This window comes from Cherax quadricarinatus, chromosome 9 (assembly GCF_038502225.1).
Source record: "Cherax quadricarinatus isolate ZL_2023a chromosome 9, ASM3850222v1, whole genome shotgun sequence".
Classification (NCBI taxonomy): domain Eukaryota; kingdom Metazoa; phylum Arthropoda; class Malacostraca; order Decapoda; family Parastacidae; genus Cherax; species Cherax quadricarinatus.
Genome location: NC_091300.1, coordinates 23377452 through 23521630, shown reverse-complemented (window position 1 = coordinate 23521630; position 144179 = coordinate 23377452). Strand labels below are relative to the sequence as shown.

General features: G+C 41.0%; 2 protein-coding genes across 10 annotated transcripts in view; one reads left to right on the top strand and one right to left on the bottom strand.

Annotated features, from left to right (window-relative positions):
- The first annotated feature begins 24780 nt into the window (after window positions 1-24780).
- On the top strand, window positions 24781-112212 carry LOC128686147 (methionine-R-sulfoxide reductase B1-like). 3 transcript variants are annotated; one of them, XM_053772859.2, is made up of 4 exons: window positions 24781-25031; window positions 38344-38486; window positions 71124-71241; window positions 73932-74035. In XM_053772859.2, the coding sequence occupies exons 1-4, from the start codon at window positions 24977-24979 to the stop codon at window positions 74018-74020; spliced, it is 405 nt and encodes a 134-aa protein (XP_053628834.1). In that variant the 5' UTR covers window positions 24781-24976; the 3' UTR covers window positions 74021-74035. The 3 variants fall into 3 exon arrangements, with proteins under 3 accessions (XP_053628834.1, XP_053628833.1, XP_053628835.1); XM_053772858.2 differs by lacking the exon at window positions 38344-38486 and adding an exon at window positions 52123-52271 and having other exon boundaries at window positions 24811-25031; XM_053772860.2 differs by lacking the exons at window positions 38344-38486; window positions 73932-74035 and adding exons at window positions 52123-52271; window positions 111247-112212 and having other exon boundaries at window positions 24819-25031.
- Window positions 112213-130670: 18458 nt separating this feature from the next.
- The window catches only part of LOC128686145 (WD repeat-containing protein 18), a 134029-nt gene continuing 120520 nt past the window's right edge, over window positions 130671-144179 (bottom strand). For 6 of the 7 annotated variants that reach the window (XM_070083339.1, XM_053772855.2, XM_053772857.2 and 3 more), the window contains 2 exons: window positions 140342-140499; window positions 130671-130855 (listed from right to left, as the gene is read on the bottom strand). In XM_070083339.1, the coding sequence (XP_069939440.1) occupies window positions 130723-130855; window positions 140342-140499 (291 nt within the window). In that variant the 3' untranslated portion in view covers window positions 130671-130722. Of the gene's footprint in view, window positions 130856-137064; window positions 137174-140341; window positions 140500-144179 lie in introns of all 7 variants that reach the window. The other variant, XR_011391781.1, reaches the window with a different exon arrangement.

The following is a 144179-nucleotide window of genomic DNA, read 5'->3' as shown; positions in this document are numbered from 1 at the left end:
CACTTTACCTATTCCCCCCAAAAATGCATCTCGTACCCCAATATCTCTACACAGATCTCGCAACACGTTTGAAAAATATCCCGCTCCCACTGGCGTCACATCAAATCTCTGTATTATGCAATTCCAATCTCCCCCAATCACTGCAACCCTGGGCAGTGCTCTCAAGAAATACTCCAGATCATCCCTTACAAATGCCGATTTTACCCTCACATCGTTCTCCGCCGGAGCATACACTCCAACAAAAGACATGCGTTCACGCATCCACCACCCATCCACTCTCATTATTCTTCCCTCACCCCCCCTCAAACCTTTGCAAAACAAACGGGCTTGCCTTACAAATTAAAACACCTACTCCACATTTTAAATGTGTCGTTGGCATTACAAAAGCCCTATATCCATCCACCTCCAGCAATTTTCCTGCTTTCAAGTTATGCTCTTGTTTAAAGGCAACATCTACCTTGTAACGATACAGCAGTCCTCGCAACCATACACACTTACCACTATTACATAAACCATTAACATTAATTGTCATACACCTTAGGCCTGCTTACGTTTTCCACCCACTTTTCCCCACCTCATTTTTCCGCTGTCCTGTAGCCTCATACACACCATCCTTGGCACTCACCCCACCCCCTCCACTCCTAACCCCTTGCTGGTGTTTCTTTTTCTCTTTGCCTCTACACACACCTTCAATCCCCTCCGTTTTTCCTGGCCTTTGTGCTGGAGTGAGGACGTCATCCGAGTCAGACGTGACAGCTGCCCACTTCCTCGACACTTCCTCTTCCACCATGCTTGTCTCCTGACCTTCCTCTTTGTGCACCTCCACCTCTATCACCTCATTTCCCTTCTCACTACTTGGCAAAGCCGACATTTTATTCCTTCCTCCAGACCCGCATGCTTCCCCTTGTCCCGGTACCTGGTCTCCCGTCGTTACCTTTGTCAAGGTTTCCTCCGATTTAGGGAACATCTCCTGCAAAGCTGTCTCAAGCACTACATCAATGTCTACATCATTCGTTACGTCCTTGTCCGCCTTGTGCATCACATCCTCTGCAGACGCACTCAATTGCTGTACTCCACCCTCATGCTCCACCTCACGTTGCATGTCCTCCACTTCCCCACTCCACAACCGACCATGCCTACGTCCATCCTGGCGGTTCTGATCAGTCACCGTAGGTCCTCGCCTCGAAATGTCACTCCTTGGTATTCCCTGGCCCATCCTCCACCTCACACATTCAGCCGCTATGTGATCATAACCATCACACAGTCTACAAGTTCTACGTTGGCCAGCATACGTTACAAGTATTTGTGTCCTAAATTCCTCTAAGAACACATACGAAGGTATTGGTTGCCTCAGAGTCATCTTTAGGCTAAAAGTACCTTCTGGATAACCCTCATAATCCCCTGCCGTCCACTTGCCTTGTTGAGCTACGTGTACAGTTCCAAACTTCCCAAACACACTACGTAGGTCAGCTTCATTTGCCTCGGAAGGCACATTACGTAACTTTATATACGTAAATTGACTCGAAACATCGACCATCTTTACCAGGATGTCCTCATTAACCTCGATAGCAACATCCTGATAATGATCAAGTAGATCCTCATACACCTGTGATGACAGCAGTTTCATGAACATTCGGTAGTTTCCATTTAAGGCTACACCGTAAAGGTCGCAATCCTCAATCCCGTATGTCTCTCGAATAATCAGAGGCAACAACGTCAACGCCGAATCTTGGTTAATTGTATCTCTCAGTAATTCTATGCCAACAGTGTTAATTCTGCGGCGCACCCCAACCACCATTGTGACAGCCTGGCTAGCACTTGCTCCTGTCAGAGAGGTGTAGCAAACGTCCACCCTCACCGGCAGCTGGGCGAGGAGTGTAACAGAGTTTAAGTTAGCACACCTTGGCCCAGAGTTACACAGAGGCTAGGCCAAGCTGACTATACACAGAAGTTTTTATTTGCAGTAATTTACAGGCAGGCCAGGTAGGCTAGAGAAGCTTGCGAATTTAATTATTTACAGAGGCCTGGTCACAGACTGGGCCGCGGGGGCGTTGACCCCCGAAACTCTCTCCAGGTAAACTCTCTCCAGGTAATCCAGAGTAGGAGACTTGTGTGTTAATTACTTACAGTGGATTTGCAAGGTAGCCACAGTTAGGCTAGGCTTGTACAATATTTACAACAGTTATAGTAACTAGGACAGATTTAACCTAGTTGTTATTTACAGGGAGTTCTAAAAGCCAGGTTTAAGTTATAGCACACTAGTTAGGTTAGGATTTACCTTATCCAACCATCCACGCTAGACGGAGTAAACTGGGCAGTTAGGCCAAGCTATTTACATACATTATTCATTTACTGTTTCACAAGTTGAATTGTTGAATTTACTTGTGCGAATTAAGTGATTTTTTAATTTGTATACTGCATTTTTATTGTGTGATTTTCATTGTCTTTGATTCATTTTAATGTGGGATTTGTGAATTGTACCTGAGACTAGGTTAAGTCCTGTAATTATTTGCTGACATTGTACAGGAAATTGCTAGGTTAAGCTTTCACATCGATACACATTTCGATTGGGATTTGAGAGCTAACAGTGTACATTTTAAATTCAGAGTAGAGTCAATATAATAAAGGGAGTTGTCAAGCTTGTTGAGAAGCCTTGAGACTCGTTCATTCTTGCCTAATACCGTTCGTGCTGTGGGGTGGGCTAATTGAAGTACAAATTAGTACCGTGATCTTAACTAAACCGCAACTATGGTAGGTGAAGATGTAGTACCAGCTGTCCCAGCTCTAAGTCAATTAAAGCGGTCTATGGGAGCCTATAAGGGACGCCTGAGCAAAGCATGTTAGGAGTGTCGTATGGTCAGGCAAGATCAGGACGTAGACTGGGAGGAACTAGAGAGTTGCCTGAAACCTTTGGAGCAAAGGCTGGAGGCCTTTGAGAGATCATTTATCCCTTATGAGACAGAGCAAAAGACTTGGCAGACGATGCAACATACCCCAATGAAAAGCAGGGGTGTCACTAGCACGTTAAGAGACCATACAATAAGTGTCAGGGGCCCGAGACTGTTCAACTGCCTCCCAGCATACATAAGGGGGATTACCAACAGTCCCCTGGCAGTCTTCAAGCTGGCACTGGACAAGCACCTAAAGTCGGTTCCTGATCAGCCGGGCTGTGGCTCGTACGTTGGTTTGCGTGCAGCCAGCAGTAACAGCCTGGTTGATCAGGCTCTGATCCAACAGAAGGCCTGGTCACAGACCGGGCTGCGGGGGCGTTGACCCCCGGAACTCTCTCCAGGTAAACTCCAGGTAAACTACAGGTGAGTCTGAATATACAGCCGAAGTAGCACGGACGGACTATGACGAATGAAGGGCAGAGTGTAAAGCAGAGATGAGACTCTGCAGGCAGTTAATAAAGACTTTGAAGGCCGGTACAGCAGGGGCAGCAAATGTTTCAAGGAACACAAACAACAGCACGCCTGTTAATGTGTTGCCCAGATTGCCCCAGTTGAATTTACCAACGTTCGACGGAACCTTAACAGAGTACATTGCTTTCTGGGATCAGTTTAAAGCCCAGATAGATGACAGAGACGATTTGTCAGATGCCGTCAAATTACAATATTTACGTTCACAGCTCAAGGGTAAAAAAGCCTTGGACTTGGTCTGGCATTGCCAAACCACCGACACCAATTACCAACATGCCAAAGACCAATTAAAGGACACGTTTGGCAACACTGAGGAGATAAAGATAGCTATACTTTATCGGTTGTTGGATCTAGAGGCTTGTCGCCATGACCGTCAGAGCCTAGAGAAGTTCCGAATCGAAATTATGAGTTTGACAAATAGTCTTGAAGATTTACATGATTGGGGTAAATCGGAATGGTTCATCAGTCAGGTGATTCAGAGGAAACTGGCTGGCACTACAGTGCATGAGTTGCACTTAAAATATCGGACGAACCGGTTCACGATACAACAGATCGTTGAGGGGTTGGGAGATCTTGTGTCTCACCTAAGCATAGGTCGGGGGGAAAAATTGCCGACCAAGGTGAAATCGATCAACCCCTCCAGATACTCGAGAGATAAAGCTAAACCACCTCCTACTAGGGATGGCTCATATTATGCCCAGGACAAGTCCTCCACCCCCAGAGCCAAGGGAGAAGCCACTCAAGTGGCCAGTATGAGACGGTGCATGTTTTGTGAAGAAGAGCACGCTAGTTCAGGGTGTCCGAGCTTCACCACCTATAACAAAAGGGTTCAACGACTAAGGGAGTTGAGACTTTGCTTCAAGTGTTGTGGAGAACATTTTGCCAGGGACTGTAATGCCCAACTCAGGGAGTGTCGGGGCTGCCGGAAGGGTAAGCACCACAGTGCACTGTGTCCTAATGACACCAGATCAGCACAAGCTGAGGAGAGCAAGAACAAGTCTGAAGTAGTGATGAGTGTGGTGAGTGCGGCACCGGGAATTTGTTCCGGTGAGCAGTTTCAAGGTTCGGTGGCCTTGCTCACCATAATGGCGGTGGTTATGAATGGGAAGAAGTGTGAAACGACCCATTTGTTCTTCGACAGTGGGGCACAGAGATCCTTTATAACAGAGAGTCTAGCGACTAGGTTGAAGCTGAAGACAGGTGGTAATGTTGACATGAAGGTGGAAGGGTTTGGTGGGGAAGTCCCACGCAGGTCTTATTCAGTAGTCAATGTGACGGTCAGGTTAGCCGGGCATCGACGGGAAATTTCAGCCTTGATAGTGAAGAGGCTGCCCAATATCATTACCACTAAGGGACTGGCCACAGCAGTCAAATGTTTGAGGGAGTTGGGTGTGAAGCTAGCGGAACCAGACATTGCTACAGACAACGTTAGTAATGTAGGAATCTTGGTAGGAGGAGATTACATAGACAAGTTCGTGTCTACGAGAAGGGTTATCAAGGAGGGTGTTTGCCTGTACAGGACTCCAGTGGGGTACATCATAGGAGGCAGGGTACCAGCTCACTTCCCTGCGACCCCGGGAAAGGAGGGCTCCAGTATTACAGAGACTGAGGCTGTACTGGTGATGCGGATTGGTGTGCACGAAGGTCTGTCAGAGACGCAAGTTGACACATCAGACAGTGAGCCAGTCCATAAACTATGGGACCTGGATGTAGTAGGGATTAAGGGTGACCAGCTGCCCCCCCGAACACGAAGAGACGTATCAAGATTACTTGAACCATGTGCAGTTCAGGGATGGACAGTACTGGGTGCGACTCCCATGGAAACCGGTACACCCAACGCTGCCCACTAATTTCAAGAAGGCACGGGGTCAGTTGAATTCATTGGTGAACAGCCTGACCAAGAAGGGTCTGGTGGGGAAATACGATGATATTATTAAGGAACAGTTGGCCCTCGGGTTCATTGAGAAAGTGCCCAATGCCAGCCCTGGGGAAAACACCCATTATCTTCCACACATGGCAGTCACCAAGGAGTCAGTAACCATTCCCATCAGAGTAGTCTTCAACTGCAGCTCATAGACGAGTCCCCGAGAGCCATCGTTGAACGACTGTCTGCTCACAGGGCCCTCCCTGACGCAGAAATTAGCAGATGTATTGTTGAGATTCAGGACAGAACAGTATGCCTATGTGGCAGATATTAGCAAGGCCTTCCTACATATTGGGTTGCAGCCACAAGACAGGGACTACACAAGGTTCTTGTGGCTGGCTAACAGGGAGGTGCCCAAGCAAGGGTATGATACCTACAGATTCAGGGCGGTGTTGTTTGGTGCCACTAGTTCACCATTCCTATTACAGGCCACCATAGACTGCCACCTTGTGAACTGTAACAGCCCGCTTAAAGAATTACTGAAGACCCTATTTTATGTAGACAACATGCAAGGTACCACCTCAGAAAGTATATATTTGCCTGTTTACTTGTGCCACTACTCGAGCTGTGCATTTGGAGTTGGCGGAAGATATGTCGACAGAGACTTTCGTGAAGTTGTTCAGGTTTACAGCCAGATTCTTGTGCCCGCGATTTATTATCTCGGACAATGGCACGAGCTTCAGAGTGGCCGATAAAGTTTTCAAGAATCTTAGGGACAACGGAGAAGTAAGAGAATACCTGAAGAGAATAGAGTGCGAGTGGAGATTCATAGCTCCCAGAGAGCCTTGACAAGGGGGATTCTATGAATGCATGGTGGGCACAGTCAAAAGGTGCATTCAGAAGGTCTTGCACGGCAGGAGAGTGAGCTTTGATGAACTGAGGACAGTGTTAGTTGAGATTAAGGCAAGAGTCAATAACAGGCCTCTGGCTTATGTGTGAAATGGGATTGACGAGCAGGAAGCTCTCACCCCCAATCACATGCTGTTTGGAAGGTGGATTGAGCCCTTCCCCACAATTTTGAGTCAGTCTTCCAAGGAGCTGGATTATTATGGGCCAGATGGTCCCCCCATCAATGAAGAACTGCACAGGAGTCACAACAGACTGGTGAACATCCTGGACAAATGGAACCAGGTGTGGCGCAGGGATTACTTGACAGCCCTGCAGGAACATTTCTATGGAGCAGACCCCAAGGCAAATAAGATGATGCTAAGTGAAGGGGACCTGGTGCTAGTAGAATCCGAGGTGCCCAGGGCATACGGGCCTCTTGGCCTGGTAGTGTCGACCCACCCAGACAAGGCTGGGCGGTTGAGAATGGTGAAGGTGAGAATGAATGGTGTCGAGACTATGAGACCCATCAACAGGCTTTTACCTCTCGAGGTCCACATGGTAGGACCGGGACATGAGAAGATAGACCAGAGGCTGACCGAGCTGAGCGGCCGGACGACCCGGCGAACGGTGCTCAAGTCCAGGGCCCACTGGGAGGGCCTGCGGGAGGCAGACTTGATCTAGACTCAGCGCCTACCTTCGCCGGCGGGAGGATGTGGAAATTTATTTAGTCCCTAAAGTTCCACAGGACAGATACAGCGTACAAAGGATTCCCAGCAAGGCCGTAATGGAACGGCTGAGCTGGGTGGCCCTTAAACCCACCAAAACGAAAGCGTTCTCTCCCGAGTTGGCGTGGATGGTAGACACTTATTAATTTATAGATTTACCCTTCAGGGAAGAAGTAGGTAGTTTACTGTTAGTACACTAATATTAGGATTATTGAGGCAACTGTAGATAATAATAATGTAGACCTAAGACCTTAACATAGGTTTACCTGGAGTTTACCTGGAGAGAGTTCCGGGGGTCAACGCCCCCGCGGCCCGGTCTGTGACCAGACCTCCTGGTGGATCAGAGCCTGATCAACCAGGCTGTTACTGCTGGCTGCACGCAAACCAACGTATGAGCCACAGCCCGGCTGATCAGGAACCGACTTTAGGTGCTTGTCCAGTGCCAGCTTGAAGACTGCCAGGGGTTTGTTGGTAATTCCCCTTATGTATGCTGGAAGGCAGTTGAACAGTCTCGGGCCCCTGACACTTATTGTATGGTCTCCTAACGTGCTAGTGACACCCCTGCTTTTCATTGGGGGGATGGTGCATCGTCTGCCAAGTCTTTTGCTTTCATAGTAAGTGATTTTCGTGTGCAAGTTCGGTACTAATCCCTCTAGGATTTTCCAGGTGTATATAATCATGTATCTCTCCCGCCTGAGTTCCAGAGAATACAGGTTTAGGAACCTCAAGCGCTCACACTAATTGAGGTGTTTTATCTCCGTTATGCGCGCCATGAAGGTTCTCTGTACATTTTCTAGGTCAGCAATTTCACCTGCCTTGAAAGGTGCTGTTAGTGTGCAGCAATATTCCAGCCTAGATAGAACAAGTGACCTGAAGAGTGTCATCATGGGCTTGGCCTCCCTAGTTTTGAAGGTTCTCATTATCCATCCTGTCATTTTTCTAGCAGATGCGATTGATACAATGTTATGGTCCTTGAAGGTGAGATCCTCCGACATGATCACTCCCAGGTCTTTGACGTTGGTGTTTCGCTCTATTTTGTGGCCAGAATTTGTTTTGTACTCTGATGAAGATTTAATTTCCTCGTGTTTACCATATCTGAGTAATTGAAATTTCTTATCGTTGAACTTCATATTGTTTTCTGCAGCCCACTGGAAGATTTGGTTGATGTCCGCCTGAAGCCTTGCAGTGTCTGCAATGGAAGACACTGTCATGCAGATTCGGGTGTCATCTGCAAAGGAAGACATGGTGCTGTGGCTGACATCCTTGTCTATGTCAGATATGAGGATGAGGAACAAGATGGGAGCGAGTACTGTGCCTTGTGAAACAGAGCTTTTCACCATAGCTGCCTCAGACTTTACTCTGTTGACGACTACTCTCTGTGTTCTGTTAGTGAGGAAATTATAGATCCATCGACCGACTTTTCCTGTTATTCCTTTAGCACGCATTTTGTGCGCTATTATGCCATGGTCACACTTGTCGAAGGCTTTTGCAAAGTCTGTATATTTTACATCTGCATTCTTTTTGTCTTCTAGTGCATCTAGGACTTTGTCGTAGTGATCCAATAGTTGAGACAGACAGGAGCGACCTGTTCTAAACTCATGTTGCCCTGGGTTGTGTAACTGATGGGTTTCTAGATGGGTGGTGATCTTGCTTCTTAGGAACCTATCAAAGATTTTTATGATATGGGATGTTAGTGCTATCGGTCTGTAGTTCTTTGCTGTTGCTTTACTGCCCCCTTTGTGGAGTTGGGCTATGTCTGTTGTTTTTAGTAACTGTGGGACGACCCCCGTGTCCATGCTCCCTCTCCATAGGATGGAAAAGGCTCGTGATAGGGGCTTCTTGCAGTTCTTGATGAACACGGAGTTCCATGAGTCTGGCCCTGGGGCAGAGTGCATGGGCATGTCATTTATCGCCTGTTCGAAGTCATTTGGCGTCAGGATAACATCAGATAGGCTTGTGTTAACCAAATTCTGTGGCTCTCTCATAAAAAATTAATTTTGATCTTCGACTCTCAGTCTGGTTAGCGGCTTGCTAAAAACTGAGTCATATTGGGACTTGAGTAGCTCACTCATTTCCTTGCTGTCATCTGTGTAGGACCCATCGTGTTTAAGTAGGGGTCCAATACTGGACGTTGTTCTCGACTTTGATTTGGCATAGGAGAAGAAATACTTTGGGTTTCTTTCGATTTCATTTATGGCTTTTAGTTCTTCCTGCGATTCCTGACTCCTATAAGATTCCTTTAGCTTAAGTTCGATGTTTGCTATTTCTCTGACCAGTGTCTCCCTACGCCTCTCAGATATATTGACCTCTTTTACCCGCTCTGTTATTCTTTTCCGTCGCCTGTAAAGGGAGCGCCTGTCTCTTTCTATTTTACATCTACTCGTCCTTTTTCTTAGAGGAATAAGCCTTGTGCATACATCGAGTGCCACCAAGTTAATCTGTTCTAGGCATAAGTTGGGGTCTGTGTTGCTTAGTATATCTTCCCAGCTTATATCGGTTAGGACTTGGTTTACTTGGTCCCACTTTATGTTTTTGTTATTGAAGTTGAATTTGGTGAATGCTCCCTCGTGACTAGTCTCATTATGTCGGTCTGGGGCTCCACGCATACATGTCTGAACCTCAATTATGTTGTGATCTGAGTATATTGTTTTTGATATGGTGACATTTCTTATCAGATCATCATTGTTAGTGAAGATGAGGTCTAGTGTATTCTCCAGTCTAGTAGGCTCTATTATTTGCTGGTTTAAATTGAATTTTGTGCAGAGATTTAAAAGCTCGTGTGAGTGTGAGTTTTCACCAGAGCTGCCTCCTGGTGTTATTACTGCAACAATATTATTTGCTATATTTCTCCATTTTAGGTGCCTTAAGTTGAAATCCCCCAGGAGCAAGATGTTGGGTGCAAGAGCTGGAAGATTTTCCAGACAGTGGTCAATTTTTAACAGCTGTTCCTGGAATTGCTGGGATGTTGCATCCGGAGGCTTGTAGACTACCACAATGACTAGGTTTTGGTTCTCGACCTTTACTGCTAAAACTTCCACTACATCATTTGAGGCATTAAGCGGTTCTGTGCAAACAAGTGACTCTGCAATGTACAGGCCAACCCCCCCCCCCTTTTTGCCTGTTCACTCTGTCACATCTGTATAGGTTGTAACCTGGGATCCATATTTTGTTGTCCAAGTGATCCTTTATGTGGGTCTCAGTGAAAGCCACGAACATTGCCTTTGCCTCTGCAAGCAGTCCACAGATGAAAGGTATTTTGTTGTTTGTTGCTGGCTTTAGACCCTGTATATTTGCAAAAAAGAATGCCATCGGACTGGTGGTATTGTTGGTACTGGGGGCGGGATTTTTTTTCCGGCATTAGTATCTGTATCTGTTGGTTTGGAGTGGAGGCCATCGACTGTGGTTCCACTCCAGGAAGGACTGGATTTGGTGTACGATTTCTGCCATTTCCTGCCAGTTTTTTTCTTCCTGGCACTTAAAAAACCTCTCCCTCTTGAGTGGCTGTGGCTACCCAGGTTTTCCCATGGCCTGGATGTTTTGTATCTTTTTGTCTCCTTTAGATAGTGTGCCTGGCAATTTAAGTTATAGCACAGTCTTTCCTGTACTGAAGAGGTACACATTTCAGGGTGAAAAAGCTTACAGGAAGGGAGTTTGCATTTTCTTGTTGTCATATGGGCATGGCATTTTCTAGGGTGGTCATAGTTGCACGTCCCGTCTGTTTTTCCAGATTTCCCATGTCTGCAGATACCAAGTGCGTAGTATGTGCACAGGCTTGGTTTCCGTTTGTCTTGGGTTTCTGTGACTGTATTCCCTGTTGGTGCATGTTTCCCTGTCTTATTCCTATCATCCCTTGCACCAACAATGGAGCTCCCACCAGTTGTTTTTGGTAATATATCCTCACTATTGCTAGTGGAGTCCTCTTGTTTGCTATTTCCTGTGGTATTTCTAGTTTGCAATATTGGTTTTAACTTATCTTTGACTACACTTGTTTCCCCATGTTGTGATAGAAACACAGGCCTTATCTCTAGGCTTTATTGAACATAGAATCTTCATAGTACTTCTGCAACAACAAAATATAATGACTAGTACATCTAATAATGACTTCTACAGGGATGGTGATGTCTTGCATATGTCAAGAGAAAAGTTATAACTACAGGCCACATATTTAAACTCACCATGTAATCTGCATCGCTGATAAATGGATAAAGTAGGAGAGAATCACACACCATGTGTTGGTGCCCATGACACACACCAAACTGTTGTTGTTGTTAAGGGCCCCTAGAGGTGGTGCAGTATTATCCTGCTGCTGCTCCCCACAGGACCAGTATCACTACAATCTCCCCCTTCTAAAATATCAGAGACAGTAATCTCCCAAACTGTTAGGTGGGCGACGTACACGTCCCGACCTTCATAGCCCTTGAGCCTCTTCACCAGGTTCGATATTTTCCAGCGGGGTTTGATTAACTGCTGGAGCAGAATCCTCTATTTCCATAGGGGTAGTCTCAAGGGGCTTTCCAGGAGAAAACGAAGCATCTTTCACATCTATTGGTGTATCTTGAGATTCCACAATAATAGGGATTTCAACTGGGGCTAAATGTCTTGTAGATACTGTAGTCTCTTCACCATTTTGGTAGCGAATGTGGGCGTAATGTGGATTAGCTTGCAGGAGCTCTACCTCTTCCACTAAAGGATCCGTCTTGTTCATCCTACGGTGACTCTTCAGGAGAACGGGTCCAGGATGACATAACCAAGTGGGCACGGAGGCTCCCGTAGAGGAACGACATGAATAGTTGAGGAGTCTTTCATGAGGGGTTGCATTAGTAGCTGTGCACAGCAGTGATCTAATAGAGTGAAGAGCATCAGGTAGGACAGTTTGCCAGTGTTGAACAGGTAGATTGCGCGACTTTAATGTCCTTGTAACTGCCTTCCATATAGTACCATTGAACCGCTCCACTTGACCATTGCCTTGAGGGTTGTAGCTTGTTGTTCTGCTGCAGGCAATACCTTTGCTAGCCAAAAACTCCTGAAGTTCGTTACTCATGAACGAGGATCCCCTGTCTGAATGGATATAAGCTGGCATACCAAAAATAGAGAACAACTGTGAAAGACAACTAATAACAGTTGAAGCAGCCATATTTGCACAGGGGAATACAAAGGGAAACCTTGAATATTCATCTACTATGTTAAGGAAATACCTATTCTGATTTGTGCTTGGTAGAGGTCCTTTGAAATCTATATTCAATCTTTCGAAAGGCTGGGTGGATTTTATGAGATGAGTCTTCTCTGGCTGATGAAAGTTTGGCTTGCACTCTGCACATACTCTGCATGCTCTGATCACTTGTCGCACATCTTCCACTGAGTAGGGCATGTTCTTTGATTTGACAAAATGGTACAGGCGTGTAACTCCTGGGTGACACAAAGCCTTGTGGAGAGCTGAGAGTGATTGCAAATCATGACATGCTGCTCCACAGTGGGACCTAGAGAATGCATCAGGTGAGATGTTCTCTTGACCCGGTCGGTACAGAATATCAAAGTCATAACACGATAGTTCCATCCTCCAGCGTAATATCTTGTCATTCTTTATCCTACTTTTGTGCCTCTTGTCGAACATATACATCACGGACCGTTGGTCAGTCCTTATGGTGAAATGTCTACCAGTTAAATAATGCCTCCAGTGGCGAACTGCTTCTATGATGGCCTGGGCTTCCTTTTCTACAGCAGCATAACATTTCTCTGATCCTTGAAAAGTTCTCGAAAAGAAGGCTACTGGTCGTCCTGCCTGAGATAAGACTGCAGCAATGGCAATGTCAGATGCATCCGTTTCCACTTCGAATGGTAGGGACTCATCAATGGCTTGAACTACTGAGTTTTCAATGTCCTGTTTGAGAGTATGGAAAGCGGCTTCTGCTTCCTTTGTCACAGGAAATGTGGTAGCACTCAATGGGCGGACTTTACTTGAATAGTTGTAGATCCATTGTGAGTAATAAGCAAAGAGACCAAGAGTTCTTCGGAGTGACTTTTTGTCTTGAGGCATTGGAAGTTCCCGTAGAGGTCGTAGTCGTTCAGGGTCTGGGAATATTGAACCTCCTTCCACTACATAACCAAGGATGCTAAGCCTTTTAGTTGAAAAAGTGCACTTTTCCTCATTGTAACTGATATTTTTCTTCTTGGCGGCTTCCAAAAACTTATCAAGGTTTGCATCATGTTCCTCCTGGGTCTTGCCACAAATGGTAACATTATCTAAATACGCGTAGGTTCCCATGAGTTGCTCTTCCTGAATGAGTGAATCCATAATTCGTTGGAAGCAGGCTACCCCATTGGTGACTCCAAAAGGGACTCTGGTAAACTGATACAGGCCATCACTAGCCTGAAACGCTGTGTATGGTTTATCTTCATTCCTTATAGGGACTTGATGATAGGCACTCTGCAGATCAATTGTGCTAAACACGTAGTACTGAGCAATTTTGTTCACTGTATCGTCAATTCGAGGTAGAGGGTACCCATCAAGAAGTGTAAATTTGTTGATTGTCTCAGAGTAATCGATAGCCAGTCTCCGTTTCCTATAACCATCTTTAACAACAACAACCTGTGCACGCCAAGGGGAATCACTCGGTTCTATAATACCCTCCTTCAGCAGCCTCTGAGTTTCTTTCTCAATGAACATCCGATCCTCATAAGAATAGCGGCGTGACTTAGCTGATATAGGATGGCAATCCGCGGTAAGATTTGCAAACAGCTTTGGTGGGTCTACCCTTAAAGTGCTAAGTCCACAGACAACAAGAGGAGGCAGTTCACCTCCATATGTTAAGGTGACACTACCATGCAGCTTCTGAAAGTCCTGACCAAGGATAACATCAGAGCACAGTTGTGGCAGAATAGCTAAATGTACATCTTGATAATCCTTTCCATTAACTCTGAGATTTACCTTACAAAACCCTAAGGTCTGAATAGAGAGAGATGTTGATGCCATGGAAACGGTACCTGATGAGTGATGTAGAGTCAAGGAGAGCCGTTTAACTAAGTCAAGGTTGATGAAACTCTCTGAGCTGCCACTATCAATAAGACCATCTACTTCTGTTCCTTTGATGAATACTTTCACAACTGCCTTTGACAGTGAATTTGGAGTAGCCGCAGAAGTCACTGTTGCTAGAGTCGCATGATCACTGGAATGTGTGGAGGCACTAGCTCTTGTTGATGCATTAGCACGACATACTTTAGCAAAGTGACCTTTCTTGTGGCATTTATGGCACATTGCTTCACGAGCAGGACACTTTGGACGTGGATGTCTTGAAAAACCACAAAAGAAACACACCGTACCTGCTGCTGCTGTCACTGAGGCAGGTTCCCCAGTAACTTCATTGCAAGAGTCTTGGTCAGGAATTGCAGCACTTACCACTCGAGAAGGCTGAGTGGTACTGTATACTTCAGAATTCTTCTGGGCTGAATCTAGAGCTCTTGCCTGGTCAAAGGCAGCGGCTAAGTCGAGAGTTTTATTCTCCAATAAACGCTGCCTTATTATTGGTGATTGCAGGCCACTGATAAAAGCATCCCTGATGGACTCTTCACAATACTGAGCAGCTGTCACTGCTTGGAAGTGACAGTCCTTACCTAAAATTTTCAGTGCTTGAAAGTATTCCTCTAAGGACTCATCAATCTGCTGGCGGCGAGTTGCAAGGCGATAGCGTGCAAAGATTTCATTTGTAGGTTTAATATACTGAGACTTGAGGGTTTTGATAGCATCTTCGTAGGTATTACACTCAGAAATAGCCTCATATATCTTAGGTGACACAAAATTGATGAGCAGACTTAGTTTATCTAGATCTTCTTTAGGAAGGGCTCCCAAGAAGTTTTCGAAAGTCTTAAACCAGTGCTTCCATTCCTGCGCAGCCGTTGATAAGCTGGGGTCACAGTCTAGCCTCTCAGGTTTCAGTAAACGCTCCATGTTGTGATGTAGTCTAGCGCAGGATCACCACCAGGTAGCCCAGGATTCTATGTTCAATAAATTGTTGTGATAGAAACACAGGCCTTATCTCTAGGCTTTATTGAACATAGAATCTTCATAGTACTTCTGCAACAACAAAATATAATGACTAGTACATCTAATAATGACTTCTACAGGGATGGTGATGTCTTGCATATGTCAAGAGAAAAGTTATAACTACAGGCCACATATTTAAACTCACCATGTAATCTGCATCGCTGATAAATGGATAAAGTAGGAGAGAATCACACACCATGTGTTGGTGCCCATGACACACACCAAACTGTTGTTGTTGTTAAGGGCCCCTAGAGATGGTGCAGTATTATCCTGCTGCTGCTCCCCACAGGACCAGTATCACTACACCCCACTACGGCTCCTGTCCCCTATGAGGTCATTTATATGTATTCCTTCCTGTGTATAATTCCCGACTACCTGGACAAAATCTCCAGCTTCACCATTACTGTTTCCCAGGACAGCACCTCCAGCTTCACCATTACTGTCTCCCAGGACAGCACCTCCAGCTTCACCATTACTGTCTCCCAGGACAGCACCTCCAGCTTCACCATTACTGTCTCCCAGGACAGCACTATCAGCCCCACATTTACTGACTACCAGGACATCACCTCCAGCCTTACAGTTTGTGACTACTTGGCCAGTATCAAGGGCAGTACCATTCAGCCCAGACTTTTTATGTTCCCATCTGTTGTAGATAGCTTCCAGGTTTTCTATGAAAGCAGCTTTGATGTTATCCTCTTTTAATACCCTTGTGATTTTAGTTCACAGATTTATCTCATTTGGGCATACCCAAAAACACTTCCCTGTTTTAATACTGCTTGTAGCTAGTTCTTGGATATCTGCACAAGGGGTGTGACACCAATTTCCACAAAAATGACAATTTATCCATGTGGAAGCCCGTTTGTTTGATTGACTGCAGACTACACAAAGCTTCATAATGATTTGAATGGTTGATTTACTGTAATTCTACTAGCAACCTCTTGAATACTCTATTAATAACCTCCTTAAATGAAGCTCTAGCTATTTGTATTTCTATTTCTAACTGTACTTGTATATTGGACAGCTTACCGTGTACGTTCCTGATTTATATTTATTGTGTTTGATAAGGGCGCCTACAACCCCATCCGTTTACAGTCTGCTTTATTGTCCAACGAATCCGTTTGAAACCAGTCAAGGGTTCGGACCAGTCAAGGGTTCGGACCAGTCGAGGGTTCGGACCAGTCGAGGGTTCGGAACCAGTCTGATCTGCTCAGTGGGTCACTTATTTAAAACATACTGGTCGGTGATTTGGGCTAACACATGAAGGATCTACTTGAAATTATCTACCCTAGTAATATGTGATTTGATTGATACAAAAGCATAACTTGCATGTTGAAGAACCAATGATTGCTGGCAGCTCCTACAATGACGAACGGTCGAGCCTCAACCCTTGTTTATCAATCGCTGTATCTAGCTTTTTTAGTTTTTTTTCATCACCACAATAAATGCTATATTATGACTATAGTTGACTGGTGGAAATTTTGGAGGAAGGACGCTTTTTCTGTAGTAATAATTGCTTCTCGTTGTGTATATTGCGACCGCTGATAACTACAGGTTATACGAGATTCATAGTATATGTCTGGTATTTAAAGAAAAAAGAAACTAATGAAAGTTGCTCCACTCCACTAAGTACCATTATAATACTGGTAGTAATAGGCCGATAATGTATGCAAACACTAGGATAAGTTAGCTAGGGAGAACTAGCAGCCCTAGTTTGAACTACGAGGCATGGGTCTCAAAGACACAATAGCGTCCTTCTGTAGACAGACACCAACCTGACAAGATGTGCCGTGATCAGCAGACGGCACCCCCACGTGTCTTCACATTTGAGACCTGGGGAAATCTGGTAGAGGCACCTCGATGTACCGTAGATGACCTCCTCCGTCAGACCCATACAGTAAGACAAAACCTCCACTTTTTCTTAGGATTTCTGGCCAGTGTCGGGGGAAAAATTGTGAGTGAGTTGAACTGTAGGCCTGTATGCAGCTGGCAGTGCATGCCCAGTATGTACCAGTGTCTCTTGTCTACCTAGAAGCTAGTGTCCATGTCTGCATAGTTGTACTAGGGGATACACACCCCCTTGGATATAGGAATTTCTGAGGTGCAGGCAGGTCACTAATAACGATTGAATATTGCAGGAATTAAGGCTCCCAGTTGCACGCGGTTTCTGAGGGAAAGTCCAGAGGGGCTAAGGCTAAGCTTAGGGAAGTTGAAGATCAGGATATATGCTGCAACACCAAGTAAGTTAGTCCTTTATACGTGCATGCAGGCGAGTTTCTTGCAATACCAATCATTTGTGAAAATCTGTCCTATAAGCCACTTGTGAGGCTGAGGTACCGACCTCAGAGCTCGGTGTCAACAGAGTTTACCAGGGTAGGCGACTCACTTGGAGGCAGTCCAGACAAATTTTCACAATTACTACGATTATTTATTTTATCATTAATAAAGTTGAGAAGTATTCTCTTGTTCAGTTTATGGCCCTTAAACATTCTCATTGCTAAATATTTGTCACTGGTCATGCAGTAGTGACATAACTGGAATTTACTTCCCCCCCATCCCCCCGCCCTTGGATTTCATGGGGGTGACACCAAAGATGCAGCCCTGGGTGACACCAGAGATTCCAACCCTGGGTGACACCAGAGATTCCGCCTCGGGTGACACCAACTCTAGCGACGCCTCTGACCTAAAGTCAATACCTGACCAACCGGGCTGTGGTTCGTACGCCAGCTTGTGTGTGGCCAGCAGTAACAACCTGGTTGATCAGACCCTGATCCACCATGAGGCCTGGTCTCAGACTGGGCTGCGGGGGCGTTGACCCCCGAAACCCTGTCCAGGTAAATTCCAGGTAAGTCCCACTTACCTCACCTAAATTACTTGCAGGTAATATTTCAAGTAAAGTCCTGTAAACCTCCTGCAGATGATTTGCTAATAATAATAATAATAATAATTTTTCACACACACACACGGCATAATGCTATGACGAAAATCAACGATCAACCATACAGGTTTTTTTTTCGTTAGTGCATTATGCTGGGTAGCAGGCATTAGCATGATGTCATGGCCTGCCGCCACACTCCACAGTGACTCCTCAGTGCTCACATGAAAGAAAGTGTTGCATTCTTGTCTCTCATCTACCCCATCTTTTATCTGGTGTTCCCTCTGGTTTTGGGGCTATACATGTTTGATTATAGGTAAAAGGAAGTCTTTAACACCTGAAACTATAGCTCAAAATCATAGGGCTTCATGAAGGTGGCCACCAGACAAAAGAAATGGTGGAGAAAGTTGGTGTGTGTGTGTGTGTTCAGTGAGGAACTGGGTGCAGTGTTTCAAGGCTTGTGGCAGTGTCGAGTTACTGTCTGCCAAACCTCGGCCTGGCCCCTCGAAGAAGACATCTGCTTGTGCCATAATTGTGTTAAAGAAGCAGTTAGAGAGTACACCTAAGATAACTGCTAGAAAATTGAAAGAAAAGAGCCCACATCTTCTCTCAGAGGTGTCTCTTAGAACTGTTAACAGACATGTGTCAGAACTGGGCTACAGTAGTCATCCCCAGGTTAAGATATGGATCTTCTCCAAGCCACAGAAGAAACGTAGGCTGAATTATGTAAAGAAATATCTTCACCGGAATCATCAACAGTGGTCTGAAGTACTTTAGAGTGATGAAGCAACCTTCACCGTCACCTGTAACCGTGGGGGATATGTGTACCGGCCCAGAGATAGTGACCTGCTAGACCCATGCTACACCTATGGGATCACCAAACACCCAGACTCACTCATGGTTTGGGAGTGTTTCAGCGCTCAAAGTATTGGTGAATTCATTGTGCTTCCCAAAAACTAGTATATGAACCAGTATAATTACCTGGAGTTATTGTGTGACAATTTACCTGAGGCATATGACAAGTGTGGGGGCTACGGTTTTTATGCAGGACAGTGCACCATGTCAAATCGCCAAATCTGTAGTTCAGTCGCTTAAGGACTGTGAATTAAGATTCTTTAATGACTGGCCAGGCAATTCCCCAGACCTAAACCCTATTGATAACCTCTAATCAATAGTGAAACGAAGTTTACTGGGCAAGGATATCAGTCCTATCCTGCAGCTAGAGGCTGCTCTACATGAGGCATGGAATAATATACCTCCCCAAACCCTCAAGAATTTGTCTTCCTATGTGATTAAGCATAAAGGACGCAGCACCAAGTATTAAAAATCCAGTCAGTGTGCATATATATATATATATATATATATATATATATATATATATATATATATATATATATATATATATATATATATATATGCAAAACAACCACTGTGAAAGAGTAGTGAAATTCCAAGTGCTTTCGTGACTACTCACTTTGTCAAGGAACTATGAAAGTAATACATCAAAGGAAGGCATATAAAGGGTCTTGACCACACCTCACAGTCAATACCCACAACAAAGAAACACCTGATGCGCGACAATACCGGACTCATAAGAAAAGAGGAACACTGCAGTAGGTCCGCTGGTCCAACTAGACAGGTCCTCACGACATCCGACTAACAAAATATTCTACCCAAGAAATAAGGTTTATTATTTGTCCAATGTATTATTAAATTCTTCCCAAATTTTATTAATTATAAATGAATCTAATTTATATAAACCAAAGGAAATATTCATATTATTTTCAAAACTGCTTTTTATGAAATAAGATTCAGTTATATTTCTGTCAACCATGGACTTGTGTGATACAACTTTCTCAACTTTTTGAAAATCAATTGGATGGTTAAAATCTCTCACATGAATAAATAGAGGATTTTAACCATCAAATTAATTTTCAAAAAGTTGAGAAAATTGTATCAAACAAGAATATTTCCTTTGGTTTATGTAAATTAGATTCATTTATAATTAATAAAATTTGGGAAGAATTTAATAATACATTTGACAAATAATAAACCTTATTTCTTGGGTAGAATATTTTGTTAGTGGGATGTCGTGAGGACCTGTCTAGTTGGACCAGTGGACCTACTGCAGTGTTCCTCTTTTCTTATGAGTCCGGTATTGTCACGCATCAGGTGTTTCTTTGTCGTGGGCGTTGACTGTGAGGTGTGGTCTAGACCTTTTATATGCCTTCCTTTGATGTATTACTTTCATAGTTTCTTGACAGTGTGAGTAGTCATGAAAGCACTTGGAATTTCACTACTCTTTCACAGTGGTTGTTTTGCATATTTTAAAATCATCTGTGATGTTATTGCATATATATATATATATATATATATATATATATATATATATATATATATATATATATATATAATATATAATATATATAGTCGGTGTGTGTTTTGCGGGGGCAGCGGAAACGTCAGGCGGCTACAGAGATGGAATGTTTGTTAGTGCAGGAGGAGGTTGGAGGGTGTCAAAATTTGTCTGGACTGCCTCCAAGTGAGTCGCCTACCCTGGCAAGCTCTGTTGACACCGAGCTCTGAGGTCGGTACCTCAGCCTCACAAGTGGCTTATAGGACAGATTTTCATAAATGACTGATGTTGCAAGAAATCTCGCCTGCATGCACGTTTAAAGGACTAACTTACTTGGTGATGTAGAAGCTATTTTGGTCTTCAACCTCCCTAAACTTAGCCCCTTGGACTTCCCCCCAGAAACCGCGTGCAACCGGGAGCCTTAATTCCTGCAATATTCAATCGTTATAAGTGACCTGCCTGCACCTCAGAAATTCCTATTCCCAAGGGGGGTGAAACCCCTAGAATACTATGCAGAAAGTGACACTAGCTTCTAGGCTGACTAGAGACGCTGGTACGTACTGGGCATGCACTGCCAGCTGCACAAAGGCCTACATCTCAACTCACTCGCAACTTTCCCCAGACACTGGCCAGAATCCTAAGAAAAAGTGGAGGTCTTGTCTTACTGTATGGGCCTGACGGAGGAGGTCATCTATGGTACATCGAGGTGCCTCCACCAGATTTCCCCAGGTCTAATATGTGAAGACATGTGGGGGGGCGCCACCTGCTGATCACAGCACGTGTTGTTCAGATGGTGTCTAGTCATAGAAGAAAGCTCTGGCGTCTTCGAGACCCACGCTTTGTCGTTCAAACTTGGGCTGCCAGTTCTCCCTAGCTAACTTAACCTAGTGTTTGCCTACATTTGGCCTATTACTACCTATGTTAAGGTCTTAGGTCTACATTATTATTATCTACAGTTGCCTCAATAATCCTAATATTAGTATACTAACAGTATAAACTACTTACTTCTTCCCTGAAGGGTAAATCTATCAATTAAGAAGTACCTTCCAACCACCTTCACCAACCCGGGTGAGTGTGTTTGTGTTTTGGGTGGGTGTAAGGGCCCTCAAACGGTGTGTTTTTCCCCGTTGGGACTTCTCAGACTGAATAAGTTCCAACAGAGGGTTTCGTGTGGGGCAGGTGCTTCATACAACAGAAGGGATGGGTTGTTATGTGGATGAATGGTTCGGGACTTCTTTGAGGAGTGGTGGAGTGCAGGGGGGGCATTAGGGCAGTTGGGAGGGCATGTGGTCAATGTTCTGAGCAGGGGGGACTGTATGGCGCTGGGAGGGGACATTGACGAAGGGGAGGTGTGGCGGGCATTATCGGGTATGAGTAGAGGTAAATCCCCAGGAATCGACGGTCTGCCATGTGAGTTTTACTTACAAAATTGGGACATACTTAAGGAGTTCTTGGTGAGGTTGTTGAACGCGATGAAAAAAAAGGGTGAGCTGGGGGTTTTGCAAGCAACTGCGGTGGTAGTCTTAGTCCCGAAGGTGGCCAGTCCACACACGGTGAAGGACTATAGGGTTATTTCTTTACTGTGTGTGGATTATAAGTTATTTGCTAAAATATTGGGGAATAGGTTGAAGTGTGTGATCAATAGGGTGGTGGCAGCGGGCCAGTATGGGGTGCCGGGAAGGACCATGTATGAGGGGCATGGGGTGATTCGGGGGTTTGTGGAGAGTGTGCAAGGAATGGAGGGGAGGGTGTTGGCCTTAGATTGGAGGGCTGCATATGATAGTGTCAAGAGAGAAGCGTTGTGGTGGATACTGAGGAGACAAGGGTTTGGGGATGAGATTGTGAGGTGGATACAAACGTTGTATCATAGAGCAGGTGTTCGGGTGCAGGTGAATGGAAGGGTGGGGAAGTGGATCCCTATGGGTAGAGGTCTGCGGCAGGGATGTCCTTTAGCCCAACTACTTTTTGCATGTTTGCAGGATCCGTTTTATAGAGCGGTGGAGGTATACGTGAGGGGGAGCAACAGGGGTGGGTGGGACGAGGTGTGCCGGGAATTGTTGGTTATGTAGATGACACGACGATTCTTGTGCAGGAGGGGGAAGGTTTAGGAGGGGTGGGGAGAATTGTGGACCTGTTTGGAGAGGCGACTGGTATGAGGGTGAATGTAGAGAAATCTAAGTTTATGGGGTTGGGGGATTGGGAGGGGAAGGTGGGGGGAGAGGGTAGTGGGAGGTGGGGTGTTGTGGATCGGGTTAAGATTTGTGGGATTGAGTATATGCAAGCTAGGATGGTTAATTCTGGGAGTGTTGTGGAAAGGGTGAATAGACGGTTGGATGGGTTGCGGCCGGGACATTTAACGCTTCATCAGAGGGTCATTGTAGTGAATGTCTTACTTTATAGTAAAATTTGGCATGTGGTCGCTGTGTACCCTTTGTTGCAATCAGATATTGTGGTATTATTGAGGAGAGTCTTTAGGTTTATTTGGGGGTTGGGATGTGATTGGTTACGGAGGGGGGTTGTTATTCTCCCAGTGCGCAGGGGCGGGCTGGGGTTAATTAATTTAGAGTAGGATTATGAGTGTATATGTAAAGAGGGGGTTTCTCCGAGTGCGGGGGGGGGTGCAAAGGTGGTGGGTTGCACCTTTTGTATGAGGATGTCAGAAGATGGTGGGGAGGGAAGGATTTGCGTGTGTGTGAGGACATGTTGCGGGTACTCTTGTATGTTAGGGATACGACACACATGAGGGTGGGGGTTTTAGAGAAAGTGATGAGGGAAAGGGAAGTGGCGACTGTGGAAGGAGTGTATCCAATGTATGCATGGGGGGATATTTGGGGTAGGTTGTGTAGGCTAGGCATCCTGCTGCGGGAGCGGGAGGTGATGTTCCGGTTCCTGCATGGTATCCTGCCATCAGGTGCAGTTCTTCGAGACCGGAGGATTCCTGAGGAGGGCGTCTGTGGGGTTTGTGGGGGTGAGGATACAGCCTTCCATGCAGTCTATTTCTGTGAACGATTGGGGGGACGTACGGGAGTGGATGGGGTGGGTGGTACGATGGGTGGGAGGGGGGGGGATTTCGGTCTTGCGGGCTCTAAGTTTGGATGTGGGAGGGGTGGGAATCCCTGTGCAGCGGACACTTGGTTACCTTATTGTGGATTTTGTGTATGTGTCGTGGGCAATGAGGGGTCAACTGGAGGGGGGGGTGCGTAAAAGAGTATTGGCGGCAACCTTTTATCGTACACTGTGTCGGAATCGGGTTCTTTATGGGATAAGGTGGGAGAGGGATTTCCCTGTAAGCTATCGTGGTCTAACGGTGGGGGTTCTCTTGGGGTTGTAATTAGTCAGGGGATGCGGGGCTGGTCTCCCCGGGGGGGAGGCTTGGGAGATAAGATAATAAGATAAGGGGATTTTTAACCCCGGGGGTTAGCCACCCAGGGAAAGTCATGTCATCGGCTGGCAGGATGCGACCCACACCAGTCTCCCCAGGGGGGTGAACAGGACAACAAGTGTAAGGAAAGTGTGTATGAGTATAGCCACCAGGACTGGAACACCTCTTATAAGTTAAAGAGACATGGTGTTTTATGGTGTGTAGGTTATGAGAGTACTGGGTATGAGGTTTGCCGTGTGTTGTAGCGTCAGTATATATTGTGCTTCTTTTATTATGGGGAAGCGGTATGCGTGTTGGGGGGGGACATGACAAACTTATAAAGTCACTATCGGTAATCATACTATTTGTAATAATGGGTGTCGAATGAATGTTGCGTGTGCGGGTGTTTTACAACTGTAATGTATGGTGTGGTTTTTATGTGTTGGGGCCATTTTGGGATTCTTGTGTTATATGAACACCACTGTTATATTAACGAGTGCTTAGATTGGCTTTGTTGCTGCTGTGTTTGTCAAATCATATTTTCTTTTTGTAAAAGTAAGCTTTGTTCTGTAAGCTGTGCGTACAGTGTGTATATTTGTAATGTCAGTGGTGGTGGCCGTTCACCTTAGTACTGAAGATATTCAATGCAAACATGCAGGCCTATGGTTAATTATTGTGTGTGTTCTTATACTTTCTATTGGTAGAGCGGAGGGGGGGGGTTAGTGGGGGTAGGAGGCATGATGCCAATACTATTGTATGCTGCACCCATTGTACTAGTTCCTGATGTATTTGTTGGTGGGTTGCTTGTTAGGTAAGCTTTGTGTTATGCATGGTGTCTTGTCTTTATGACCTGGTGTAGTGTCCGGCTGAGTTAATGTTTACACTGCACACATTTTATCTTATCTCTGTGTACCTAGCCATATGTATATGTGCGGGTTCTAATAAAATATAAATATGCTGTGCATTGTGTATGTTTAGGTAGGGGTGTGTTTTATAATGTATTGCTTATGGTATAGGGTATTATCCGTATTATAGTTAATGTTCTGTTGTTTATATGCGATATGTTTAGCGTGCGTGTAATGTTTATCCTTTGTGTTATGATTTATATGTATTTCGGCCTTGGTCACAAGGTATCGTATTCTTGTTATGTAGTGTATTTAAATAAAATATAAAAAAATATATATAATTTACACACACTCTTTTTATTCAATTTCTTCTCCTCAGCTCTACTAACTTGATGAATGTCCTGGGAATTTCAGACCAAATTTGGGAATTTTTCATGATCTAGTTTGTTGATGTGGAGCAGAGCAGCAGAGGTGGCACAGCAGAGGTGGCACAGCAGAGGTGGTGGCAGCACTGAGGCCAGGCGCCTCGGCCGGAAGTATTAAGAGCCTTAAGTACACTGCTCACATTACTCATTGTTAAGACCACCGTCACAGCTGCTTAACGAGCTATGGCGTTTTGCTCATGGTTTAAGGATGAAGTGTTCAGGGACCATTTTGAACCAGGTTAGTGTGTTACTGAAACGTATTAAGTTGCCCGAGTAAGTAAGCTATTCAGGTCAAACCTTTAAAACCGGAAGAGGGAGTTTTTATGTTTGTGAAGGTGTGTTGATGCTCGTGAAGGTCATTTGGTGCTTGTGAAGGTCTCTCGGTGCTTGTGAAGGTCATTTGGTGCTTGTGAAGGTCTCTCGGTACTTGTGAAGGTCTCTCAGTGCTTGTGAAGGTCTCTCAGTGCTTGTGAAGGTTTCTCGGTGTTTGTGAAGGTCTCTCAGTGCTTGTGAAGGTCTCTCAGTGTTTGTGAAGGTCTCTCGGTGCATGTGAAGGTCTCTCGGTACTTGTGAAGGTCTCTCAGTGCTTGTGAAGGTCTCTCAGTGTTTGTGAAGGTCTCTCAGTGTTTGTGAAGGTCTCTCGGTGCATGTGAAGGTCTCTTGGTGCATGTGAAGGTCTCTCGGTGCTTGTGAAGGTCTCTCGGTGCTTGTGAAGGTCTCTTGGTGCATGTGAAGGTCTCTTGGTGCATGTGAAGGTCTCCCGGTGCTTGTGAAGGTCTCTCAGTGCATATGAAGGTCTCTTGGTGCTTGTGAAGGTCTCTCGGTGCTTGTGAAGGTCTCTCGGTGCTTGTGAAGGTCTCCCGGTGCTTGTGAAGGTCTCCCGGTGCTTGTGAAGGTCTCTCGGTGCTTGTGAAGGTCTCTCAGTGCTTGTGAAGGTCTCTCAGTGTTTGTGAAGGTCTCTTGGTGCATGTGAAGGTCTCTTGGTGCTTGTGAAGGTCTCTTGGTGCTTGTGAAGGTCTCGCGGTGCTTGTGAAGGTCTCCCGGTGCTTGTGAAGGTCTCCCGGTGCTTGTGAAGGTCTCTCAGTGCTTGTGAAGGTCTCTCAGTGTTTGTGAAGGTCTCTTGGTGCATGTGAAGGTCTCTTAGTGCTTGTGAAGGTCTCTTGGTGCTTGTGAAGGTCTCTTGGTGCTTGTGAAGGTCTCTCGGTGCATGTCAAGGTCTCTCAGTGAATGTGAAGGTCTCTTGGCGCATGTGAAGGTCTCTCGGTGCTTGTGAAGGTCTCTCGGTGCTTGTGAAGGTCTCTTGGTGCATGTGAAGGTCTCTCGGTGCTTGTGAAGGTCTCTCGGTGCATGTGAAGGTCTCTCGGTGCATGTGAAGGTCTCTTGGTGCTTGTGAAGGTCTCTCGGTGCATGTGAAGGTTCATGTGAAGGTCTCTCGGTGCATGTGAAGGTCTCTCGGTGCATGTGAAGGTCTCTCGGTGCATGTGAAGGTCTCTCGGTGCATGTGAAGGTCTCTCGGTGCATGTGAAGGTCTCTCGGTGCATGTGAAGGTCTCTCGGTGCATGTGAAGGTCTCTCGGTGCATGTGAAGGTCTCTTGGTGCTTGTGAAGGTCTCTTGGTGCTTGTGAATGGCTCTTAATAAAGACAATTAAGAGGACTTCTCCCAGGTTTTTACTTTTATGTTTATATAATTTAAAAAAAATTTCAGTTTTTATACATTACAGTGGACCCCCCGCATAGCGACCTTAATCCGTGCAAGAGGGCTGGCTGTTATGCGAAATGTTCGGTATGCGAATGAATTTTCCCCATAAGAAATAATGGAAATCAAATTAATCCGTGCAAGACACCCAAAAGTATGAAAAAAAAAAATTTTTTACCACATGAAATGTTAATTTTAATACACACAAACTGAAAAAGGCATGCACAATTTATTTATTTATTTATTTATTTATTTATTTAAAAATTTGTGCACACATACAGAGGTACAAAAAATACAGAAAAGAGCAGTATGCCAAAGCCACTTATACTATGCATAGCATTACGGGCTGGCTTAAAATTAACTTAAGATGAACTAAGCAATGATGACATCGGTGATAAAACTTTAATGTAAACAGATTACTATAAAGCACAAGTGAGTATTACAAAGACAGGTCATATGGTTGTATGCATTGTTGTACATTCAGTAGAATGGAGTATTCTGTTAGGTAGTGTATTTAAAAAATAATAAAGTTAGATTGGGTTTTAGGTTTAACATTTATGTGATATAATTGTGAGAAACATTTAAGATATACAATTTATAAGGTTCAGTTATTCAGTATTTATTTGGTTTTGGGTGAGTAAGTGATCTTTGAGAAGAGACTTGAATTTATAAACAGGTAGTGTTTCTTTTATATTTACAGGTAATGAGTTCCAGATTTTAGGGCCTTTTATGTGCATTGAGTTTTTGCATAGTGTGAGATGGACACGAGGAACATCAAAGAGTGATCTGTGCCTTGTGTTATGGTCATGTGTTCTGTTGAGGTTGGCAAGGAGATGTTTGAGGGGAGGGTTAATATCAGAGTTAAGTGTTCTATGTATGTAATAGGTGCAGTAATAAGTATGAATGTTTTGTATGGTGAATAGGTTTAGTGTATTGAATATTGGTGGAGTGTGCTGCCTATAGTGAGAATTTGTTATCATTCTAACTGCAGCCTTTTGTTGGGTAATTAGTGGTCTGAGATGGTTACTTGTTGTTGAGCCCCATGCACAAATTCCATAGGTGAGATAGGGGTAAATAAGAGAGTGATATAGGGCCAGGAGGGCTGACTGTGGAGCATAGTACCGTATCTTCGATAGTATGCCTACAGTCTTGGAAATTTTCTTAGAAATTTGTTGTATATGTGTATGAAATTTGAGTCTATTATCAAGGTGGATTCCTAAGAATTTTCCCTCTGTTAGCTTTGTGATAGGTGATCTGTTTATCATTATGTTAAGAGGGACATCTGTAGCTCTGTTACCAAACTGAATGAAGTAGGTTTTGTCAATGTTTAGTGTAAGTTTGTTAGTCCTCATCCAGGTAGATATTACATGACACTTACTTTTATTGAAGATCTGGTGGTGATTGATGGGATGGGAGGAGGGGAGAGAGAGTGTTAGTGTTTAGAAGGGGAATCCCCTTCCATTAAGACTTGAGGTGTCGAGTCCTTTTCTGGGGTTACTTCCCTTCTTCTTTTAATGCCACTAGGACCAGCTTCAGAGTCACTGGACTTCTTTCGCACAACATATCTGTCCATAGTGGCCTGTACCTCTCATTCCTTTATGACTTCCCTAAAGTGTTTCACAACATTGTCAGTGTAATAGTCACCAGCACGGCTTGCAATAGCTGTGTGAGGGTGATTTTCATCCATGAAGGTTTGCACTTCAAGCCACTTTGCACAGATTTCCTTAATCTTTGTAGTTGGCAATTTCTTCAATTTCTCTCTCCCCTCCTTCGAACCAGTTTCCTCAGGTCTGGCCTCTTGCTGTTGAAGTTGATCTATCAGCTCATCAGTGGTTAGTTCTTCATTGTCCTCCTCCACCAACTCTTCCACATCATCCCCACTAACCTCCAACCCTAAGGACTTTCCCAATGCCACAATGGATTCCTCAACTGGCATAATCCTCTCAGGGTTAGCCTCAAACCCTTCAAAATCCCTTTTGTCTACACATTCTGGCCACAGTTTCTTCCAAGCAGAGTTCAAGGTCTTCTTAGTCACTCCCTCCCAAGCCTTACCTATAAGGTTTATACAATTGAGGATATTAAAGTGATCTCTCCAAAAGTCTCTTAGAGTCAGTTGAGTTTCTGAGGTCACTACAAAGCACCTTTCAAACAGAGCTTTTGTGTACAGTTTTTTGAAGTTTGCAATAACCTGCTGGTCCATGGGCTGCAGGAGAGGAGTGGTATTAGGAGGCAAAAACTTCACCTTAATGAATTTCATGTCCCCATAAAGTCGCTCTGCCACGTCTGTAGGATGACCAGGGGCATTGTCTAACACCAGGAGGCACTTAAGTTCTAATTTCTTTTCAGTTAGGTAATCTTTCACATTGGGGGCAAATGCATGGTGTAACCAGTCATAGAAAAAGTCCCTAGTGACCCATGCCTTACTGTTTGCCCTCCACAGCACACACAAATTCTCCTTGAGGACATTCTTTTGCCTGAACGGTCTGGGAGTTTCAGAGTGATACACTAATAAAGGCTTCACTTTGCAATCACCAGTAGCATTGGAACACATGAGAAGAGTAAGCCTGTCTTTCATAGGCTTATGTCCTGGGAGTGTCTTTTCCTCCTGAGTAATGTAGGTCCTGCTTGGCATTTTCTTCCAAAACAGGCCTGTTTCATCACAATTAAACACTTGTTCAGGTTTCAGTCCTTCACTGTCTATGTACTCCTTGAATTCCTTCACATATTTTTCAGCTGCTTTGTGGTCCGAACTGGCAGCCTCACCATGCCTTATCACACTATGTATGCCACTATGCTTCTTAAATCTCTCAAACCAACCTTTGCTGGCCTTAAATTCACTCACATCATCACTAGTTGCAGGCATTTTTTTAATTAAATCCTGATGCAACTTCCTAGCCTTTTCGCTTATGATCGCTTGAGAAACGCTATCTCCTGCTAGCTGTTTTTCATTTATCCACACCAATAAGAGTCTCTCAACATCTTCCATCACTTGCGATCTCTGTTTCGAAAACACAGTTAAACCTTTGGCAAGAACAGCTTCCTTGATTGCCTTTCTGTTGCCCACAATAGTAGAGATGGTTGATTTGGGTTTCTTGTACAACCTGACCAGGTCGGCGACACGCACTCCACTTTCATACTTATCAATGATCTCTTTCTTCATCTCTATTGGAATTCTCACCCTTATTGCTGTAGGGTTGGAACTAGAAGCTTTCTTGGGGCCCATGGTCACTTATTTTCCAGATAAAGCACCGAAAACACTGTAATAATACGAAATATTCCGATTGTATGCTTGGATGTTACCGCGGAGGCTGGCTGGTAAACAATGCCACCGGCGGAACATATGAGGCTGGCTCAGGCCGCACATTGGACGCGTCTCGGACGAAGGGCGGTGAGCGGGTTTTTGGGCGGTATGTGAGGCAAAATTTTAGCGATCAAAGCGTCTGGTATGCGGATTGTACGGTATGCAATGCGTACGGTATGCGGGGGTCCACTGTAATTGTGAAATGTTTAAATGAGAGTGCAGGTTAGTGTTCACTCAAGCATAAACAAAGCCAGACTGACTCACGATGTGGGCAGGCGGGCAGGTCTGGTACACGGTTTGAAACATGGGGCACGTTCGATACTCGGGACCAAATTGGTGCGAAAAAAGCGGTTGAAACTCGAAGTGTTCAATAATGAATTCGAAACTCGGGGTTCCACTGTACTCCATTTACTGAAGAATTTTCTCCGCCAAAAATTACTTTTTCGTTTAGGTTGTAGAGATTTTAAATAGAATTTAACTGCAGAAGAATACTGAAAAATGTTGAAACCTTGGATTTTTATGGTCACTTTAATTTAGTGAACCCTTTGATGCCAAACGACTTTTTGCCAAAGCGGGCACATTGTTAGGCAGTGTTCTTGTCTTTTTACTATCTTTTTCCTTACCCGATCGGCTTCAAACCCTCAATTCTGATGAACTGTTATTCAATGGTACATGGAACAATTGACAGGTGTAGGTGTCCTCTGCTCAGTTTTATATAGACCATTCTTGAAATTAGTTTCCGTGCGATAACTTTAGAAAGCCTCTTTAGATTGGCATCAAAATTTCAACACTCATATATCCTACTTAGGAGGTTGGTATTGTTAATGGAGTGTGTAGTTACCTTTTGCCACATTTAATATCTAAATAGAAATATTTTGTATTTTCCTGGAGTATGCCTCCTCAAGGAGGGTGCCGTGCTGCTGGTGAGGGAGTTCATCCTAGAACTTACCCTCCTCTTGTTTCAAATCTTAGTGCCTCCCATTCCTCAGTCTCTATAGTACCCCTCTGAATTTAGTGCTTTCCCATTATTAAAATAAAACTATACTGAAATATGTGAATCTTTAACCCTTTCATTGTCTCTTAGGTGGATCTTTGTCATTGATGCCAGCATTGCTCTTGTAGATTGATGCCTTTAACCACAGCACCCTCAAACATGTTGTGGTTGGTAAATTTTGGTCTAGACATGAGAGAGTGGGTCTGTGCAGTGAGTGTTCACAGAATAAACAAAATCCTGCACTGCATAGTGCAGGATGGGAAAAGCAAATATCTGACTTTGTTTGGTTTACAATACAGATAGAATTTGAGGTGTATTCACAGGTGGTTTTTATGGTTTTATTGACTGTTTCTTGGTATCAGTTGATAAAATGGAAGACATACTAGTGATGACTTTGCTCATTTTCAGACTGGAAGTAGCTTGAAATAAGGCTGAGAGTGATGGAAATATTCAGTTTATGGAGATTTTTCTTGAGGAACGGTAGGGCGATTCCCCCCCACCCAAGCCCCTGGGTTTGTTTTATGGTTTTATATTAGATAAGATAAAGGTAAAAATAAAGGTTTCTTTCTTTGTAAAGGTTACAATGTGTAATTACAATTTTGATTTGCTAAGTACAAAGAAAGCCACTATCATGCTGGGGCATTTTGGGCAGACTAATCCTAATACCTAGTAACTACTAACAACTAGGCAGATAATAGTACATAGTAACTTTAGTTATTGGAATGGCCTAATTCATGACTAGTCATGATTTAGATTATCTTATATTAAATCTACATAAGTTACCACCAGTGTTATGACTGCATCAACTATTGCAATGATTGTGTAAATGTATAACAACTGTTTGATAGGAAAGGAGGAGACAACTATATGTTCATTGCCACAACATTATACTATGTCATACAAAACCAACTCGTTCAATTCTGTCCCTGTTCTTTTTCAAACCTTCCTTCATCTCCCATAGAAAATTAGTAGCACATCTTGTCCTATTATATTTCAATTGTAATGAAGTCACTTTCTGTATCTTCCTTTCTATTCAATCACTCCACAAAACTGAAGATCATTGATTTAGTTTGAAATAACAAGTCATACTTTTGAAATTGTATACAGTGGAACCTCAAGTTTCAGCCGCCCCAAGTTTCGGCCGTTTTGGGTTTCGGTCACATTTTTAGGGTAAATTTTGTCTTTAGTTTTGAACAGTAACTTGAGTTTCGGCAGCCGTACCAGACCTGTCCACCTGCCTGCACCCACACAAAGCATCCCACGCATGTGTTGTGAGTCAGTCTGGCTTTGTTTCTCCTCGAGTGAACTTTACCCTGAGCCGTCATCAAACATTTCACAATAATCCATTTTTTTGTGCCTGTTGATTGAGTGCAACTGCTACATAATTAACCATGGGCCTAAAGAAACTTCCTAGTACCAGCCCTTTGGTAAAGAAAGTGAGAAACACGATAGAATTGAAGAAAGAAATTGTAGCAACGTACGAAAGTGGAGGAGGAAGAGAGAGGGGAGAATGTGCCGCCTTCAGTGAGTCAGTGGTTCTACGATATGTACAATACTAAAGCAGCAGGAGTCGATAAAAGCTATAGTGCTAGCCAGTGATAAAGTGTAGCAGTAATAGTGTAGCAAATAAGTTAAGCAATAGAAAAAGGACACAAAACTAACTACAATGTTATTGGAGGTATATAGGGCCATTGACAATACCGCCGCCACCACCAATATACGGCTTATGCTGCCAGTGGCCCTGATAACCCAACAACAACAACACTACCACCACCACTCGTGACATACATAATGACATATTTTATTCATTCTAGAGTATATCATGTTTCAATGTTATTAATATTATTTATTGTCATATTAGATCAATTGTGATAGATAAATAAGTTGTCAAGTTGATATTAGTGTCATATTGAAGGAGTATCTTGTCCTGTCTCCAAACAAACTCCTCCTCCCTGTGTTCCATAAGCCAAAGGTATGTAATGTTTATATGTATTTATATTTATTTCTTATTGTTTTCTGTATTTATTCTTGAAAAATTTATATTTTTATTTTTGTTTTTAATTTTTTTGGGTGTCTGGAACGGATTAATTGGATTTACATTATTTCTTGTGGGGAATATTGCTTTGACTTTCAAACAATTTGAGTTTTGGCCGAGCTTCTGGAACGGATTATAGTCGAAACTCGAAGTTCCACTGTATTTGTTCACTATCTGTCTTTCTAATTATACATACATTTGTAGTTAACTGCATAAGAACTTCTTATTAGTAACTCTGAAGCATTACAATTAGTTTGCCCAAAATGCTTATATTAGTGGTTTCCTTGTATGCCTATGAATGTTTTCTTACTTGTAAACTACATTATTAGTATTGCATAAAGAACTAAAAACTTGTATACAGTGGTACCTTGACTTACGAGTGCCCCAACTAATGAGTTTTCAGAGTTACGAACCGTTGCTCAATCGATTTTTTGCTTTGAGTTGCGAGCCAAAATCCAAGCTACGAGCAAGCTTCAGATACGCCGCCACTAGTTGGCGCAGCCAGCGCCACAACATCCGCCCAGCATCCCATGTCTCACTCGTTCAGTGCACATGGTTACCTCGCTGTGGAAGCATCTCTTTTGTGTTGTGCTTGCATTTTTTGCTGTTATTTTGCCAAATTTCTTTTTTCTAACCATGGGTCCTAAGAAAGTAAGTGCAAAGGACAGTGCTGAGAAGAGGAGGAGGAGGATGACGTCCATTGAATTAAAGCATGAAATCATAGAAAAAAACGAGTGAGATGTGCTTGTAGCCGACTTGGCAAGGCATTATGAGCATAGTACTTATACGACACGTACCATACTAAAGCAGGAGGAATCGATAAAGGGTATAATGCCAGAAATGTTGGGAATCCTCTGCCTGTCTTTTCCACCCTCCACCTCTGCCAGTATCTTCCATTAGCCCAAGTTGTCTGATCTCCAAGGTAAATACACTTTATAAAACTAGTTTATTTCTTTACATTCTCTTTTATTATGTTTTTATACAATATTTCTTATAAATACATTTTCCGATTTAAGCCTTAAACTGTCCAAATGTAGATCTACGTCCACGTGTGGGGCGCTCCGTACATAGATCTACGTTTTTTTTGCATGCTTTCAAATGGGGAAAATCAAGATTGGAGCGCTACGCACGTGAACGTAGATCTACATTTGGACAGTTTAAGGGTTAAAAACCTGTAAGAAAAATATTGGTGTTTTTTGGGGGCTGGACTGGATTAATGGCATTTCAGTTAATTTCAATGAGGAAAATTGATTTGATATACGAGCAAATTGAGTTACGAGCTTGGTCACTGAACGAATTAAACTCAGTCAGGGTACCACTGTATTTGTATATGATTATAAGAGGATACATTACAAAAAATAGATTAACATTTCTTAGCATCCTCATAATAATAATAATAATAATAATAATTATTATTATTATAATTGACATTGGGCAGAGCTCTGCTCCTGTAGCAGCAGATGGCTTCAGTAATCATAAATACTTAGTCTCACACTGCTAGATTGTTTGACTATAGGAGTCAGGAATTGCAGGAAGAACTAAAAGCCATAAATGAAATAGAAAGAAACCCAAAGTATTTCTTTTCCTATGCCAAATCAAAGTTGAGAACAACATCCAGTATTGGGCCCCTACTTAAACAAGATGGGTCCTACACAGATGACAGCAAGGAAATGAGTGAGCTACTCAAGTCCCAATATGACTCAGTTTTTAGCAAGCCGCTAACCAGACTGAGAGTCAAAGATCAAAATGAATTTTTTATGAGAGCCACAGAATTTGGTTAACACAAGCCTATCTGATGTTATCCTGACGCCAAATGACTTCGAACAGGCGATAAATGACATGCCCATGCACTCTGCCCCAGGGCCAGACTCATGGAACTCCGTGTTCATCAAGAACTGCAAGAAGCCCCTATCACGAGCTTTTACCATCCTATGGAGAGGGAGCATGGACACGGGGGTCGTCCCACAGTTACTAAAAACAACAGACATAGCCCCACTCCACAAAGGGGGCAGTAAAGCAATAGCAAAGAACTACAGACCGAAAGCACTATCCCATATCATAAAAATCTTTGAAAGGGTCCTAAGAAGCAAGATCGCCACCCATCTAGAAACCCATCAATTACACAACCCAGGGCAACATGGGTTTAGAGCAGGTCGCTCCTGTCTGTCTCAACTATTAGATCACTACAATAAGGTCCTAGAAGCACTAGAAGACAAAAAGAATGCAGATGTAATATATACAGACTTTGCAAAAGCCTTCGACAAGTGTGACCATGGCGTAATAGTGCACAAAATGTGTGCTAAAGGAATAACAGGAAAAGTTGGTAGATGGATCTATAATTTCCTCACAAACAGAACACAAAGAGTAGTAGTTAACAGAGTAAAGTCTGAGGCGGCTACGGTGAAAAGCTCTGTTCCACAAGGCACAGTACTCGCTCCCATTTTGTTTGTCATCCTCATATCTGACATAGACAAGGATGTCAGCCGCAGCACCGTGTCTTCCTTTGCAGATGACACCCGAATCTGCATGACAGTGTCTTCCATTGCAGACACTGCAAGGCTCCAGGCAGACATCAACCAAATCTTTCAGTGGGCTGCAGAAAACAATATGAAGTTCGATGATGAGAAATTTCAATTACTCCGATATGGTAGACAAGAGGAAATCAAAACTTCATCAGAGTACAAAACAAATTCCGGCCACAAAATAGAGCGAAAAACAAATGTCAAAGACCTGGGAGTGATCATGTTGGAGGATCTCGCCTTCAAGGACCATAACATTATATCAATTGCAGCTGCTAGAAAAATGACAGGATGGATAATGAGAACCTTCAAAACTAGGGAGGCCAAGCCCATGATGACACTTCAGGTCGCTTGTTCTATCTAGGCTGGAATATTGCTGCACACTAACAGCACCTTTCAAGGCAGGTGAAATTGCTGACCTAGAAAATGTACAGAGAATCTTCACAGCACACATAACAGAGATAAAACACCTCAATTACTGGGAGCGCTTGAAGTTCCTGAACCTGTATTCCCTGGAACGCATGCGGGAGAGATACATGATTATTTACACCTGGAAAATCCTAGAGGGACTAGTACCGAATTTGCACACGAAAATCACTCACAACGAAAGCAAAAGACTTGGCAGACGATGCAACATCCCCCCAATGAAAAGCAGGGGTGTCACTAGCACGTTAAGAGACAATACAATAAGTGTCAGGGGCCCGAGACTGTTCAACTGCCTCCCAGCATACATAAGGGGGATTACCAATAGACCCCTGGCAGTCTTCAAGCTGGCACTGGACAAGCACCTAAAGTCGGTACCTGACCAGCCGAGCTGTGGCTCGTACATTGGATTGTGTGCAGCCAGCAGTAACAGCCTGGTTGATCAGGCTCTGATCCACCAGGAGGCCTGGTCACAGACCGGGCCGCGGGGGCGTTGACCCCCGGAACTCTCTGCAGGCAAACTCCAAGTAAACAGTAGATGTGTAATAGAATTTCCAAGATTGTACTACAACTTAACACACAGTTGGTGAGCAGTTAATTTTAGATTATGAAGGACATAGTATCTGTATTACAAAATGGATAACAATGAACGGGAAAATATGCAAAAAATAAGTTGATCCATAGGTGAAGGGTGAAATGATCTTGGTGTACAAATGGATGCAAATTTAAATTGAGGGGATGTAAATACTATTCTGGTTAGCTAGACTTGACTTCTGGAGATAGGAAGCGATTAATCCGCATACCGCTTGCTTTAATCGCCAAAATTTTGCCTCGCATACCGCTTAAAAACCCGCTCACCGATTTTCGTCCGAGACGCGTCCAATGTGCGGCCTGAGCCACGCTCACATGTTCCGCCGGTGGCATTGTTTACCAGCCAGCCTCCGCGGTAACATCCAAGCATACAATCGGAATATTTCGTATTATTACAGTGTTTTCGGTGCTTTTTCTGGAAAATAAGTGACCATGGGCCCCAAGAAAGCTTCTAGTGCCAACCCTACAGCAATAAGGGTGAGAATTACAATAGAGATGAAGAAAAAGATCATTGATAAGTATGAAAGTGGAGTGCGTGTCTCCGAGCTGGCCAGGTTGTATAATAAACCCCAATCAACCATCGCTACTATTGGTGGTACAGCTGCTGCTGCTGCTGCTGCACTGTCAGCTGCTGCTGCTGCTGCACTGTCAGCTGCTGCTGCTGCTGCACTGTCAGCTGCTGCTGCTGCTGCACTGTCAGCTGCTGCTGCTGCTGTAGCATCGTGTGCTGCTTCTGTAACATCGTCTGTTGCTGCTGTAGCATCGTGTGCTGCTGCTGTAACATCGTCTGTTGCTGCTGTAGCATCGTCTGCTGCTGCTGTAGCATCGTCTGCTGCTGCTGTAGCATCGTCTGCTGCTGTTGTACCACCGTCAGCTGCTGCTGCTGCTGTAGCACCGTTGTTGGTGTGGCTTATTGAGAATACCAAGAAACAATTAACCCCAGAGGATTTGCCACCCAGGATAACCCAAAAAAGTCAGTGTCATCGAAGACTGTCTAACTTATTTCCATTGGGGTCCTTAATCTTGTCTCCCAGGATGCAACCCACACAAGTCGACTAACACCCAGGTGAACAGGGAAAAATGCCTGGAACTAGTGCTCATATTGGTGAATTTAAAGCCAGCAAAGGTTGGTTTGAGAGATTTAAGAATCGTAGTGGCATACACAGTGTGATAAGGCCTGTTCTGGAAGAAAATGCCAAACAGGACCTACAGTACTCAGGAGGAAAAGGCACTCCAAGGACACAGTGTCTCATCAGTCATTGCTGCATCTTCAATAAAGGTAAGTGTCATTTATTCTTCATTTAGTAGACTAGTACATGCACAATATATACTGTGCATGTACTACTCTACTATTGTGCATGTATCCTTCTCTTTGTGTGTGGGAAAATGTATATTTCATGTGGTAAAAAAAAATTTTTTTCATACTTTTGGGTGTCTTGCACGGATTAATTTTATTTCCATTATTTCTTATGGGGAAAATTCATTCACATACCGATTATTTCGCATAACAATTACCCCTCTTGCACGGATTAAAATCATTATGCGGGGGTCCACTGTACAGTGCCTGCACTCTAAAGAAGGGTTTTGGAATATTTGCTGTTTAGAGTGACATCAAATCTATTGTATCTGCATGCTTCTGGTAAGACAGTGATAGTGTGAATGATGGTGAAAGTGTTTCTTTTTCAGGTCACCCTGCCTTAATGAGAGGCTGCCACTGCATTAAAAAAATATTCTGTCAAATACATCATGTCAGTAAAAGCTTGTGAAAATAAAATGAAGTTAATAAAAAAAAAAGAATCAGGTTTAGCAAGGATATACGACCTGCATATGCTGGTATAGTTAGGACCTGCCAATGATAGGCCTGTAGGACTACTACAGGGATCAATTTGTTATAATGTTTCTATGCAAGATTTTCATTTTGAGTAAAAGTAATTTATTTCATATCTTGATGATTTCTTTGTAATTATTTCTTATTGCAACTCTTATTCCAGGCATTTATGTTTGCCGTAAATGCGGCAATGAGTTATTTTCAAGTAAAATGAAATACAAGCATGGAACACCATGGCCTGCATTTGTTAACACCCTAAAAAGTGATTCTGTTCAGAAAAGAAAAGATAGCAAACATGCATTTAAGGTAATTTTTTTGTTACTCCTGTGAAGCATGAATGCAGCGTAATGAGTTGCTATTTCATGAAGTAAGAGCTTGAAAGTCTACATATGACATCTTGTCAGTGTAGACATGTTTGTTTATTAAGCATGAATTTAACTGAGTTTCATTGTACCATTTTTAATTTACAAATGAACCTGAATATGGGTGTTTCTAAATTAGTAATTTCTTTGCACACTTAAAACAGTACTTTTTTAAGTAGTGTATGTATACGTATATTGGATTGTACTTTTCACTTAATACGTATTTTGTCTGGTTTTTTTCAATTTTCACTTGAATCTTAATTAAAAAGCTAAATTTGTTAATACTGTACATCCTAAATTTTATTATTACATTATGTAGGGTGCCAAAAATTCAGTAGGAGGCTACCAAATTAATATAATCAACCCATTTACAGTAGGGCCTCACTTATACGGCAGGTTAGATTCCAGGCTACTGCCAGAAAGAGGGCATCGTCGGAAAGCAGAACACCATTTTTTTCACTTATAAATGCCAGATAACGAGTTTACATCAATATGTATTAGTTAGCAATAGAACTAGGCATTAAAAAACAATAAAAAGCAAAATACACACACAGTGCACTCATTACTTGCCTTAAAATATTTGTAGTCTTAATGTAGGGTGAAAGGTGAGTAGTATTTATTGTAAGAGGTCAGGTGTGGTAGGTACAGGTCTGTCATCACAAATCCGGCATCAATGAGACCTGTAGTGTGCTGGATTACAGAGTGGTTAGGTTGGAATACACTTAATAAAATTAACCAAATTGACTTGCACAAGAAAGTTCATTGAACATCGGCAACAATTGAACATTTCCGCTACTTTGAGCTCAATTTCAAGGTACTTTTTGTCGTGAAAGCAATCAAAATCATGTGTGTTTCTGTAATATATCTTCCATTCCATCAAATAAGACCAAAAACGAGAATACAAGCATAAAAACCATATGAAAATATACTGCTAAGGGGCAGCTAATGGCTGAGAAGTGAACTCCGTTATTTATGGTCTGATTTTTTTCATTTTTGGTGTACGTTAAGAAGCATCTTTCCATCATACATTGCCCAAGTTTCAATAAGATAGCCCAACAAACAACTGAGAACAAAATATTTACCAAAAATCATATATGGCAAACCCAAGCAAGGTACTGGAAATAAGTCACTTTGTCTGACTTTTTTGAGTTATCCTCGGTTCTCTATACATATACTGCTATGTATGATAAATCTATGTAACTGTACATATTTGTGTATACCTGAATAAACTTACTTCTGTTCAGTCAACTGAGTACAAGAAACTGCCCATTCACCTATTTCAACTGCACAATAAAGTGGTCAGAAATTGGCAATTTAGCCAATTTCACACAAATTTCAAAAGATGCCAATTTCAAAATAGGGTCCAAAATAAACAATACAGACATTTCTGGCACTAGAATAAAATTTTCTCTGTTCGTTAGTCACGTCAACAGACCCTTCTTATATTACTCTTGCTTACCATTTGGAATTTTTATTCACGCAATAAATAGAAGATTTACTGTTATGCAGACTACTGCATTATTGTAATAATTTTATAAATAATGTCAACGCATTCCTGACTGCGTATTGGAATTTGGACTGGCCAGTTGGACACGTATTGTTTACTCTTGAACATTACCAAAGAATTGAACATTTCCACTGATTTGAGCTCAGTTTCAAGGTACTTTTCATCGTGAAAGCAATAAAAATCATATCTGTTTCTGTAATATATCGTCCATTCTGTCAAACGAGACCAAAAAACTGAGAATACAATCATAAAAACCATACGAAAATGCTATACCGCTAAGGGTGGCTAATGGCTGAGAAGTGAACTCCGTTATTTATGGTCCGATTTTTTCATTTTTGGTGTATGTTAAGAAGCATCTTTCCATCATACATTGCCCAAGTTTCAATAAGATAGCCCAACAAACAACTGAGAAAAAAAAAATTACCAAAAATCATATATGGCAAGCCCAAGCCAGGTACTAGAAATAAGTCACTTTGTCTGACTTTTCTTGGGTTATCCTAGATTCTCTACACATATGCTGCTATGTATGATAATCTATGTAGAGAAAATAGCTTTTTTGTTTCAGTTTTATGGTGCATTATGAGTGTGTATCACAGTCCTATGCTATACTGTACTCTGTTTTTTCTAATATAAGCCCCAAGACGGATAAGAGAATGGTACTTGTATCCCATATCCTCTTCATACCTCCGTCAAACCACTCAGTATTATGCCAAATATGTTTCATTCTGGAATATTTAACATGTTTTTATGTTATTTATATTGTTTATTATATATTAGATCAGTTGTGATAGGTAAAGAAGCCGTAGTGTTGATATTAGTGTAATAATAAAGCATATTCCCATGCATCATGAGATTGAGCTCATGGCAACCGACAGTGGCTTCAAAGCCACCTTATCTTTTATGGACAATGTACAGTGGACCCCCGCATAACGATATTAATCCGTTCCTGAGAGCTCATTGTTATGCGAAATTATCGTTATGCGAATGAATTTTCCCCATAAGAAATAATGGAAATCAAATTAATCCGTGTAAGACACCTCAAAGTATGAATAAAAAAAAATTTCTACCACATGAAATATTAATTTTAATACACACAAACTGAAAAAGACATGCACAGTTACATGACACTTACCTTTATTGAAGATCTGGTGATGATTGATGGGATGGGAGGAGGAGAGAGTCTTAGTGTTTAGAAGGGGAATCCCCTTCCGTTAAGACTTGAGGTGTCAAGTCCTTTTCCGGGGTTACTTCCCTTCTTCTTTTAATGCCACTAGGACCAGCTTCAGAGTCACTGGACTTCTGTCGCACAACATATCTGTCCATAGAGGCCTGTACCTCCCGTTCCTCTATGACTTTCCTAAAGTGGTTCACAACACTGTCAGTGTAATAGTCACCAGCACGGCTTGCAATAGCTGTGTTAGGGTGATTGTCATCAAAAAAGGTTTGCACTTTGAGCCACATTCCACACATTTCCTTAATCTTTGAAGTAGGCAACTTCTTCAATTTCTCTCTCCCCTCCTCCGAAGCAGTTTCCTCAGGTCTGGCCTCATGCTGATGAAGATGATCTAGCAGCTCATCAGTGGTTAGTTCTTCATTGTCCTCCTCCACCAACTCTTCCACATCATCCCCACTAACCTCCAACCCCAAGGACTTTCCCAATGCCACAATGGATTCCTAAACTGGCATAGGATTCCCAGGGTTAGCCTCAAACCCTTCAAAATCCCTTTGGTCTACACATTCTGGCCACAGTTTCTTCCAAGCAGAGTTCAAGGTCCTCTTAGTCACTCCCTCCCAAGCCTTACCTATAAGGTTTACACAACTGAGGATATTAAAGTGCTCTCTCCAAAACTCTCTTAGAGTCAATTGAGTTTCTGAGGTCACTACAAAGCACCTTTCAAACAGAGCTTTTGTGTACAGTTTTTTGAAGTTTGCAATAACCTGCTGGTCCATGGGCTGCAGGAGAGGAGTGGTATTAGGAGGCAAAAACTTCATCTTAATGAAGCTCATGTCCCCATAAAGTCGCTCTGCCACATCTGTAGGATGACCAGGGGCATTGTTTAACACCAGGAGGCACTTAATTTCTAATTTCTTTTCAGTTAGGTAATTTTTCACAGTGGGGGCAAATGCTTGGTGTAACCAGCCATAGAAAAAGTCCCTAGTGACCCATGCCTTATTGTTTGCCCTCCACAGCACACACAAATTAGCCTTGAGGATATTCTTTTGCCTGAACACTCTGGGAGTTTGAGTGATACACTAATAAAGGCTTCACTTTGCAATCACCACTAGCATTGGAACACATCAACAGAGTAAGCCTGTCTTTCATAGGCTTATGTCCTGGGAGTGCCTTTTCCTCCTGAGTAATGTAGGTCCTGCTTGGCATTTTCTTCCAAAACAGGCCTGTTTCATCACAATTAAACACTTGTTGAGGTTTCAGTCCTTCACTGTCTATGTACTCCTTGAATTCCTGCACATATTTTTCAGCTGCTTTGTGGTCCGAACTGACAGCCTCACCATGCCTTATCACACTATGTATGCCACTACGCTTCTTAAATCTCTCAAACCAACCTTTGCTGGCCTTAAATTCACTCACATCATCACTAGTTGCAGGCATTTTTTTAATTAAATCCTCATGCAACTTCCTAGCCTTTTCACTTATGATCACTTGAGAAGTGCTATCTCCTGCTATCTGTTTTTCATTTATCCACACCAATAAGAGTCTCTCAACATCTTCCATCACTTGCGATCTCTGTTTCGAAAACACAGTTGAACCTTTGGCAAGAACAGCTTCCTTGATTGCCGTTTTCTTGGACACAATAGTAGCGATGGTTGATTGGGGTTTACTATACAACCTGGCCAGCTCGGAGACACGCACTCCACTTTCATACTTAGCAATGATCTCTTTCTTCATCTCTATAGTAATTCTCGCCCTTATTCCTGTAGGGTTGGCACTAGAAGCTTTCTTGGGGCCCATGGTCACTTATTTTGCAGATAAAATCACCAAAAACACTGTAATAATACAAAATGTTCCGATTGTATGCTTGGATGTTACCGCGGAGGCTGGCTGGTAAACAATGCCACCAGAGGAACATGTGAGGCTGGCTCAGGCCGCAAATTAGATGCGTCTCGGACGAATAGTGTTGAGCGGGATTTTTAGCGGTATGCGAGGCAAAATCTTAGCGATAAAATGTATCGGTATGCGGATTTAACGTTATGTGATGCCAACGGTATGCGGGGGTCCACTGTACTGTGTATGTGCTGTACAAAATGAGAAGCATTTGTTTCATTCATGGCTAGGGCTAAAGTAAGCAGGTTATAACAGTAAATGGAGAAAAAGAAATTGGTACCAGCAGGTTGGTGTGGCGACCCTGGAAATTTGAAATTATGCTAGTCGAAATTAGTGCCAGATAACTGATGGAACCGGATGTCTGATTGCCAGATTTGTGACAGTGGACCTGTATGGCCACCCCACCCACACATAATATGCATTTAAAGTGCCCTAGAGGAATAAAATGCATATACAGTACACTCATTACATACCTTCAAATATCTGTGATGTCACCGTGGTTGTTTAATAGGATGTGTGATGTCACCGTGGTTGTTTAATATATTTATAGATGGGGTTGTAAGAGAAGTAAATGCGAGGGTCTTGGCAAGAGGCGTGGAGTTAAAAGATAAAGAATCACACACAAAGTGGGAGTTGTCACAGCTGCTCTTTGCTGATGACACTGTGCTCTTGGGAGATTCTGAAGAGAAGTTGCAGAGATTGGTGGATGAATTTGGTAGGGTGTGCAAAAGAAGAAAATTAAAGGTGAATACAGGAAAGAGTAAGGTTATGAGGATAACAAAAAGATTAGGTGATGAAAGATTGAATATCAGATTGGAGGGAGAGAGTATGGAGGAGGTGAATGTATTCAGATATTTGGGAGTGGACGTGTCAGCGGATGGGTCTATGAAAGATGAGGTGAATCATAGAATTGATGAGGGGAAAAGAGTGAGTGGTGCACTTAGGAGTCTGTGGAGACAAAGAACTTTGTCCTTGGAGGCAAAGAGGGGAATGTATGAGAGTATAGTTTTACCAACGCTCTTATATGGGTGTGAAGCATGGGTGATGAATGTTGCAGCGAGGAGAAGGCTGGAGGCAGTGGAGATGTCATGTCTGAGAGCAATGTGTGGTGTGAATATAATGCAGAGAATTCGTAGTTTGGAAGTTAGGAGGAGGTGCGGGATTACCAAAACTGTTGTCCAGAGGGCTGAGGAAGGGTTGTTGAGGTGGTTCGGACATGTAGAAAGAATGGAGCGAAACAGAATGACTTCAAGAGTGTATCAGTCTGTAGTGGAAGGAAGGCGGGGTAGGGGTCGGCCTAGGAAAGGTTGGAGGGAGGGGGTAAAGGAGGTTTTGTGTGCGAGGGGCTTGGACTTCCAGCAGGCATGCGTGAGCGTGTTTGATAGGAGTGAATGGAGACAAATGGTTTTTAATACTTGACATGCTGTTGGAGTGTGAGCAAAGTAACATTTATGAAGGGGTTCAGGGAAACCGGCAGGCCGGACTTGAGTCCTGGAGATGGGAAGTACAGTGCCTGCACTCTGAAGGAGGGGTGTTAATGTTGCAGTTTAAAAACTGTAGTGTAAAGCACCCTTCTGGCAAGACAGTGATGGAGTGAATGATGGTGAAAGTTTTTCTTTTTCGGGCCACCCTGCCTTGGTGGGAATCGGCCAGTGTGATAATAATAAAAAAAAAAAATATCTGTAGTCGTAATGTAAGGTGAGAAGTGAGTAAATGAGATACGCACGTATAACAAATAAAAAAAGAGAGGAGAGAATGAACAAACAAACAAAGATGTAAATAAAAGGACAGACACGGAGTATGTAAACAAACAGATGAACATGTCTGGTTATGGTTCATACATGTTCATTTCCGTGTTTGTGAGTAAGTTTTTATTCAGGTACAGGTACACATAAATGCAGTTACATAGATTATCATACATAGCAGCATATGTGTAGATTACCTAAGATAACCTAAAAAAAAGTCAGATGGTGACTTATTTCCATATTTGTGAAACATACCATAATACAAACACCTTACATTGTGTACAAGTTGTCTGCATGTAGGTACAGTAGAATAAATAGTTACTCCCATTCTCATGTAACACACCATTTTTAGAAGGAATGATGCTCTAAGTGAAGGCATACAAAAGGAATAATTTTCTATAGTTACCCCCAATAATACTATTGTATACTCATTTTCTTAGGTGTTGAATTAGAGTAAAGATTATTTTTTCTGACATTGACAAGATGACTGGAGAAACATCTCATATTTCTGTTAATTTATTCTACTGTGGTGTGTATTTATCATGTTTATATGTTACCTAGCGTGTTTATTATATAATTTTGAAAAAAATATCGTGGGTGGCGTAATGAAAAGGTTCATAATAACATAATATACGACATATAATGTGCCTCAGAGTGATTGTTATTGCGTTTTATTATTATTATTATTATTATTATTATTATTAATATGGCATCTTCAAGACTAATGACACTTAGTGATTTTAATGTGTACCTGCATACCAGCACAGTGTGTAAATTTACCTAGGTAAGGTACACATATGCATAATTATCACTATACTAGACCATAGTGCAATTACTAGTGAGAGACTGGTGCTATTTGTAATTTGTATTTTTATATTATTAGACTAAAGTTGTTGTACTATAGCTCTTTCTAGCTCAGTACATAGTCAATACCAAATTCACTATATTAGACCATAGTGCAATTACTAGTGAGAGACTGGTGCTACTTTTAATTTGTATTTTTATATTATTAGATTAAATTCAGTTGTACCATAGCTCATTCTACCTCAAGACATAGTCAGTACCAAATTCACTATATTAGACCATAGTGCAATTACTAGTGAGAGACTAGTGCTATTTTTAATTTGTACTTTTATATTATTAGATTAAACCTATTGTACTTTAGCTCACTCTAGCTCAAAACATAGACTCCACAAAAGTCATTATTAGATCTTAGTGCAATTACAAGTGAGAGTCTTGTTCTATTTTTAATTTGTATTTTTATATTACTAGTTTATACCTAGTTGTACTTTAGTTCATTCCAGCACAACACACAGACAACATCAACTTCATTATGTGTAGTAGTGACTATACCCTACATGACCAAAATACTCTAGCTATATACTTGTCCAAACTTCCAACCACTACAGATATCAGTAGTAGAACTCAACACACAACTCAGGATATAAATAACCATAATTTTAAACCTAGAAGATGATTGATTACGTTGACCCTGATCTAAACCTCCATAATCTGACACCCAATCAAAACCTATTGGAAAGCAACTGCCTTTATTACACAGCATCACAAGCCACCACTATCCTAAACAATGCTAAAAGTCTATCAGTACTTAACTACAACATCAGGTCCTTAAGCAAACACTATGATGACCTCCTAGCACTCCTTGAATCACTAAAGACACCCTTCTCCTGCATTATTCTCACTAAGACCTGGCTTAAGCAGGACACAATAGATATCTACCCTCTACCAGGATACACAGCAATTCACAACTGCAGAACAAACCAAGTTGGGGGTGGTATTGCAATCTATTACTCTAACCAATTATCTTGTCTTAGCACCACTTGCTTTAGTGATGAATATGGGGAATACATTTTTGCTAATTTTACTGTAAAAAACCTTAAGACGCCTATAACAATCGGTGCCATTTACCGGATACCTCACACAAACATCCCAAATTTCAGTGAGAAATTAAAGTCACTAATAACAAACAGACAAATGAATAAGCACCACCTTCTCTTAGCTGGAGACTTCAACATCAACCTTGGCTTACTAGATGATCAACCTGTAACTGATTTCATCAACAATATGAACAACACACTTCTCATACCAACAATAACTAAACCAACCAGGCTCACTGAGACAAGTGCAACCATAATAGACCACATATGGACCAATATACTAGCCCCCCTTAAATCAGGGATAATCACAGATAGCACTACAGACCACTACCCTACCTTCCTCCTGACAAACATTAGTAAACCACCACTTGAATACAACAAAGTCTCATTTAGACTCCATGACGAGGCCTCAGTAAGGAAGTTCACAGCTGACCTAGAGACTGTTGATTGGCCTACAGAATTCTCCAAGGCCAATGGTATTGATGACTGGACAGACATCTTTCTTAACAAATTACTTAGACTATACAACAAACATTGTCCTATAAAAACAAAACAGATCACAAACAAACGGCTTGGTTGCCCATGGCTAACCAACACCATTCTGAAATCCATTGACAAGAAACACCAATATGAAAAGCAATATAGACAGGGCTTAATACACAAAGATACTCTTAAACACTATTCATCAGCTCTCACCAAAGTAATAAAAAAAGCCAAACAACTATACTACTCCAGTAGATTCACAGACACTAGAGGAGATATAAAAAAGACCTGGAAAACACTCTCTCAGATTCTAGGGACCCACAAACTGAGAAAAACCAAGAATATTGTCCTAACTAAACCTAATGAAACACCACTACATCCCACTGACACAGCTAACAAGATAAACGACTTCTTCTCAAACATAGGATCTAATCTCGCCAGTAAAATCCCACATACCAATGCCCATGCCGGGGACTACCTAGATGGAAATTTCCCTAATTCCTTCTATCTTGCACCAACTGAGCCCACGGAAGTCATTGAGATCATAAAGTCACTTAAAAATAACTTGGGGAATCTGTCTCATGTCCCACCATTACTGTACAAGCGAGCGGCCCATGTCCTTTCGCATGCTATTTCATTACTTTTTAACAAGTCAATAGAGACTAGCACCTTCCCGAAACTACTCAAGATGGCAAGGGTTACACCAATACATAAAGGTGGTGACCCTACAGACTTAAACAACTATAGGCCAATATCTAACTTACCATTGCTATCCAAAATCTTTGAGAAACTCGTGTACAAGAGACTGTATTCATTTATAACGGCTCAAAACATACTCAACCCCTGCCAGTTTGGATTCAGGAAAAATAAAAGCACTAATGATGCAATCATAAAAATGCTAGATCTGCTTTACACAGCATTGGAAAATAAGGAATATCCACTAGGAATTTTTATTGACCTAAGAAAAACTTTTGACACAGTAAACCACGAAATCCTACTCCACAAACTTGACCACTACGGTATAAGAGGCCATGCGCTTGCTTATTTCAAATCTTACATTACTAATAGGTATCAGTACGTCACCATTAAAGACACAGCATCAGCAACACGGCCACTTGATACTGGAGTTCCACAGGGAAGTGTCCTTGGTCCCCTGCTCTTCCTCATATACATCAATGACCTTCCAAACGTATCCCAACACCTGAAACCCATTCTCTTTGCTGATGACACGACTTATGTCATCTCTCACCCTAATCTTGCCACCCTCAACACCATTGTGAATGAGGAGCTGATTAAAATATCGACTTGGATGACAGCCAATAAACTTATGCTTAACACTGACAAAACTTACTATATTATGTTTGGTAGCAGAGCAGGAGATGCACAAATTAACATTAAGATTGACAACACTCTAATTACCAGAAATAATGGGGGAAAATTCCTAGGCTTATACCTTGACAACAACCTGAATTTCAGCACCCATATCCAGCATATAGCCAAAAAAGTATCCAAAACGGTTGGGATCCTCTCCAAGATATGATACTACGTGCCGCAAAATGCCCTTCTCACACTATACCACTCACTTATTTATCCATACCTCACCTATGCTATTTGTGCTTGGGGATCAACTGCAGCAACACACCTAAAGCCAATAATAACCCAACAAAAAGCTGCAGTAAGAATAATCACTAAATCCCATCCCTGGCAGCACACCCCCCCACTCTTCAAAGATCTAAACTTACTCCCAGTTCAGTACATCCACACTTACTACTGTGCAATCTATATCTACAGGGCCTTAAACTCTAATATCAACCTTGACCTAAAACGCTTTCTTGATAGTGGTGACAGAACCCACAGGCATAACACCAGACACAAACATCTCTACGACATTCCCCGTGTCCGACTAAACCTTTACAAAAATTCAATGTATGTCAAAGGCCCTAAAATCTGGAATACCCTACCTGAGAACTCTAGAACTGCAGACACATTCATCACCTTCAAAACTACCATTAGAAAACATCTTATCTCCCTGATACACCCCGTCAACTAACTACACAAATACCACCTGGTGGTTCACACTTACACTCGCTTACTCATTTGACCATAAACAGAAATATTAATCTCAGTCTTAAAATAATGAATCCTGTGATACTCCAATACTGAAACTATATACTGTGCCAAAACAAAAGCATTCACATTGCTAAACTCATAAACTAGTATTTAGTCACTTAGCCATAATACCAACTTACCTCATAATTTGTAATATTTTACATTTAAGAATAAAACTAAGTATGCCCGAAATGCCTAGCCATGCTAAGCGTTCTAGTGGTACACTCTGTAATCACAATTTTACTACATGTAAACCAAACAATAACCAAATTTCTGTAAACTCAGCATTGTAATCCTTATAGAGAATAAACTTTGAATTGAATTGAATTGAGTACAGTGGTATCTCAAGTTACAAATAAATTTGTTGCAGAAGGTTGTTTGAGTGCCGCTACCGAATAAATTTATTCTCATGAGGAATAAAGTAAATTAGATTAGTCCATTTCAGACCCCCAAAAATACACTTATGAAAGCATTTACAAAAATACACTTACATAATTGTTCGAGTTGGGAGCTGTTTAAAACTCGAGGTACCACTGTATATATAAAATATGAAATAACTTGAAAATGCTTGAAATTTTGGAAAATTTCCAGACATAATGGAGAAATGTACTGAGAGAATGTAAAACTGGGTGGCGCCATGGTGAGGTTGGGGGAGCTATATAGCGAGTTTTGGTCATATATTTGAAATGTCTGTATTAGGGGAACGCTGTAAAACGGGGCCCTACTGTATATAAATTGAGAAGCTTGATAAGACATACTCAGTCAGATATTTGTCTTCATTCATCTTGCAGAATGAAATTCATTTATATAAGTAATTACTTAAACCATATTTTTACTAAATAGTTAATATTGCAATGCCAAGCATCTGCTTTACCCCCACTGAAGCACTGATTATACACACTCCAGCAGCATGCATCATATAGGGATTTGATTCCTTTTACTAAAACAGTTGATTGCAAGACTCTCCTCTTCAGGTTTATCTTAAGCTTTATTGGATGTCTTAACTTTTTTATCTTATAAAGCCTAACTCATAATTTTTATTTGAAACTGGAATTAGGGGGTATAAAATCTAATTGCAAGTTAGCTTTTTTATTAGTAAAATCATTATCTCATTTCTTCGGATAGAATTTTAGTATTTTTAAGTACTGTACACATATAGACTTGATCCAAAAAACATTTACTTTAGATATCTGGCTATAACAACCGCCTCTTAATTAAAAACTATGTATAACTCCAGATATTCTATAGCTGCAAGGTGCTTTTAACCTTTGTTATACTAAATTCAAATACTGTAAGTATTATACAGCAATAAACAGCTACATACAGTACAACACCATCACAAAATAATCCAGGGCACTGGAGACCACCATATCAATTTTTGTCATAGCAATAAAGCAAAGAGCCTATGGGACCTAAAAAAAAAAGTGGGTACAATACTTAAACTGTATGTAGAAACAATTAAGTCTTGAGTATTGTACACACCATTGTAGAAGGGATATGAATATGCAATTATAGATTTATATTGTATATAATACAATAGGTGGTGAATGCTAAGTTAGACCAAAAATGTACACAATAATTTCCTCTTGCTGTTTCGATACAAATTCTTTGAGAGTTAAGCTTACATCATGTGAAATGCTTAAATGTTAAACCATAGCCATTGTTTACCATTGGCAACCTCGTTACCACAGTTATCACTATAATGCTTGCATTTTCTTTTTGCCTTTGAGTTTCCTTTCAATTTCTTAATGTCCTTAGTGTGGAAGTGAAGAAGAATGCTTCCCTGTAAGCAGTATGTATCATAATAAGTAAACTAAAGGCTGGGCTTCTCAGTAGTCACCAGACTTCAGAAAAATTTAAAAGTTACAGTATAGCCTGGGTATATATACTGTATTGCCATTATGTATGAATTCTGTGGAGTAATGTGTCACAGTTTATTGGCGTTTTGTAAGAAACCAAACGGGCACCTGTGTGGCTGTTAGATGCCACTTGCCACCCATGAAAATTTTCTATATTTTGACCAGTCAGACTATCTCCATTTTTTTTTTATTATGGAGACTGCTTTACAATCATTGGAGGTGGCTTGATCACCATATTGATCTCCTTAGTGGTGACTAACTTTTAGGTGTTGTACTGTATACAGTATTGCAATATTTTGCTATTATTGGGAATGTAATTTGGTGTGCGAAGTACTATACTGTTCAGTATAAGTACTGTAATAGAAATTAATATTAGGGATTGAAATTATAAGTTTGGTAAGCTACACTGTTTGTGCTGAATGACTCTTCACAGTTTAACACTTCATATAAACATAATGCTTTATTTATATATGTAGCTCACCTTTAAAAGGGGGGGGGGTGACTCATTTTTTTTGATAGTTATTGTTTTATCACTCATATTTTTTGTTCACGGCTATACGTACTTATTTTTAATTAGCAACTTCCAAAATTAGTGGAGAATCCCTTTTTCACTGTCAAACAGTTTGGTTCTTAGCATATGATATCAATAGCATATTGCTTTTGAAATGGAATCATTGATGGTTAACACTGACATGTATCATTATTAGGTTGCACTGACACAGAACAGTACTACAGTACTGAATGTAGTTTCTGCATATTGGTTTGAAAATTATTCATTTTAATTCTAAAATTATCATTTCCAGTAAACTTATTTAATGATATCTTGCTTTAGATTTTACCCCAATTCATCTTACATAGGAAGGTAAGGGCTTATGAGTGTGGCAGTAGTGTATTTAACAATTAGGCGGATTCCAGGTGTGTACGTATGTGTAGAGTGTGGTTACGAGCTGTTCGCCAGTTGGGCTAAGTATAAGCACAACACTCCTTGGCCAGCATTCACACACACTGTCTACAAAAACTCTGTGAACAAGGTTCCTGAAGATGGTCGACCTGGAGCATTAAAGGTTAGTTGGCTTAATTAAATTAATTTTATGTTTTCTGTTTACACATTTATTTTACACATTTTTTTTACACATTTTAGTTACAGTAGATACATAATTTTGTGTTTATGAAAGTTATTAGGCTAACAGAACATACTTTTTTCTAGTTTAAGTACAGGTAAGATCCTCTTAACGCAAGCAAGATTAATAATAAAAAAAAAAAATTATTGAAATATATGTACAGTAGACCATTATATTACACAGTTTTATTTGGCATGTTTTGGTTATTACACTATTGAAAAATTGTGGCACAATTTTATACAACACTTCCTAAAATTAACTTAACTTGGTTTGGTTTGTGGGAGGGAAAAAAAATTTGGAGTGTCACCCACAGAATACTTCCCCAAATCAGACCTCTGCCTGGCTGTGGGTTAGACCATTGAGTCAACAGGGGAAACCTACCGCCATCCCCTGCCACCCCCACCACTGACTTTGACTGACTGTTTGACTTTGACTGACTGTCTGACTTTGACTGACAGACTGACTGACACTGACTTGACTGATTTACTGACTGACTTAGTTACTTTTTCACTGAGGAGGGACCTTGGCAAATCTAGAAGCAGTGCTCTGAAGCAGTGTCTAGAGCAGCTGATACCTTATCGTCAGCTGTATAATGTACTGTGTGTGTGGGGAAGTACTGTGGCTGGTGTGTGTGGGGGGAGGTACCCTGGCTGGTGTGTGTGTGTGGGGAGGTACCCTGGCTGGTGTGCGTGTGTGGGGAGGTACCCTGGCTGGTGTGTGTGTGTGTGGGGAGGTACCCTGGCTGGTGTGTGTGTGTGTGTGGGGAAGTACCCTGGCTGGTGTGTGTGGGGAAGTACCCTGGCTGGTGTGTGTGTGTGTGTGGGGAAGTACCCTGGCTGGTGTGTGGGGAAGTACCCTGGCTGGTGTGTGTGTGTGGGGTGAAATACCCTGGCTGGTGTGTGTGGGGGGAAGTACCCTGGCTGGTGTGTGTGTGTGTGAGGGGGAAATACCCTGGCTGGTGTGTGTGGGGAAGTACCCTGACTGGTGTGTGTGTGGGGGGAAGTACCCTGGCTGGTGTGTGTGTGGGGGGAAGTACCCTGGCTGGTGTGTGTGTGTGGGAAAGTACCCTGTCTGGTGTGAAGTGTGGGGGGAAGTACCCTGGCTGGTGTGTGTGTAGGGGTAAGTACCCTGGCTGGTGTGTGTGTGTGTGAGGGGGAAATACCCTGGCTGGTGTGTGTGTGTGAGGGGGAAATACCCTGGCTGGTGTGTGTGTGTGGGTGGGGGAAGTACCCTGGCTGGTGTGTGTGTGGGGGGAAGTACCCTGGCTGGTGGGTGTGTGTGGGGGAAAGTACCCTGGCTGGTGTGTGGGGGGGGGAAGTACCCTGGCTGGTGTGTGTGGGGGGGAAGTACCCTGGCTGGTGTGTGCAGGGGGGGAAGTACCGTGGCTGGTGTGTGTGTGTGGGGGGGTAAGTACCCTGGCTGGTGTGTGTGTGTGTGGGGAAAGTACCCTGGCTGGTGTGTGGGGGGGAAGTACCCTGGCTGGTTTGTGTGGGGGGGAAGTACCCTGGCTGATGTGTGCGTGTGGGGGGGAAGTACCCTGGCTGATGTGTGTGTGTGGGGGGGGAAGTACCCTGGCAGGTGTGTGTGTGTGGGGGGGAAGTACCCTGGCTGGTTTGTGTGGGGGGGAAATACCCTGGCTGGTGTGTGTGGGGGGGGAAGTACCCTGGCTGGTGTGTGTGTTTGTGGGGGAAAGTACCCTGGCTGGTTTGTGTGTGTGGGGGTGAAGTACCCTGGCTGGTGTGTGTGTGTGGGGGGAAGTACCCTGGCTGGTGTGTGTGTGTGGGGTGAAATACCCTGGCTAGTGTGTGTGGGGGGGGTAAGTACCCTGTCTGGTGTGTGTGGGGGGGGAAGTACCCTGGCTGGTGTGTGTGTGTGGGGGGAAGTACCCTGGCTGGTGTGTGTGTGTGTGTGTGTGGGAAGTACCCTGGCTGGTGTGTGTATGGGGAGAAGTACCCTGGCTGGTGTGTGTGGAGGGGAAGTGCCCTGGCTGGTGTGTGTGTGGGGGTGAAGTACCCTGGCTGGTGTGTGTGTGTGTGGGGGGAAGTACCCTGGCTGGTGTGTGTTTGTAGGGGGAAGTACCCTGGCTGGTGTGTGTTTGTAGGGGGAAGTACCCTGGCTGGTGTGTGTTTGTAGGGGGAAGTACCCTGGCTGGTGTGTGTGTGTGTGTGTGTGTGTAGGGGGAAGTACCCTGGCTGGTGTGTGTGTGGGGGAAGTACCCTGGCTGGTGTGTGTGTGTGTGGGGGGGAAGTACCCTGGCTGGTGTGTGTGTGTGTGTGTGTGCATGTGTGTGTGTGTGTGTGTGTAGGGGGAAGTACCCTGGCTGGTGTGTGTGTGTGTAGGGGGAAGTACCCTGGCTGATGTGTGTGTGTGGGGGGGGGAAGTACCCTGGCAGGTGTGTGTGTGTGTGGGGGGGAAGTACCCTGGCTGGTGTGTGTGTGGGGGGGAAGTACCCTGGCTGGTGTGTGTGTGTGTGGGGGGGAAGTACCCTGGCTGGTGTGTGTGTGTGTGTGTGTGTGTGTGTGTGTGTGTGTGTGTGGGGAAGTACCCTGGCTGGTGTTGTGTGGGGAAGTACCCTGGCTGGTGTATGTGTGTGCGTGTGGGGAAGTACCCTGGCTGGTGTTGTGTGGGGAAGTACCCTGGCTGGTGTTGTGTGGGGAAGTACCCTGGCTGGTGTGTGGGGAAGCAGGAATGCTGCAGCAGACCTATTGGCCCATATTACCACCCTCTACCACCATCACTTTTGTATCTTTCTCCTAACTTTTTCTTGAATTCTATAGTTTCTCTCACCTTCTTTACCAAAGGGCTGGCACTAGAAGCTTTCTTTGGGCCCATGGTGGCTTATTTAGCAGTTACAAGCACTAAGAGCAGTGGAATAATACCAAATGTATTGCATGTGCTCGTGGAATCGTCCTCACTGGCTGGTAAACAATGGCACACTGGCTGTACATGGAGTGTCCAGGCCACTCAAGGTGTGTGGACACGTTCGCGACAAATGACTTTTACAGAGTTAACCGAGCCAATATTTTGACGCAAAAACATTACTTAATCAGATGACATCTTAATCCGGGGGTCCACTGTATGTAGTAATGATTTAAATGTTCATTTATATGTAATTGTCATTTTTTGTGTATGTAAAATTAGTTAAACTTTACAAAATGTATTTTTTTATATTATTTTTGGGTGTCTGGAATGGATTAATTGTATTGCTTCAAATTTAGGCCTTTTAAGATTTAGGCCGACCTTCTGGAACAGATTACAACCGATATTTTGGGTTCCACTGTATCTAACATGGATTTACATAACACGGCATTTTCAGGAACATTTAATATAATGGTCTGCTGTACTGTATATTCTTGGATCTGCATAAAAGGAGTTTGTTTACTTTCCCAATTTGAACTAAACAAATATGGAAATGCTACACGTGCAGCAGTAGTGTGTATGTATAGAACAAAAATATTTTATCAATAAATTATAAAAATATTTAGAGTTTTTATGAGGATAGTGAGGCTCAGGTTAGGGTGTGTAGAAGAGAGGGAAAATACTTCCCGGTAAAAGTAGGTCTTAGACAGGGATGTGTAATGTCACCATGGTTGTTTAATATATTTATAGATGGGGTTGTAAAAGAAGTAAATGCTAGGGTGTTTGGGAGAGGGGTGGGGTTAAATTATGGGGAATCAAATTCATAATGGGAATTGACACAGTTACTTTTTGCTGATGATACTGTGCTTATGGGAGATTCTAAAGAAAAATTGCAAAGGTTAGTGGATGAGTTTGAGAATGTGTGTAAAGGTAGAAAGATGAAAGTGAACACAGAAAAGAGTAAGGTGATGAGGGTATCAAATGATTTAGATAAAGAAAAATTGGATATCAAATTGGGGAGGAGGAGTATGGAAGAAGTGAATGTTTTCAGATACTTGGGAGTTGACGTGTCGGTGGATGGATTTATGAAGGATGAGGTTAATCATAGAATTGATGAGGGAAAAAAGGTGAGTGGTGCGTTGAGGTATATGTGGAGTCAATAAACGTTATCTATGGAGGCAAAGAAGGGAATGTATGAAAGTATAGTAGTCCCAACACTTATATGGATGTGAAGCTTGGGTGGTAAATGCAGCAGCGAGGAGACGGTTGGAGGCAGTGGAGATGTCCTGTCTAAGGGCAATGTGTGGTGTAAATATTATGCAGAAAATTCGGAGTGTGGAAATTAGGAGAAGGTGTGGAGTTAATAAAAGCATTAGTCAGAGGGCAGAAGAGGGGTTGTTGAGGTGGTTTGGTCATTTAGAGAGAATGGATCAAAGTGGAATGACATGGAAAGCATATAAATCTATAGGGGAAGGAAGGAGGGGTAGGGGTCGTCCTCGAAAGGGTTGGAAAGAGGGGGTAAAGGAGGTTTTGTGGGCGAGGGGCTTGGACTTCCAGCAAGCGTGCATGAGCGTGTTAGATAGGAGTGAATGGAGACGAATGATACTTGGGACCTGACGATCTGTTGGAGTGTGAGCAGGGTAATATTTAGTGAAGGGATTCAGGGAAACCAGTTATTTTCATATAGTCAGACTTGAGTCCTGGAAATGGGAAGTACAATGCCTGCACTTTAACCCTTTGAGGGTTTTCGTCGTACTAGTACGTCTTACGCGTAGGGGTTTTTGACGTACTAGTACTCATAAATTCTAGCGACCTCAAATCTAGTGGGAGAAAGCTGGTAGGCCTTCATATGAAAGAATGGGTCTATGTGGTCAGTGTGCACAGTCTAAAAAAAATCCTGCAGCACACGGTGCATAATGAGAAAAAAAAAAACTTTTTCCATTTTTTTTAATAAATCAGCGACTTTGCAGTGTATTTTCGTATAGTATTTATTGTTGTATTCTAGTTTTCTTGGTCTCATTTTATAGAATGGAAGACATATTACTGAAATTGAGATGATTTTGACTGGTTTTACAATGAAAGGTGCCTTGAAATTGAGCTCAAAGTAGCAGAAATGTTCGATTTTTACCAAACTTCAAAAGTAAACAAATCGTGCCAAGCGTGCAATACACGTCAACTGGTGAGTCTAATATTCTTTCACAAGTGCACCAATAATATTTATACCATTTTTTACACTAATGCAGTAGTCTGCATAACAGTAAATCTTATATTTTTTGTGAGAATAAAAATTCAAAGTGGAAAGCAAAAGAATATAAGAGGGGACTTGAGACGTGACTAATGACTAGAGGAAATGTCATTTTAATGCCAGGAATGTCTTTCTTGTTTATTCTGGACCCTATTCCGAAATTGCCATCTTTTGAAATTTGTGTGAAATTGGCAAAATTGCTAAATTCTGACCACTGTACTGGATAGTTGAATTTATAAATGGGTGGTTTCTTGCACCCATTCGATAGAAAAAATGGAGTTCTAGCGAAATATTCATGTTTTTTGTCGACTAGTACAGTGAAATTGGCCGAAAATGGGGCTCAAAGTGGGCAAAATCGCCGATCCGTAAACATCGCCGAGACCGCTAACTTTGCGAGAGCATAATTCCGTAAGTTTTCTATCAAATTTCAAACTTTTGGTGTCGTTATGATCGGGAAAAGATTCTCTATCTTTTCATAAGAGAAAATAATTTTTTTTTTTTTTTAAATTTGGCCGACCCTGAGAACGAGTTTCGGAGAGGGTCTGTCGACCCTCAAAGGGTTAAAGGAGGGGTTTGGGATATTGGCAGTTTGGAGGGATATGTTGTGTATCTTTATACGTATATGCTTCTAAACTGTTGTATTCTGAGCACCTCTGCAAAAACAGTGATAATGTGTGAGTGTGGTGAAAGTGTTCAATGATGATGAAAGTATTTTCTTTTTGGGGATTTTCTTTCTTTTTTGGGTCACCCTGCCTCGGTGGGAGATGGCCGATTTGTTGAAAAAAAAAAAAATTTAGAACACTTACTCATCAGTGAATAACATATTGAACATTACTGCCATGTGAAGTTACTTTATGATTTCCTTCATAATATCTGATGAGTTAGCTGTTATACTAGCACTGGCAATCTCACCAGTCACTCAAATGTTATCCAGGTTCTTCCGCCTCATAAATTTTTTTAAACCACCCTCAATCTGTGACCTGTCATTCATTCTTCTCCCTGTTAGGTCATTTATTAAACTGCTGGCATTTTTACAGCTGAATTATATGCCATTCTCATTGCAATTATCCATACTGCATCTTTGCCTACTTCAATGTTTGTAATCTTCTCAAACTTCATTAGTGCTTTGCAAGCTATTAAAAAATTTGATTTGCCACATTCCCTAGTTCTTTGTATACAACTTTGGTTGTGCTACATTACTAGCAAAAACAAAGAAATCGTTTTCTATTGGGTCCCTGGTCATGTTGATGTTCAGGGCAAAGAGCACCCAGACTTTACTGTGCAGTCTGCAGTACATGACCTCCCAGTTTTATGTAGAGGTATTTCATTCTCAGATTATTTTGCTGTAATCTCTATCCACCTTCACAACCATTGGCAACAATGTTGGTCTGATATGACTCATAACAAATTACATTCTGTCAAACCAAGTTTGGGTTTCTGGCCTTCTTGCCATCGATGCCGAGGTTGGGAGACAACACTCTCATCTTCGCATTGGACACGCTTGTCTCACTTATGGGTATCTCTTGGAGAGGCACCCTGTTCCACTTTGTGAGAATGGTCTGGTTCCAGTTTCAATTTCCCATATTCTGTTGGACTGTCATGTCTGTCAACGAGCACGCAGAATTTTCCTTCGACGTTGTTGCCTGTTTAACACCCTTACTTTATCTTCCCTCCTTGCTGATGGCCCCATCTTTGACACAGGCTCCCTCTTTGACTTTTTTGACAGTCACTGGTTTATTAGACAGACTTTGATAATCCTTCCTTTAGCACTTCTCACAGCCTTTCCTAACTTTATCTTTGTTGTCCTCTCCACCCTTACTTATCCTTGATCTTGCATCAATTCCTGCCCTTCAGTGCTGTATGACTGTAGTAGGTTTAGCACTTCTTTTTGATTATAATAATAATCCCTACCTAATTACTTGGACACAGTTTTGAGGATCATTACCCATGTCCCGATCCCAGTTCAGGCCTCCTGGTGGATGGCCTTATCAAGCAGGCTTATCAAGTTCCCTCTTGAAGAAAGCTAGCGGTATTTTATGTTAGGGGTATGTTGGTATGGTGGTATTTGAGTTGATGTGCTGTTGAAGTGAGAGCAAGGTAACATTTATGAAGGGATTAAGGAAAACCAGTTAACATGACCTATGTCCTGGAGGTGGGAAGTAGAATGCCTGCTCTCTAAAGGAGGGGTGAGAATGTTGCAGTCTGGAAAGTTGTCTGAGCTGTGATGTCAGCACGCTTCTGACAAGACTGTGATTGAATGTATGATGGAAGTTTTTTTTTTCTTTCTTTCTTTTTTCAGGTCACCCTACCTTGGTTGAAGACAACAAATATGTTAAAAAAAATTAATGGTATACAGTATAATAAGTATGTGAGTAAGACACGTACATGTCTTTATCTGCCACTCCTTCTTATGAATGCAGGGAGTATGTTGAAAAGTCTTGGTCCCCTTACACATTTTGAATTCTCTTGGTGTGTTCATTGCACTCTTACTTTTCACTGCATATATTTTGCATTGCCTGCCAAACCTCTTGCTTTCATTGGAAAAGATTTTGGTGTGCAGATTTGTAACTAATCCCTCAAATTTTTCTGATGTAAATTATGTATAGTTCTTGCCTATGTTTTAAGGAATACATGTTGAAGGCTTCGTATTCCAAGTAATAAAGTACTTGACCGAGTTTATACGGACAGTGACAATTCTCTGTACATTCACCAGCTCTGCAATTTTGCTTACTTTAAAAGGGGCTGTTAGAATACAGTATAAACAGTATCATCAGCAGCTTGGCCTCTTTTGTTGTAACCCTTTTGACTGTCACAACCCCAAATCCTGAGGTCTCTCCTGGTGTTGAAAAATTTTTGAAAAAAAAAAAAAAGTATTTTTTTATGAAATGATAGAGAATCTTTTCCCAATGGTAATGACGCCAAAAGAACGAAATTTGATGGAAAACTTACGGAATTACGCTCTCGTGAAGTTAGCGACCTCGGCGATATTTACTAATCGGCGATTTTGTCCACTTTGAGCCCTATTTTCGGCTAATCCCATTGTTCCAGTCAACCAAACTCATAGCTATTTCTTTAGAACTCCATTTGTTCTATCGATTGAGTGCAAGAAACTGCCCATTTACTGATTTCAGCTACCCAAAAACGTGGTCAGAAATTTGCAATTTGGGCAATTTCATGCAAATTAAAAAATATGCCACTTTCAAAATAGGGTCCAGAATGAACAATGCAGACATTCCTGGCTTTAAAATAACATTTTCTTTGTTCATCAGGGCCCTCTGATATTACTCTTGCTTTCTATTTTGAATTATTTGAGTTATTAATAGAGTATTCAAGAGGTTGCTATTAGAATTACAGTAATTCAACCATTCAAATCATTATGAAGCCCTGTGTAGTCTGCAATCAATCAAACAAACTGGCTTCCACATGGATAAATTGTCATTTTTGTGGAAATTGGTGTCACGCCCCTTGTGCAAATATCCAAGAACTAGCTACAAGAAGTATTAAAACAGGGAGGTGTTTTTGGGTATGTCCAAATGAGATAAATCTGTGGACTAATATCACATTGGTATTAAAAGAGGATAACATCAAAGCTGCTTTCATAGACAACCTGGAAGCTTTCTACAACAGATGGGAACAAAAGAAGTCTGGGCTGAATGGTACTGCCCTTGATGCTGGCCATGTAGTCAGAAACTGTAAGGCTGGAGGTGATGTCCTGGTAGTCAGTAAATGTGGGGCTGATAGTGCTGTCCTGGGAGACAGTAATAGTGAAGCTGGAGGTGCTCTCCTGGTAGACAGTAATGGTGAAGCTGGTGTTGTCCTGGGAGACAGTAATGGTGAAGCTGGAGATTTTGTCCAGGTAGTCGGGAATTATACGCAGGAAGGAATGCATATAAATGACCTCATGGGAGACAGGAGCCGTAGTGGGGAATCAAGTGTAGTCAAAGATAAGATAAAACTAATATTGCAAACTAGAAATACCACAGGAAATAGCAAACAAGAGGACTCCACTAACAATAGTGAGGATATATTACCAAAAACAACTGGTGGGAGCTCCTTTGTTTATGGAGCAACTTGCAATGTGAACAGACTGACTGATGTTGTAGTGGCCAGGCTTAGGCTTGGTTACAAGTACTTCTGGCAGTTTGGGAGACACACAGATGATGATCAAACTAAATGTAAATTATGTGATCAGGCATATGGTCACTCTCTTGAACACTATGTGCTTAATTGTCCACTTATTGAGGAATACAGAGACAGACAGTATAATAACGTATGTGACATGTCAAGATATCTTATTAATGAAAATAAGATACCAGATATACTAAGCAAATTTCCTAAATTTGCTTGTAACAGATAAGTGAACTATAGATATGTAGATATAAATCCATATGTATTCCTGTTAACCCTTTGGGGCCTAGTTCCTAGGCCTTTTGTGTATCCACATGCTCTCGCACTACCGTCCACAGGATGGATATGGGGTGCACAATAAACTAGCCATTTCGGTGGCAAAATCTAATCTTGTTGGTGCTAGGGAGGATAGGGATAAGACAGGTAAACATGCACCAACAGGGAATACAGTCACAGAAACCCAAGGCAAACATGCACCAATAGGGAATACAGTCACAGAAACCCAAGGCAAACGGAAACCAAGCCTGTGGACATACTATGCACTTGGTATCTGCAGGCATGGGAAATCTGGAAAAACAGATGGGACGTGCAACTATGACCACCCTAGAAAATGCCGTGCCCATATGACAACAGGAAAATGCAAACTCCCTTCCTGTAAGCTTTTTCACCCTGAAATGTGTCCCTCTTCAGTACAGGAAAGACTGTGTTATAACTTAAATTGCCAGGCACACCATCTAAAGGGGACAAAAAGATACAAAACATCCAGGCCATGGGAAAACCTGGGTAGCCACAGCCACTCAAGAGGGAGAGGTATTTTAGTGCCAGGAAGAAAAAAAAACTGGCAGGAAATGGCAGAAATTGTACACCAAATCCAGTCATTCCTGGAGTGGAACCACAGTCGATGGCCTCCACTCCAAACCAACAGATACAGATACTAATGCCAGAAACATCCCCCTCCCCAGTACCAACAATACCACCAGTCTGATGACATTCTTCTTTGCAAATATACAGGGTCTAAAGCCAGCAACAAACAACAAAATACCTTTCATCCATGGACTGCTTGCAGAGGCAAAGGCAATGTTTGCAGCTTTCACTGAGACCCACATAAAGGATCACTTGGACAACGAAATATGGATCCCAGGTTACAACCTATACAGATGCGACAGAGTGAACAGGCAAAAGGGGGGGGGGGGTTGGCCTGCACATTGCAGAGTCACTTGTTTGCACAGAACTGCTGAATGCCTCAAATGATGTAGTGGAAGTTTTAGCAGTAAAGATCGAGAACCAAAACCTAGTCATTGTGGTAGTCTACAAGCCTCCGGATGCAACATCCCAGCAATTCCAGGAACAGCTGTTAAAAATTGAACACTGTCTGGAAAATCTGCCAGCTCCTGCACCCAACATCTTGCTCCTCGGGGATTTCAACTTAAGGCACTTAAAATTGAGGAATATAGCAAATAATATTGTTGCAGTAATAACACCAGGAGGCAGCTCTGATGAAAACTCACACTCACACGAGCTTTTAAATCTCTGCACAAAATTCAATTTAAACCAGCAAATAATAGAGCCTACTAGACTGGAGAATACACTAGACCTCATCTTCACTAACAATGATGATCTGATACGAAATGTCACCATATCAAAAACAATATACTCAGATCACAACATAATTGAGGTTCAGACATGTATGCGCGGAGCCCCAGACCGACATAATGAGATTAGTCACAAGGGAGCATTCACCAAATTCAACTTCAATAACGAAAACATAGTGGGACCAAGTAAACCAAATCCTAACTGATATAAGCTGGGAAGATATACTAAGCAACAAAGACCCCAACTTATGCCTAGAACAGATTAACTCGGTGGCGCTCGATGTATGCACAAGGCTTATTCCTCTAAGAAAAAGGAGGAGTAGATGTAAAATAGAAAGGGACAGGCGCCCCCTTTACAGGCGACGGAAAAGAATAACAGAGCGGCTAAAAGAGGTCAATATATCTGAAAGGCGTAGGGAGACACTGGTCAGAGAAATAGCAAGCATCGAACTTAAGCTAAAGGAATCTTATAGGAGTCAGGAATCGCGGGAAGAACTAAAAGCCATAAATGAAATCGAAAGAAACCCAAAGTATTTCTTCTCCTATGCCAAATCAAAGTCGAGAACAACGTCCAGTATTGGACCCCTACTTAAACAAGATGGGTCCTACACAGATGACAGCAAGGAAATGAGTGAGCTACTCAAGTCCCAATTATGACTCAGTTTTTAGCAAGCCGCTAACCAGACTGAGAGTCGAAGATCAAAATGAATTTTTTATGAGAGAGCCACAGAATTTGGTTAACACAAGCCTATCTGATGTTATCCTGACGCCAAATGACTTCGAACAGGCGATAAATGACATGCCCATGCACTCTGCCCCAGGGCCAGACTCATGGAACTCTGTGTTCATCAAGAACTGCAAGAAGCCCCTATCACGAGCTTTTACCATCCTATGGAGAGGGAGCATGGACACGGGGGTCGTCCCACAGTTACTAAAAACAACAGACATAGCCCCACTCCACAAAGGGGGCAGTAAAGCAACAGCAAAGAACTACAGACCGATAGCACTAACATCCCATATCATAAAAATCTTTGAAAGGATCCTAAGAAGCAAGATCACCACCCATCTAGAAACCCATCAATTACACAACCCAGGGCAACATGGGTTTAGAACAGGTCGCTCCTGTCTGTCTCAACTATTGGATCACTACAACAAGGTCCTAGATGCACTAGAAGACAAAAAGAATGCAGATGTAATATATACAGACTTTGCAAAAGCCTTCGACAAGTGTGACCATGGCGTAATAGCGCACAAAATGCGTGCTAAAGGAATAACGGGAAAAGTCGGTCGATGGATCTATAATTTCCTCACTAACAGAACACAGAGAGTAGTAGTCAACAGAGTAAAGTCCAAGGCAGCTACGGTGAAAAGCTCTGTTCCACAAGGCACAGTACTTGCTCCCATCTTGTTCCTCATCCTCATATCTGACATAGACAAGGATGTCAGCCACAGCACCGTGTCTTCCTTTGCAGATGACACCCGAATCTGCATGAGTGTCTTCCATTGCAGACACTGCAAGGCTCCAGGCGGACATCAACCAAATCTTTCAGTGGGCTGCAGAAAACAATATGAAGTTTAACCATGAGAAATTTCAATTACTCAGATATGGCAAACACGAGGAAATTAAATCTTCATCAGAGTACAAAACAAATTCTGGCCACAAAATAGAGCGAAACACCAACGTCAAAGACCTGGGAGTGATCATGTCGGAGGATCTCACCTTCAAGGACCATAACATTGTATCAATCGCATCTGTTAGAAAAATGACAGGATGGATAATGAGAACCTTCAAAACTAGGGATGCCAAGCTCATGATGACACTCTTCAGGTCACTTGTTCTATCTAGGCTGGAATATTGCTGCACAATAACAGCACCTTTCAAGGCAGGTGAAATTGCTGACCTAGAAAATGTACAGAGAACCTTCATGGCGCGCATAACGGAGATAAAACACCTCAATTACTGGGAGCGCTTGAGGTTCCTGAACCTGTATTCCCTGGAACCCAGGCAGGAGAGATACATGATTATATACACCTGGAAAATCCTAGAGGGGCTAGTACCGAACTTGCACACGAAAATCACTCACTACGAAAGCAAAAGACTTGGCAGACGATGCAACATCCCCCTAATGAAAAGCAGGGGTGTCACTAGCACGTTAAGAGACCATACAGTAAGTGTCAGGGGCCCGAGACTGTTCAGCTGCCTCCCAGCATACATAAGGGGGATTACCAACAGACCCCTGGCAGTCTTCAAGCTGGCACTGGACAAGCACCTAAAGTCGGTTCCTGACCAGCCGGGCTGTGGCTCGTAAGTTGGTTTGCATGTAGCCAACAGTAACAGCCTGGTTGATCAGGCTCTGATCCACCAGGAGGCCTGGTCACAGACCGGGCCGCGGGGGCGTTGACCCCCGGAACTCTCTCCAGGTAAACTCAGGTAAACAAAAAATAGATTTACTGTTATGCAGACTATTGCAACATTGTAATAATTGTATAAATAATGTCAACCCATTCATGACTGCATATTAGAATGAATAGTTGGACATTTATTGGACAATGACATCATTTGTTTACTCTTGAACATCGGCAAAAATCAAACATTTTCCCTACTTTGTTCTTTTCATAGTAAAACCAATCAAAATCACCTCTATTTCTATAAAATGTTTTCCATTCTATGAAATGTGACCAAGAAAACGAGAAAACAACCATAAATATTATACGAAAATACACCACAAAGTCGGCGTGTTAATCCAGAAACATGGTCCGAGTTTTTTTCTCATTGTGCACTGCGTGCTGCAGGATTTTTTTTATATGGCGCACACTAACCACACAGACCTATTCTCTCACATGTGGGCCTACCAGCTTTCTCCTGCTTGATTTGAAGCCGCTAGAATTTTTGAGTATATATACGTCAAACATGGTGGCTCGTAAGATGTATATATATGACCGAAACAGTCAAAGGGTTAAAGGTTCTAGTTATCTAGCCTATCCTTTTCCTTGTGACTATCATAAGTGTTTTGATTCTTGAATGTGAGTTCTGACATTCACCAAGTCTCTCAAGTTAAATTTCTACTCTCTTGAATGATTAGTTTGTGTGCTCCATTCCAGTTTTTATTTCCTCGATTTTCCATAGTGGAGTAATTAAATTTTTTCCTCATTGAGTATCATATTGTCAGCGTAATATTACGGCTTGCAAACCAGTGTCGGTCCCGTAATACTTCGCCAAAATTCTAGCGGCTTCCAGTCTTGCGGGAGAAAGCTGGTAGGCCTACATACAAGAGAATGGGTTTTGAGTGGTCAGTGAGTGCAGCATAAAAAAATCGTGCAGCATGCAGTGCATGAGAAAAAAAAAATTCCTATGTTTTTGGTTTACAACAGCGACTTTGCTGTGTATTTTCGTATGGTATTTATAGTTGTATTATCATTTTCTTGGTCACTTTTGATAGAATGAAACATACATTACAGAAATAGAGAGGATTTTGAATGATTTACAGACTAAAAGTACCGTGAAATTGAGCTCAAGGTAGCAGAAATGTTCAAGAGTAAACAAATCACGTTATGCATCCAATACACGTCAACTGTTGGGTCAAATATGCTTTCACAAATGTGTTGATATTATTTATAGCATTTTTACAATAATGCAGTAGTCTGCATAACAGTAAATCTTCTATTTTCTGTGTGAAAAAAAATTCAAAATGGAAAGCAAGTGTAATATAAGAGGGGCCTGGAGATGTGAATAATGAACAGAAAAAATTTTTATTTTAGTGCTAAGAATGTTTGCATTGTTAATTCTGGACTGTATTTTGAATTTGGCCTTGAATTGTGTATGAAATTGGTCAAACTACCAATTTCTGATCACTTTATTGGGCAGTTTCTTCTACTCATTCGATAGAACAAAAGGAGTTCTAACGAAATAGCTATGAGTTTGGTCAACTGGAACATTGGAATTGGCTGAAAATAAGGCTCAAAGTGGGCAAAATCGCTGATGCGTAAATATCGCCGAGACCACTGACTTCACGAGAGCATAATTCCATAAGTTTTCCATCAAATTTTGTACTTTTGGTGTCTACCATTGGGAGAAAATTCTCTATCGTTTAACCCTTTGGGGGTTTCGGACGTACTAGTACGGTTTACGCACGGGTATTTGACGTAATAGTACGCATAAATTCTAGCGCCGTCAAATCTCGCGGGAAAAGGCTGGTAGGCCTAGGTAGGCCTAGATGTGAGAGAATGGGTCTTTGTGGTGGGTGTGCGTGGTAGAAAAAAAATCTGGGACTCAGTGGTGCATTGTGGGAATGCCATCTTAGTAAACAATGTCCACCATGCCTCGCGGTAAGAAGTTCCTCACTCCTCGGCGAATTGGGACACTTTTGTTCCCCATTGACAGTTCTAATACAGATGGAAGTGACAGTGAAGATGAGTTTCAAGGTTTTGGTGAGGTTTTGACCGAAACTAATGACCATAATATCGGTAATAGTGAGGAAAACCCAGACGACCCTCAGCCTTCCACCTCTGGTGCTGGGCCATCTTGTTCACGTTCACTTGTACCAGAATCAAAGAGGAAACTCCTATTTTCCCAAATCCCAGACTCAGATGTGAGCATTTGTGATGATAGTGATAGCGATTATGAGCTACAAGCTCTTCAAACTAGTTCCAGTAGTGATAGTGAAGTGCAATATTCCCCAGTGAAGCGTCAGTATATACGACGATATGTGTGCTCTGGTAGTGTGCCATATGCTATTCCAAGGGGAAGGAGTACATCTCGGAGTACATCCCGTGGCTGTACAACAGGAACAGATAGTGAAAATGACGATGATAGTGTTGCAGTTGGGATGGAAAATGTGCATGGTGGTGGTAGTGGTGGTGCCGGCCGTGAGGCACCAGCAGTGGGGCCATGCTGCCACCCACACTGCCACCCACGCCGCTGCCTCAGCTGATCTACAACAAAGCCCTCCATCCCCCACCCACCCACCACACTAGTCTCCACAACCACAACCTCCACAACCACAACCACCTGTCATTGTCCAGTACCCACCAGCAGACCACACCTGGGATTGGCAGGAAGCTGTCAGTTTTGTTCCAAATCCCCACCAGTTTGATGACAGCCAAAGTGGAATACGGCCATCTTATACACTTGGGAACAATGCCACTGAACTGGAATGTTTCCAGTTATTCTTTGACGAACCCCTGATGGAAAGTATTGTCATGGAAAGCAACACATACTACGAGTACACTATGGCAAACACAGTACTTTCACCAAAATCACGTCTACACCAGTGGAAGGAGACAACCGTGGCTGAGATGTATCTTCTTTTCCACAATAATGCTTATGCCACATGTGTATAAGCACAGAGTGAAATCATACTGGTCAACAGACCGCCTGATTGCAACCCCAGCTTTCAGCGATATAATGCCAGTGAATCGATTTGTGCTAATGTTACGTATGCTTCACTTCTCAGACAAAACCAGGCCTGACAGAAACGACAGGTTATGTGAGATTAGGCATGTGTTTGTGTATCTGAAAGAGAAATTCAATATGTATTTTTATCCCTTCAGGAAGCTTGTAATTGATGAGTCTTTGATTCTGTTCAAAGGAAGACTCTCTTTCAAGCAGTACATACCAAGCAAGAGGAAACGCTTTGGTATAAAGTTGTTTGTGCTTTGTGATTATTACATTGGTCTGGTATTGGATATTATTGTGTACACTGGAAGTTATACATTGCAAAATACCAGGAAGTTATTGGGCATCTCTGGTGATGTGGTTAGAACAATGATAGAACCATACCTTGGTAAGGGGCATATATTATATACTGATAACTGGTACACAAGCCCCTCACTCAGTGATTTTTTGCGAGTGATCATGACAGATGTGTGTGGCACAGCACGTGCAAATTGGAAACATATGCCCAGGTTTGACGCTGGCACTCATGGAGGTGAGGTGCAGGCATTTGCTGCCAATGACATCATGGCATTTTGGTGGCATGACAAACGAGATGTCACACTGTTGTCATCAGTTCACCCTAATGAAATGGCAGACACTGGCAGGCAGCATAGAGAGAGCAATGAACCCATTCTAAAACCTGCAGCTGTGATTGATTGCACCTTCAATATGCGTTCAGTGGACAAATGTGACATGCAGATTGGGTTTGCTGATTGTGTTCACAAGAGTTATAAGTGGTACATAAAACTCTTTTTCCATCTTCTGGACATTTCCATGCTCAATGCTTATAATATGTATAAGATGAGGACCAGAAACAAATGACAATATGGCGAATTTTGTTTGTCTGTCATCAGACAAATAGTATTCAAGTACCTAGGAAGAACACCTGCAATAGACCGCCCACCAAATTTTCAACAACTTCCTTCTCGTTTGAAGCATAGTGATCACTTCCTGGTAAAACTGCCTGCTACTGCTTTCAAGAAAAAGGCTCAGAAGAGGTGTTATGTCTGTGCACATACAAGGAAATGCCCACAGCAATGCAGAGACACTCGTTTTATGTGTGAGGAATGTAAAACACCACTGTGCATGACACCATGTTTCAAAGATTTCCACAGGCTGCAGAACTTCTAGAAACATTCCCTGTGACTGTATATGTGTATATAAAATATAGAAAAATAGTAATAAACAACATTTCATATCGCTTGTTTGTGTAAATATTTTCTGTAAACAAAACAATGACAATAGTGTTTACGCCCTTATTGTGTAGTATTGAAAAAGAAATAATTTACAAAATACTGATCGTATTGGTCTCACAGGCCATAAAAGTTACTTGGAAAAAGAAAAATTAAAAAATAATAGAAAATAGTACATAATACAGTAAATAAAAGAATACCGGGTGACGGCAGTCGGCGATGTTGCCACATTGTTCCCCTTTTTTGTCAACTTCACGCCTCCATATCTCGGTAAGTATTGATGGTAAAAATTTTTTGTTTAGCCTATAATGTTTAGAAAAAAAAAAAAAATTTCATAAGAATTTTTTTTTTTTTTTTTTTTGAAATTTGGCCGACCCTGAGAACAAGTCTCTGAGAGGACCTGTCGACCCCCAAAGGGTTAATAAGAAAAAATAATATTCTTTTTTTTTTTTTTTAAATTCTTCGACACTGAGAGCAAGTCTGTGAGCAGGGGTTTTGACAGTGAAAAGGTTAAATGTCTGATGTAATGCCACGTGCATTTTTTTGCTGTTACACCATGGTTGTACTTGTTGAAGACTTTTGCATAGTCTGTATAAACTTTTTGCATTTTGCTCATCTTCCAGTGCATCCAGAATTGTCATAATGGCCCATGTTGCTCTGGGCTCTGCAGTTTTTGCGAATCCATGTTATTAGCAATCTTGCTTCTTAGAATTCTTTCCAAGGTTTTGCATATGTGGATTGTCAGTACTATTGGTCTATTGTTGTTTACCATTACTTTACTGACACCATTGTGGAGTGGAGCTATATTATGTGGTTTTTATTGATTTTGGGATAACCTCTGTGTCCAGCACCTTTTTCATGGCATATTTAAGGCACTTGATAGTGTTTTCTTGCAGGTTTTGATAAATGTGAAGTTCCATGAATCTGGACCTGGCACATAGTGCATGGGCATAGTATCAATGGTTTCTTCAAAGCTGAGTGGGATTAGGGACGAGTCAGAAACTAGAGAGATGTAGGCAGTCTCAAGTTTCATGCAGGAAAAGCTCATTTGGATTGCAAGTTTTTAGTCTGGGAAAATAGTTACGGAGGTTTTGTCTCTTCCCTCTTCTCCACACCCACCTGGCAAGGTGGGGCAGGAATAAGTTCCCACACCTGCCTCACAAGAAGCCAAGTACAGGGAGAAAACTAGAAATCAATGGAAGAGCTTGTCAAAAAAAATTGTCATTAATATACCGGTTATCACATTTATAACTTGCCTTACAAGATATGAAATATGCCTAGATAATGCTGGGTTATTTTGGTAGTATAGTACATTATATACTGTATAAATATAATTTTTTATAGGTATCGTGTGGAAAGTGCGGTGTTGGATTGGGCCATGAGTTTTTGAAGGATGGCCCTGACGGAAAGTCATCACGTTTCTGAATATTTTCGCACACTCTCAAGTTTGTACCAAAACAAGGTAAGAATACAATACTGTGACCTTATACACCTACCATCCGACTTACGACCTGCTCGACTTACGACCACTCGATTTACGACAGTGTTTTTTATGTCAAATTTCTGGGAAATAAACAACTATTTGTGTTGTACACAGTGTTTATCCTAAACCTTACAGTATAAAATACAGTACTAACAGCATAAAAAGTAAAGTAAAACATGAAATACTAAAATAAAACAATAAAATAAAGTCATTACAAAAATGTTTTGTTGATATTCAGTAGTAAAGTTCGCCTTACGACCATTTCGACTTACGACCGGTTTCTTGGAACCGAACTCGGTCGTAAGTCGGATAGTAGGTGTATTAGATAACTATTAATGACATTGCATAGGAAGCCAACTGATATACAGTAGTATAGTAATCCTTCAAAATATCTGGGGCTACTTCAGCAAAAATTGGCACAAAGAGTAAAAGCTGTCATGTGTAAACACACTGGAACTTCATTTTTAGCATCTCATGCATTTCTTCTAATTTGTAATTTTTCTCATCCTAAATTATCTGTACAGTAGGGTCCTGCTTTACAGTGTTTCTCTAATATGGACATTTCAAATTATGACCAAAACTCGCTATATGGGTCCCCCCATTTGACTCTAATACGGTCACCATGCGCCACCGTTTGTTTACATTCTTTGTGAGCTCCATGTCTCTCCATTATGTCTGGAAACTTTCCAGATTTCGAGTGTTTTAATTAAAGTTATTTCATATAGTATACTGATAATTATACTTGAGTGTACCTGTACCTAAACATACTTAAACACTGTGCTGGTGTTCAGGTACACATTAAAATCACTGAGTGTCTTAGTAGTCTTGAAGATGTTAATAATAATAATATAAACACACTACATAGCATAAACATGATAAATACACCCCACAGTAGAATAAATGAAAATAAATATAAGATGTTTTTCCAGTTGGCTTGTCGGAGTGTCGGAAAGAATAATGTTTTCTCTAGTTCAACACCAAAGAAGATGTGTACTCAATAGTATTACTGGGGGTAACTGTAGAAAATTATTCCTTTTGTATGCCTTCACTCAGTGTCATTCCTTCTAAAAATGGTGAGTTACATGAGAATGGGAGTGTTGTTCTTCATTTATTCTACTGTACCAAAGTAGAGATAACTTGTGCACAATGTAAAGTGTTTGTATTATGGTATAAGCCTCACAGACATGGAAATGAACGTGTATCAACCACAACCAGATGTGTTTGTCTGCTTGTTTACAGACTCCGCGTCTCTGTCCTCTTTCATTTACTTGTTTTCTCTCTCGTTTATTTTTATCTCATTTACTAAGACTACAAATATTTTAAGGTGAGTACAGAGTGTACTGTATATGCATTTTATTGCTCTAGGGCGCTTTAAATGTCGAAGTATATTACATGTGGGTGGGGTGACCAGGGGGGCTATCATACCTCTCACACCTGACTTCCTAAAAATAAATACTACTTACCTCTCACCAGGCATTAAGACTATAAATATTTTAAGGTAATGAGTGTACTGTATGCATACAGCCTCTCTTCACTGAGCGACGTACTCGTTTACTGACGACTTGGACTTACAACGGGCTCTCTGACCAGTATACAAACCTAAATAATGTATATTAGAGCTAGTTTCCTCTATTCTGTTTATTACAATATACAGTACAGTGGAACCTCAAAAATCGAACCGCTCTCAACTCAACCAATTATGTAAGTGTATTTTCGTAAGTGCTTTTATAAGTGTATTTTTGAGGGTCTTAAATGGTCTAATCTAATTTACATTATTCCTGATGGGAATAAATTCGTTTGGTAGTGGCACTCGAACAGCCTTCTGGACCGAAGAAAGTTCGATATTTGAGGTTCCACTGTACACTATTGTACAAACATTTAAAATATACTAAAAATGTTATAAATGGTGTAAAGGTGACATTAAAACAATATCAAAGATGGTCGATGCAGACCCATTACCATTATTGTATGCTCCTTGCTTAGCAACAGATTCGTTTACGGACGTGGTCTTAGGAACGGAACTCCGTCATTAAGTGAGGAGAGGCTGTATATGTTAGTGTAAACTTGTTATCTAGCATTTATATGAATTTATAAGTGGAAAAAAAAGGGCATTCTGCTTTATGGCGATGTCTGCTTTCCGGCAGTAGCCTGGAACTTAACCTGCCGTATAAGTGGGGCTCTGCTGTAGAGGACTGTTTGTTTGGTTTACATTTTACAAATCTGGCTAAGGTCTTCTCTTATCAGTAAAGGTTATTTCTTTTGCAATGAGGTTTTGCGTGCTTTCTGCATTGACTTGGTCAGTTTTCTTTCTCATAGGTCTGTTGTTATTCATTATTTGCAAGACTGTTAAAGTGTGAAAGTGTTGATTGATGAAAATTTTTTTTTCTTTTTGGGTCACCCTGCCTCAGTGGGAAATGGCTCTGACATTTAAAAAAAAAGTGTTAAACCAGTATGGGCCATTCAGAGTCAATTATTACTCTTCACCACTTACCACTAACTCAATCTTTGTTTCATCATAAACCTCTTTGTAATGAACTGTTTGACTCCATGCATGGAGCAGTGCTTTATAATTGGTAATACAGGTTGGCCATCACAAATCCAGCAATCAGTAATCTGGTTCCATCAGTAATTCGGCACTAATTTCTGCTAGCATAATTTCGAATTTCCAGGGTTGCCACACCAACCTGCCGCTACTGTTTCGTGGCTCTACTTGCTGCGTAAGTCATTCCAGTTTCTTTTTCTCCATTTATTGTTATAACCTGCTCACTTTTAGCCCTAGCCATGGTTCCAATGAATAAAAGAAATGCTTCTCATTGTGTAAAGCACATACACTGCACATTATCCATAAAAGATAAGGTGGCTTTGAAGCCACTGTCAGTCACCATGAGGTCATCTTGATCAGATAAGCTGTGACTGGTAAATTTGGGCCTACATACGAGAGAATAGGTCTATGTGGTAAGTGTACACTAATATAAAAAATATCTTTTGGCACGCAGTGCATAATGAGGAAAATGAAACCATGTTTATAGTGTAAACCCTACTTTGCGATGTATTTTCGTATGGTTTGTTTGGTTGTATTCTTGTTTTTTTTTGCTCTCATTTGATAGAATGGAAGATATATTACAGAAGTAGATATAATTTTGATTGGTTTCATGCCGGAAAGTACCTTAAAATTGAGCTGAAAATAGTGGAAATGTTCGATTTTTGCCGATGTTCAAGAGTAAACAAATAATGTCACCATCCAATATGTGTCCAGCTGGCCGGTCTATAAGAGGGGCCTGGAGATGTGACTAAATTTGGGCCTACATATGAGAGAGTAGGTCTGTGTGGTAAGTGTGCACTATGTAAAAAAAATCCTGCAGTACACAGTGCATAATGAGAAAAAAAGGCAACTGTGCTTTTGGTGTAAAGCGGTGATTTTGTGGTGTATTTTCGTACGGTTTGTATGGTTGTATTCTCGTTTTTTTGGTCTCATTTGATAGAATGGAAAATGTATTACAGAAATAATTTTGATTGGTGTCACGCTGGAAAGTACCTTAACCCTTTGAGAGTCAAGACCCCCGATCCTTAACCCTTTCAGGGTCCGTCCCGTAGATCTACGGCTTTATGTTCAGGGTCCAAACCGTAGATCTACGCCATGAGCTCAGCTCACTCTGATAAACTGTGAGTGGTACATTTTGGCCTAGATATGAGAGAATACATCTATGTGGTATGTGTGCACCACATAAAACAGATCCTGCAGCACACTGTGTATAATGAGAGAAAAAAAATGAAATCATGATTTTTCGATTAAAACAGCAACTTTGCAGTGTTTTTTCGTATGTTTTTTATAGATGTATTTGCGATTTCTTGGTCTCATTTGATAGAATGGAAGACATATTACAGAAATAGAGATGATTTTGATTGGTTTTAGCACTGGAAATGGCTTGAAACTGAGCTCAAAGTAGCGGAAATGTTAAATTTTTGCCGATATTCAAGAGTAAACAAACGACCTCACACATCTAATACACGTCAGCTGGTGGGTCTAATATACATTCACAAATATGGTGATGATATTTATACAATTATTACAGTATTGCATAACAGTAAATCTTCTATTTTTTGGTGTGAATAAAAATTCATTATGTGAATAAAAAATCAAAATGGAATTTATTTGTAAAGCCTCAAAACATAACTAATGAACAGAGGAAATGTTAGTTTAGTGCCAGGAATGCCTACATTGTTCATTCTGGACCCTATTTTGAACTTTGTGTTAAATTGGCCAAATTAACAATTTCCGATCACTTTATTTTGTAGTTGAAACAGTTGACTTGGTGATTTCTTGTGCTCAATCGATAGAATAGAAGTAATACTAGTGAAATAGCTAAGAATTTGGTTGATTGGAATAATGTAATTGGCCTAAAATGGGAGTCAAAGTCGGCAAAATCACCGATTCGTAAATATCGCTGACACATCAAAATTCGCGAGAGCATAATTTCGTCAATTTTCCACCAAATTTCGTACTTTTTGTTTTATTACCTTCACAAAAAGATTCTCTACGATTTCATAAGAAAAAATAACAAATTTTTTTTTTGAAAATTCTTGGACACTGGTGCGTGACTCCAGATTTGGACCTTGGACCCTGAAAGGGTTAAGGACTTTAGTCCTGAACGTGTCTGTGCAGCCTGAGCCCATGTAAAGCTAGTGTGCCATTGTTTACAAGCCAGGGAGGATGATTCCACGCATACATGTGATATATTTTGTATTATTCCATTGTTTTTAGTGCTTGTAACTGCTAAATAAGCCACCATGGGCCCAAAGAAAGCTTCTAGTGCCAGCCCTGTGGTAAAGAAGGAAAGAAGCACAATAGAATTCAAGAAAAAACTTGTAGCAAAATACCAAAGTGGAGGAGGAAGAGAAAGGGAAGAATGTGCCTTCTGCAGTGATTCAATGATTCTACGATATGTACGATACTAAAGCAGCAGGCATCAATAAAGGCTATAGTGCCAGCCAATGATAAAGTGTGGAATTAACAGTGTAGCAAGCAAGTTAAGTGAGTAAGCAATAGAAGAACGACACAAAAGTAACTCTCCAATGTTGTTGGCCAATGAACATAATGCTGGCCTGCTATCTTCCACCACCCTAAACCTCTGCCAGCATCTCCTCCATCAAACTTACTAATTAAACTAACACCTCCTCCAAGGTAAGTGTAAATATAAATGTGTAAGTATAAAAGTAAATACAAGTGTAAATATAAAAGGACCCCAATGGAAATATGTAGTTACTGACTTTTTTGGGTTATCCTGGGTACTTTACAATGTGCTGCTTTGTATGATAATCTATGTATGTAACTGTATTTGTGTATACCTGAATAAACTTACTTATTTATAAATTAAAATGTAAATATTTCTTATTTATATGTTTAACCCTTTGACTGTCGCGGCCGTATATGTACGTCTTACGAGGTACCGTGTTTGACGTATATATACTCATAAATTCTAGCGGCTTCAAATCAAGCAGGAGAAAGCTGGTAGGCCCACATGTGAGAGAATGGGTCTGTGTGGTCAGTGTGCACCATATAAAAAAAATCCTGGAGCACGCAGTGCATAATGAGAAAAAAAAAAACTCCAACCGTTTTTTTTAATTAAAATGCCAACTTTGTGGTCTATTTTCGTATAGTATTTATGGTTGTATTCTCATTTTCTTGGTCTCATTTGATAGAATGGAAAACATTTTATAAAAATAGAGGTGATGTTGATTGATTTTACTATAAAAAGAACCTAGAAATGGAGCTCAAAGTAGGGGAAATGTTTGATTTTTGCCAATGTTCAAAAGTAAACAAATGATGCCATTGTCCAATAAATGTCCAATTAGCCATTCTAATATGCAGTCACGAATGGGTTGATGTTATTTATACAATTATTACAGTATTGCAGTAGTCTGCATAATAGTAAGTCTTCTATTTTTTGTTTGAATAAAAATTCAAAATAGAAAGCAAGAGTAATATCAGACGGGACTGGAGATGTGACTGATGAACAAAGAAAATGTTATTTTAGAGCCAGAAATGTCTGCATTGTTCATTCTGGACCTTATTTTGAAATTGTCATATTTTTTAGTTTTCGTGAAATTGGCCAAATTCCAAATTTCTGACCACATTATTAGGTAGTTGAAATCGGTAAATGGGCAGTTTCTTGTACTCAATCGATAGAAAAAATGGAGTTCTAAAGAAATAGCTATGAGTTTGGGCGACTGGAACAATGAAATTAGCTGAAAATAGGGCTCAAAGTTGGCGAAATCGCCGATTTGTAAACATCGCTGAGGTCGCTAACTTCGCGAGAGCATAATTCCGTCAGTTTTCCATCAAATTTCGTTTTTTTGGTGTCATTACAATCGGGAAAAGATTCTCTATCTTTTCATAAGAAAAAATAATTTTATTTTTTTTTTAAATTTTGCGACACCAGGAGACACCTCAGGATTGGGGGTTGCGACAGTCAAAGGGTTAAGTGTGAATAGTGTTGGCAAGTTCTGCTGCTGCCTCCACTACCACTATGTATGGCTTCTCTCAGTGGCCCTTATAAACCCAACAACAATACTTCCACCACTTACTCCTCTCATACATTATGACATATTTTATTCATTCTAGAGTAAATATCATGTTTCTGTATTATTAATATTGTTTATTATGTCATATTAGATGAATTGTGATAGATAAATAAGCCATAGAGATGATGATAGCGTCATATTGAAGCATAATAAACTCTCCTCCCTCTCCCCTCCTACCTGTCTTCCATACACCAACAAGAGTCAATAAAGGTAAGTGTGATGCTAAATGTTCATATATCCATTTTATTAATGCTTTATATTTATTTGTCATTGTTTTCTGTATATCTATATTTAATCTTTAAAAAAAAAATTTTTTTGTTAATACTTTTGGGTGTCTGAAACAGATTAATTGGATTTCCATTATTTGTTATGGGGAAAATTAATTTGGCTAACGACAAAATCGGAATGGATTAATGCCGTTACCTGAGAGTCCACTGTAATTGTATTTGTGTACGCTGAGGTCAGTGGTCAAGTGTGGTTATACCTGTCCTAAGCTGTCTGGGATTAGCGTGGGGTGTTACCTATCACCATGGCTTGTTGAAGTGTTTTAGAATCTCACATTAAAGTGTTGAAGAAGGAGATTCTAAGTCTTCAGCAGGAAAATAGGAGGGTGAAGCTTCATCTAGGTGGATTTGGGAGTGAGTTTGAGATAGTTGTAGCTGGTGAGGAGGAAAAAGTTACCAGCAGTGATTTGGAGATGGCAGCTGCTTTAAGTGGCAAGTGGTTCACAATTCAGGAAGAAGGATGATAAGGAAGGTTAATAGAGAAGATGTGAAGGTAGGAAATTGATTCTCTGTTTTCCAGGATGAGTGTACTTCAGTGGTTAGTGAGATTAAAGGTACCACTGACTCCCCTGCTTATCAAGGTAAGAGTACAGTGGAACCTCGGCTTATGAACACCCCACCGTGCGAATTTTTCAGGATATGAACCGTTGTTTGGTCAATTTTTTGCTTCTGGATACGAACAGAATCTCAGGATGTGAACTTTCCCATTCAAGGGAGGTTCCTTAAATAAATAAATTAATAAATAAATAAAATATTTATTTCTTTGCAAAGGTTACAATGTGTGTTTACATATAATGTGATTGGAGCAAAGAAAGCCATTATCATGCTGAGGCATTTCAGGCAGACTTAACCTAATACTAATAGACTACCAAGTCTAGACAGGTGAAAAGTGTACTAGTAGTGCTTACCAATGCTTTACTGATGGTGGTGCCAACTACTGGCAGCCTTTTGAAGTTTCTCCTTACTGTTGTTAGTATTATTATTATTATTACATTGTATTATTATTATTGTTATAATTATTATTAGTATGTACATGGTGATGGGCTCTTGATCTAGGGAATTGGATCTGTGCTCCAGTTCCCTAAATTAATAATAATAATAATAATGTATGCCTCCCAGCATACATAAGGAGGATTACCAATAGACCCCTGGCTGTCTTCAAGCAGGCACTGGACAAGCCCCTAAAGTTGGTACCTGACCAGCCAGGCTGTGGCTCGTATGTTGGATTGCATGCAGCCAGCAGTAACAGCCTGGTCGATCAGGCTCTGATCCACCATGAGGCCTGGTCACAGACCAGGCCGCAGGGGCGTTGACCCCGGAACTCTCTCCAGGTAAACTTCAGGTAGGTAATAATAATATGTACATACTAATAATGATAATACAATATAACAGTAATAATAATAATGTGTTGTCATTTTTAGACATTTTTCGTATATTTTTTTTTTTTTTTTCATATTTTTGTGCCAAATGCTTCAAAATAGAAATTGGTAACCCAATGGGTGGCTGTAGGTACAGCTGCTACGATCATGGCTATCTCAATGCTGACCAAGAGTCAAAGGGAAGAGGAGGTGTGCCGCTCTGAGTGACCGCAGCAGACCCTTGGGATGCGTAATTTTGTTTTATATTGTGCAAATTTCTTGCACAGTGCCTTGCCCAAAGAGACAGTATTTGCATACAATCAGCAAGAAGTGATTAGAAACTATGAAAAAAGCTAGAGAAACAAGAAGGTAGCAGCATAGTGGCCACCACCACCACTGTGGATGCTGCCACCACCATGGCCATAGTGATCATGTCTTCACCTATATATACATCTGTCTTGACCACACCTGTTGTTACATATGTGACAACCTCACCACTAATCATAGATAAACACAAGCTAGGTGTGGGGTTATGGACTGGGAAGATAGAGTGGGAGAGTAAATAGCGGATGGTTTCTGCTGCTGCCGTTGTCGCCATCACTTGCTATATTATGGTCTATTTTATTCATTCTAGAGTATATATCATGTTTCTATGTTATTAATATTGTTTATTATGTCATATTAGATGAATTGTGATTGATGACTAAGCCGTAGAGTTGATATTAGCATTATTTTGTCATGCCTCCTGAGAGGCTGGAATGGATTAATTGCATTTAAATTAATTTAAATGAGGAAAATTGACTCATCAACATAAGAACAAATCAGGATACGAACAAGGTCACGGAACTGATTAAATTCATAAGCCGAGGTTCCACTGTATTCTAATTGTGGGAGATTCTCAGGTGAGATATATGGACTGTGCTTTTTGTAACAGAGATAGAAAGCTCAGAGGGTGTGCCTCCAAGGAGCTGGTGTTGGTGACATAGTCAGCAGGTTGGATAATATTATGTCAGGCAATAGGAACAAGCCCATTATCTGTCTTAATGCTGGTGGAAATGATATCGGGAATGGCAGGAGACAGGAGCTGCTGGATAAGTACTGTATAGGTCAGCCATAGATGTAGTCAGGTCTAAGGGAGGGATCCCAATCATATGTAGCATCTTGGCTAGAAGGGAAGTGGGCAATGAATGGATGTCTAGGGGTATTGGTATAAATTGCTGGCTAGACAGGTACTGCAAGGTACTTGCAATCCCATTCATTGATAACTGGGACAAATTCTATGGCAAACATGATATGTATGCAAAGGATGGGGTTCATCTCTCTGGAGCTGGAGTGGTTGCATTAGCCAGTTCGATTGAGGGGGTAATTGATGACTTGGCTAGGACTTTAAACTGATAGATTATAGAGGTATGAGTGTTTGTGGGAAACAATCAGGCTGCAGTACTAGGGTTGAAAACAGCAGATATTACCGGGGTACCTCAGGGATATGTTTAAAAGGCAATATTCAAAATAAAGTTGCTAGTAAAGGCAAATCAATTGAACAACAAAGAGAGATAGTAGAGGGCAACGAGTGACTAGCTCCCTAAAGGTTTATAATACAAATAGTAGGAGTCTAAGAAATAAGATAGATGAGCTAAGATTACTTGCAAGTGCAGGTATTATAGATATTATTGCTATAACAGAGACCTGGTTCAACTTGAAAGATAGAGAAATGCCTTCTGAATGCAGCATAAAGGGTTATAAACTATTCCATACTGATAGGGTCAACAGGAAGGGTGGTGGAGTGGCGATGTATGTCAGAGATAATTTAAATTGTTGTGTTAGACAAGACATAAAATTAGAAACATTGGACACAGTCGGTTTGGCTACAGTTTCTCAAGGGTCATGAAAAGTTAATTTTGGGTGTGATTTATAGGCCCCCAAACCTTGATAGAGAGTGCAGTAAGCTGCTATGGGACAAAATTCATAAGGCATCTAGATATGAAAATGTTGTGTTAATGGGAGTTTTAACTTTACACAAATTGATTGGAACAATGTGACAGGAAATCTTGAGTCTAGTGACTTTTCTTGATACAGTTCAGGATTGCTTTTTAAAACAGTTTGTGACAGAACCAACTAGAGGAAACAATCTGCTTGACTTGGTTCTTACCAACAAAGAATCACTAATTAATAATCATGAGGTTAATGATGAGCTTGGGGAAAGTGATCACAAATCGCTTAGTTTCAATATATCATGGAATTACCCAGATAAATGCAATCAAGTCTCTGTCCCAGACTTCCGCTTGGCCGATTTCATGGCACTCGGAAATTACCTGGGTGGGCTAAATTGGGATGACCTATGGGTCAGGTTGGTGATCTTGGTTGCCAATATGACGTTTTTCAGAGCATAGTTCTAGCTGCCCAGACAACTTTTGTTCTGAGTAGGGAAATTAGATCTAACAAAAATGATCTCATTGGTCAAAAGAGAGGCATATATAGGCATATCAAAAGAGGGGATTGGCAGTTAAGAAATCAATATATTCAGTTAGAGAGAAAAAAAAAGGAATAAAAAAAAAGCTAAAGATTGAGACACCTATGCAACATATGTTGCATAAGTGTCTTAATCTTTAACTTGTCGGTTTTTCAAACCATTCATCACAACTGTCAGACACTGCAGCATCATGGGATCTTGTTACAAAGAATTCTTCAACACTTGTCCAACCTTTGGACGAAGACCTACTTCGGCTAGTGGATGGTACCACTATGACCCCACCTCCTCCTGCTTTGCCTCACCTCACTACAGTATATAAAAAGGACCTGCCTAGTATGGGCCAACAGGCCTGCTGCAGTGTTCCTCCTTTCTTATGTTCTTATGTAAGCCACGTCTATGGCCCTATGCTGTACATTCTGCAAGATTGATGGACTGAACACATTGACTCCAGGCTGAGGGACTGATTACCTCAAACTCCTCCTCTCCTTACACCTTTCTTCTTTGTATTGGACTGATGAAGCCACTGTGTGGTGAAACGTTTCCTGAATAAAGATTCCCATATGTTGCATAAGTGTCTCAATCTTCAACTTGTCGGTTTTTCAAACCATTCATCACACACACAAAAGAAAAGCTAAAAGAGATTATGAGGCTAAGGTCACAAGGGACTCGAAGACTAACCCAAAAAGATTCTTTCAGGTATACAGAAGTAAGATTAGGGACAAGATAGGCACACTTAAGAGTAACTCGGGTCAGATCACTGACAGTGATAAGGATATGTGTGAAAGTTTCAATACTTACTTCCTCTCAGTTTTTACCCAGGAAGATACTAGCGAAATTCTAGAAATAATAAATTATGTAGAACAGGACAATAATAAACTATGCACGATTGGAGTTACTAGTGACATGTTCCTCGGACAAATAGAGAAATTAAAACCTAACAAACCCCCAGGCCCTGATGAATTGCTTGCAAGAGTTTTAAAGGAATGTAAAGAGGAACTAAGCAAACCTTTGGCTAATCTTTTCAACATGTCACTACAAACTGGCATAGTGCCAGATAAGTGGAAAATGGCAAATGTAATACAGTGGACCCCCGGTTAACGAACTTTTTTCATTCCAGTAGTATGTTCAGGTGCCAGTACTGACCGAATTTTTTCCCATAAGGAATATTGTGAAGTAGATTAGTCCATTTCAGACCCCCAAACATACACGTACAAACGCACTTACATAAATACACTTACATAATTGGTCGCATTTGGAGGTGATCGTTAAGCGGGGGTCCACTGTACTGTACCTATTTACAAGGCAGGTGACAGGTCCTTAGCTTCGAACTATAGACCAATAAGCCTTACCTGAATAGTGGGAAAATTTATGGAATCGATAATTGCCGAGGCAATTCATAGCCATCTTGAAAGGCATACATGTAAATTGATTAATGAATCTCAACACGGTTTTACAAAGGGGCGTTTCTGTCTTATGAGTTTACTAACTTTTTTACTAAGGTATTTGAGGAGGTAGATCTTGGTATTGAATATGAAATCGTGTATATGGACTTCAGTAAGGCTTTTGATAGAGTTCCACATCAGAGGCTATTAAGGAAACCCAAGGTACATGGAATAGGAGGAGAAATTTTTTCCTGGGTAGAGGCAGGGCTGACAAATAGGCAGCAGAGAGTTTGCACAAATGGGGAGAAATCAGAATGGGGGCACGTCACAAGTGGTGTTCCACAGGGGTCAGTGTTGGGCCCCTTGTTGTTCACAATTTACGTAAACGACATTGATGAGGGTATAAATAGCGACATAAGCAAATTTGCTGATGACGCCAAAATAGGCCATCCAGTTCATTCTAATGAGGACATTAGAGCACTCCAGGATGATGTGAATAGACAGATACAGTGGTTAGAGAAGTGGCAGATGCAGTTTAATATAGACAAATGCAGAGTTCTAAATGTTGAACAGGAAAATAACCATGCCACATATAAACTAAATAATGTAGACCTTAATATTACTGATTGCAAAAAGGATTTAGGAGCACTGGTTAGCAATAATCTGAAACCAAGACAACAGTGCATAAGCGTTTGCAATAAAGCTAACAGAATCCTTGCCTTCACATGAAGAAGCATAAATAATAGAAATTGTCAGGTTGTTCTTCAAATCTAGCTTAGACAGAACTCGCAGCAATGGTTTTAAGCTGGAAAAATTCAGATTCAGGAAGGATATAGGAAAGCACTGGTTTGGTGATAGTTGTGGATGAGTGGAATGAACTCCCGAGTACCGTCATAAAAGCTAAGACATTGTGTAGTTTTAACAATAGGTTAGATAAATACACGAGTGAGTGTGAGTTGGACCTGACTAGCTGGTGCTACTGGGTCAGAAGCTGTGCTCCTTCCTTAAGTGGAGATGACCTGACTGGGTGTGCCATTGGTCTAAGCAGGGGGTTGACAGGGACCTGCCCTGCATTGGCCAGTAGACCTGCTGCAGTGTTCCTTCTTTCTTATGTTCTATTCTGTTGACTGAGTACAAGAAACCACCCATTCACCTATTTCAACTACCCAATAAAGTGGTCAGAAATTGGCAATTTGGCTAATTTCACACAAATTTCAAAAGATGTCAATTTCAAAATAATGCAGATATTCCTGGCACTAAAATAACATTTTCTCTGTTCATTAGTCATGGCTCCAGGTCCTTCTTATATTACTCTTGCTTACCAATTAGAATTTTTATTCACACAAATAGAAAGATTTACTGTTATGCAGACTACGTACTACATTATTGTAGTAATTGTATAAATAATGTCAATCCATTTGTGACTGTGTATTGGAATTTGGATTGGCCAGTTGGATACGTGTTGGATGGTGATGTCATTTGTTTACTCTTGAACATCACCAAAAGAATCGAGCATTTCCTCTAATGTGAGCTCAATTTCAAGGTACTTTTTGTCGTGAAAGCATTCAAAATCAGATCTATTTCTATAATATATCTTCCATTCTATCAGATGAGGCCAAAAAAAATGAGAATACAACCATAAAAAACATACAAAAATATACCGCTAAGTGACGGCTAATGGCTGAGAAGTGAACTCTTGTTATTTATGGTCCGATTTCTTTCATTTTTGGTGTATGTTAAGAAAATCTTTCCATCATACATTGCCCAAGTTTCAGTAAGATAGCCCAACAAACAACTGAGAAAAAAAAAAATAACCAAAAATCATATATGGCAAGCCCAAGCCAGGTACTGGAAATAAGTCGCTTTGTCTGACTTTTTTTGGGTTATCCTAGGTTCTCTGCACATATGCTGCTGTGTATGATAATGTATATAGAGAAAATAGCTTTTTTGTTTGTTTTATGGTGCATTACGAGTGTATATCACAGCCCTGTGCTACACTCCGTTTTTTTCTAATACACCTACCATCCGACTTACGACCGAGTTCGGTTCCGAGAGACCGGTCATAAGTTGAACTTTACTACTGAATATCAACAAAACATTTTTGTAATGACTTTATTTTATTGTTTTATTTTGGTATTTCATGTTTTACTCTACTTTTTATGTTGTTAGTACTGTATTTTATACTGTAAGGTTTAGGATAAACACTGTGTACAACACAAATAGTTGTTTATTTCCCAGAAATTTGGCATAAAAAACACGGTCGTAAGTCGAGTGGTCGTAAGTCGAGCAGGTCGTAAGTCGGATGGTAGGTGTATAAGCCCTAAGACAGGGATAGGAGGATTGTACTTGTATCCTATACCATCTTCATACCTCCGTCAAACCACTCGGTATTATGCCAAGTATTATTCATTCTGATGTATTTACCATGTTTTTAGGTTATTCATATTGTTTATTACATGTCATATTAGATCAATTGTGATAGGTAAATAAGCCGTAGTGTTGATATTAGCGTAATAATAAAGCATATTCCCCTGCATCACAAAACTGAGCTCATGACAACTAACAGTGACTTCAAAGTCACCTTATCTTTTATGGACAATGTACTGTGTATGTGCTTTACACAATAAGAAGCACTTACTTTATTCGTTGGAACCATGGCTAGGGCTAAAAGAAGCAGGTTATAAAAAATGGAGAGAAAGAAATTGGAATGACTTGTGCAGCAAGTAGTGCCACCAAACAGTACCAGCAGGTTGGTGTGGCGACCCTGGAAATTTGAAATTATGCTAGCCAAAATTAGTGCCGAATAACTGATTCAAATTCAAATTTTTATTTCTTTGCATAGTTTACAATGTGTAATTATTATATTGATTTGCTAAGTGCAAAGAAAGCCGCTATCATGCCGAGGCATTTCGGGCAGACTAACCCTAATGCTGACTGCCGGATTTGTGATGGCGGACCTGTATAATAATATCATAATTATTAGCTCTTGAGACATCAAGCATTTTATTCATTATACTGTTATCCCTAACTCCAAACTCTCAATCTTGTTCACTTTAGTCAAGGCTGGCAGCATCCTTCACAGCTTACCTGGCTTCTTAATTGCTGCCCCTGAAGCATCTCTTTTTTTTTTTTATGGCGCTGAAGAATGGCTTTTTGATTGAAATATCTTCCCCCCCCCATCCTTTTTTTTTTTTTGTCACATAATTCGTGAAGTCCCAGATTGCTAAACTGTATTAACTATACTGGAAAAAAATATGTAGTAGACAGTAAATGCTTATACACATGTGTCAGCAGTAAGCTAGATTTGTTGAAATGGCATCAATTAGTATTTGCATTTTTTTTATATATATCGTTATATATTTGCCATACCTCTTTAACCCTTTCAGGGTTTCCGACGTACTAGAACGGCTTACGCACCAGGGTTATTGACGTACTAGAACGCCTAAATTCTAGCGCCTTCAAATCTAGTGAGAGAAAGTTGGTAGGCCTACATATGAAAGAATGGGTCTATGTGGTCAGTGTGCACAGTATAAAAAAAATCCTGCAGCATACAGTGCATAATGAGAAAAAAAAAGTCTGGCTGTGTTTTTGGTTTAAAACAGCGAATTTGCAGTGTATTTTCGTATGGTATTTATGGGTGTATTCTAGTTTTCCTGGTCTCATTTTATAGAATGGAAGACATATTACAGAAATTGAGATGATTTTGATTGGTTTCATAATGAAAAGTACCTTGAAATTGAGCTCGAAGTAGCAGAAATGTTCGATTTTTACCAAATTTCAAAAGTAAACAAATCATGCCACGCCTCCAATACACGTCAACTGGCGAGTCTTATATTCTTTCACAAGTGCACTGATATTATTTATACCATTTCTACGCCATTTCTACACTAATGCAGTAATCTGCATAACAGTAAATCTTCTATTGTTTTATGAGAATAAAAATTCAAAGTGGAAAGCAAAAGAGATGTAAGAGGGGCCTGGGGACATGACTAATGAACAGAGAAAATGTTATTTTAGTGCCAGGAATGTCTGTCTTGCTTATTCTGGACCCTGTTTGGAAATTGGCATCTTCTGAAATTTGTGAAATTGGCAAAATTGCCAATTTCTGACCACTTTATTGGATACTTGAAATCGGTAAATGGGTGGTTTCTTGTACTCATTCGATAGAAAAAATGGAGTTCTAGCAAAATAGATATGATTTTTGTCGACTAGTACACTGAAATTGGCCGAAAATAGGGCTCAAAGTGGATGAAATCGCTGATGCGTCAACATCGTCGAGACTGCTAACTTTGTGAGAGCATAATTCCGTAAGTTTTCCATGAAATTTCATACTTTTGGTGTCATTATGATCAGGAAAAGATTATCATTTTATAAGATTTTTTTTTTTTTTTCCAAAAAGTTTTCGACCCTGAGAAGAAGTTTCAGAGAGGGCCTCTCCACCCTGAAAGGGTTAAGGGGAGGGGGGGGCTCCTTGTTGTGGTAAAGAAGCTATTGATCTGAGGAATTAGACTGTTTGGTCTTCTTCCTCAGACTGAACCTAATTACTCCCAATCCCTCCCTTTCCTCCTCTCCCCATCCCTCTACCCCCTTCCTTTGGGATTCTTCCCACAGGCACTCTTAGTTCCTAGATAGGGGGGAAGGGTACCATGGTCCATCCCATTCCATTGAGGTCCTTGGTGGTGGTGTAGTTTGCATGGATTCTGGATCACCTGGGGATGTCCCAGTCCCTCTCCAGTCTCCCGAGGTGTCTTTGGGTGTCTTTCGGGTGACGGGTGTATATCTGGAGGCTGCCTTTCGGATTCTGGGGGTTGGTGGCCGAAGGAGGTAAGTTTTGCGGTGGGTATCCAGCCACCCTCTCTTTTGTCCACCGAGGTGACTCTGTAGATGTGAGGTTGCCATCCCAGGTTGCTGATTTACTGGCATGAAGGGTAGGGTATAACATGGATTTCATGCTGCATCTGCACTACTTGTGGTGCTGGGGCCCTGATGGGAGTGGAGGGGGATTCACGACCTTTCATTCCTCCTAGGAGTTATCCCTCCACATTCCCCCCTTTTTAATTTTTATTTATTTATTTTTTTTAACAAGAAAGAAGTGACATAACCATGGAGTCCCAAATCCATGAAATAGCTCCTTCCGGGGCCCTTTCTGCTACCACACTTTGTTCCGGCCCTACCTTGTTATTTTGACAACTCTTTGGACATTTCTAATCCCTGTACCTCCTGCTGGTGCCATTTCGTCACCAGCTCCAAGTATCGAGGTTCCACCTGACTCCTTTGATACATCTGACATCCGCATTTCTTTGACCATGCTTCCAGCTTCTCCCTCTACAGCGTGGCGATTTTTGGATTGCCCGCCCATCCCACGTTAGACCAACTCTGGTCCCACACCTAAATGCCCAAAACCATTGACTGATGATACTCCTTTGCTTCCTTCTCACTCTGCCCAGAAAATACCGGCATGACACTCACTCACTCTCCCCTTACACACTGTTCTTTTACTCTGCAACCAACTTCTTCTCCTGACTATCTTTCCTATCATAGTATACGCCATGTTGGTCGAGATATATCCTTTCATACTCTCGAGAGGTGCACACATCGTTATGGTACAGAATGCCAGCCAAGCTTGCAATCTTTCTCTCCTTACTACCATAGATGCTATTCTTGTAACTATTGAAAAACATCATTCTTTCAATTCTTGTAGTGGTACTGTCACTCTACCTCATACCATTGTCCAACGGAATTTTCAGATATGTGATGATGACATTCTGGAACAGCTTGAGCTCCAAGACCTCCCAATCCTCAAAGTAGACACTTGTGTCCTCCCTGCCCGCAGGCGGAGACACTACGCTTGCAGTGTAGCTCACTTAACTTTTGACTGCCATGAGCTTTTGTCCTTGGTTTATATTGCGGGACACCATTTACAAGTTCGAAAGGTGATCCCTACACTGCAGCAGTGTAGAAATTGCTGGTGTTCTGGTCGTCCAATGAAATATTGCAGGTCCATGGCCGAATGCCCAGTCTGTAGTGCTGACGACCATACCAATACATCTTGTAGTCTACCTCCCTCTTGCCTTAACCCTTTGAGGGTTTCGGCCGTACTAGTACGGCTTAGGACCCGGGTTTTTGACGTACTAGTACGCCTAAATTCTAGCGCCCTCAAATCTAGTGGGAGAAAGCTGCTGGTAGGCCTACATATGAAAGAATGGGTCTATGTGGTCAGTGTGCACAGTATAAAAAAAATCCTGCAGCACACAGTGCATAATGAGAAAAAAAAAACTGACCGATTTTTTAGAATAAAACAGCGACTTTGCACTGTATTTTTGTATGGTATTTATTGTTGTATTCTAGTTCTCTTGGTCTCATTTTATAGAATGGAAGACATGTTACAGAAATTGAGATGATTTTGACTGGTTTTACAATGAAAAGTACCTTGAAATTGAGCTCAAAGTAGCAGAAATGTTCGATTTTTACCAAAGTTCAAAAGTAAACAAATCATGCCAAGCGTCCAATACATGTCAACTAGTGAGTCTAATATTCTTTTGCAAGTGCGCCGATATTATTTATACCATTTTTTACACTAATGCAGTAGTCTGCATAACAGTAAATCTTCTATTTTTTGTGAGAATAAAAATTCGAAGTGGAAAGCAAAAGAATGTAAGAGGGGCCTTGAGAATTGACTAATGAACAGAGGAAATGTCATTTTAGTGCCAGGAATGCCTTTCTTGTTTATTCTGGACCCTATTCGGAAATTGGCATCTTTTGAAATTTGTGTGAAATTGGCAAAATTGCTAAATTCTGACCACTGTACTGAATAGTTGAAATTGGTAAATGGGTGGTTTCTTGCACTCATTCGATAGGAAAAATGGAGTTCTAGCGAAATATTCATGTTTTCTGTCGACTAGTACAGTGGAATTGGCCGAAAATAGGGCTCAAAGTGGGCAAAATCGCCAATGCGTAAACATCGCCGAGACCGCTAACTTCGCGAGAGCATAATTCCGTAAGTTTTCCATCAAATTTCATACTTTTGGTGTCATTATGATTGGGAAAAGATTCTCTAACTTTTCATAAGAAATTTTTTTTTTTTTTTTAAATTTGGCCGACCCTGAAAACGAGTCTCGGAGAGGGCCTGTCGACCCTCAAAGGGTTAATTGTCATGAAGCTCACTCATCTTACTGTCACTGTTACCAAGTTTACTTAAATGAGCGAGAAATCTGTTGTCTCAAAAAAGGCTTTCCTTATGCTATGGCACTCTCTTGTCTACACCTCCAGGGAAGACTTTCCCGTATTTCTTATTCTCGAGTTACTAAATAACCCCCCTATCTGTGGGGTCCCAACTTTTGCAGTCTTCTCTGTGGTCATCCCTGCCACACTCACCTCTGTCTCTAATTCTTTTGCTGTCCTGGACTCGGACTAGGGATGCCAAGCCCATGATGACATTCTTCAGGTCACTTGTTCTATCTAGGCTGGAATATTGCTGCACACTAACAGCACCTTTCAAGGCAGGTGAAATTGCTGACCTAGAAAATGTACAGAGAACCTTCATGGCGCGCATAACGGAGATAAAACACCTCAATTATTGGGAGCGCTTGAAGTTCCTGAACCTGTATTCCCTGGAACGCAGGCGGGAGAGATACATGATTATATACACCTGGAAAATCCTAGAGGGACTAGTACCGAACTTGCACACAAAAATCACTCGCAATGAAAGCAAAAGACTTGGCAGACGATGCAACATCCCCCCAATGAAAAGCAGGGGTGTCACTAGCACGTTAAGAGACCATACAATAAGTGTCAGGGGCCCAAGACTGTTCAGCTGCCTCCCAGCATACATAAGGGGGATTACCAATAGACCCCTGGCAGTCCTCAAGCTGGCACTGGACAAGCACCTAAAGTCAGTACCTGACCAGCCGGGCTGTGGCTCGTATGTTGGTTTGCGTGCAGCCAGCAGTAACAGCCTGATTGATCAGGCTCTGATCCACCAGGAGGCCTGGTCACAGACCGGGCCATGGGGGCGTTGACCCCCGGAACTCTCTCCAGGTAAACTCCAGGAGGTCCCTATCTCGCTGCCACATTCTGTTCTCACCTCTTCATCTTCTCACTCACAAGTTTCTATGTCTACAAGACCTCGTACAACTCCTTCCCATCACCCCTCTACTTCTCTGAAGTCCAAAAAGTCCCCACTGTTAAAATCTCCTTTTTTCCTTTACAGTCTCTGTACCTGGTTCTTCACCTCTTACCGGCTCTGTTGCGAGTGTGAAGGTTCATCCTTCTCCTCGTACAGTACTTTCCTACCCTATCCCCTCCCAAGTTTCTTCCTCTTCTGTCCCCTCCTAGGTCGCTTCCTCTCCTGTCTCCCCCCTACTTTGGTAAATTCCCTCGTCGCCTCAATTTTTACTTACCCTCCTCCTTCCATCTCCAGTATCGTCCTACATACAACGTCCTTGTCCTCTGAAACACTTGAAGCTATCTCCGAATATATTGAGACTAGACCATTGATGGACACCGATCCACCTAATGTTCCTCCTCTTCATTCTTCTCCATATGCACAACCCTTTCTTCGCAGCATCCCAATCCTTTGGTGCTTGTTTGTTTTCCGCTGCCTCCACACCTGGACTTTTCTAACCCTTCTGGTCCGTAGATACCTCTACCTTCAGATTTCTTGTATCTTTCTCTTCGCAAATCATGGCTTATTTACAGTGGAATATCTGTGGCTTCAGAGGTAACTGGAGTGAGCTTCAGGTATTGCTCTCCCAATTTTTCTGTTTGTGTTTGTTTACAAGAACCCAAATTACGCTCCACTGTTATCCATCCCATCTCGGGTTATGTTTCATTATTTTCATTGGATCCTTTTCCCGATGGAACCTATAATGAAAGTGCACATCTTATACGCACCAGTATTCCATACCATCAGCTCTTTGTTCATGCTTCGTTGCATTACATTGCAGCCTGCATCCACTTATGTGGTATAAAATCTGTTCTTTGTATCTCTCTCCCCTTCTCAGGCATTATCTATCCCAAATCTTGCATTTCTGGTTTCTTCCTTACTGCCACAACTTCTGTTACTTGATGATTTTAATGCTTACCATTTCCTCTGGGGGGGTCTCACTGTGACTCCCGCAGCATTCAGTTGGAGGCTTTTCTTGCTTCTCTCCCCCTCCATGTTTTAAATATGGGTACTCCCACCCATTTTTGATCCTCATACTCATTCTCTCTCTTTCATCGATCTCTTGGTTTGCTCTTCCTCAACTGCACTAGACTTTACCTGGTCTGTCCTCCTGGACTTGCATGACAGCGATCAATTTCCAATCATCCTTACTTCTCCTTTGTATTCACCACCACCTCGTAGCCCACGCTGGCAATTTGACTGAGCGAATTGGGACCTTTACTTGCGTCAAACTGCTTTTAGTGAGGATCCATCTTTGTCCTCCATTGATGAGCTTTTACACCTCTTCTTGACCTCGGTTTTAACAACAGCTTCACATTCTATGCCCCGTGCCTTGGCGGTCTCCTACTTTTGCTCAGGCAGTACGTTTGAAATGTGCTGCGTGGGGCAGGTACTGGTACAGTAGAACCATAGAGCGACTCCTTAATTTTAAACAGAAGAGAGCAGTCGCCCACTGTCATCTGTGACACTAAAAACACTTGCTGGCAGGATTATATTTCTACTGTCACTTCGGCTTCCTTTACGAGTGCAGTCTGGAAAAAAGTATGGAAACTGAGTGGTAAATACTCTCCCGACCGGCTCCCATTCTTCAGGTTGCCAGTGTTGCTATAGCAAACCCTTTTGATGTTGCCACCAAAATTGGTAATCATCTTGTCTGTATCTCTCAGGGGCTCCATCTGTGCCCCTTATTTCTTTCCTTCAAGTCTGCCAGAGTTAGAGCCTTTAGACTTCTATCAGAGAAGAGTGTTATAATGTGCCTTTTATGTTTCTGGAACTGGAGGCAACACTCTCCGCTTGCCGATCATCGGCAGCTGGGCCTGACGGCATTCATATTTGTATGCTCTAGCATATACGTCAGTCAGCCCTTGCTGTCCTCTTATGACTAATGTTATTTGGTCGCAAGAAGTTCTTCCCTAGCTGTGGAACTCTGCCATTTCCCTCCCTTTCCGCAAACCGAGTATTACGGGACATGATGCCTCCCACTATCATCCCACTGCTCTTACCAGTGCAGTTTGCAAGGTGATGAAACGTCTGGTAAATAGACGTTTGATGTGGTATTTAAAGAGAATAGTCTCTCCACTAGTTAATATGGCTTTCGTAAGGGCCATTCTACTATTGACCCCTTACTTCGCTTGGATACGTATGTTCGTAATGACTTTGCCAATAACCACTCAGTTATCGCCATCTTTTTTGACCTTGAGAAGGCATATGACACAACTTGGAGATATAACATCTTGGCCCAGGCCCACACCTTAGGCCTCTGAGGCAGTCTGCCAGTTTTCCTTAAGAACTTTTTATCTGAGAGATTTCCATATTCGGATTAATAATGTGCTTTCCCTGGACTTTCCAAGCTGAAGGTGTCCCCTAGGGATGTGTTCTGAATACAACACTATTTCTTCTTGCTATAAATGATCTGGCATCTATTCTTCCATCTAATATTTGGTCATCATTCTATGTTGATAATCTTGCTATAGCTTGTGCAGGCACTCTCTCCATCATGCGGTCAACCATGTTTCCAATTGGGCCACTACTCATGGGTTTAAATTTTCTAGTACTAAAACACGCCGAATTACTTTCACTAGATGTTCTGTCGTCTCTGATAATCCATTGTGCCTGTATGGCTTGCGTATCCTAGAACGTGATAGACAGGTTTCTCGGCCTTCTGTTAGACCGTCAGTTATCCTGGAAACCTCGCATCACTTTTCTGAAGGCAACTTGTCGTAGCTGGCTGAACCTCCTTAACCCTTTCAGGGTCGAGAGGCCCTCTCCTAAACTTGTTCTCAGGGTCGAAAATTTTTTGGAAAAAAAAAAATTATTTTTTCTTATGAAAAGACAGAGAATCTTTACCTGATCATAATGACACCAAAAGTATGAAATTGATGGAAAACTTACAGAATTATGCTCTCGCGAAGTTAGCGGTCTCGATGATGATTATGCATCTGCGATTTTGCTGATTTTGAGCCCTATTTTTGGCCAATTCCAGTGTACTAGTCGACAAAAATCGTAACTATTTCGCTAGAACTCCATTTTTTCTATTGAATGAGTACAAGAAACCACCCATTTACCAATTTCAACTATCCAATAAAGTGGTCAGAAATTAGCAATTTTGCCAATTTCACACAAATTTCAAAAGATGCCAATTTCCAAATAGGGTCCAGAATAAACAAGATAGACATTCCTGGCACTAAAATAACATTTCCTCTGTTCATTGGTCACATCCCCAGGTCCCTCTTGCATTTCTTTTGCTTTCCACTTTGAATTTTTATTCTCACAAAAAATAGAAGATTTACTGGTATGCATACTACTGCATTAGTATAGAAATGGTATAAATAATATCAATGCACTTGTTATTTATTTATTTATTTAATTTTATGTCTTTGCAAACAGTACATTGAGATTTTATATTTATAATAGTGGGTTGCAATGCAAAGAGAGCCTCTATTATACCTAGGCATTATGGGCCAACTTAACATTATTGGCTTACAGACTACTTAACACTAAGGATTATATCATAGTTGTACAGTAGGACAGTAATTATTTCATAGTTGAACAGTAGATTATTAATTATAAGTGAATTAAATTTGTATAAGAAAAAGGATATAGTATTCTTATAGTCTAAAATGCTTTTTGTGGAAAACAATGGTTCAATTATATTCCTGTCAACAATGGATAAAAGGTTCAAAGTGATTGTTGAAGTTATGATGTGGGAGTACATAGGTGAGTATGTGTGTACTGAGTATTTAGCGTTTAGTCTAGGGTGATGAAGTGGCTTTTGAGAAGTCTTAAACTGGTTTTCAGACTGGGTTACTTTAATATCTTCTGGTAATGAATTCCATATTTTAGGGCCCTTTATGTGCATAGAGTTTTTACACAGTGTGATAAGGACATGAGGTATATCAAAAAGAGATCTGTGTCTTGTGTTGTGGTCATGTGTCCTGTTTAAGTTGGTGAGGAGAAGTTTAAGTGGAGGGTTTATATTTGTGTGTATTGTTCTGTGTATGTAGTAGGCACATGAATAAGTATGGATGTTCTTATTGGTGAGCAGATTCAGACTTTTGAAAATTGGTGGAGTGTGCTGGCGGGAGTGGGAATTCGTTATCATTCTTACTGCTGCCTTTTGCTGGGTTATGAGAGGTTTTCGGTGATTGGATGTTGTTGATCCCCATGCACAAATTCCATATGTAAGATAAGGGTATATGAGTGTATGGTACAGTGCCAGGAGAGCTGATTGTGGAACGTAGTACCTTATCTTTGATAGTATGCCTACAGTCTTGGAGATTTTCTTGGTGATTTGTTGTATGTGTGTCCGAAACTTAAGGCTACTGTCAAGGTGGATACCTAGGAATTTTCCCTCTGTGAGTCTTGTGACTGATGATCCATTTAGCGTTATGCTAATCGGATCATTTGCAGCTTTATTTCCAAACTGAATGAAATAGGTTTTATCAGTATTCAGGGTAAGTTTATTAGTCATCATCCAGGCAGATATTTTCTGCAATTCGGCATTGACTGTGTTTGCTAGCATGACCGTGTTTGGGTGGGAAAAGACATATGTAGTGCCATCTGCAAATAATATGGGTTTGAGTAGCTGTGATGCATTCGGTAAATCATTGATGTAGATGAGAAAGAAGAGTGGTCCAAGGACGCTTCCTTGTGGGACTCCTACTGTGATTGGTTGGGTGGAAGAGTTTGCATCATTTGCATACACATATTGAGTTCTGTTACTAAGATATGATTTTAGGTAGTTGAGGGAGTGGCCTCTGATACCATAGTGCGTTAATTTGGAGTACAGTTCACGGTCGACTGTATCGAAAGCTTTACGTAAATCAATGAAAATGCCCAGCGGGACGTCTTTCTTTTTGCGTGCGGTATATACACCTACCATCCGACTTACGACCACTCGGCTTACAACCGTGTTTTTTTTTTTTCCAAATTTCTGGGAAATAAACAACTATTTGTGTTGTACACAGTGTTTATCCTAAACCTTACAGTATAAAATACAGTACTAACAGCATAAAAAGTAAAGTAAAACATGAAATACCAAAATAAAACAATAAAATAAAGTCATTACAAAAATGTGATGTTGATATTCAGTAGTAAAGTTCAACTTACGTCCATTTTGACTTACGACCGGTTTCTCGGAACCGAACTCAGTCGTAAGTCGGATAGTAGGTGTACGTATTAGTTCTAGCATGTGTATGATAGCATCATTCGTGCTTTTATTATTCCTGAATCCAAACTGACAAGGGTTTAATATGTTGTGTGAGACGAGGTAGGAATAGATCCGTCTATGCATTAATTTTTCAAAGATTTTAGAGAGCAGTGGTAAGTTAGATATTGGTCTATAGTTATTCAAAGTCAGCTTGGTCACCTCCTTTGTGGATCGGAGTGACCCTCGCTATTTTGAGGATTGTTGGGAAGGTAGCTGATTCAATGGATTTGTTAAAGAGCATTGCAATAATTGGTGACAATACTGGAGAAGCTTTTTTGTACATAAAAGCAGGCAAGATGTTTATGTCTCCTGCCTTGTTTTTAAGGGTGTTTATGATGAGTGTAGCTTCTGTGGGGTTGGTTGGAGCTAGGAATAGCGTATTTGGGTAGGTACCTATGAGTTAGTCCGATGGACGGGTATTTACACTTGGTATTTTGTTCGCTAGATTTTTACCTATGGTGGAGAAGAAAACATTGAGTCTATTTGCTGTTTCAGTAGGTGTGAGTAGGGGTTCATCTGATTTTGTTAGTTTGATTTTTTTGTTTTTGGATAACTTTTTATTTCCAAGAATTTCAGATAGTTTTTTCCAGGTTTTTTTCACATCACCTTTGATGTTATGTAGTCTATTTTCATGATACAATTTTTTAGATCACCTTATCAGGCTGGTAAGTGCTGACGAGTAACGTTTAGACTGTTCTCTAGTTATTTGACCCATTCTATACTGTTTTTCATATTTGTGCTTTGTGTTAATGGATTTGAGGATGCTTGGTGTTAGCCAGGGATTATTCAATCTCTTTGCTGTGATCTGTTTAGTTTTTTGGGGGCAATGTTTGTTATAGAGGCTTTGGGCTTTTTTTTTAGAAAATTATTTATACATTCATTCATATCTGTATATGTTTTGAGCTCATTTTGCCAATCGATGTTATTCATAGCTGCTATAAATTTGTTAACTGCTGTCTCATTATGTAGTCTGAAGGTTACTTTAGTGATGTCTTGTGTCAGTTTGCCCAGATTAGTTATGAGAAAGGTTGGGTAGTGGTCTGTAGTGTTGTCTGTGATTATGCGAAATATTAGACTCACCAGTTGACGTGTATTGGACATGTGGCATGATTTGTTTACTTTTGAACTTTGGCAAAAATCAAACATTTCTACTATTTTGAGCTCAATTTCAAGGTACTTTTCATTATGAAACCAATCAAAATCATCTCAATTTCTGTAATATGTCTTCCATTCTATAAAATGAGACCAGGAAAACTAGAATACAACCATAAATACCATACGAAAATACAGTGGTCCCTTGATAATCGTAGGGCTCGAGAGTCGTAGATTTCGGAAATCATAGCGATATTTTCGTATAAACATGGGCTCGTTAATCGTAGATTGACTCGCGAATAGTAGTTCGTCCAGGACAGGTACACACAGCCCCGAGCCGCCTCACACTCCATTCCCAGCCAGTGTGCCATTGTGCCATTGTTTATCAGTGAGTGAGGATGATCCCACAAGTTCATATGATACATGTCATAATATTCCATTCGTTTTAGTGCTTGCAACTGCTAAATAAGTCACCATGGCTCCAAAGAAAGCTTCTAGTGCCAGCCCTTTGGTAAAGAATGTGAGACACACATATAATTTAAGAAAAAGTTTGTAGAAAAATATGAAGGTGGTGGTGGTAGAGTGGAAGCAGTTGTGATAGTGGTTGATGGTGGTAGAGGGTGGTAGTGATGGTGGTAGCAGTTGTAATAGTGGTAGAAGGTGGTAGTGATGGTGGTAGAGGGTGTCTTCTTCAGTGGTTTAGCAATTCTACCAACTCCTCCAATGTTGTTGGAGTTATATAGGGCTACAGAAAACACTGGCGCCTCAGCTGCTGCTTCACCATTATGGACGGCTTACTCTCAGCGGCCCTTATATACCAACACTCACTCACTTATTTATCCATACCTCACCTATGCTATTTGTGCTTGGGGATCAACTGCAGCAACACACCTAAAGCCAATAATAACCCAACAAAAAGCTGCAGTAAGAATAATCACTAAATCCCATCCCTGGCAACACCCCCCCCCCACTCTTCATAGATATAAACTTACTCCCTGTTCAGTACATCCACACTTACTACTGTGCAATCTACATCTACAGGACCTTAAATTCCAATATTAACCTTGACCTAAAATGCTTTCCTGATAGTTGTGACAGAACCCACAGGCATAACACCAGACACAAGCATCTCTGTGACATTCCCTGTGTCCGACTAAACCTTTACAAAAATTCAATATATGTCAAAGGCCCTAAAATCTGGAACATCCTACCTGAAAACTCTAGAACTGCAGACACATTCATCACCTTCAAAACTACCATTAGAAAACATCTTATCTCCCTGATACACCCCGTCAACTACTTACACGAATCCCACCTGGTGGTTCACACTTACTCACCCATTTGACCATAAACAGAAATATCAATCTCAATCTTAAAATAATGAATCCTAGTCATAAGTTGGCCTGTGATACTCCAATACTGAAACTATGTATTGTGCCAAAGCAAAAGCATTCACATTGCTAAACTCACAAACTAGTATTTAGTCACTTAGCCATAATACCAACTTACCTCATAATTTGTAATATTTTAAAGTTAAGAATTAATCTAAGTCTGCCCGAAATGCCTAGCCATGCTAGGTGTTCTATTGGCCCCCTCTGTAATTAGTATTTTACTACATGTAAACCACACAATAACCAAATTCTGTAAACTCAGCATTGTAATCCTTATAGAGAATAAACTTTGAATTTGAACAACACAACACAAGGTAAGACACATATGCAACAGTTAGGTATCTTTATTATGAAACGTTTCGCCTACACAGTAGGCTTCTTCAGTCAAGTACAGAAAAGTTGATAGAAGCAGAAGATACTTGAAGACGATGTAATCAGTCCATCACCCTTAAAGTTTTGAGGTGGTCAGTCCCTCAGTCTGGAGAAGAGCATTGTTCCATAGTATGAAACAATATGGAGATGAAGTGACAGAATGGAGCTTTTTATAGCGGCAAGAGGTGAGACGTAGGCCACTAGGAGAGGTAAGAACTGAGATGTTGAAAGGTCAGGTCCCTCTCAAATCCAGCTGCTCTCACTAGTGGAAGTTGTCGAAGTTGATTGCAGGTCTGTACCAAGATACCCTTGTGTTGCAGTGTCTGACAGATTGAACATTAAAATGGTATAAAATACCGACAGGTTGTTAGGTAAGACACATATGCAACAGTTAGGTATCTTTATTATGAAACGTTTCGCCTACACAGTAGGCTTCTTCAGTCAAGTACAGAAAAGTTGATAGAAGCAGAAGATACTTGAAGACGATGTAATCAGTCCATCACCCTTAAAGTTTTGAGGTGGTCAGTCCCTCAGTCTGGAGAAGAGCATTGTTCCATAGTATGAAACAATATGGAGATGAAGTGACAGAATGGAGCTTTTTATAGCGGCAAGAGGTGAGACGTAGGCCACTAGGAGAGGTAAGAACTGAGATGTTGAAAGGTCAGGTCCCTCTCAAATCCAGCTGCTCTCACTAGTGGAAGTTGTCGAAGTTGATTGCAGGTCTGTACCAAGATACCCTTGTGTTGCAGTGTCTGACAGATTGAACATTAAAATGGTATAAAATCTCCATATTGTTTCATACTATGGAACAATGCTCTTCTCCAGACTGAGGGACTGACCACCTCAAAACTTTAAGGGTGATGGACTGATTACATCGTCTTCAAGTATCTTCTGCTTCTATCAACTTTTCTGTACTTGACTGAAGAAGCCTACTGTGTAGGCGAAACGTTTCATAATAAAGATACCTAACTGTTGCATATGTGTCTTACCTAACAACCTGTCGGTATTTTATACCATTTTAATGTTCAATCTGTCAGACACTGCAACACAAGGGTATCTTGGTACAGACCTGCAATCAACTTCGACAACTTCCACTAGTGAGAGCAGCTGGATTTGAGAGGGACCTGACCTTTCAACATCTCAGTTCTTACCTCTCCTAGTGGCCTACGTCTCACCTCTTGCCGCTATAAAAAGCTCCATTCTGTCACTTCATCTCCATATTGTTTCATACTATGGAACAATGCTCTTCTCCAGACTGAGGGACTGACCACCTCAAAACTTTAAGGGTGATGGACTGATTACATCGTCTTCAAGTATCTTCTGCTTCTATCAACTTTTCTGTACTTGACTGAAGAAGCCTACTGTGTAGGCGAAACGTTTCATAATAAAGATACCTAACTGTTGCATATGTGTCTTACCTAACAACCTGTCGGTATTTTATACCATTTTAATGTTCAATCTGTCAGACACTGCAACACAAGGGTATCTTGGTACAGACCTGCAATCAACTTCGACAACTTCCACTAGTGAGAGCAGCTGGATTTGAGAGGGACCTGACCTTTCAACATCTCAGTTCTTACCTCTCCTAGTGGCCTACGTCTCACCTCTTGCCGCTATAAAAAGCTCCATTCTGTCACTTCATCTCCATATTATTTCATACTATGGAACAATGCTCTTCTCCAGACTGAGGGACTGACCACCTCAAAACTTTAAGGGTGATGGACTGATTACATCGTCTTCAAGTATCTTCTGCTTCTATCAACTTTTCTGTACTTGACTGAAGAAGCCTACTGTGTAGGCGAAACGTTTCGTAATAAAGATACCTAACTGTTGCATATGTGTCTTACCTAACAACCTGTCGGTATTTTATACCATTTTAATGTTCAACACAACACAACACAACACCTCTCGTGACATACATAATGACTTATTTTATTCATTCTAGAGTATATTCCATGTTTCTATGTTATTAATATTGTTTATTATGTCATATTAGTTGAATTGTGATAGATAAATAAGCTGTAGAGTTGATATTACTGTCATATTCTCCAACAATAAACTTGCCATCCCTCCTTCACACAAACAAGTCTCCAATAAGAACATAAGAAAGGAGGAACACTGCAGCAGGCCTGTTGACCCATACAAGGCAGGTCCTTATCAAAATGACCTCTACCCAAGAATTTACTCCTGTACCCAATGACACAAATCAAACTCAGCTCCTCCCACTCATATATTTGTCCAATCTCTTCTTAAAGCTACCCAAGGTCCTAGCCTTGATCATCCTACTGGTAAGTGTGATGTTAAATAAGAACATAAGAACTTAAGAAAGTAGGAACACTGCAACAGGCCTGCTGGCCCATACTAGGCAGGTCCTTCACAAATCCAACCCACTAACAGAACAAATGCTACCCAAGCAATAAGCTCAGGTGCAAGTCCGACTCAAATCCAACCCCTCTCACTCGTGTATTTATCCAACCTAAATTTGAAACTACCCAAGCCATAGCTTTTAGAACATAAGAAAGGAGGAACACTGCAATAGGCCTGTTGGCCCATACTAGGCTGGTCCTTCACAAATCCAACCCACTAACAGCATAACTGCTAAACCCAAGCAATAAGCTTTGATAAACCTATTTACTCATGTGAAAGACCGATTCAAACCAACCCCTCTCACTCATGTATTTATCCAACCTAAATTTGAAACTACCCAATGTTTTAGCATTGATTGCCCTACTAGACAGATCATTCCACTCATCAACTACCCCTATTCCCAGTGTTCATTTATACATTTTATTAGTGCTTTACATTTATTTGGCATTCTTTTCTGCATGTAAATCTATATTTAAGCTAGGTAAGTGACCCCTGAAATGACCTAGAGTCCTTATGGAGGGGGATTCCCCTTCCAAACAGTAACCTCTCTTCCCTTTCTCCTCCTCCCTGTCTTCCATTCATCAATAACAGCCTTCAATAAAGGTAACTGTCATGTTGAATGTTCATTCTTTTGTACATGTAAATCTATCTTTAAGGTAAAAAAATATTGTTGATACTTCTGGGTGTCAGGAACGGATTAATTGTATTTACATTATTTCTTATGGGGAAAATTGATTCGAAAATCGTAGATTTCAATAATAGTAGCGCCTCCAGGAACGGATTAAATACGAAAAACGAGGGACCACTGTACAGTGGACCCCCGGTTCGCGCGATGCTATCGGTATCCTATAAATCCGGTATGTGATGCATTATATCGCAAAAAATTTGCCTCGGTTCCCGTTACGAAACCCGGTATACGCGATTCGTCTGAGACGTGTCCACGTGTGGCCTGAACTGCCCCGTGTGTGCCAGTGTTTACAAGCCAGCCAGTGTGCTCGCATCTAAGGATACATTCGGTACATTCCATATTATCACCGTGTTTTTGGTGCTTGTTTCTGCAAAATAAGTCACCATGGGCCCCAAGAAAGCTTTTAGTGCCAACCCTTCGAGACCAAGGGTGCTAATGACTACAGGTCTCCCTCAACATTCGCGAGGGTTAGGGGATCAAGAGCCTCGCGAATGTTGAAAAATCGCGAATGTTTGGTGCCCCAAAATATTGTAGGGAAATATAATAAAATACTGCTTCCTTAACTTGTTGAACCATGAACAATCATAAAATACATGAAAACGTCGTAAATTGTACTAAATACATACATGTTATGGTTTAATAACATGTATGTTATTAAATACCACTGCCTCCACCAATGCCTCCACCACTTCCTCAACCACTGCGAGTCCCTACTACCCTCCCTCCGACCCTGCAACTGGCAGCCAGCCCTCCCACCACTCAGTGTGGTGAGTGTTTTGTTTGTTCATTATTTGCTATTAAACTACAGTATAAATAATGTAAACACATTCATGACTGCATATTGGAATGGCTATTTGGACAGGTATTGGACGGTGACATCATGTGTTTACTCTTGAACACAGCAAAGAATCAAACATTTCTGTTACTGCTAATAATAACAATAGTAATAATAATAATAATAATAAATGCGATAGAATTGAAGAAGGAAATTGTACAAAAATACGAGGGAGTAGTTGACACATCGTCAGTGTGGCTTTGTTTATGCTGGAGTGAGCATTAGTCTCTGTGCTCTTCCAAACATTTCACAATTATTCACTGTGTTTGGTGCTTGTAGATTGAGTGTGACTGGAGTGGTTGAGGCAGCGGTTGAGGCAGCGGTTGAGGCAGCGGTTGAGGCAGCGGTTGAGGCAGTGGGTGAGGCAGTGGGTGAGGCAGTGGGTGAGGCAGTGGGTGAGGCAGTGGGTGAGGCAGTGGTTGAGGCACTGGTAGAGGCAGCGGTTTAGGCAGGGGTTGAGGCAGCGGTTGAGGCAATGGTGGAGGCAGCAGTTGAGGCAGTGGTATTTAATAACATGTTATAAATAATAATAATACATATTAACATTTATTATTATTATTATTATTAACATGTATGTTATTAAATACCACTGCCTCAACCAATGCCTCATCCGCTGTCTCACCCACTTCCTCAACTGCTGCCTCGCCCACTGCCTCAACCGCTCTCACCCACTGCCTCGCCCACTGCCTCACCCATTGCCTCAACTGCTGCCTCGCCCACTGCCTCACCCACTGCCTCAACCGCTTCCTCAACCACTGCCTCACCCACTGCCTCAACCACTCCCTCAACTGCTGCCTCTCCCACTGCCTCAACTGCTTCCTCAACCACTGCCTCTACCACTCCAGTCGCACTCAATCTACAAGCACCAAACACAATGAATTATTGTGAAATATTTGGAGGAGCATGGAGACCTATGCTCACTCCAGCATAAACAAAGCCACACTGACGATGTGTCAACCACTCCCTCGCATTTTTGTACAATTTCCTTCTTCAGTTCTATCGCATTTATTATTATTATTATTATTACTATTGTTATTATTAGCAGCAGCAGAAATGTTTGATTCTTTGCTGTGTTCAAGAGTAAACGCATGATGTCACTGTCCAATACCTGTCCAAATAGCCATTCCAATATGCAGTCATGAATGGGTTTACATTATTTATACTGTAGTTTAATAGAAAATAATGAACAAACAAAACACTCGCCACACTGAGTGGTGGGAGGGCTGGCTGCCAGTTGCCGGGTCGGAGGGAGGGTAGTAGGGACTCGCAGGTGGCAGGAAACTTAAATATGATTTGGCGGCTGGGAATTTGGCAGTTGGGAATTCGCGAATGTGTGAAGCCCGCGAAAGTTGAAAACGCGAATGTTGAGGGAGACCTGTATTGAAATGAAGAAAGAGATAACTGCAAAGTACGAAAGTAGAGTGAGTGTGTCGGAGCTGGCCAAGTTGTATACAAAACCCCAATCAACCATCTCTACTATAGTGACCAGGAAAATGGCAATCAAGGAAGCTGTTGTTGCAAAAGGTGCAACTGTGATTATGAAACAGCAACCGCAAGTGTTAGAAAATGTTGAGAGACTGTTATTGGTGTGGATAAATGAAAAACAGATAGCAGGAGATAGCATCTCTCAAGCGATCATTTGTGAAAAGGCTAGGCAGTTGCATGAGGATTTAATTAGAAAAAATGGCTGCAACTAGTGGTGATGTGAGTGAATTTAAGGCCAGCAAAGGTTGGTTTGAAAGATTTAAGAATCATAGTGGCATACATAGTGTGATTAGGCATGGTGAGGCTGCCAGTTCAGACCAAAAAGCAGCTGAAAAATATGTGCATGAATTCAAGAGTACATAGAGGCTGAAGGATTGAAACCTGAACAAGTGTTTAATTGTGACGAAACAGGCCTGTTTTGGAAGAAATTGCCAAGCAGGACTTACATTACTCAGGAGGAAAAGGCACTCCTAGGACATAAGCCTATGAAAGACAGGCTTACCCTTCTGATGTGTGCCAATGCTAGTGGTGATTGCAAAGTGAAGCCTTTATTGGTGTATCACTCAGAAACTCCCAGAGCGTTCAGGCAAAAGAATATCCTCAAGGCTAATTTGTGTGTGCTGTGGAGGGCAAACACTAAGGCATGGGTCACTAGGGACTTTTTCTATGACTGGTTACACCATGCATTTGCCCCCAATGTGAAAAATTACCTCCTGGTATTAGACAGTGCCCCTGGTCATCCTACAGACTTGGCAGAGTGACTTTCTGGGGACATGAGCTTCATTAAGGTCAAGTTTTTGCCTCCTAATACCACTCCTCTCCTGCAGCCCATGGATCAGCAGGTCATTTCCGACTTCAAGAAACTGTACACAAAAGCTATGTTTGAAAGGTGTTTTGAAGTGACCACAGACACTATTAAACCATACCCCGGCCGGGATTGAACCCGCGGTCATAGTCTCAAAACTCCAGCCCGTCGCGTTAGCCACTAGACCAGCTAGCCACAATAAGATTCATCCAACTAGGTATATTTCTACACCATAGGAAGGTTAGCACAGGCACCACTGTGACCACAAATGCAAGTTTTTACAGACGAATCTCCCGGCCGGGGTATGGTTTGTTTGCAATCGTGCCATTACGATTTCGTGAGTCACAGACACTACTGACTCTAAAGGAGATTTGGAAGGATCACTTTAATATCCTCATTTGTGTAAACCTTATAGGTAAGGCTTACGAGGAAGTGACTAAGAGGACCTTGAACTCTGCCTGGAAAAAACTGTGGCCAGAATGTGTAGACAAAAGGTATTTCGAAGGGTTTGAGGCTAACCCCGAGAAGCCTATGCCAGTTGAGGAATCCATTGTGCCATTGGGGTTGGAGGTTAGTGGGGAGGATGTGGAAGAGTTGGAGGAGGACAATGAAGAACTAACCACTGATGAGCTGCTAGATCATCTTCAACAGCAAGAGGCCAGACCTGAGGAAACTGCTTCAGAGGAGGGGATGGATAAAGTGAAGAAGTTGCCTACTTCAAAGATTAGGGAAATGTGTGCAAAGTGGCTTGAAGTGCAAAGCTTTTTTGATGAAAATCACCCTCAGACAGGCTACTGCAAGCCGTGTTGGCAACCTGTACAATGACACTGTTGTGAACCACTTTAGGAAAGTCATAAAGGAACGAGAGGTACAGGCCTCTATGGACAGATATGTTGTGCTACAGAAGTCCAGTGACTCTCAAGCTGGTCCTAGTGGCATTAAAAGAAGGGAAGTAACCCCGGAAAAGGACTTGCTACCTCAAGTCCTAATGGAGAGGGATTCCCCTTCTAAACAATAGGTTCAACACTCTCCCCTCCTCCCATCCCATCAGTCATCACCAGATCTTCATTAAAGGTAAGTGTCATGTATTCTATTCTTAGTAGAGTACATACTACAAACTGTGCATGTCTTCTTCAGTTTGTGTGCATTAAACTTAATATTTCATGTGGTAAAAGTTTTTTTTTCATACTTTTGGGTGTCTTGCATGGATTAATTTGATTTCCATTATTTCGTATGGGGAAAATTGATTCGCTTAATATCGCGAACCGGGGGTCCACTGTACAGTGCAAAGTCGCTGTTTTAAACCAAAAACAGATTTTTTTTTCTCGTTATGCACTGTGTGCTGCAGGATTTTTTTTATACTGTGCACACTAAGCACATAGACCCATTCTTTCATATGTAGGCCTGGTCACAGACCGGGCCGCGGGGGCGTTGACCCCCGAAACTCTCTCCAGGTAAACTCCAGGTAAACCAGCTTTCTCTCACTAGATTTGAAGGCGCTAAAATTTAGGCGTACTAGTACGTCGATAACCCTGGTGCGTAAGCCGTACTAATACATCGGAAACCCTGAAAGGGTTATAACCCTCATTCATATTTCATGGGGCTGATCATAGAACTCTCCTTCAACTACATTCAGCCTTAATTTTATCCAAACTTGATTGTGGCGACCAGATATATTCAGTGGCCTCTCCTACAACTCTCTCTAGCCTTGATCCCATCCATCACCAGGGATTACGTGTGTGCCTCGGTGCTTTTCGCTCTTCACCTGTTGAGAGCCTCTATGCAGAGGCAAATATTCCACCCTTGACCAATCGCTGTGATGCTCATTGCCTTCACTCTTATATTTGCTCTCATAACCTCCGCAATCCTTCCGTATATAGGATAGTCACGGATTATAGTAGAAATTCTTTATTTGTTCATCACTCTGTTCCTTTTCTCTCTGCCTACATTTGCTCTTGTCTTCTCTTCAGTTACCACCTTTCTATGTTCATGTAGCATCTAACTTTTCCCTACCCTCTTGGGAAGTTCCGACAGTTTGTGTCTGTTCTTTCCCACTGCCATATGCGAAAGCTCAACTGCCTACGGTGGCTTCTCTCACTTTTTCTTAACCACTTCCAATCTCATTCTCGTGCCATCACAGTGTACACCGATGGTTCCAAGTCTTTTGATGGTGTCGGATTCGCAGCAGTGTTTCTGGACAGCGTCGTGCGAGGGCATTTATTATCCTCTGTTAGCATTTTTATGGCCGAATTGTATGCCATTCTCGTAGCAGTTATCCATATTGCATCTATGCCTGTGTCACCATTTGTGGTTGTTTCAGACTCCCTTAATGCGTTACAGGCTAAAAAAATTTGATACATACCATCCCCTGGTTCTTCGTATGCAAGTTTGATTACGCCGTATCTCTAGGAAGCACAAATAGTTTTTTGTTGGGTCCCCGGTCATGTTGACATACAGAGCAATGAACAGGCAGACACTGCTGTGGTCAGCAGTACATGACCTCCCAGTTCCATTTACAGATTATTTTGCTGTAATTGTACCCCCCTCCCCTCATTTGCAACAACATTGGTCTGATCTGCTACATAAATTGCACTCTAAGTAGTATAGGTTTCTGGCTGTCATCACTGCCAAGGTTGGGAGACTACTCTCTCCCGTCTTCTCATTGGCCACACTTGCCTTACTCACAGGTATCTCGTGGAGAGGTGCCCTGTTCACCGAGAATTGTCAGGTTCCAGTTTGTTAGCCATGTTTTGTTGGACTGCCTACTATCAACGAGCATGCAGAATTTGCCTCCAGCATCGTTACCACTCTACTGCCCTTGCTTTATCTTCCCTTCTTGCTGATGGACCCTCTATTATTATTATAATCAAAAAGAAGTGCTAAGCCACAAGGGCTATGGACCCTCCTTTAACCCAGACTCTCACTGACTTTTTGACAGCAACTGATTTACTGCACAGACTTTTATGATGATGCCTCTAGCACTCCTCACAGCCCTTTCTACCTCTCTTGCTACCCAATACCCCTTCAACAGCAAGAGGCCAGACCTGAGGAAACTGCTTCAGAGGAGGGGATGGATAAAGTGAAGAAGTTGCCTACTTCAAAGATTAGGGAAATGTGTGCAAAGTGGCTTGAAGTGCAAAGCTTTTTTGATGAAAATCACCCTCAGACAGGCTACTGCAAGCCGTGTTGGCAACCTGTACAGTGACACTGTTGTGAACCACTTTAGGAAAGTCATAAAGGAACGAGAGGTACAGGCCTCTATGGACAGATATGTTGTGCTACAGAAGTCCAGTGACTCTCAAGCTGGTCCTAGTGGCATTAAAAGAAGGGAAGTAACCCCGGAAAAGGACTTGCTACCTCAAGTCCTAATGGAGAGGGATTCCCCTTCTAAACAATAGGTTCAACACTCTCCCCTCCTCCCATCCCATCAGTCATCACCAGATCTTCATTAAAGGTAAGTGTCATGTATTCTATTCTTAGTAGAGTACATACTACAAACTGTGCATGTCTTCTTCAGTTTGTGTGCATTAAACTTAATATTTCATGTGGTAAAAGTTTTTTTTTCATACTTTTGGGTGTCTTGCATGGATTAATTTGATTTCCATTATTTCGTATGGGGAAAATTGATTCGCTTAATATCGCGAACCGGGGGTCCACTGTACAGTGCAAAGTCGCTGTTTTAAACCAAAAACAGATTTTTTTTTCTCGTTATGCACTGTGTGCTGCAGGATTTTTTTTATACTGTGCACACTAAGCACATAGACCCATTCTTTCATATGTAGGCCTACCAGCTTTCTCTCACTAGATTTGAAGGCGCTAAAATTTAGGCGTACTAGTACGTCGATAACCCTGGTGCGTAAGCCGTACTAATACATCGGAAACCCTGAAAGGGTTATAACCCTCATTCATATTTCATGGGGCTGATCATAGAACTCTCCTTCAACTACATTCAGCCTTAATTTTATCCAAACTTGATTGTGGCGACCAGATATATTCAGTGGCCTCTCCTACAACTCTCTCTAGCCTTGATCCCATCCATCACCAGGGATTACGTGTGTGCCTCGGTGCTTTTCGCTCTTCACCTGTTGAGAGCCTCTATGCAGAGGCAAATATTCCACCCTTGACCAATCGCTGTGATGCTCATTGCCTTCACTCTTATATTTGCTCTCATAACCTCCGCAATCCTTCCGTATATAGGATAGTCACGGATTATAGTAGAAATTCTTTATTTGTTCATCACTCTGTTCCTTTTCTCTCTGCCTACATTTGCTCTTGTCTTCTCTTCAGTTACCACCTTTCTATGTTCATGTAGCATCTAACTTTTCCCTACCCTCTTGGGAAGTTCCGACAGTTTGTGTCTGTTCTTTCCCACTGCCATATGCGAAAGCTCAACTGCCTACGGTGGCTTCTCTCACTTTTTCTTAACCACTTCCAATCTCATTCTCGTGCCATCACAGTGTACACCGATGGTTCCAAGTCTTTTGATGGTGTCGGATTCGCAGCAGTGTTTCTGGACAGCGTCGTGCGAGGGCATTTATTATCCTCTGTTAGCATTTTTATGGCCGAATTGTATGCCATTCTCGTAGCAGTTATCCATATTGCATCTATGCCTGTGTCACCATTTGTGGTTGTTTCAGACTCCCTTAATGCGTTACAGGCTAAAAAAATTTGATACATACCATCCCCTGGTTCTTCGTATGCAAGTTTGATTACGCCGTATCTCTAGGAAGCACAAATAGTTTTTTGTTGGGTCCCCGGTCATGTTGACATACAGAGCAATGAACAGGCAGACACTGCTGTGGTCAGCAGTACATGACCTCCCAGTTCCATTTACAGATTATTTTGCTGTAATTGTACCCCCCTCCCCTCATTTGCAACAACATTGGTCTGATCTGCTACATAAATTGCACTCTAAGTAGTATAGGTTTCTGGCTGTCATCACTGCCAAGGTTGGGAGACTACTCTCTCCCGTCTTCTCATTGGCCACACTTGCCTTACTCACAGGTATCTCGTGGAGAGGTGCCCTGTTCACCGAGAATTGTCAGGTTCCAGTTTGTTAGCCATGTTTTGTTGGACTGCCTACTATCAACGAGCATGCAGAATTTGCCTCCAGCATCGTTACCACTCTACTGCCCTTGCTTTATCTTCCCTTCTTGCTGATGGACCCTCTATTATTATTATAATCAAAAAGAAGTGCTAAGCCACAAGGGCTATGGACCCTCCTTTAACCCAGACTCTCACTGACTTTTTGACAGCAACTGATTTACTGCACAGACTTTGATGATGATGCCTCTAGCACTCCTCACAGCCCTTTCTACCTCTCTTGCTACCCAATACCCCTGCCCTACTGCACTGTATGACCCTTGTATGTTTAGTGCTTTTTTTTATTACAATATATTTGCCATATAAATATATTTAATATAAGACTTTCTACTCTTTAATAGTATGAAATAATAGGATAAATTTATTTTAGTTTGTAATATTTTTTTTTTCCTTTTAGAGGGAAATGATGACCCAGTCATGAATGGTAACACACAAGCCGATGGAAATTCCTGAGGGCGGATGGGGAAATGTAAAAAACCACAAGAGGCCTTTGCTAACCCCAAAAAATGTAACTTGCTCTAGAATTTGTTGACTGGAGTGAAGATAAGAATATTTTTCAAAATATTGCCTCGCCTATAAGGATGTTGAAACAGTAATTATTTTATTTGTATGTATTTTTCTTACAAGTACTGAATATCTCTATAGCTATTTATTTATACAATAAATAAAGTTTGTTTCACAAATTACTAACTATGTATTAACTATTTAAAATGTATTCATTGGCTTTCATTATGGAAGCTTAAGTGATCACAATTTTGAACAAGTTAGGTGAATCAATTATATGAAATTATAAAGATAAACTTGATGTCAAGGTCTTTATAGTGGATGTTTTTTTTGAAGCACATTACTTGCTCTTCTTAATGGGTAGTTACAATGCAGTACTGTAATTTTTAATTTTATGCTGGTATGTTTGTATACAAGCTAAACATAACAATGGCTTAATTTATTATATAATATTGAATTGCATCAGGTACAGCACAACATTGTACGTTTATCTGTTGAAAGGATAGTTTATTATTATTATAATAATAATAAAAAAAAGAGCGCTAAGCCACAAGGTTTATTATTATAGAAATGGGAAAGCTGTAAACCTGTAGGGGTCATAGTACTTGGGTATAAGAAGTATAGTGCCAACTTCTTGAAGGATATCAAGGGCAATGAATTACTTTTGTTTATTATAATCAAAAAGAAGTGCTAAACCACAAGGGCTATACAGCACTGCTACTTTTGTCTAGATTGTGTAAAAATTAAGTTACAGCATTATTACTAAAAGCTAATCCGACAATGCATTTATTAAGGATTAATAAATGTGAAATTACTTCATAGACAATGCATGTTAAGTTATGAATAAACTTTGGGTTACTGTATTGTTCTTATTACACCTTTACTGTACAGTATATTAGTGCATATTTTTTTTTTTTCTTTTACACCACTAGACATTTCTCACCAAGGTAGAATGATTCCCCCCCTCCCCCAAAAAAGGAACGTTCACCATCATTCATTTAATAGCTGTGTTGTCAGAAGTGCTAGGACATCACAGTTCAAATGATCCGAACAACAACATCCACACCTTGAGTGCAGGCACTGTGCTCTCCCAATTTTTTTTTTTAACAGTAAGTACTACATTTTTTTTCTTTATAATCTTTGGTTTGCTTTGTGTTATACACTGAACATAGTCCATTTAAAATTTTGACCTATAGCTTCAGTAAGTCCAAAATTTACCCCTTACAAATTTTTGTGCATATGTATGCTATACTCTGAAATGAGATAGGAAGGGGTTGAGGAAGAAGCAGTAGGCCTTAGAAATGACATGGCAATTAAATTATGATGGAATAGGTGGCAAGTTACTTAAAGCAGCAAGGAGCTTTTATGTGAATAGCGAGGTGCAGGTTAGGGTATGTAGGAGAAAGATTATTTTCAAGTAAAAGGCCTTAGACAAGAATGTGTGATACTGCCATGGTTGGCTAACCCTTAAACTGTCCAAATAGATATGTTTGCTCACGTAGCACTCCAAACGAAGATAGTTTTATTTTTCATTCCTTCAAAATTGGGGCGATAGGCCCGAGTCGCCTAGACACAAGAGAATGAGTCTTAACACTTGGTGTGCGCAGTATTAAAAAAAAATCTGGGACCACTTAGTACCTTGTGGAGCACCAGTTCAACTGAATGCCAGCTGGAGCAAATGGTGTGGCAAACGCCAGGGATTCACTGATGTGATGTCGCATTAACACTCCCCTTTTAAGAGGAAAGTAAAAATAGGTTAGTTAAATACACGAGTGGGTGTGAGTTGGACCCGACTAGCTTGTGCTACTAGGTCTGATGCCGTGCTCCTTTCAGTGGATGTGACTTGACTAGGTGGGTCATTGGTCTAAGCTGGGGAGGTGACATGGATCTGCCTTGCATGGGCCAGTAGGCCTGTTGCAGTGTTCCCTCTTTCTTATCATGTATTCGGCTGGCTGGCTTTGGCTGTCTGTCTATATCTCTCTCTCACATGTACACACAAGTACAGTTATTTTACAGTGTAAATTACCTAGGATAACCCAAAAATGCCAGGAAAGTGCTATACTGTGCTTGTAGATATAAGACAAATAGCCATGACTCAATATGCATATTTACTTGCTCAGAAATCAGGGAGCGGCTCGTAAACCAACAGTTTTACAAGCCGCTTCCTGAGACAGACACACACAGGCAAACAATGACAGATAAGCAGAGCTAGACAGACACAAGCAGAGCAAGACACACACATTTGTAACGGTGAAAACAAATGAAGCGAGGGTTAGTTGGAGCAGTGCACTCCAAGTGTCACTGGGCTGTCAACAGTTTTTACTGACACTTGTCATAACACCATTCTTCAAGGAGTTTCATATATACTCCAGGTACACACAAGCAGACAGGAAGTAAGATAAGCAGAGCTAGAGAGACAGATAGACAGACATGTTTGTAAGTGAAAACAAATAAAGGGAGGGTTCCCTGAGTGTACATTCATCAAGTGTCACTGCCTGTCAACAAGTTACTGACACTTGTCATAACACCATGCTTCAAGATATACTCCAGCATGTCTAAAACACTGTTGGGACCTATAAATACTTTGTATATATTTATAGACTGTAGTAAATGACCCAGGCAGGTGAAAATGTTTACCTGTTGTTGTGATAGTGACTATTTGAGTACTACTTCAGTACCTAATATTAGTGTCAGAACAAAGATTGGCTATGAAATCACAAAAACTATTATCAGAAAATGAAAAATATATAAATTAAAATAAAAATAAAAAAAATGTTATATCGGCAACACTTCTGCAAACGGCAGGAGCCAATGTTGCCGTTAGGTGAGCATCCATCGCCAACTTCATGGGCTTATATCTCAGCAAGTACTGACTCTAAAAAATTTTTTAATCCTATAACATATAGAAAAATGCGCTCATTAAAAAAAAAATCAAAATATTCGGAGCACAACGCGAGTGAACATAGATCTACATTTGGACAGTTTAAGGGTTTAACCTAGATTATAATCAAAACCTATTTATAGATGGAGTTGTACAGGAAGTGAATGCTGGGTGTTAAGGAGAGGTGTGGATTTCACAGTTAGGGTATCTGGTATGGAGTAGGAGTTGTCAGTTGCTTTTTGCTGATAGTTACTGCAAGACGAATTACACTATTTTCGGTACATGTATATTATCTCGCTTATCAGTGTGACCTTTCATAGTGGACCTTAGGTTAACATCCACTCTTATTCCTACCTCCTCTGCTACTAACTAGACTTTCAGGTATCTTGCCTGTGTTGCCCTGATTCAATTTTCTTCGAACATTGTGTCCCTGTGAATTGGGAATAACTTGGTTTATGTTTGGTCTCGTAGTGCCGATGTACACTGTACACCTTCAAAACTTCAACAGTTTTGTGGCATACAACACACAAGGCTTTATAAAACACCTGCTTTTACAAAGAAGTACTTTATGCCCCATTCTTCATTAACCCTTTCAGGGTTGAGACCCCTGATCCTTAACCCTTAGAGGGTTGACAGGCCCTCTCCCAAACTTGTTCTCAGGGTCGAAAAATCTTTGAAAAAAAAAAAAAAAAGATTTTATTCTTATGAAATGATGTTTTTTTTGTGAGTATTATAAGCCAATTTTTTTTTTTTGCGATCAATACTTAGAGACATGGAGGCATGAAGTTGACAAATTGAACTGCTTACAGCAACATCGCCGACTGCTGGTCACTTGGTAATACACTGGACCCCCGCATACCGTTGGCCTTACATAACGTTAAATCCGCATACCGCTACATTTTATCGCTAAGATTTTGCCTCGCATACCGCTAAAAAACCCGCTCAACGCTGTTCGTCCGAGACGCGTCTAATGTGCGCCCTTAGCCAGCCTCACGTTCCGCCGGTGGCATTGTTTACCAGCCAGCCTCCGCGGTAACATCCAAGCATACAATCGGAACATTTCATATTATTACAGTGTTTCTGGTGATTTTATCTGCAAAATAAGTGACCATGGGCCCCAAGAAAGCTTCTAGTGCCAACCCTACAGGAATAAGGGTGAGAATTACTATAGAGATGAAGAAAGAGATCATTGATAAGTATGAAAGTGGAGTGCGTGTCTCCGAGCTGGCCAGGTTGTATAGTAAACCCCAATCAACCATCGCTACTATTGTGGGCAACAAAAAGGCAATCAAGGAAGCTGTTCTTGCCAAAGGTTTAACTGTGTTTTCGAAACAGAGATCGCAAGTGATGGAAGATGTTGAGAGAGACTTATTGGTGTGGATAAATGAAAAACAGCTAGCAGGAGATAGCGTCTCTCAAGTGATCACAAGTGAAAAGGCTAGGAAGTTGCAAGAGGATTTAATTAAAAAAATGCCTGCAACTAGTGATGATGTGAGTGAATTTAAGGCCAGCAAAGGTTGGTTTGAGAGATTTAAGAAGAGTAGTGGCATACATAGTGTGATGAGGCATGGTGAGGCTGCCAGTTCGGACCACAAAGCAGCTGAAAAATATGTGCAGGAATTCAAGGAGTACATAGACAGTGAAGGACTGAAACCTGAACAAGTGTTTAATTGTGATGAAACAGGCCTGTTTTGGAAGAAAATGCCAAGCAGGACCTACATTACTCAGGAGGAAAAGGCATTCCCAGGACATAAGCCTATGAAAGACAGGCTTACTCTGTTGATGTGTTCCAATGCTAGTGGTGATTGCAAAGTGAAGCCTTTATTAGTGTATCACTCTGAAACTCCCAGACCGTTCAGGCAAAAGAATGTCCTCAAGGCTAATTTGTGTGTGCTGTGGAGGGCAAACAGTAAGGCATGGGTCACTAGGGACTTTTTCTATGACTGGTTACACCATGCATTTGCCCCCAATGTGAAAGATTACCTAACTGAAAAGAAATTAGAACTTAAGTGCCTCCTGGTGTTAGACAATGCCCCTGGTCATCCTACAGACGTGGCAGAGCGACTTTATGGGGACATGAAATTCATTAAGGTGAAGTTTTTGCCTCCTAATACCACTCCTCTCCTGCAGCCCATGGACCAGCAGGTTATTGCAAACTTCAAAAAACTGTACACAAAAGCTCTGTTTGAAAGGTGCTTTGTAGTGACCTCAGAAACTCAACTGACTCTAAGAGACTTTTGGAGAGATCACTTTAATATCCTCAATTGTGTAAACCTTATAGGTAAGGCTTGGGAGGGAGTGACTAAGAGGACCTTGAACTCTGCTTGGAAGAAACTGTGGCCAGAATGTGTAGACAAAAGGGATTTTGAAGGGTTTGAAGCTAACCCTGAGAGGAGTATGCCAGTTGAGGAATCCATTATGGCATTGGGAAAGTCCTTGGGGTTGGAGGATGTGGAAGAGTTGGTGGAGGAGGACAATGAAGAACTAACCACTGATGAGCTGCTAGATCAACTTCAACAGCAAGAGGCCAGACCTGAGGAAACTGGTTCGAAGGAGGGGAGAGAGAAATTGAAGAAATTGCCTACTACAAAGATTAAGGAAATCTGTGCAATGTGGCTGAAAGTGCAAACCTTTATGGATGAAAATCACCCTCACACAGCTATTGCAAGCCGTGCTGGTGACTATTACACTGACAATGTTGTGAAACATTTTAGGGAAGTCATAAAGGAACGAGAGGTACAGGCCACTATGGACAGATATGTTGTGCGACAGAACTCCAGTGACTCTGAAGCTGGTCCTAGTGGCATTAAAAGAAGAAGGGAAGTAACCCCAGGAAAGGACTTGACACCTCAAGTCTTAATGGAAGGGGATTCCCCTTCTAAACACTAACACTCTCTCCTCCTCCCATCCCATCAATCATCACCAGATCTTCAATAAAAGTAAGTGTCATGTAATTGTGCATGCCTTTTTCAGTTTGTGTGTATTAAAATTAATATTTCCTGTGGTAAAAATGTTTTTTTTTCATACTTTGGGGTGTCTTGCACGGATTAATTTGATTTCCATTATTTCTTATGGGGAAAATTCATTCGCATAACGATAATTTCGCATAACAATGAGCTCTCTTGCACGGATTAATATCGCTATGTGGGGGTCCACTGTAGTTTATTTTGTTTTTTTTCTACTTTTTTCTTTTATTTTTAATATTTTATTTTTTCAAGTAACTTTTATGGCCTCTGAGACCAATATAAAGACTATTTGGTATATATTCACTCATTGTATACTACACAATAACAGTACAAACTTTGCTGTCATTATATTGTTTACAAAACATGTTTACACAAACCAACAATAAAAAATGTTTATTACTATTTTTCTATCATTTTCTTTTTCAACAAGTCGGCCATCTCCCACCGAGGCAGGGTGACCCAAAAAAAGAAAGAAAATCCCCAAAAAGAAAATACTTTCATCATCATTCAACACTTTCACCACACTCACACATTATCACTGTTTTTGCAGAGGTGCTCAGAATACAACAGTTTAGACGCATACACATATAAAGATACACAACATATCCCTCCAAACTGCCAATATCCCAAACCCCTCCTTTAAAGTGCAGGCACTGTACTTCCCATTTCCAGGACTCAAGTCCGACTATATGAAAATAACCGGTTTCCCTGAATCCCTTCACTAAATATTACCCTGCTCACACTCAAACAGATCGTCAGGCCCCAAGCACCATTCGTCTCCATTCACTCCTATCTAACACGCTCATGCACGCTTGCTGGAAGTCCAAGCCCCTTGCCCACAAAACCTCCTTTACCCCCTCTCTCCAACCCTTTCGAGGACGACCCCTACCCCACCTTCCTTCCCCTATAGATTTATATGCTTTCCATGTCATTCTACTTTGATCCATTCTCTCTAAATGACCAAACCACCTCAACAACCCCTCTTCTGCTCTCTGACTAATACTTTTATTAACTCCACACCTTTTCCTAATTTCCACACTCCGAATTTTCTGCATAATATTTACACCACACATTGCCCTTAAACAGGACATCTCCACTGCCTCCAACCGTCTCCTCGCTGCTGCATTTACCACCCAAGCTTCACACCCATATAAGAGTGTTGGTACTACTAAACTTTCATACATTCCCTTCTTTGCCTCCATAGATAACGTTTTTTGACTCCACATATACCTCAACGCACCACTCACCTTTTTTCCCTCATCAATTCTATGATTAACCTCATCCTTCATAAATCCATCCGCCGACACGTCAACTCCCAAGTATCTGAAAACATTCACTTCTTCCATACTCCTCCTTCCCAATTTGATATCCAATTTTTCTTTATCTAAATCATTTGATACCCTCATCACCTTACTCTTTTCTATGTTCACTTTCAACTTTCTACCTTTACACACATTCCCAAACTCATCCACTAACCTTTGCAATTTTTCTTTAGAATCTCCCATAAGCACAGTATCATCAGCAAAAAGTAACTGTGTCAATTCCCATTTTGAATTTGATTCCCCAAAATTTAATCCCACCCCTCTCCCGAACACCCTAGCATTTACTTCCTTTACAACCCCATCTATAAATATATTAAACAACCATGGTGACATTACACATCCCTGTCTAAGACCTACTTTTACCGGGAAGTAGTCTCCCTCTCTTCTACACACCCTAACCTGAGCCTCACTATCCTCATAAAAACTCTTTACAGCATTTAATAACTTACCACCTATTCCATATACTTGCAACATCTGCCACATTGCTCCTCTATCCACTCTATCATATGCCTTTTCTAAATCCATAAATGCAATAAAAACTTCCCTACCTTTATCTAAATACTGTTCACATATATGCTTCAATGTAAACACTTGATCTACACATCCCCTACCCACTCTGAAACCTCCTTGCTCATCCGCAATCCTACATTCTGTCTTACCTCTAATTCTTTCAATTATAACCCTACCATACACTTTTCCTGGTATACTCAGTAAACTTATTCCTCTATAATTTTTACAGTCTCTTTTGTCCCCTTTCCCTTTATATAAAGGGACTATACATGCTCTCCGCCAATCCCTAGGTACCTTCCCCTCTTTCATACATTTATTAAACAAAAGTACCAACCACTCCAACACTATATCCCCCCCTGCTTTTAACATTTCTGTCATGATCCCATCAGTTCCAGCTGCTTTACTCCCTTTCATTCTACGTAATGCCTCACGTACCTCCCCCACACTTACATTCTGCTCTTCTTCACTCCTAAAAGATGGTATACCTCCCTGACCAGTGCATGAAATTACTGCCTCTCTTTCTTCCTTAACATTTAAAAGTTCCTCAAAATATTCTCGCCATCTACCTAATACCTCCCTCTCCCCATCTACTAACTCCCCTACTCTGTTTTTAACTGACAAATCCATACTTTCCCTAGGCTTTCTTAACTTGTTTAACTCACTCCAAAATTTTTTCTTATTTTCTTATTTTCACACACAGAGTCACTGGACAGGTTCCTGTAACTACAAGAGGTTCTGAAAGCTTGTTGTTGTGTGTGAGTGGGCTTGTAAATATGCTGAGTCACCTGCACGTCTTGTGTCACAAAGATGCATCATACCACCACTTACTAACCCTTACTGCCTTCCACAACACATCCCTTCCTCCCCACACACCTACCTTCCTTCTTTCTTTCCTTCCTTCCTTCCTACCTACCTTCCCTCCTTCCTCTCATCTCTTCCTACCTACCTTCCCTCCTTCCTTCCTTTTTTTTTTTTCCTTCAAGTAACTTTTATGGCCTGTGAGACCAATACAGTATATTGAATGTATATTCACTTGTTGTATGATACATAACTATACAAACAGTTATTATATTGTTTACAAAGCATGTTTACACAAACCAACAATAAAAAATGGGTTTATTGGTCTCTATTCTGGCTGCCACTCTGTCATTTTATTTCGGTTAACTGTCAACAGTGTGACATCTCATTTGTCATGCCACCGAGGTGCAAACACCTGCACCTCACCTCTACGAGTGCCTGTGTCGAATGCACGTCGATTTGCACGCACTGTACCGCACACATCTGTCATGTTCACTCACAGAAAATCACTGAGTAAGGGGCTTTTGTACCAGTTATCAGTATATAATGTATGCCCCTTACCAAGATGTGGTTCCATCATTGTTCTAACCACATCACCAGAGATACCCAATAACTTCCTGGTATCTTTCAATGTATTACTTCCAGTGTACACAATAATAGCCAATACAAGACCAGTGTAGCAGTCACAAAGTACAAACAGCTTTATACCAAAGCGTTTCTTCTTGCTTGGTATATACTGCTTAAACGACAGTCTACCTTTGAACAAAATCAAAGACTCGTCAATAACAAGCTTCCTGAAGGGATAAAAATACATGGAGAATTTCTGTTTCAGATACATAAACACATTCCTAATCTTATATAACCTGTCGTTTGTCAGGGTTGGTTTTATCTGATAAGTGTAGCATACGTAATAGTAGCACCAACCGATTCACTGGTATAATATCACTGAAAGCTGGGGTTGAAATCAGGCAGTCTGTCAACTAGTATGATTTGACAGTGTGCTTATATGCAAGTGGCATAAGCATTATTGTAGCAAAGAAAAGATACATCTCAGCCACAGTTGTATGCTTCCACTGGTGTAGGTGTGATCTTGGTGAAAGAATTGTTTGCCATGGTGTAATCGAAATGTGTGTTACTTTCCCTATTATTTCCATCGGATTTATCAAAGAATAACTGGAAACATTCCAGTTCAGTGGCACTGTTCCCAAGTGTACAAGATGGCCATATTCCACTTTGAGTTTCATCAAAGTGATGGGGACTGGGAACAAAACTGGTACCTTGCTGCCAATCCCAGATGCAGTCTGCTCGTGGGTACTGGATATTGACAGGTGGTTGTGGAGGTTGTGGTTGTGCAGGCTGGTGTGGTGGATGGGTGAGGCTGGGCTTTGTTGTAGATGCGCTAAGTCAGCGGCGTGGCTATCAGCATGGGCCACTGCTGGTGCCTCATGGTGCATGGCACCACCACCATCTGATGATGCATGCACATTATCCATCCCAATTGTAACAATATCATCTTCATTTTCACTATCTGTTCTTGTTGTACAGCCATGGGATGTACTCTGAGATGTACTCCTTCCCCTTGGAATAGCATATGGCACACTACCAGAATGCATGTAATGTCGTATATACTGACGCTTCATTTGAGAATATTCCACTTCACTCTTGCTACTGGAACTGTTTTTTAAGAGCTTGGATATCATATTCACTATCACTATCATCACCACTGCTCACATTTGAATCCCGGACATGGGAAAATATGAGTTTCCTCTTTCGTTCTGGTACACCTGAACATGAACAAGACGGCCCAGCACCAGAGGTGGAAGGTTGAGGGTCGTCTGTGTTTTCATCACTATTACCAGTATTATGGGCACTACTTTCAGTCACAAACTCCTCAAAACCATGAAATTCACCTTCACTGACACTTCCATCTGTGTGTGAACTAACACTTGGGAACAGAAGAGTCCCAATTCGCCTGGGAGTGAGGAGTTTCTTACCATGAGGCATGGTAAACAGGGCATACTGAAATGGCGTTCCCACAATGCAATGCAGGTGCTCCGATTTTTTTCATACTGTGCACACTGACCACGCAGACCCATTCTCTCACATGCAGGCCTACTAGCTTTCTCCTGCAAGATTTGAAGGCACTAGAATTTTGGTGTAGTATTACGGGACTGACACTGGCTCTTGAGCCACAATACTATGGGACCAACCCTGAAAGGGTTTAACAGGTGGCACTCACTCTGCACTGTTCTTTTCCTTTTTCCTTCCATAACTGAAGAATATATCTGATAAATGAAAAGATTAGAACTAAAACATGAGCAAATTTTGACAACTTGTTACAAGCAGCAAATTCCCTAACTTTAAAGGACTGAAAATGAGGGTTTATTTGTTTTACTATTTATAAATAATTAGGAGTTGGTGTGGGATGCATAAAATCTTGTGGTGGGCTGCACGTGATTCATGGGCTACAGTTTGGAGACCCGTAGTTTAATGGAAGGGAATTCAGTGCATTGTATTCGATCTTGTCATCTTTCTTTCAACAAATTGGCTGTATCCCACCAAAGCAAGGTGGCCCAAAAAGAAAAAAACAAAAGGTTTTCTTTTTAACTTAAGTACAGCCTCTCCTCACTTAATGACAGAGTTCCGTTTCTAAGACCACGTCGTTAAACGAATTCATCGCTAAGTGAGGAGCATACTATAATGGTGATGAGTTTGTGTCAACCATCTGTGATATCATTTTAATGTCACTGTTGCACCATTTATAATATTTCTGGTATATTTTTAAATGCTTATATAATAGTGTACTGTATAGTGAAATAAAAAGAATAGAGGAAATCAGCTCTTAATATACACCTACCATCCGACTTACAACCTGCTCGATATACATCCACTCAACTTACGACCGTACATCTGGCAGCTGGGCTAGGCCGGCTGATACATACCATTGTACAATATGTGACGATACTCACGGCGGCAATGCACCACGCAGGCAGCATCAGTTTGAGTTACCCTGCCCTATCAGCAGCATCATACTGTGTTAACTGTACTAACTGGACAGTAAATTTCACCATGGTCCCAAAGAGTAAGTCTGAATTTTGCACTGGAGATTGCCACAGAAGGCAAGAAAGGCTCTTACTCTCGAACTCTCCCTATTTGTTTTCACTGTTGCACATAAATCTATCTGTATTTGTCTGCCTGTATATCTGTCTACCTGTGTGTCTGTCTTTCTGTCTACCTGTGTGTCTGTCTTTCTGTCTACCTGTGTGTCTGTCTTTCTGTCTACCTGTGTGTCTTTCTGTCTGCTTGTCTCTCTGTCTCAGAGCTGCTCATGAACCAACAGGTATTATACACGAACCAGAGTTGTCACATCTTCAATATGATGCTAATATCGCTATACAGCTTATTTATCTATCACAATTCATCTAATATGACAAACAATATATGTAAATAACATAAAAACCTGATATACACTCTAGAATGAATAAAATATGAACTTAACTACTTTAAACTCCACATCTTGCACCTGTGCTGGCATGCAAGTGCACATTAAAATCATTAACCCTTTGAGGGTCGACAGGCCCTCTTCGAAACTTGTTCTCATGGTCGGCCAAATTTAAAAACAAAAAAAAATTATTTTTTCTTATGAAAAGATAGAGAATCTTTTCCCGATCATAATGACACCAAAAGTATGAAATTTGATGGAAAACTTACGGAATTATGCTCTCGCGAAGTTAGCGGTCTCAACGATGTTTATGCAGCAGCGATTTTGCCCACTTTGAGCCCTATTTTCTACCAATTCCAATGTACTAGTCGACAAAAATCTTAACTATTTTGCTAGGACTCCATTTTTTCTATCGAATGCGTACAAGAAATCACCCATTTACCAATTTCAACTATCCAATAAAGTGGTCAGAATTTAGCAATTTTGCCAATTTCACACAAATTTCAAAAGATGCCAATTTCCAAATAGGGTCCAGAATAAACAAGAAAGACATTCCTGGCACTAAAATAACAAGTTCTCTGTTCGTTAGTCACATCCTCAGGCCCCTCTTTATATTACCTTGGCTTTCCACTTTGAATTTTTATTATTACAAATAATAGAAGATTTACTGTTATGCAGACTACTGCATTACTGTAGAAATGGTATAAATAATATCAGCGTACTTGACAAAGAATATTAGACTCACCAGTTGACGTGTATTGGACGATTGGCATGATTTGTTTACTTTTGAACTTTGATAAAAATCGAACATTTCTGCTACTTTGCGCTCAATTTCAAGGTACTTTTCATTGTAAAACCAGTCAAAATCATCTCAATTTTTGTAATATGTCTTCCATTCTATAAAATGAGACCAAGAAAAGTAGAATACAACAATAAATACCATACGAAAATACAGTGCAAAGTCGCTGTTTTATTCCAAAAACACGGTCAAATTTTTTTTTTCTCATTACGCACTGTGTGCTGCAGGATTTTTTTTATACTGCACACACTGACCACATAGACCCATTCTTTCATATGTAGGCCTACCAGCTTTCTCTCACCAGATTTGAGGGCGCTAGAATTTAGGCGTACTAGTACGTCAAAAACCCTGGGTCGTAAGCCGTACTAGTACGGCCGAAACCCTCAAAGGGTTAAGAGTGTGTTATTGGCCTTGAAGATGCCATATTAATAATAATAATAATAACAATACACTAATAATCACTCTGAGGCGCATTAAATGTGTATAAAACGTTAATATAGACATTTTGCTTAATCCATCTATGATTTTTTTTCAAAATTATATAATAAACACGCTATGTAACATATAAATTGACATAAACATGAGATGTTTTTCCAGTTGGCTTGACAGAGTGAACAGGAACCATTCATGTTCGAGCTGGCAACAACAACAACAACAACAACTAGTTTGTTTACAAAACTCGCGAACCTTCTACACTCTCATTCTCACTCTCGTTTATTCATTTAATCTTGTTTACGCACCTCTCACTCAACATTAAGACTACAGATATTTTAAGGTAAGTAATGAGTAAGCACTATATTATATTATAGTTTAACCCTTTGACTGTTTTGGCCGTATATATACGTCTTATGAGCCAGTGTTTTGGATGTATTAATACCCATAAATTCTAGCGGCTTCAAATCAAGCAGGAAGCTGGTAGGCCCACATGTGAGAGAATGGGTCTGTGTGGTCAGTGTGCACCACAAACAAAATCCTGCAGCATGCAGTGCATAATGAGAAAAAAAAAGAACTCTGACCATTTTTTTTGGATTAAAACCCCGACTTTGAGGTGTATTTTCATATAGTATTTATCGTTATACATATTCTCGTGATAAAATGGAAAACATATTACAGAAATAGAGATGATTTTGATTACTTTCACGATGAAAACTACCTTGAAATTGAGCTCAAAGAAGCGGAAATGTTCGATTTTTACCGATGTTCAGGAGTAAGCAAATCACACCACACATCCAATACACATCAACTGGGGAGTCTAATATTCTTTCACTAGTGCACTGATAATATTTATATCATTTTTACAATAATGCAGTAGTCTGCATAACAGTAAATTTTGTATTTTTTGTATGACTAAAAAATCAAAATAGAAAGCAATAGTAATATAAGAGGGGCCTAGAGACATGACTAATGAAAAATTTTGCAACATAGAATGACAGTTTCAGAAAGGGGCTTGCGACAGTCAAAGGGTTAATAATAATACTATTATTATTAACCCTTAGACTGTCGCAGGCCCCTTTCTGAAACTGTCATTCTATGTCAATAAAGTTTTGGAAAAAAAAAAAAATTATTTTTTTCTTATGAAATGATAGAGAACCTTTTCCCAATGGTAATGACACCAAAAGTACGAAATTTGGTCAAAAACTCATGGAATTACGCTCCCGCGAAGTTAGCGGTCTCGGTGACATATACTCATCGGCGATTTCGCCGACTTTGAGCCATTTTTGGCCAATTCCGTTGTTCCAGTTGACGAAACTCATAGCTATTTCCTTAGAACTCCATTTTTTCTATCAGTTGAGTACAAGAAGCCGCCCATTTACTGACTTGAACTACCCAATAAAGTGGTCAGGAATTGGCAATTTGGCCAATTTCACGCAAATTAAAAAAGATGCCAGTTTCAAAATAGGGTCCAGAATAAACAATGTAGACATTCTTGGCACTAAAATAACATATCCTCTGTTCATTAGTCATGTCTCTAGGCCACTCTTATATTACTATTGCTTTCTATTTAATTTTTTATTCATACAAAAAAATAAAATTTTCTGTTATGCAGACTAACGCATTATTGTAAAAATGGTATAAATAATATAAGTGCCCTAGTGAAAGAATATTAGACTCCCCAGTTGAAGTGTATTGGACGTGTGGTGTGATTTGCTTACTCCTGAACATCGGTAAAAATCGAACATTTCCGCTACTTTGAGCTCAATTTCAAGGTTTTTTCATCGTGAAAGTAATCAAAATAATCTCCATTTCTGTAATGTTTTTCATTTTATCACATGAGACCATAAAAACGAGAATACAACGACAAATACTATACAAAAATACACCTCTTTTTTCAAAGTTGGGGTTTTAATCCAAAAAAAATGGTCAGTTTTTTTTTTTCTCATTACGCACTACATGCTGCAGGATTTTTTTTATGTGGTGCACACTGACCACACAGACCCATTCTCTCACATGTGGGCCTACCAGCTTTCTTCTGCTTGATTTGAAGCCGCTAGAATTTACGTGTATAAATATGTCAGAAACAGTGGCGCGTAAGACGTATGTATACGACCGAAACAGTCCAAGGGTTAAAGATAACAGTAACATACGATACTGTGTGAGATGTAAAATTTACAATACAGTTCACTGCCTTGTGTACATAATATTATTATTATTATTATTAACACACTGGCCGATTCCCACCAAGGCAGGGTGGCCCAAAAAAGAAAAACTTTCACCATCATTCACTCCATCACTGTCTTGCCAGAAGGGTGTTTTACACTACAGTTTTTAAACTGCAACATTAACACCCCTCCTTCAGAGTGCAGGCACTGTACTTCCCATCTCCAGGACTCAAGTCCAGCCTGCCGGTTTCCCTGAATCCCTTCATAAATGTTACTTTGCTCACACTCCAACAGCACGTCAATTATTAAAAACCATTTGTCTCCATTCACTCCTATCAAACATGCTCACGCATGCCCACTAAGTCCAAGCTCCTCACACACAAAACCTCCTTTACCCCCCCCTTCAACCTTTCCTAGGCCGACCCCTACCCTGCCTTCCTTCCGCTACAGACTGATACAACTCTTGAAGTCACTCTGTTTCGCTCCATTCTCTCTACATGTCCGAACCACCTCAACAACCCTTCCTCAGCCCTCTGGACAACAATTTTGGCAATCCCGCACCTCCTCCTAACTTCCAAACTACGAATTCTCTGCATTATATTCACACCACACATTGCCCTCAGACATGACATAATATACAGTACATAAATGATTAAAATATATCAATAGAAGTAAATTATGGTAAAAAGAATAAAATAATGAGTGTACATTACATTACAGTACTATGTAGGTACGGTATTTATATAGCAAAGGTTTGACATTATGCCCTACCCAGTATGTCGGCAATTTTCAAAGGTTCGACTTACGTCCATTTTGACTTGCAACCAGTTGGTCGGAACCAAGCTCGGTCATAAGTCGGATGGTACCTGTACATTATTTAGGTACGAATACTGGTCAGAGAGTCCGTCGTAAGTCCGAGGCATCTGTAAACGAGTATGTAGCTATGTGAGGAGAGGCTGTAATGTATACAGAAGGGGGTTACTAGTTCCCTTGCTCCCAGCATTTCAGTCGCCTCTTACGACACGCACGACACGGAGGAAGAATTTTGTTCCACTTCCTCATGGAGATAAGAGGAAATAAACAAGAACAACTAGCAAGAAAATAGAAGGAAACCCAAAGGGGTGTGTATATATATGCTTGTACAGTGTACATGCACGTGCAGTGTGACCTAAGTGTATGTAGTAGTAGCAAGATGTACCTGAAATCTTGCATGTTTATGAGACAGAAAAAAGACACCAGCAATCCTACCATCGTGTAAAACAATTACGTACAGGTTTCTGTTTTACACTCACTTGGCAGTACCTCCCTTGTCATTTTCATAAAATAATAGGGTTGCCCTCTCCCACAAAATAAGATGGAAGTGGCTGTAAGGCTGCTGGACACAAACATTAAGTTGTCATCCTTACATGTGTATATTCTGATAGTTTCCCAGATGTAGACTTTATTACACCCTCCACATGGTATATTGTAAACCAGGGGTTGGCAAACTGCGGCCCCCGGGCCACTTGTCATGCGCAGCAACTTCAAATATTTATAAATAGTAAAACTAATGAACCCTCATTGTAAGTCACTTATTCATTCATTTATATTTATTTATTAGACTGATTTTTTTCTCTTGGGCCCTCAAAAAATGTGTAAAATATATGATGTGGCATACGTAGTGAAAAAGGTTGGAGACCCCTGCATGGATCCAACTAACATGGATCCAACAACACCAGAGTTTACACTCTGGTGTTGTTGGATCCATGTTAGTTGTGGTAGTCTTTGTAACGTCCCTGATTGTCTTAATGACTTGCCATGTATACATTGGATGGAGGAAACTGTGATGGCAGTGGTCCCGGTGGGTATGATGTACGTACATTTTATGTCTTCCTAGGTAGCTGCTCTATTGAGTGCACAAAGCCATTACCCAGTCAAAAAATGTACATACATCTTGACCACCACCAACTCAGTTTCCTCCCCCTTAAAAACCCAACATACCCATAGCAAGAGTTACCACTAAGACCATCAGGATTTTACACAGACTCCCCTAACAGAACTGAGAGAGACAAGTTTACAGGACATCATGTGGATGGTGTGATCAATTCTACATTGGGGAAACTGCCAGAAGTTTCCAAACATACTTGCATGACAATGTGCCATAGTGTCGACAACTTAAAAATTGTGTCCAGCAGCCTGTCACCCACTCCTGTCTCATTTTGTGGGATAGGGCTACCATACTTTTTACAAAAATGGCAGGATCAAACACAGATGTGTTGAATTCTCTTCCATTAAACTCGCTAGCACAAAATAATGGTATTTTAGTTTGTGTATACTGATAGTACATATTGTATTAGAACAAAGGAACAAACCTGGCCTGCTGCAGTGCCCCCAAGCTTCTTGGAACATCCTCTTCAAGGGGGCTCCTTGGTGCGGTGAAGAGGCTCTTGGTCTGAGGAATTAGACTTTTCGGTCTCCTTCGTTTGACCGAACCTAATTACCCCCAATCCCCCCTTCCCTATCCCATCCTCCCCATTCCCCCTATCCTTCCCTTTTCCCCATCCCGTTTGTAGCCTCTGGGGTCCTCCCCTTTGGCATTATGGTTTCTAGGTGGGGGGGGGGGGGAAAGTGTGCTGGGGTTCATCCCATTTTGTGGGGTTCCTCGGGAGTGAGTGTAATTTGCCATGGAATCTTGATCATCTGGAGGTGGCCTGCTCCCTTCCTGGATTTCCAGGAGGTGGGGCGGGGTGTCCTGCAGGTGACGGGTGCATCTCCAGAGGCTGCCTGTCGGTGTTGGGTTCGTGGCGGTGCTCCCTGATGATGCTGTCTGGGGTCATTTGTTAGACTTGGCTAGTATTTTTACCGCCAAGTTGTATGTCATCCTCATAGCGCTTCTCTGTATTACATGTCTCCTTTGGCATTTGTGATCATTTGTGATTCCTTCAGCACTTTACAGGCCGTTAAACAATTTGATTCCCCTCGTCCATTGGTTCTTTGTATTCAACTTTGGTTGCGCTGTGTGGCTAGCAAAAACAAAGATGTCATTCTCTGTTGGGTCCCTGGACACGTTGATGTGCAAGGGTATGAACAGGCGGATGCTGCTGCACAGTCAGCTGTATGCGATCTTCTGGTGTCCTATAGAGGTATTCCATTCAGGGATTATTTTACAGTCCTCTCTGCCCATCTTCGCGGCCATTGGCAACAATGGTGGTCGAACATGCACCATAACAAATTGCACTCTATTAAACTATTTTTAAGTTTGTAGGCATCTTGCCACCATTGCCGTACTTGGGAAGACTTTCTCCTGTCTCTGCACTGGCCATACTCGCCATACCCATGGGTATCTCATGGAACGTCACCCTATTCCTCTCGGAGGTATGTCAGGTCCCTATTTTGGTTCTTCACTTGTGGACTGTGCTTTACCAGTGAGCTTGCAGGATTTATCTCTACCGATGCCGCTGCCCTACCATTCTTACCTTCTCTTCCCTTCTTGCAGACAGCCCTGCCTTTAACTTATGATCACTTTTTGACTTTGTCAGCAACTTCTTTACTATATGAACTTTGACACACAACCCCTAGCATCCCTTCCAGTCCTTTTCTCCCCTCACCTCTGATCCCCTCTCCACCTAGCTGTTTATAGCCCTGGCACTATTTTCTGCCCCACAGTGCTGCATGACCCTTGTTGGTTTAGCGCTTTGATTATAATAATTCTTGGAACATCCACTCAACACCTGTCTTCCCAGCCTTGCCCACTAAGCACATGACAACCCTGCCTGAATGTATTACATAAAATGCAATTTTTTTGGTTGCATTTTGTATTTGATAGTTTGTGGTGAAATGTATCAATAAGAGTCCTTTGCAGTCTTACTCATATGCTGACACTGTGCCATTCCTCTAGAATCCCTCAAGTGCATGGAATGTTTTAAAAAATTATGGTGAATGAGTAGTTATGTGCAATATTATCCTGGTCTTATCCTTTTATTCAAAGTATAGATGCTTTTTGTATAAAAAAACAATCACTTATTAAAATTAATTTAATAAGCAAAACAGTAACAATTAGTTGGCCTTGCTCTTAAAATTTCTCTTCAATAATGTGCCTGAGAGCAAACTTGAAGAGCTGTGCATTTGCTGTCTGAAGATGGCTGCTATTCTGAAGATCATCATTGGTCTTTGAATTTCCCTCTGTTACTGTAGTTTCCTGGACACTGTAAGAAAATATGACAATTACAGGCAAGTACTAATGAACTAATATTTATATTGCAGTAACCCTCCATTTATTTTGAAGTGCCGAAATTGGGTTTGGTTTCATTAAAGGCAGCTTCTCTTGTGGGATGGTGGTGGGTGATATATATTTCAACTGTCCAATTTATCCTGTTGGTGATATTGTTTAGATGTTGGGACAGAGCAGAACTCTCCTGCCTGTATTTCAAATCTTTTGTGGTTCACATTTCTTGTTAGGGAAGACAGGATAGCAAATTCTATGTACACAGAGTCATAGCCTTGGCAAAGGATTTGAATAAACCATGGCTTAAGCCAACAAGCAATGAGAAAAACAGCAGTGAAACCCTCAATACAATGTTTTGTCCATGACTGGACTATCAGGTATACAAAAACACACAGATACATGGCCTTACAAGGCAAACAAGCACTCTGATGTCAAGCTCAGTAGAAGTGACAAGCAAGATCTTGAGTAGACATAAACAATATGCATATTTTAAATGCTGATGAGCAGAGGGTTGAGGGAGGCACGGGTGTAAGTTCATATGAAATACGTACAATATTGTTATTGCATAAATCATGTACAGTATGCACAATAGGACCTGCAAGAGTGTACATTCTATGGGTTTGTTCAGTAGAGTCAGATAGTCCATAGTCCATGGTGTGCACATGTAAACTGCTGTGAAAGATGCATGCATTGCTGATTTTGTCTATCCTGTAAGCATATTTGTGTTCTTGAAGGTGAGTCTGAAGGTCATGCCCTATCTCACAGATATACACCTTACTAAATCCTTCATGCACATGCTGTGAACCCCTACCACAGTGGTACTCTTTGTGAGATCTTTTGTGATTTTGTTGGTAATGATAGCAATATCCATGTTGCCTTTGGGCAACATGAATATTGCTGTTTCCTGAGAGTGGTGTGGATGAACAAGGCTTTTCTTCTGAAAGAGGTGAATTGTAATGGGATTTAAGAGTGGTGAAGTGTCGTTGGTGTTTTTTGTTCCTTCAAGAAATTCATTACAAAGCCTGAGGGTGTGGAGAAAGAGATGATGACTGCATTTACTCCTCGTCATTTTCATTTGGGGATTTTCTGTAAACCCTGTTTGTGAATGTTCCCTTCCATTCTGAGGGAAAGTGTTAACAAATCATCCTTTTCTTCCTCAAGGTAAACAATGGTGAGGTCTGCTGAGTTAAATGTATCCTTAAATTGAAGATTAAATTGTCTAGACACAATGATCAAGACATCGTTGACATAGCCATGTGATGCATGGGATGTTTACTAAACACTCCCTCAAAGATCTAAAAAAAGAGCACTTCAAGAACATCACATGGCTATGCTGATGTCTTAGTCACTGTCCCTAGACACTTTAACCTTCACCAGATTTTAAGCACAAGCTACACTTAGTAGAATCCACTATTCAGTTTATCATGCTGGAAGAAAAGGATGACTGGTTACCCTTTCTTAACATCCTCTTCATCAAGGAAGAGACAAATACAGAGTTTAAAGAAAATCCAATAAAAATGGCTTTACACTATTATTTTTCCCACCAAGACCCCAAAACTAAACAAATCCTGAGGGGGCAGAGGAAGAAACCCGCAATTCCTCCACACCCTCTGGATTTGTAATGAAGTTCTTCTTGAACAAAAACACATCAAGGATGCTTTTTGTGTCCCCAAGTTCCCATTCAGCTGCTCTTACTCCTCCACACTACTCCCACTGAAACTAACACTGATTGTCATCTTATCCTCCCCACAGGACTGGTTCCTTCCACTATCACTGTTACCTTCCAAAGAAAAATACATGGACATTGTTGTCATAGCTAGCAAAAACCATAAGAGATGTCACTAGACCTCACACACCAAACTATATTACTGCTAAAGGGGTTTACATATGGTGTGGAGTACAGATACACACTCCTTTATCCAAAACCCTTGGGGCCAGTAGTGTTTCGAATTTCAGAATGAAAGTGGGGTCTAGGGCAGCATCCCATAATCAAACATTAACTCTGCAGCAAAAAACGTATGAATACTCACATTAAGCGAGATAAATAAAGACTACAAATATTACTACATTTTATTTATAGAGTAATATATTGATGAATGAAATACAGTGGACCCCCGCATACCGTACGCATCGCATACCGTTCAATCCGCATACCACTCGCTTTTATCGCAAAAATTTTGCCTCACATACCGCCCAAAAACCCGCTCACCGCTCTTCATCCGAGACGCGTCCAATGTGCTCCCTTAGCCAGCCTCACATGTGCCACCGGTGGCATTGTTTACCAGCCAGCCTCCGCGGTAACATCCAAGCATACAATCGGAACATTTTGTATTATTACAGTGTTTTTGGTGATTTTATCTGCAAAATAAGTGACCATGGGCCCCAAGAAAGCTTCTAGTGCCAACCCTACAGCAATAAGGGTGAAAATTACTATAGAGATGAAGAAAAAGATCATTGATAAGTATGAAAGTGGAGTGCGTGTCTCCGAGCTGGCCAGGTTGTATAATAAACCCCAATCAACCATCGCTACTATTGGTGGTACAGCTGCTGCTGCTGCTGCTGCTGCTGCACTGTCAGCTGCTGCTGCTGCTGTAGCACCATCAGCTGCTGCTGCTGCTGTACCACTGTCAGCTGCTGCTGCTGCTGTAGCACTGTCAGCTGCTGCTGCTGTTGTACCACCGTCAGCTGCTGCTGCTGCTGTAGTACCGTCTGCTGCTGCTGTAGCATCGTCTGCTGCTGCTGTAGCACTGTCAGCTGCTGCTGCTGTTGTACCACCATCAGCTGCTGCTGCTGCTGCTGTAGTACCGTCTGCTGCTGCTGTAGCATCGTCTGCTGCTGCTGTAGCACTGTCAGCTGCTGCTGCTGTAGCACCATTGTTGGTGTGGCTTATTGAGAATACCAAGAAACAATTAACCCCAGAGGATTTTCCATCCAGGATAACCCAAAAAAGTCAGTGTCATCGAAGACTGTCTAACTTATTTCCATTGGGGTCCTTAATCTTGTCTCCCAGGATGCAACCCACACCAGTTGACTAACACCCAGGTGAACAGGGAAAAATGCCTGGAACTAGTGCTCATATTGGTGAATTTAAAGCCAGCAAAGGTTGGTTTGAGAGATTTAACCCTTTGAGGGTCGACAGGCCCTCTCCGAAACTCGTTCTCAGGGTCGACCAAATTTAAAAAAAAAAAAAAATTATTTTCTCTTAGGAAAAGATAGAGAATCTTTTCCCGATCATAAAGACACCAAAAGTTTGAAATTTGATAGAAAACTTACGGAATTATGCTCTCGCAAAGTTAGCGGTCTCGGCGATGTTTACGCATCGGCGATTTTGCCCACTTTGAGCCCCATTTTCGGCCAATTTCCCTGTACTAGTCGACAAAAAACATGAATATTTCGCTAGAACTCGATTTTTTATATCGAATGGGTGCAAGAAACCACCCATTTATGAAATTCAACTATCCAGTACAGTGGTCAGAATTTAGCAATTTTGCCAATTTCACACAAATTTCAAAAGATGCCAATTTCAGAATAGGGTCCAGAATAAGCAAGAAAGACATTCCTGGCACTAAAATGACATTTTCTCTAGTCATTAGTCATGTCTCAAGGCCCCTCTTATATTCTTTTGCTTTCCACTTTGAATTTTTATTCTCACAAAAATTATAAGATTTACTGTTATGCAGACTACTGCATTAGTGTAAAAAATGGTATAAATATTATTGGTGCACTTGTGAAAGAATATTAGACTCGCCAGTTGATGTGTATTGCACGCTTGGCACGATTTGTTTACTTTTGAAGTTTGGTAAAAATCGAACATTTCTGCTACTTTGAGCTCAATTTCAAGGCACCTTTCATTGTAAAACCAGTCAAAATCATCTCAATTTCTGTAACATGTCTTCCATTCTATAAAATGAGACCAAGAAAACTAGAATACAACAATAAATACCATACGAAAATACACTGCAAAGTCGCTGATTTATTCCAAAAAAAATGGTCAAAGTTTTTTTTTTCTCATTATGCACTGTGTGCTGCAGGATTTTTTTTAGACTGTGCACACTGACCACATAGACCCATTCTTTCATATGAAGGCCTACCAGCTTTCTCCCACTAGATTTGAGGCCGCTAGAATTTATGTGTACTAGTACGTCAAAAACCCCTACGCGTAAGACGTACTAGTACGACCAAAACCCTCAAAGGGTTAAGAATCGTAGTGGCATACACAGTGTGATAAGGCCTGTTCTGGAAGAAAATGCCAAACAGGACCTACAGTACTCAGGAGGAAAAGGCACTCCCAAGACACACTGTCTCATCAGTCATTGCTGCATCTTCAATAAAGGTAAGTGTCATTTATTCTTCATTTAGTAGAGTAGTACATGCACAATATATATTGTGCATGTACTACTCTACTATTGTGCATGTATCCTTCTCTTTGTGTGTAGGAAAATGTATATTCATGTGGTAAAATTTTTTTTTCATACTTTTGGGTGTCTTGCACGGATTAATTTGATTTCCATTATTTCTTATGGGGAAAATTCATTCGCATACCGATCATTTCGCGTAACAATCAGCCCTCTTGCATGGATTAAAGTCGCTATGCGGGGGTCCACTGTAATGAGATAATTATAGATCAGGAACATGATTCTCAAGTGATGAAACAGCACTATAACAGATGGCATTTTTAAAGACTTAACTGATCACACTTTTTCACCTGTGTTCACAGTGTCATCATCATTATCACTACTATTCTCATGCTTATTTGCATTTAACACCATTTCTTTAAATCATAAACAGTGGTAGTTCCAACACCATATTCTTCAGTAAGACGCTGCACTGACACACCACAATCAAGCTTCTGCAGTAACTCTACTTTGTGTGTTATTGATAACATCAGATGCTTCCTCTTCTTTTTCTCACTGTTACCCATAGGGGTATCTACAGCTCTTTTTGACATTTTCACAGTGAAATTAAACAGTCACAAAATAAAAAAGCAAAAACAAAATAAAGTGGAACCTCGGCTTACGAACTTAATTCGTTCCGTGACCGTGTTCATATCCTGATTTGTTTGTATGCCGAGTCAATTTTCCTCATTTAAATTAATTGAAAGGCATTAATCTGTTTCGGCGGGATTCCTGCTCTCAGAGGCAGGAAAAATACACTTCAATATAACGCTAATATCAACTCTACGGCTTATTTATCTATCACCACTGATCTAATATGACATAATAAACAATATAAATAACACAGAAACTTGATATATTCTCTAGAATGAATAGAATATGTCATTATGTGACAAGTGGAGGCGGCCATAACCACTCCCGCATTGTTGTGGTATTCACTGCCATCTAGTGATGGCCTTTCGAAGCCGTCTATTATTATAATTATATTATTAAAGTACATTTTTATATTATTATTATATGTATTATTATTATATTACATATTATATTATTATCATAATGGGGAAGAGCTTGTGGGGGTAAGGGGATGGAAGGTATTCAGGCTTAATTTAGAGAACTGGAACACAAATCCAATCCCCTAGATCAAGAGCTCCTCACCATGTACATACTAATAATAATAATAATTATAACAATAATAATAATACAATAGTAATAATAATAATAACAGTAAGGAGAAACTTCAAAAGGCTGCCAGTAGTTGGCAGCACCATCAGCAAAACATCGATAACCACTACTTTTCACCTGTCTAGACTTAAGTAACCTATAGGTATTAGGTTAAGTCTGCCCAAAATGCCTTGGCATGATAGTGGCTTTCTGTGCTCCAATCATATTATATGTAAACACACACTGTAACCTTTGCAAAGAAATAAATATTTTGCTTATTTATTTCTTTAAGGAACCTCCCTCGAGGAGGAAATACATATCCTGAAGCTTTGTTCGTATCCAGAAGCAAAAAATCGACTGAATGATGGTTCGTATCCTGAAAATTTTGCATGGTGGGGGTGTTCGTAAGCCTAGGTTCCACTGTATCAGCGAAAAGCAGATGCACGTGTGAACACTACATGTGCTGAGACAACTGACACCTGCCACTCTGGCTGTCAGTGACTGGTGTTTCACACTCCACGAAAAAATTTTGGTTTTTGAAACTTTTCGAATTTCAGAATTTTGGATAAAGGAATGTGGACCTGTATGTAGTAAGGTATACATTGGTGAAACAGGGTGTGACCTTCAAACTCACTTGCAACTCACAAGATCAATACGTGTGTTGTTCACTGCCATTTACACTCGCACATCATGGAGTATAGAGCAGGACAACAATTATATCAGGAGGCTGAAACTGGATGCTTCTGGAAGCAAAAGTTATACATTTATGACATTATAAAAAATATATGTAAACATTAGCAGATTCTACTGTGAATGCTGTACATGGGTTTTTTTGTTCAACACACTGGCTGTATCCCACCAAGGCAGGGTGACTAAAAAGAAAAATGAAAGTTTTTCTTTTTAAATTTAGTAATTTATATAGGAGGTGTTACTAGCCTCTTGCTCACAGCATTTTAGTTGCCTCTTATGACACGCATGACTTACAGAGGAATATTCTTTTCCATTACCCATGGAGATAAGAGGAAATAAAGAACAAGAACTATTAAGAAATCAGAAGAAAACTCAGATAGGTATGTATCTATATGCATGTACATGGAAGTACAGTATGACTTAAGTGTAAATAAAAGTAGCAAGATATACCTGGTGTCCCACATGTTTATGACAGAAAAAAAAAAAAGACACCAGCAATCCTACCATCACATAAAATAATTACAGATTTCCATTTCACACTCACTTGGGAGGAGGGTAGTATCTCCCTGGGTGGTTGCTGTTTACCAACCTACTACCTAGGTTGTACATGGTTCATATAATAAAAATATTTCATATGGGCCTCAATCCATACCTCCTCCAACCCCCTGCTCATTGGTATCTGCAATATGCATATTGTTTCCTCATAACCTCAGGCTGCTTATTGGCATTATAAGACCACATACCTTTGTTTCTGTATGGTACTTGATAAAGTCCAGTTTTGGGGAAAATGTCATAATAAAAATTCACATCAATTATAAGTGGCCACAGTGGTGCCTATGCTAACCTTCCTATGGTGTATAAATATACCTAGCTGGATGAAATTTATTGTAGCCAGCTGGCCCAGTGGCTAATGCGTCGGTCTGGAGTTTTATGAGACTCTGACCGTGGGTTCTATCCTGCCCATGGTATGATTTATCAATTATAAGCCTATTTTTTTTTGAGAAACTATTCCCCACCCCTATGTACTGAGTGAAGCCTGTCCCACAAGAAAGTCTGAACAAAGTTCCTCTACAAATTGTGTATTTTTTCTTGAATACAGTAGGGCCCCACTTATACGGCAGGTTAGGTTCCAGGCTACCGCCGTAAAGCGGAAACCGCCATAAAGTGGAACACTTTTTTTTCCACTTATAAATGCATACAAACACTAGATAACAAGTTTACACTAACATATATTAAGTTAGCAATGGAACCAGGCATCAAAAAACAATAAAAAAGTACAATACACACATAGTGCACTCATTACTTACCTTAAAATATTTATAGTCTTAATCTAGGGTGAGACAAGTAGTATTTATTGTAAGAAATCAAGTGTGGTATGTATAATAGTCAGCCAGGCTACCATACCAGGCCACATAATATTCTATTACATTTAAGCATCCAAGAGCGATAAAATGCATATACAGTTTACTCATTACTTACCTTAAAATATTTGTAGTCTTAATCTAGGGTGAGACGAGTAGTATTTATTGTAAGAAATCAAGTGTGGTAAGTATGGTAGTCAGCCGGGCTACCATACCAGGTCAACCCACCCACACATCCCAGAGCGATAAAATGTAAATACAGTTCACTCATTACTTCCCTTAAAATATTTGCAGTCTTAATGTAGGGTCAGGAGTAAGTAAATGAGATAAAACGAATAAATGAGAGAGAGAAAGAATGAGTGCATGAGAGGGGACAGGCGCAGAGTTATGTAAACAAACCAGGCGAAGGTAAGTTTTGTAAACAAAAAAATTGTACACATCTGGTTTGTGTACAAGTTACATTGTGTACAAGTTGTCTCTACATTGATACAGTAGAATAAATAAAGAAGAACACTCCCAGTCTCATGTAACATCATTTTGAGAAGAAATGACGCTCTGAGTGAAGGCAATGGAAATAAGTTACTCTGACTTTTTTGGGTTATCCTAGGTTCTCTACACATATGCTGTTATGTATGATAATCTATGTAACTATTTGTGTATACCTGAATAAACTTACATACATACGAAAGGAATAATTTTCTACAGTTACCCCCAGTAACACATTTTCTCTTATGTTAGATTAGAGAAAATGTTATTCTTGGCATCACTTGTACAAGTTATCTGGCTAGCACATCTCATATTTATATTTATTTATTCTATTGTGGGGTGTATTTATCATCTTATTAGGTTATGTATCGTGTTTATTATATAATTTTGAAAAAAATATCATGGATGGATTAATGAAAATGTGTATATTAACGTAATATACGACATTTAATGAGACTCAGTGATTATTATTATTATTATTTCTAATATGGCGTCACTTGTGCAAGTCGTCTGCTACCACATCTCACGTTTATGTTTATTTATTCAACTGTGGGGTGTATTTATCATATTTATATGTTATGCATCGTGTTTATTATATAATTTTGAAAAAATATCATAGATGGATTAATGAAAATGTGTATATTAACGTAATATACGACATTTAAATGAGACTCGATGATTATTATTATCATTACTAATATGACGTCTGGAGACATGAGACACACTTACTGATTTTAATGTGTACCTGCATGCCAGCACAGTATGTAAGTTTATTTAGGTACAGGTATACATAAGTATAATTATCAGAGTATATATAAAATATGAAATAACTTTTAAAAACACTTGAAATTTTGGAGTTTCCAGACAAAATGGAGACTTAATGCTTACGGATCTCACAGAGAATGTAAACAAACCGGGTGGGGCGCGGTGACCGTATTAGAAAGTCAGGTGGGGGGAGCCATATAGCGAGTTTTGGTCATAATTTGAAATGACCGTATTAGCGGAACGCTGTAAAATGAAACGTCGTAAAGCGGGACCCTACTGTACACAGTGTTAAGTTTCTATGTAACGAGTTGTTACAATATCATCCAGACACAAAGCAGAGCAAAACAAAAAGAAATGCACAGTCAAACGAGTTATTACAATATCATCCAGACACAAAGAGCAAAACAAAAAGAAATGCACAGTCAAACGAGTTATTACAATATCATCCAGACACAAAGCAGAGCAAAACAAAAAGAAATGCACAGTCAAACTAAGATAATCAAATGGATTATAATTAATGGTGAGAAGAATGCTGTATACAGTACTGCTTGTTTTCTCCTAAAGAATATTTATATTTATTCCTCTTAAATTATATTTTGTGATACTCACCTTAATTCTGGAGTAAAATTAAACAAATCTAACTGGTGAAGATGCTGCTTTCCCCGTCCCTGAATTGGGACAGTAGTAGGTGCACCTAATGGAGAAGAATGATCTTGACTAAATGGAGCAATAACATCCTTTAATTCCAGTTCTGTAGTTGTCAGTGCCTGTTGAAGATATGTTTTAGTGTGTAATGAATATTAAATAAACTAAGAAATGGAAATGACAAACAGCAAAGTAATGGAAACATAGAAATTATGTAAATAAAAAAACAAGACCTCTTCTAGGGCTCCTTGATGTGGTGAAGAGGCTCTTGGTCTAAGAAATTAGACCCTTTGGTCTTCTTCCTCAGACCGAACCTAATTACCCCCCAATCCTCCCTTCCTTATCCCATCCTCCCCATCCCCCCTTTTTTCCCTTTCCTTCCCCCTTCCCAACCCTCCCCTTTCCCCATTCCGTTTGTAGCCTCTGGGGTTGTCCCCTCTGGCATTACAGTTTCTAGGTAGGGGGAAGTGTGCCAGGGTTCATCCCACTCCGTGAGGGTCCTCGGGTGTGGTGTAGTTTTCCATGGAATCTGGATTATCTGGAAGCATCCTGGTCCCTTCCCAGATTTCTGAGAGGTGGGTGAGGTGTCCTGCAGGTGACGGGTGTATCTCCAGAAGCTGCCTCTTGGTTCTGGGAGGTGGCAGCCAAAGGAGGTATGCTTTGTGGTAGGTTTCTGACCGCCCTCTCTTTTGTCCACCGAGGTGGCTCAGTAGATGTGAGGTTGCTATTCTGGAGTGCTGGTTTACTAGCATGAAGGGTAGGGTATGGCATGGGGTCCACGCTGCATCTGCACTGCTCACAGTCTTGAGGTTCTCTTGAATGAGAGGGGAAACTTACAGCCCTTTCATGCCTTCTAGTGACTGCCCCTCTGTGGACCCCAGTGGAAATAACTCACTTTGACTTTTTTGGGTTATCCTAGGTTCTCTACACATATGCTGCTATGTATGATAATCTATGTAGTCATTTTGTACACAAAAAGAATGAGGTAAATATGAGTTTATGTGATGACCTGACTGAATGACTTGACTGAATGACCTGACTGACTGAATGACCTGACTGACTGAATGACCTGATTGATTGAATGACTTGACTGACTGAATGACTTACTGACTGACTTGACTGACTTACTGAATGACTTAAAGTTCGACTTTTTCACTGAAGAGGACCCTGAAATGGTGTCTAGAGCAGCTGATGCTTTACTCTCAATTGTATAATGTACTGTAGGGTAAAATAGAACAGAAATCCCTTACAGAACATATGCACACTCCAGTACAACCATCGACTTTAGCACCAGTACCTCTACCATCCACATCAGCCCAGTAGGGTCACAACATAAGTCTCCACCCTCCACAATCATCCACAAACAACAGCACCCACAATATAGGGTAAGAAATATTATTATTTCTGTTGCATTTGTAATCTTATGCAATAAAAACAACATAATACATCACGACAATGAACTACAATTACATATTCACTTTTATTTTTGTAGGATCTGTTGGTCTAAAAAAAAAGTTGTTTGACTTTTTGGGGGCTCCCAGGAACATAACCCTATTTTCCCCATAAGTTCTTTAGTTTGTCTAACATGGTTTTGCCTAATACGGCATTTTCAGGAACGTAACTACTGTATTAACCCCTTGACTGTCGCGGTCGTATATATACGTCATAGGAGATACCGTGTTTGACGTATCTATACGCATAAATTCTAGCGGCTTCAAATCAAGCAGGAGAAAGCTGGTAGGCCCACATGTGAGAGAATGGGTTTCCATGGTCAGTGTGCACCATATAAAAAAAAATCGGGGAGCCAGTGGTGCATTGTGGGAATGCCATTTCAGTCGTCCTTTTTCAGCATGTCTAGCGGTAAGAAATATGTGACTCCCCAGCAAATCTGGGACTCTTCTCTTCCCAAGCGATGCTTTAACACAGATGGAAGTGTCAATGAAGATCAATTTCATGATTTCGAGGAGTTTGAGACCAAAAGCAATGGAGGAGGAGGAGGAGGAAGAAGAGGAGGAGGAGGAGGAAGAAGAGGAGGAGGAGGAAGAAGAGGAGGAAGAAGAGGAGGAAGAAGAGGAGGAAGAAGAGGAGGAAGAAGAGAAAGAAGAGGAGGAAGAAGAAGAAGAAGAATACGTAATAATATGTTCCCTTGAAGCATGAAAAACAGTTCACCCATGACAGTGACAAGATAAGGGGAGATAACATCTGATAAGAGCTGACGTTTGATGAGCATAAATGAGGGTGGGGGAGGGTGCAGCTGATAAGAAAAGATTAGATGACCATCACCCTGCTTTGTTTTTGCTGGTACACAAACATTTCTGTCCGCCAAGCTCCCTGTCTATCCGTCTAGCTCTCTGTCTCAGAGAGAGCCACAAGACTGTGTCATCATCACGTTTACTTACATCTTCAAGCAGAGTATAGCACTTTGTCTGGATTTTTGGGGTTATCCTAGGTAATTTACACTATGTATACTTGTATTTATGAGTACCTGTGAGACAGAGATAGACAGTCAGAGAGAAAGACAGACAGATTGAAAGAGATAAAATGAGGGAGAAAGATAATTAGATAGAATGGAGCGGAAGCAGCATCCGACCCCATTGTTTTGACAGGCGGTAGGGGGAGTGAGTAATGAGACAATATGTCATTTTGACAGCTGCCGACTCCTGACTCAAAACAATTATAAGCCACACACTTGCACACAAGAAAAGCTTGATGAATGAAGATAATAGCAGTTATATGAAAGTATGTAGTGACTATATATGTGTATATATATTACAGAAACCAGAAGGAAGAATGGAAGGCAGGAATGAAGGAAGGATGAGATGAAAGGAAGGAAAAAAGTAACGAAAGATGAAGGAATGTAGGAAGGAAGGTAGAAAAGGAATGCAGGAAAGGAATGCAGGAAGGAATGATGACACAACCATTTACCTAGGATAACTACATAACACAACTGCCTGCTAATACTTTGAAGAAAACTGCTCAGACGAGGTGTTTTGTCTTTGCACATAAAAAAAAAGCTTCCACAAAAATGCACACACACTGGTTTTATGTGTGAGGAATGTAAAACACCATTGTGTATGACACCATGTTTCAAAGAGTTACACAAGCTGCAGAACTTCTAGGAATATGTCCAGTGACTGTATATTGGTATAGTATATATTATAGAACAATAGCAATAAACAATTTTTTTGTATTGTTTGTTTTTGTAAACAGGTTTTGTAAACAATATATTGATAATTATGTTTGTGTGCTTATTGTGTTGTATACAACGAGTGTATATATGTACATTGCACCTTACTTTGGTCTCACAGGCCACATAAGTTATGTGAAAAAATAAAAGTGAAAAAAAAAAAAACAAACCTTCAAATACAAGTAAACCAAAGTATGGCAACCGCTGTTGCCATACGTGGCTCATTTACTGCAAACTTCATGCCTCTATATCTGGGTAAGTACTGATGGGAATTTTTTTTTTTGGACTAAAACAATCAGAAAAATAATCTTAACATTTTCATAAGAAAAAATAATTTTTTTTTTCAAATATTTTGCGACACCAGGAGAACTTCAGGATTGGGCCTTTCGACAGTCAAAGGGTTAAACGACAGTCTACTGCAACTGTATTTGTGTATACCTGAATAAACTTACTTACTAGTCTCTTTTTTTTTTCTTTCCTTCTTTTTTTTTCTTTAAAATAATAAGAAAGAAGTACTATCATCGTGGAGTCTTTGTTCTGCGATAACCCTCCTCCTCCCATGCCACTTTTTGTTACCGCATTCTGTTCTGACCCTGCTTCGTTACTGAACCATTC